Source organism: Orcinus orca, chromosome 10, assembly GCF_937001465.1.
Source record: "Orcinus orca chromosome 10, mOrcOrc1.1, whole genome shotgun sequence".
Lineage (NCBI taxonomy): Eukaryota > Metazoa > Chordata > Mammalia > Artiodactyla > Delphinidae > Orcinus > Orcinus orca.
Genome location: NC_064568.1, coordinates 68,388,966 through 68,532,577, shown reverse-complemented (window position 1 = coordinate 68,532,577; position 143,612 = coordinate 68,388,966). Strand labels below are relative to the sequence as shown.

The window sequence follows — 143,612 nt, the reverse complement described above, 5'->3', positions numbered from 1 at the left end:
ATATCCTCTGTATGGAGTTGAGAACCAGCTTTCTTCACCATGCTGCCACCTTGTGACCCGAGCCCAGAACTGTGGGCTCTGTGCTCAGGGGATACCCGCTTCCCTGGGAGGTTCCAGTCGCCAGGTGGGCTGTTAGGGGAGGTCTGCATCCAACTGTCCCATCTACAGTGGGCAAGCTGAGTAAATGAAGATGCCCTCTTCCTTCACCTGATCTTCCCAGGCACAGTCCGTTGGCATGGGAGATGGGTGGGTGTGCCACTTGGACCAGTGTGTGGTAGGCTTGAGCTCACAGACATACGTGTAACTGGCTCTCCCCTTGACCTGACTCACTCCACTCAGGGACACTTCCAGGCCTCTGCCTTTGGTGAGGCAGCCCAGGATGTGTGCCCGCTTTTCCTCCTTGAGCCCAGAGCCAATATGTTTCAGGCAAAGTGATTTCATCTCGTGTCTTATTTTACTCAGTTTTATTTTTGGCCCTCCAGTGCAGTGGGATGAGTCAATCCTACTCCCCAGATGATGGCTCACAGTCATCACTAATCCTGGCTTGTCCCCTCTTGTTTTATGTATTCCCCTTTACCGTGTAGGTCACTCCCAATCCCCTGCTGCGTAGGCAGCCATTCTAGTATATCCTTTTATTTGTATGTATTCTAAGTGCAGGGTTTTGTAGGTATGTGTTATCACACAGCATTGCCTAGTGCCTTATTCTTTCATTACCATTTTCCTAACAGTGTTATTTAAAGTGTTTGGGAAAGGGTTAATGGATACAATGTGTCCGAGAGTGGAAGTGCCTTAAGTGTTCACTGAGTCTCTCTGCATTAGTGATTATGGAAGTGACTGCACTTTTTCACTGAGTTGTGTTTCCTAGAACATAACCTCAGGATTGTGGACCATGGGTGCCCCGACTAGGCAAGGCTGCCCAGAGGCCTGGATCCTCACCTCAGTTCTGCCACAGACTTACCAAGACATCCTGCAGGTTTTTCACCCTCTGACCCATGGATTCCTTATCTGCTCAACAGTCCTTAAACTAAGGCCCTTCTAAGGGCCCATCTACCTTGAATAGTCTTTGACACTCAGAAAGGTGTTGTCTAGGATTCACCAGCCCTAGAATTCATTTATTCATCTAATGGACTGTCTAGGTTCCAATTCCAGCTTCCCCACTTGCTGCTGTGTAATACTGGGCAAGTTACTTAACTGTGCCTCTTTTTTAACCTGAAGACAGTAATAACACCTAGTCTCTGAGGGTTGCTGTGAAGACTAAATAAGTTAATGCCGGTGAACAGTGCTGGGCACCTACGAAGCTTTCATTAAAGATTGTTGGTTTTTTTTCCATTTAAATCCTATAATAGCCCCATGTTCCTGTTTTACAGATGACAAGACCAAGGCCCAAGGAGCCAAGTAATGTGCACAGGCTTGTAATACAGTATTGCTGGAAGCCAACAGAAGCCAAATCCAGGTCTCCAGACTCTGAATGCTGTGCTCTTCCCACCAGAGACAGCCATAGGACTTCGAGCCCCATTGTGCAACCTGGAAATGTTATGCAAAACCTTCTTGATGCTGCTCTGAATGACGAAAGGTGACCCAGTGGCCATTGCACAGACAACTTCTGGCCCTGGCAGTGTTCATTTCTCATTGGCATCCTTCTCCTTTACACCCACTGGCCTTCTCTGAGAAAGAACTTGCTTCCTCCAGGGGTTTCGTGGGTATCCATGCAGCCTCTGAATCAATGTGAATCCCAATGCCAGCCCTGCTAATAGCACATACACACAGCTGAGATGTGCTGGAAGAGCTTGGGCCTAAGGAGTCAGGCCTTGGGTTCTAGTCCTGGCTGTGGCATTTCCTCACTCTGAGGTAAGTTATTTACCTTCTCTAAGCTTCAGTTTCCACATCTGTGCAATGGGAATAGTAACTATTAACAGAGTTGTTTGAGGACTAAGTTTTCAGAGACTATTCAAATCTTAGTCAAATATTAACACTTGCCTGACCGCTGTAGAACAAAAAGGCTGTTAAAAAGTCTGATGCCGCCTTGGATGAATTGTCAGCCGCTGTATGCATTTAACATTTTTCCTTTCCCCTCCAGGAAATAGACTGTCTGGACCTGCCATCCTTATAGAAAACCTTATTCTTTTTCTGGTCTTGGCAAGTCCTAGTGAGTGCTGGAAAAGACCTTGCAGGCCATTTGGTCCCAGTGTATCAAACTTGTATCTGATCAAGGGGTGCCTCTGCCTGAAGCAGTGGATGAGGCTGAGTCAGAATTCAGCTGGAAGGACACTGTGGGCCATTTTCAGGGAACTAAGATCCCATGTGCCACAGGCAACTATGCCTGCACGCCACAACTACTGAGCTTGCACACCTCAACTAGGGAGCCTACGGGCTGCAAATTACAGAGCCCACGTGCTCTGGAACCCGAGCGCCACAACTACAGAGCCCACGTGCCCTGGAACCTGCACACCACAACTAAGAGAAAACCCACACACCACAACTAGAGAGAAGCCTGTGGGCCACAACTGGAGAGAAGCTTGCAGGCTGCAACGAAGATTCCTCATGCCTCAACTAAGACCTGATGCAGCCAAAAATAAATAAAAAATTTAAAATATATATATATTTATTTTTCGCTGCATCGGGTCTCCATTGCTGCACGCGGGCTTTCTTAGGTTGCATCGAGCAGGGGTTACTCTTCGTTGTGGTGCACAGGCTTCTCATTGCGGTGGCTTCTCTTGTTGCAGAGCACGGGCTCTAGGCACACGGGCTTCAGTAGTTGTGGCTCGTGGGCTCTAGAGTGCAGGCTCAGTAGTTGTGGCACACGGGCTTAGTTGTTCCGCGGCATGTGGGATCTTCCCGGACCAGGAAGTCCCAAAAATAAATCTTAAAAATAAAGTGAGGGAAAAGCCCAGAAGGACAGTACTTACGTGCTTGCAAGACTAAGGACAGTGCCAACCCAGTATCCCTGGGAAAGCAAAACTGAGGCACCTAAAAACCCTACTTAGGGCTTCCCTGGTGGCACAGTGGTTAAGACTGCCAACACAGGGGACACGGGTTCAAGCCCTGGTCCGGGAAGATCCCACATGCCGCGGAGCAACTAATCCCGTGTGCCACAACTACTGAGCCTGCACTCTAGAGCCCACGAGCCACAACTACTGAGCCCACATGCTGCAACTACTGAGGCCCGTGTGCCTAGAGCCCATGCTCCACAACAAGAGAAGCCACTGCAACAAGAAGCTGGAGCACCACAACGAAGAGTAGCCCCCGCTCACCACAACCAGTGAAAGCCCATGCGCAGCAACAAAGACCCAACGCAGCCAAAATAAGTAAATAAATTAATAATAATAAAAAAAACCTACTTAGGTGAGTTGTTTACTCACAGCCTGCCCACTCCCAGGACTGGGCAGGCTGCAAAATAGGAATTTATCTTCAGTGGGGAATGGTTTTGAGTACCTCAAGTCATCATGAGGGAAATACGATATCATGGGCACAGGCTCCCTGCACACATGGGGGTTCAGGAGCAGGTGTCTGAGACTCACCTGTGGACACCTCAGTGCACGGCACCTCTGAGGCCCCTCCTGGTCCTGAAACGAGTGCTGGGCTCGGACTCACAGGCTGTGGGTTTCAAACCTGACTTAACCTTCCTACTGTCTTCGTGGCCTTGGGAAAGGCACTTCTTCTTTCTGGATTCAGTTTCCTCATTTGCAAAGTGGGGCCATGATATCACCTCTCTAACACTCCCTAAACACAAATGAGGACACTTCCCATTCCGAGCACACAGAATAAAGAAAACAGGATAGAAAAAAACTTAGGAAAACCAGAAACTATTGGGTCCCTTTCTTCCTTTTTTGTTTATGTATTCTCTCTTTTTTCTACCACATCATGGATTACCTTTGAATTAAAAATGAGTAATTAAAGGGGATGGAGTAGAGCTCATGTGAAAAACGCTGAGCTTGGCAACTTTTGGGACTTCCTTTGTGCCAGGCAGAGTTGTTGAAGCTTTACACGCGTTACCTCAGGTTTTGTCCCAACAAGCCTGGAAGGGAAGCAGTGTAGCTCCCACTTCTTAGCTGTGGGTACTGAGTTCCCAGAGAAGTCAAAGGCTTCACTGTCACGAGAGGCCACGGTGACGTGCCAGGAGCGGGTATACAAATGCACAACGATTTGATCAAGGTCATCCCTTCAACTCTGGAAGAAAGCAGAACCTTCTCCCTCTCCTGCAACGTGACCATAGAGCCTCGAAGAAGAGCCTTTCCCAGCAGAGCGATACTCTACGAACCTGCTTCTGGGGCACCTGTTCTGAGTCAAGGTCAGGTTAATTTATTATTAAATAACAGCCTGTGTCTAGCCAAAGGTTTCAGTGTCTGAACCTACTTTTAAAACATTTGTTTCTGTATAAAAACATTGCTTGCTCATGGTATTCTCTTCAGTAGCAACAGAATGCATTCTGTAAACAAAAATGCTAATATACTGTGATTAAAAATACCTCCTAGGGCTTCCCTGGTGGCGCAGTGGTTGAGAGTCCACCTGCCGATGCAGGGGACGTGGGTTCGTGCCCCGGTCTGGGAAGATCCCACATGCCGCAGAGCGGCTGGGCCCGTGAGCCATGGCCGCTGAGCCTGCGCGAGCGGAGCCTGTGGTCCGCAATGGGAGAGGCCACAACAGTGAGAGGCCCGCGTACCACAAAAAAAAGAAAAAATCTCCTAATAATGACTTAATATGCTTCTCTGAAAAAAAGAGCAAATTAAATTTTTAAATGTCTTGCCATTTGTAAGCAAATTGCATCTTTCAAAAGGCAAATGCTGATAAATGGTATTTTTGAAATCCTGGTGGTAGGTAGCCCACCTGTTCTCCCATGCTCCAGAGGCACCATCTGCTGCCAATGTGTCTGCGCCCTGGTAACACAGCACCCCACCCCATCATGCCGCCCCACCCTGATACTGAAACTGACGTTGATGGGGCAATGCTCTGAGCTGCCCAGGGGGATGGGACAGACAAGTCCCATTGTGGCCTGGAAAACCCTCCTTAAAAGAGCCAACACCATTCCCAAGCTCACAGGTGTCTGCCTGTTGCTCAAGAGTCCCAGTCTGGCCACAGTGAGGGAAGTGATGAAAATGAGCAGAGGATCAGGAGACAGCCTTCACGGCTGGCACAGGCACAAACCACTGCATGAATCAGACCTGCACTGACTCCTGGAGCCAGGTACTGTTTGCCCTCCGTCTGAGGCTTTATCTGCCAGGGAGATGGGCAAGCAGCCAAGGGCCCTCTCAGGTGAGGGGTTGTACAGCCAGGCTGTGGCATGCTGCCACACCAGATGTCGACTGGTCTCTCAGAAGGAGCACTGGGCTGGGACTCAGGAGGCTGAGTGCCCAGAGATGGCCCTAGCTGGGCCCCATGAGTCTGAGCAACTCACTCCCCTGTCCCTTCACCTCAGGCTCTTTGTCTGCAGAGTAAAGACGAGGGCAGCATAAGGAATTCTCACATGGTGCTACAGGAGTCTCACAGACATTTGTTTGTTTAAAATATATACATGTGTATCTAATGATTTTTCAAAGTTCAACCATATGGCTATTAATATACTGAAGTGAATCTGTGTTTCTAGGTGGTTTTGGAGTAGACCTTCCTATCCTGTCACTTATGGGATTGCAAAATGAGGTGTTTTAAAATGTTACCTATTATATTCACTTCTCTGTACAACCAAAACAGGAAAAACTGGGTTCTGAGGTCAATCTAATACCGCATTCATCAAAACAACATTATTTTTCCTATCTTTATAAGTGAATATTATCTACTAGAACTTATACTTTTTATAACAATATCATTTAAATTGTTTTATATATTTTATAGTTATTATATATAAGATTTCATTCCAAAAAAAGATTTGGCTAGTTTTCAAGTTTGAAAATCACCAATCCCTGATGAACTCTAAGTTCCCCTCTAGCTCTGACTTTCTACCAATCTCCAATTCTAAACCCTGAATAAATTCATGGGGTCTTAAAGTTGTCAGTCCATATAAAATTTTGAAGTTTCATGCCTTTGCTTTTATGCATGTGGTTTTTTTCTTTATATAACCAGCTTTCTATGCCAATCCCATTCTTCAGCACTTAGCTCAAGTGCAACCTCTTCTACGCAGAACACTTAACATGGGTCTTGGACCTAAGCCTTGGTTTCTTCATCTGCAAAATGAGAAACTGCCCTCAAATGGTGAGGTTTAAGTGAGCTGGTGGTATATATATGTAAAACATTTAGTAAAATGCTGGCATGAGTTCAAGGAATGCTAATTATTATCACTATTGTCTTTATTACTATCTTTATTGTTACTATCATAGTGGAAAAAAAGACTTTGGAGTCAGTGGAGATGCAATTCTACTAAACAGGTATGTGACCTCAGGCAAAGAATTTGGCTTAGTATTCTCAACAGGGCAGTACTGCCTCCTAGTGGGTGCCTGGGGAACTGATTTTTTTTTTTTATGGTGGTCACACTGGCCAGGGAGCTAACTGACTTTAGGGGAAGGGGACAGAGGTACTCGATGTCTGGTACACAAAGAATTACCCATGCCCACGGGTCTGAACCAACTACAGGTAGAAAATATTAAAAGCACCTGGATAAAGCCATTAAAGAAAGAATGATTAAATGGAATAAAGCCACTGTCTAGAAGTAATTGAGTACTTTACCCTGTGCATTTGCACTAAATTTTTTTCTAATTGTCATTCCCCTTCTATCAAAGGATATATACTATTTAATACTTAAACTGTGTTTAAGTGCCAGGAACTGTTTTAAGCACATTTCATGTATTAATTCACTTAAACCTTCATAACAACCCCATGGGATAGGTACTTTTTAATTTACTCCCCTCCCCCTGCCCCATGTTGTGAGGTTTGGTTTTTTTGTTTGTTTCTTTTGGTTTTTTGGCCTTGCAGCATGAGGGATCTTAGTTCCCCCGACCAGGGATCCAACCGTGCACCCTTCAGTGGAAGTGTGGAGTCTTTTTTTTTTTTTTTTTTACTTTTATTTGCATTTATTTTTTGCAGCATTTATTCCCAGGCCATAAGTTTTTGTTTCTTCAATTTCTTCTGGGATATCTTTTTCTTCTGGGCAACCTCCTCTTCTGATTTAGGAACAATCTGTTATTTTTCAGTAAGGATCATCTCAATGTGGCAGGGAGAGCTCATGTATGGGTTGATCCGACCATGAGCTCTGTAAGTCCTGCGCCGCATCTTGGGGGCTTTGTTCACCTGGATATGCTCAATGACCAGAGAATCTACATCTAAGCCCTACAGTTCAGCATTACTCTCTGCATTTTTGAGCATGTGCAGTAAAAATTAAGCACTCTTTTTGGGCCACCAACCCTGCGTCCAGCCCCACTGTTTGGCCTGGGCACACCTACCAGCTCCACCATTGTAACAACGGAATGGCACACATTGCTTCTTTAAGGTAACATCCTTCAGATACTTGGTGGCTTTTCGGATATGCATACCCTCAATGGCCTGGGCTGTTTCACGAGTGTTCTTAAAGTGAACACGAAGATTTGAACCTCTCGACTTGCATGATTTTGTGGGGTTTTCTGGGTCAAGTGAATAGCGAACCATTTTTAGAGGTCACCTCAGGCTGCTGACCGGAAAAGAAGTGTGGAGTCTTAACCACTGGACCACCAGGAAAGTCCCGTTGTGAGTTTATTTTTTGACATTATAGTTTTAAGGCCCAGCTCATTTGTGAGAATACTGTACTTTCTCATTTCTCCAATTCAGCAGTCTATTTGTCTTGGCATGTTATCCCTACTTCAGTTAAGCTTATTTCTCCCTCTCTCCTATCATTCAAATAAGTCTGATCTATCATTACTTCCTGACTGTAGTTTGTTTTTTTTTGCGGTACGCAGGTCTCTCACTGTTGTGGCCTCTCCCACTGCGGAGCACAGGCTCCGGACGCGCAGGCTCAGTGTCCATGGCTCATGGGCCCAGCGCAGGCTCAGCGTCCATGGCTCATGGGCCCAGCCGCTCCGCGGCATGCAGGATCCTCCCGGACCGGGGCACGAACCCGTGTCCCCTGCATCGGCAGGCGGACTCTCAACCACTGCGCCACCAGGGAAGCCCCCCTGACTGTAGTTTTTATTCTGATGTCTATATGTGCCTTCACTCTTAATTTTCTTATAGGGCAAGTATGGAATAGCTTCAAGTGGGTTCAAGCATCTGACTTCTTATGTCTTCTAGCAGTCATGCCTAACATACAGAAATACATATTTTATAAACTGCTTTCCTTTTTTATATTAAAGGCTTCATCTTGTTTGTTTTTAAATAGTGTAGAAAATGGGTTTCACTTCAGATTAGTGAAGGATCATTTCAAAATTTTTTTTTTACAGAAAGGGGGCCCCAGTCTGATATGGTTGAGACCACTCTCCCTGTCTGAGCTTCTTGAGTAAATGAGAGAGAACCCCAACATCACAGAGTTGATGAGAAAAAGCACCATACGTGTGCTCAGCGCACGGTAATTCAATTTCAGCTCCCTTTCTGGTCTACATTTTCTCTCCCACACCTTGCTCAAGGGATAACCCCAGCACCAGCAACCAGCTTGATAAATGAAGGAACAAAGCATTTTCTGGTGAAAGCAATCTCATCCAGCGGCTAGGTGACACCAAGGCAAGCACCCAGGGAATGCTAGGAGTTTTCAATCCGGCTTCACAGCCTCTATACAGAACAGAACCAGAGCTGCCTTTCCCAGCAGGGAAAGAACAGGGATGTGCCTTGCTCCATATACGGGGAGGCCTGGGAGAACTGGCATAGGGAGGAGACAGACCCACAGGACTACTGTGGGATCAGAAACAGGTCTTAATCCTGACTGCTCCTTAGAATCACCTGGGGAACTTTTAAAGCATTCCGATACCAAGCTCCCAGCCCAGACAAACTAAATCATAACCTCTGGGGGCTGGGCCCAGGTATTAGTTTTCAAAAGTTCCCCCATGTGATTCCAGCAAAGAGTGGAAAATACCAGACATAAACAAAGAGTGACCAGTTTAATGCCCTCTGAGGTGTTTTTGTTATCCCCAACTTTACAAATAAGAAATTAAGATGTGACTTGTCCCAGACACACAGCCAGAAGATGGAAATTTGAATACAGGCTGGGCTAATGTGAAAACCCATTTTTAAAGAGCCATCTAGCGGTTTTAATCCTTCATCTTATCCTTCCCACCTGCCTATCCCTGTGACTTCAGAAACCCCTTTCTTGAAATCTGCCCAGACCCCTTTTACCATAAATGTCCCTCTTGACCTTGGACCCCTCAAATCCATGCCCCTTCAACTCAAACTGGACAGTGGACTCAAAAGTGGGTAAGGACCAGGGTCAGTGGAAACACTCTTCGTATGCACTGGGGCATGCAAGAATGCACTGGGGGCGCTCTTGCTTGCCCAGCACCAAAATGGGTCAGTTTTGCTTAAAAGCCATTCCTTGAGTGCTTACTGCATACCAGTGTTAGCCTGCCACATAACAGCTAATGCTTACTGAGCAGTGTCACTCTGTGTTGAGTGCCATATATGCATCACATCACTGTGTTCTCAAGATATTTTCAGGAGGTAATTATTTTCTATTATTACCCATTTTATGGATGAGAAAAATGGAAGTGTCAAAAATTATGCAGCTGGTCATTGAGCTATAAGTGAGGAAGCCAGGATTCAAACCCTGGCTACTGGCTTCAAAGCCTGAAGGCCTTAACATTATACTCCTCCCTGAACTAGCACTTCATTAGCTGTTGGGGCAATCCTGTTCCAGCTCTGCCATGGTGCCCCTGCGTGACCTTGGGCAAATCCACCTTCTCATCTCTAAACATAGAACTGGGACTATGGACTCTAAGGCCACTTCCAGTTAAGTGGTCTTGCAACTTGGGTTACACCATTACAGCTCAATCACTCCTGGGCTGTGACCTTGGACAACTTGTCCAGCCTTCTCTATACTAGGATGAGTACATTCACCTTATTACTGATATACCCTTTTAAATTATTTTCTTCTTGTCACCTGCTGTCAAGTCCAAAAAGTTGGCCCTGGTTCAGGAACCAATCTTGGATGATGCACTTAAAAAAACCCTTCTTTCCATTCACCTCTATGAGAATCCAAATCATTTGAGGAAAGGAATGGAGTGTTCTTCCAGGTCAATAGGCTGCAGCTGCTGAAGGCAATTCAATAGCTTTAATCACCAGGTCCACTGTCAAAATCTAATTGATCACTTGAATGTACCTGCTTAACCAGTATTTTCTTCCTCCAGCAACTAAGAAATGCTGCATTAACTTCAACCACCCACTTTTGAAACCAGAGAAGGTGTGTTCATCTCTGCAACAGCCTTGTCTGGCCATGGAATTCTGGGGTGTTCTAAGACTCCATTAAAAAAAAAAGAAAAAAAAGTGTGCACTTTTCTCTATAAAGTTGAAAAATTAAAAGGCCCCAAATGTAAGTTTGATGTTTACCGGTCCTCATATAAAATGCAATACTCACCAATGTTCCCACATTCCTATAAGGGTGATGTCAAGACCAGGAGACCGGAGTTGCCATAGCAACTAGTCATAGCTTTGAAGCATGCCCATGACACAAGGTTAATAGTGAACATGGACAGACGGAATCAATATCAACCCATCCACATTAGCACAGCTTTGTCATCCTTGACAGTGACATTTTAGTCATTAAATTAAGGATTAGTCATTAAATTAAGCCAGGTAGGCCTTTGGCAAGAAATACCTTGACTGCCTAACAGTTGTGGTACTTGCCCAGATGACATGTACATAAACCTCAGATGTGCATGCTTCAAATGTGTAATAAGGATAAAGCTAAGATTAGCATTTTAGCTGTATAAATACTTGCTCATTACAGTATGCCTAACTTTCTAGAAAACAAATTTAACAAGTTACCTCTAGAAAGGAGGTAAGTCTTCTCCAGTGTCTGTACAATTTACTTTTACCATAAACATGACAGTCACTAAGTGGCATCTTATGATTGGGTTGTAAAATAAAAATGCAGTGAGCAGAAAACAAGGGCTGTGGAGCCAAGTATGGTCTCAGTGCTGAATACACTACAGATCTTCCTCAACTTATGATGGGGTTACATCTTGATAAACCAGTCATAAATTGAAAATACAAGTCAAAACCACATTTAATTAATACATCTAACCTACCAACATCACAGTTTAATCTAGCCTACCTTAAACGTGTTCAGAACACTTACATTAGCCTACAGTTGGGCAAAATCATCTAACATAAAGTACTGAATCTCTCATGTAACTCACTGAATACAGAAAGCGAAAAACAAAATTGGGTGTATGAGTCCAGAATGCTTTTTAAGTGTATTTGTCGTTTAGTCTCGTGATCACATAGCTGACTGGGAGCCACTGCTTGGCTTGCTGCCCCTGCACCAAGAGTATACTGCCGGGGCTTCCCTGGTGGCGCAGTGGCTGAGTCCGCCTGCCGATGCAGGGGACGCAGGTTCGTGCCCCGGTTGGGGAGGATCCCACATGCCGCGGAGCAGCTGGGCCCTTGAGCCTCGGCCGCTGTGCCTGCGCGTCCGTACCGCCAAAAAAAAAAAAAGTATACTGCCAAACATCACTAGCCAAGGAGATCAAAATTCATAGTTTAAGCCTATTGCTTTTTCACCACCGTAGTCAAAAAAAATCACCTCGAATCGTCAATAAGTCCAAGAGTGTTCGTACTTGCTTGGTAGGATGAGGAATTATGTATGAGGAGCTTTTCTGCCCTCTGTTTAACAGGGATACTCACTTCCCAAGTGAGTAAGCATTACGTAAGAAAAAGGATAGTGTTTGGCAGAGCTGCACTCAAAAACAAAACTTCCTTTCCTGGAGGATATAGCTGGCCAGAGTGAGTAGGCATGGTGGGGCAGAGATGGGGCAAAAAAAATTGTTTTTAAACTTCCTGACTACTCCACCAGTTTTCACCCGAGCTTCCAGCACCTGAAAAGGAAGTTAACTTTCTTAGCCCTCTCCGAACTATCAGTGTTCACCTACTCTGTTTACAAAGTGGGCAACTTCTACTTCCAACCTCACTTCTGGAAGCCACTTTCATTTCAAACGGACTGCTATACATTGCCAACTGAAAACCAACCAGGATTGCCAGTTCAGTGAATTTCCTGTCCCCATTAAACCCCAGACAGCTGGGACACATGAGCCAGCCTTTTCATTAGGGCAGTAACACTCCCAACTTCTTGGCCTTCCTGCCAGTACTAAAGCTGGACAAATTATCCCACACTGCTTGTAATGGCAATAGGGCTGAAGGAAAGTCAAAAAATCATTAAACTGGAATTGGTGTAAATTCATGGTTTTAGAATCCTTTCACTTTTACCGCCAAGCAGTTATGTACTCCTGCCCTCTTCTACTTTATGATTAAGGTACTCACACTCACTTCTTCACTTCATTCTTCACATAGCCTTTAACTGCGAGCTCTGCCTTTAGTACACAGCCCTTACCATCTGACTCAATTCACTCGTTTTCCACTTCTAGGTAAGGGGCTTTACAAAGCACTCTCAAGATTATTTGCCACCTCAAGATCCAAGAGCCCTTCTCTTAGGGTATTTAAAAGCCCTACAACCAACACCTCTTAACTTATCCTAATCTAAAACAGGGGTGAACTTACATTTAGTTCAAGGTCTCAACATCCTAATATTGAACACAAGTCAAATATTACCGGTTTTGAGATACTGAGCTGGTATTATGCCCTATCACTGTACCCCATTCCCCATTAAATGCCTGTGTCATAGACTACCATGTGGGGAAGGTGTGACACGAAAAGGATTAAATAACAAATCAACATTCCAATTTGTATTTATTTGCAAAGCACTCTTATTGAAGCTTAACATGGATTTTATCTAAACTAAAAATAAATTCTCATTATAAAAAATTCTGGTGGCAGAGAGCCAGCTGGATTGGGTTAAAAGTACTAGCTGCCTAAGTTTAAAAGGATTTAGAAATTGTTTCCTGCGGGAGTTATTCTCTCAAAAATAACTTTCAGCTCTCAAAACTTGATATACTGATGATGATATACTGAGCATTTCCATTCCTCTTTCCAAATGTTCAATACAAACAGCCACCTCCACCCCCCTCCAAGGCAGCATTCATTAAGCAGTTTTTCAGCAACTTTCCCTCTTGGCTCTGATTTGAGGTTTTGGGACTTAACAAAAAAATGACCTCTAGGGCTTCCCTGGTGGCGCAGTGGTTGAGAGTCCGCCTGCCGATGCAGGGGACACGGGTTCGTGCCCCAGTACGGGAAGATCCCACATGCCGCGGAGCGGCTGGGCCCGTGAGCCATGGCTGCTGAGCCTGCGCGTCCGGAGCCTGTGCTCCGCAACAGGAGAGGCCACAACAGTGAGAGGCCTGCGTACCACAAAAAAAAAAAAATGACCTCTAAAGAATGCTAAGTTGCCCCCAAATGAAATCTGAATGAGTTATGTACTGAAGCAAAAATGCCAATTCACAAGTGAATAGGACTTCAAAAAGAGAGGGGAAAAGTCACCTACAGACTACTTTTCTGGAAGGTGTAATTTTGCTCTGGAAATAAAGGAAATATTCTCCATCTCAGGACCTCTCCAAATGAGACTATCAAGGAAGCTAAGTATCAATGTTTCCAGAGATTTTCACTTCAAGACCAAGTACATACATGTACTAACAGCTAAGGCACTAAGTGGCCAGATTCTAAGACTTTAGTAAAATCATCATATAATACAATGTTTTATGTATGTCAGAGAAGAACCAAGGAAAAACTAAGGATGAGAAGTAATGTTCTACACATGTATTTCATGTATTAGTCTGGGAAACATTTTGGCTGTTGTCACATCTTCCATCCAGGTAGTTAGAGGAAGAACTGGGATACAAAATGATGAGAATACCATATTATGAATTTCTGCAATTCCAATAAGCAAAAATTTGTACAACAAAATTAAGCAGTTATACCAGGTTTATCAAGACAAATTTTCAATATCTCTTTCAAATTTTCTATCTTCTCTAAAGTGTGCTGTATACAGCTGAATTTGTTTGAAGTATCCAACGAATTTAATAAAGATGAAGAGAACTTGTGTGAACATATAAAATTGAATTCAACACTATCAGAATGTTTTGATAAAAATATACTCCAACCCAGTTTTTCTTCAGCTACTTTAATTATAAAAATCTTCCATATTCTCAAAAAAAAAAAAAAAAGGAAAACCAGAAGGCAACAGTCTAGTACAAAAATATACAACTGGAAGACATTACCACCAACCAGGTCTGACAACTAAATCATGTTGGGGATTCTGAAAATAAAAGCACACTAATACAAAGTACTAAACCAGTGGTTCCTATATAACCAGGGATGGAAAAATGAGTCAGTAGGCCTGGAAAAGTCCATTCCTGATAAAGAAGCACTGTAAGAATATAAACTATAACTCTACAATAAAAGCAACCAGGACTTTCCATCCAGACATGGGTGAGTCTTAAAAGGTGGTGATGCCATCTACTGATCACATGATCTTTTAAGGAACTGTAAAAAGCCATAGAAACAGTAGATAAAAGGTATCTACATCTCATAAAAATAAAATTTCTCTGGCTAATTTATCTTTGTCTTTACCTTTCTGCTTAAGACATGGAGGTCAGAAATAACCCACAATGAACTGAGAACCACAGAATATTAACTATTCTTGAAAGCATAAAAACCAACTATAATCCTTAGATATGTTCCTTAAATTATCACCAAGTATTAATAGTGACCTCTAGTGAACACCTGTAATCATTACACCACAAGTCAAACTTTCTGTGACTACTTTCAGTATCATATTCAACTGAGAATGCAAGACAAAACTGGCCAACGGGACTTGTTAATTTCAGAAATTACAGTAGAGAACGTTTTAATAGCCAGAATGTAAGGTTTTAACGATTTCTATCTTCCATATTTTTAAACAAGCCATAAAATTGTGCTAGGGTTTCTGGTTAAAGTGATTGCAAATTTGGACCCTAAGGATAAATCCTAGAGGTTAATTTTAATATCAGGTCTGTATTAGCCACTTTATAGCTACAATCCACTATCCTTTTTACAGAAACCCTTCCAATTTAAGACTCTGCAAGTTGTATACTGCCAAAAATGCCCATGTAGATTTATAAGAGCAGTGTAATATTGATGTACCGAATTACTTCCATGAATTCTTAGCTATCTTGCCTTGCTTGACCCCAACAAAGGTTTTAAGCTATGAAATGCCAGAAGACAAAGGCCCAAAGCCCGAGCTCCCAGTAAATCAATAGCCAGTCTTAAAAGTATCTTCTGTAACGAGGCTCATACTTAACTCCACTGACACCAATTCTCCCCCTCTGACACCCAGGACTCTCCCTCCCTTGATATGTGCATGAAGGGTGAAGAAGGACCACTGGAAATAATTTGTTTAGGATCTGCATCTTATAAAACATCCTTATAGATTAATGTAATGACTTATCTTTCATATTAATGTCAGTACAGCATAATCCAAAACTATCTTTAAACAGCACATTTAAGGAAACTAAGCCAAAAGACTGTTGCATTATGATTTAATCTAATTGCACAAAAATTTGAAATTACAACTCCTCTAGATTTCTAAGAGGAAGGTTATGCATGCCTCCATATTCAATTCTGCACTGTTACATTTGAACCATATAGTGAATTTCACATCATGATGGATCAATTTAGAATCCCCATGCAACACCTCAAATTATATAAAATGGAAGCAATTTTTAAAAGCTTTGTGGAACGTATTCATGCTAATTTTTTTTTTTAAAACCAGCAACTTTGGATTATAATGTATCAGGTGGATATATTTTAAAATGTTGGTCACTGAGTATCAAGGACTTTGAACTGGCTTCTACTCCTAAAAATGTATCATCGCTTAGGTGGACAACCAAAAATTTCCTTCACTTCAAAAGCCTCAAATTGTGTTTCTTACAGAATAAGATTTGTGTAACCAACTGCCTTCTATGGGACAAGAAATATGGTAATAGTGGGTTCAACTATTACACAATTATGTTAATATTTTATTTTCAAAAGCACTTTACAAGAAAATGTAAGTATGGCTTCCAATAGGAATGTTATACCTGGACTTGATTGGTACCAAGCTCAGATTTTAGTTTTGCAAGGAAAAACAGGCTTTCAGGTTAAACAACAATTTGTAACCAAAACTTTAATCCCAAGGATTCTCACAAAACATATTACAAATGACAGCATGAAAAAAAAAATCTTGCACAGTAACTCAAAGTTCAGCTCTACAATGTACCCTTAAACTGGCAGGACATAGGTATCTTGAATAGTCTCAAATTTCCAAATAATATTACAAAGAGCTAGGTATCCATATACAGCAATCACAGAAGGTAAACTAACTTTCTTGAAACTTCTTAGATTCTAAACCCACTGGACAACCTCTTGTCCGGTGTGAAGACTAGTGGAATTTTTAAACCTCTAATCTAGTTTAAGGGTGCAGCTTTAATTTTTACCTGCTGGCTTGTGTTCACAGCAGCTTTTAAAGACCGCTTAACTACAGCTGCATACCATATCCCAGCTACAGAGTCTTTTCAATTTTTGCCAGTTTTGTTTCCGTAATATTAAACATCACACTTTAGCTGGGCAGGAGTTAGAGGTTTATTATCAGTCTGTGCAAGACTAAAAATTCAAAGCAAATTCAATTTTGCTTAAGGGAACATTGTAAAGTAACAATTCTTGATATTACATGCCTCATATGATCCATTTCAAACCATAGAGAATTACATCTTTATGTGTCACTGTTCCAAGAGACAAACAAATGTGAACAGCTAAAACATTTTAAAAATGCACCAAGCTTATGAAGTCTCAAACAAAACTTGAATTTTCTGTACATACTCCTGTCAAATGAAGTTATTTCCTGTACACCACTCCTCTTGCAAACTGGTCTTCTATTTCCTTTCATTTGACCTAGATCGGCTGATAAACAGAAGAACAGAAGTTACACCTGTAACTCCGTTACACTCTGACAAAACATCAAAAGATTTTTATGGGAAAAAGTTGTAAAATTTTTATCCAAGTGGCTTAAAAGAAGACCTATTTCTACTTTTAATACGTTATGTATGCAAGGTCTTAAATGGCTCAGGTCATTAAAGATCTTACCTACGAGACCTAGAGAAAGATCGGGACGGCTTGTGATTTCTCTCCCGGGACAGTGATCTCTCTCTTCTCCTATCTCTAGAAAGGGACCTGAAGTCAGAGGGAAAAGAAAAACAGTGCCATTCAGGATTATACACAACAAATACTTATAAGAGAAGTTTCTGAAAGCTAAAAGCTATGCCAGTTGATTCATTACTGAAGTCAAGGTCTATCACCATTAACCAAGTCATTTGGGAAACAGCTTAGGAATAGCACAGACACTCCCACTTCTGAGAATGTGGCCCCCAAAAAAGGTTATTCACCTGCTCCGGCTGCGGGAGAAGCTTCTCCGTCTTGGAGATCTAAAAGCAGAAAACAGGGAAATTAGGCCAATTGTCAATTAGCATTTATGGCGTGAGGCATTTCCCAACTTTTCAATCTCACTGTTGGGCCCAGTGAATGTGCCGAAGAACTGGCACCCATCGTCCAAAAAATAAAAAAAAAATTTTTTTAAAAAAAGAAAAGAAAAAAAAGGCACAGAAGGATTAAGGAACCAAAAGCTCAAGTGAAAAGCAGGTATTCCAACCATGGATTCACTTTAACAAAGAATGCTTCACAGCAGATCTGTCCAATGCAAAACTTCATGTCAAACTAACTTCACTACCCAAACACCACACCAAAATGTAGTCCCACAAGTAGTTCCAAAAACAGTACCATAAACCAGTATTTGGAACCCATGCAAACCTGCAAGTCCATGACAAGACTTAGGTACCAGGTGGATAGTGTAATTTTGTGAAAACGCGCTAGGTGTAAATACTGATGCCATTAAGTGCTACATTAGAACTGCATTTGTGATCATCACATTTAAGAGTGTGTTTAGGCTTATCAAAATTACCTTAGCTTGGCCCACTTCACCCCCATAATTTAAAAATTTTGAAAACTGTTAGTAAAACCATTTAAAGGTGATAGGATTCAACAAATTTTTGCTAGAAAGGAAAGCTAAATCTGTTAGAGTTATTAAAATTTTTAGTTTGGCATCTCACACATGCAAATAAGTTTCACTTGAAGGTCTAGTTACATTATGAGTTCCCTATCACCCTTAAAAGTTTTATTCAAGCAATATATATATGTACGTTACCATTCAATTATGCACAGCCAGCCTTTGATCCAGAAAAAAAGAATTACTTTAAGCCGCTTACTCCTTATTTTAACCAGCAGTAAACTGTATAAGCAGGAAAAACTTACTAGTTTTTGGGTTTCAACAAGCTAGAAATGGTGAGGTGAGGCTGCCGGACTGACGGCCAGGAAGAATTTGCTGAAAAGGTTTTGCCAGATGTTGCGTTGGATTTAGTTGGTTGGCGAAGGGGGTGTTGTGGATTTTTCCTGCTTTTTTGTTAGCCGAAGGCTGCTGCTGTAGTTGTTGTGAAGACATTTGGTAAATAAACAGCTGAGCTGATTGGCCAGGAATGTGTGGGCGGTCGAGGTGGCTGCTGCCGATTTGGTTAAGGTTGGAGAGAAGGCTGAGAGAAAACAGCATGCTCGGGAACCAAAGGGCGGTGCAACCTGACGACTGGCCATGCCTGGGTCATGTGAAACGACACCAGCCAAGCTGAATGGGGCGCGCTGGTCACATGACGCTGAAAGGGCTAGTTGACTGGCTAATGCAGACTCAGAGGGTGGTGAGAAGAGACATGATGGTGACTCTGTAACGGGGTTCATTTTTATTAATAGATGGACCAAAAAGCACAAAAAAAAAATGAAAAACAAGCCATCAGTACAACCATCTATTAGCTAACAAATACTCTTTATTATGATGGGCAACAGTGTGTTTTGTTTTTCAAAACAGCAAAAGGGGCAAGATTTTGAACTCCTATCTCCTAGGACTTCACTCACCTGTAAGAGGTAAATTCAGTCCTACAGAAACTATTTGGAGGTTTGAGGAGATGTGGAGTTAGCATCCAGACAATACTGCCTGGTCCAAGAATGATGCCATTTTCAATTATAAAAAAAACTGCATTCTCTCCTATTTGGGTTTGAAGAACAGATGACTGGGATTACTTTAGCCCCCTTTATTGGTCAGTGACTTAAGTTAGTTTCAGAATGATTTCTACTTTACCAGTTGTAACATTAAAACAGCTGCCTGCTTGATAAATATTACAATCGTGCTAATAGAAAACACATTTTTGTGAAGAGCTAGAGTTGAATGTAATGTTTGTCATTATGGAGTCAAGAAATGGAAAAAGGCCTAAATTGAAGTATAAGGGAAGACTTGGAAAGATGCAACTAGAAGATGAACTAGAAGATAGATCCAAGATAGAAGTTACTGACTACCAACATGAACAATGACCTAAAGACAAGCCAACACTCAGCACAACTCACATATCCCAAACTACACCCAGCAAATGTTTCATAAAAACCTGATTCCTCAAAATTTAAAACCCACCAACAAACTTTAAGAGAAATACCTGCTCCTATTAGCTACTCCATTACACCAATACCTCTAAACACGCTCTCTCTAAGTACCTGCGGCGAGGTGGAGGACTCCTCCTCCGATAATCATCTCGAGGGCGACGACCCCAAGAAGGAGGTGGGCCACGATTTCGACTTCTCTTTTCACCATTCGACAGTTCCACTCTTACTCGGCAGCCACATAGTGTTCTAGGAGGAGAAGAAACGTTAAATTTAAAGCAGCCCAACTGTCCTTCTAGGAGATTAAAGCAAGGGAAAAAAACCCCCACTCCTATAACTAGCTTCTTTGCAAAAAATACATCTTAATGTCTGCAGAATCCTTAATACCAAAGCAAGTTTTAGTTCCCTTATTTTTTCTAGTAAAGGAAACCAACTTCCTTACATTTTATTGCCGTTAGTCTGATCACTGGACTCAATGTTAACAGGTGCAATTTAAGTGTGAAAACGCCTGGATTCATCCTCCCAGAACTAGTTCATCTGTACATCCTGTTTCGACTTCTTCCTTTGAGGCTGCAACAACTGTTTACCAATCTTACTCTGTGTATCCGTTGGTCTCCTCTCCTCCCCAACCCCCCCGCCCCCCGCCAAGTAAGTAGCAGTAAGTTAAGACAGAAGCATTCTGGCCATTTTACATCTCCCTCTCCCCTCAATCATCACACACAATACTTGACACATAAGACTACTGAGAACAGGAGGAAAAAAAAAAGGGCAGTTATTTCCCACCTTTTCACTGGTCCACAACCATTATGTTTAGATAATTCACCATATGTGGACAGTGACTGGCAAGAGGTGGGGCCCTGGAAAAATGTTTCTGTAACCTGCTTAGAATAATGACCTTTTTTACAGCTTTACAGCCAACTCTCAGACCCTTTAATTTTTGGATCTTAAGGATTATTTTCCTTGTTTTCATGAAATCCAACGGTTTTCAAATGCCAGGAAGCAGAAGGGCAACACCTGTTCACTGTTAAGACTCAGGTGTTGCTTATCAGCCAGCTAACAGACCATTGTAAATGCAAAGGGAAATAGCTGTATGAGCCACAGTTCCTAAACAAAATTATTTCCAACATGTAAAAGATAGTAGTACAATAAACCCACGTAACCATCATCCACCTACAATCAGTTTGTGGCCATAAGAGAAATGTCTGATTCCACAATTATTTTAGAAACAATTCAAAGGTGACAACACAGTTGATGCTTTGTGGTGCATTTAGATTAAAATGTTTCAACCATATGCAGCTATCCACCCACCAAGAACTGACCGTTAAAATTATTTTCTTCAATGGCCAACTGAATAAAAAGAAACTTTTCCTAGGTATCTACACTAAAACTGTTCACTCCTTTGATTGTCAGAAAAGGTTTATGTAAATCTCCAGTAACATCAATTTCAGATAGCCAAGAAGCCATCTACAAGCCACGTATCCTAGAGATTTTAAATATTAAAACACGATCAACATTATTTATCATTAGTATAAATTAATCAATAAATTACCTCCCATCTAGCTCTCGGACAGCATCGGCTGCATCTCGAGGATCTTCAAATTCAACAAAAGCGAAGCCAGGAGGGTTTCTAGCAACCCACACACTTCGGAGTGGTCCATAATAGCCAAAAGCTCGTTCCAATTCAGTCTTGTTACCATTGTTTCCAAGATTACCTACATAAACTTTACAGTCCAACGGACAGGAATCACGATGCATTTCTGTAAAAAAACAAAAAAAACCCCAAAAATATCATAATCCACACAGTGAAAAACAGATCCTTAAGAAAGAATTCAAAAATACTAAAACCCCCCAACACTAAAAGCACTACCCTTTAAACAGTTACCGATAACTGCATGGAAGCCAGCACAGATTGCCTAAGGAAAAAAAAAAGCCTCCTTGAAGAGTGAGGGGAAACAACACACTGGAGGAGCATTTACCACAAAGTGGAAACTGAGTTAAGGACTTTACCTATTTCAAATTAATCTTAAAAAACTAAACAGAAAACACCTAGAAAAGTAGGACAGCCTACTCAAAAGCAAATACAACTCGCTGAAAACAAACCACTAGAAACGTGATACTAATGTGCCTTCACAGGCCAGAAGTTAACCAGCTTCATTCCTCAAGCAGCAAGACAAACTTGTTATTAAAAGATGTACCTCATTCTATTCTCAACACCCAAAAAGTGTTAACCCAAATGTCCAGCAACAGGTAAGTGGATAAGCAAAATATATTATCCATACAATGGAGTACTATTCAGGAATGAAGTACCCATAAATGCTACAAACGTGGATGAAACTTGAAAGCATGCTAAGTTACAGATACCAGACACACAAGTGCACATATTACGATTCTGTACATGTGTAATATCCAAAATGAGTAAATCCAGAAGTAGATCAGTAGCTACCAGGGGCTGGTGGAGGAAAAGGGGACAGGGCAAAAGGGAAGTGGCTGCTTATGTGTACGGGTCACCTTAGGGGGTATAAAACGGGTTAGAACTAGAGAGATGGTAGCTGCATAACATTGCGAATGTACTTAATAACCTCTGAATTGTGCACTTTAAAATGAATCTTACGTTAATTCACCTCAGGGGAAAAAAGTTGTTATACAAGAATTTAGGCACTTAGGGGGCTTTGATAAATCTTAAGTACTTACGAAGTCGTCTCAGCAATGAATCTAATCAACTTATAGGCCAGTATCAACTGCATAAACGAGCAGCCAGTCCAAGAACTCAGCTCAAGAGCCACTTTCTTCTCTCTCTGGGCTTATCCAATTAAACAAGCCAGTCCAGACACATCCTATTTGTGTGACCCCACCCTGCACCCAGGAGAGTTATGAGACCAAACCATTGCCGGGAAATGGGTTCTTTTCCTTTTTCCAAAAACTTTACCGTGACCAGTTACAGGCCTACGTATTAATGCAAAGAGCTACAAGAACAAAACAGCTCAAGGAAGAGCGGTTTAAAAAAATAAAAGTGATTGGGTTCAGACTATAACAAGTTAAAAGAACATAAAAATGAAGATGAGTACAGAAATCATTTACTAGGGATGGATCGAAAGGCCCAATCTTGATTACTGACTTGAGGAAAAAAATCATGAGCAGCTACCTAAGAAAACGCGGGGCCTAAAAAAAAAAAAGGCGCCATAAATTGAAAAGCCGCGGCCCGGAGTACGACGGACTACCGAGTCCTCCTTCGCCTCAACTCTCGGGCAATCTCACTTTCCGGTTCACGCCCCCAGTGAAGAGTTAAAAACACCTCCACTTTGAGACCTGGATATATCCTCCGAGGGGCCGGGGGCCCCCGCCACCGCCCCGTGCTGAACGTCACAAAATGGCGGCAGCGTCTCTTTGTCTCAATCTGGCGCCGCCATTGGGCCTGGCCCCACTTCGGTCCCGTTAAGGCCCATTTCCCACCTCATTCCTTTAGTCGCTGGTCACTTACCGAGACCTCGGGTTAGAAACGCGTAGGCTCAAATCCACACACCCCCAGCTGGGTCTTCCTGGTCCCCTCGCGCCTGGCACCGACAGATGCTCTCCCACACCCGTCGTCCACGAAATGGCGGACCACCGCCGTCTCCTCGCCCTTATTTATAGGCCATGCTGTAGTCACATGACTGGACGGGCTCGCCCAATGAGGGGCGGAGGAGGCTGTGACGTAATGGCTACAAACTCAGCGAGAACAGCGTTGCTGGGAGCGCGCTCTGGTTGTACCGCCTTGTCTGTGGAGGGTAGCAGCGTCGGGCTCAGGTTGTCTCAGGCCCGGAGCTTCCCTCGGGTGTAATTCCCCAGCTGCTGACCTCTGAGTTATTCTCAGTCCCCTGTCCCTCACATCCAAATAGGCTGGAGTTTAATAACACCTCCGCCGTCACTCCCAAACACTGATAGAGCGTTTTGCTCCTAATAAGTTTAATGTATTAGATGAATTCACTGATTACTTCATCCTCGTGAGCGGTGAGGCTGGAACTAAGATCGTCACGTTTACAAACGTGCTTCGAAATTGCTCCCAAGGTCAAGGAGCTGTTTGTGAGCGAGCTGTCACTAGATTGTGCCCACCGGAGTCCCACACTTAGGGAAAAGCCCAAACCTGGAAAGTCCGCCGAACTCTGGCTGGTTTCCCACCCCTCACCCAAACTGCAGGATTTGGCGGAGACGATGGGGCATCATCCTGGACTCCTGAAATGTTTAATAGAAACGCAAACGCAAATGAGACCGGTCAGGCCATGCGGAAACTGTCACCTTTAGCAAGTAGAAGTACAAGGAAGTTCCTGAAGAAGATTGAATTTAAATTCAGCCCCCCAACCCCGCACCGGGGGCAGGGGTGGGGTCCATGGGTCACTCACACCTTCCTCTGTTTCCCACTTCACCTAAAAAAAACCGAGCCACAAGATTAACTGTTGGGAGAGAAATACCGCGATGGTGTCAGAAAAATCACCAAAATCTCCTTCGCCAGAACAGTGAGTTCAGTTTTGCTGGTGTTCCCTACCCTCTTTCTGTGAAGTCTGACTTATTGCTAAAACTTATTTAAATCTGCTCTCAAGAGAAACGATAACTTGTATTTTTCCACCATTAGCTGAAAGATATACCAATTATTTACTTGTTTTGTTTCTCCCAGATATTCTCTTATTGTGCCTGTAAAAGATTTATCCATAGTGGGGGAAAAATACAAAGATTTAATGCCTCTGAGCCTTAGTTTTCACACCTGTAAAATGGGGATTTCATACTCCCAAGGAAAGAGGGGGAATGGGAACTGCAGTTGTTGAGCCAGGCTCTGAGCTGGCCTTACCCTGGGGTGTTTCCCAGGTGAGGGATTCTAGCAAAACCTTTCTGTTTCTCTTCTTACTTTTCTTTCCGTCTGTAATTGTTTTTCTCTTCTGGCTCACTTACATTTGCTTTGATTTGCTCCCCTCCTGCTCTGTAAGTTTTTCTCCTCTTTTTATTTCCTTCTATCAAAGCGAAGCCTTTTTGAAGTCAGACAGTCCTAAATTTGGACCACAGTACTGCTGCTACTTACTGCTAAAGTGTCTGGAGAAGAGTCCCTTACCCTCTCTCAAGATTACTTTCTTCTTTGTAAAATGGGATAATTACATCAATGCAGGGTTGTTATGTGCTGTCTACCCTCACAGGAACTTCAACTTTGGTCTATTGTGGTCACACCTGCATCCCCAGGGCCTGGAAACAAGCCTGACACACAGCAGGTGATCAAAACTTATTTGTTTAATTATTTAATTAATTAAAAGAAATTATGTAAATAAGCTGGCACAATATTTGCTCAAAAAAATTCTGTGTTCTTTTCACATCTCATTCTTTAGTATCCCAAAGTATCCCATTCTTTTCCACCATTTTTCCTGTTTTTGTTGTTGTTGTTTGTGCATATAATGCTAGTCTAGCATGCATCTTTCAATGGAGCACTCTTTTTTTTTAACTCATTATATTTTATTTTTGGCTGTGTCGCATCTTTGTTGCTGTACGCGGGCTTTCTCTAGTTGCAGCGAGCAGGGGCTACTCTTTGTTGCTGTGCGCGGGCTTCGCATTGTGGTGGCTTCTCTTGTTGCAGAGCACGGGCTCTAGGCGCGTGGGCTTCAGTAGTTGCAGTGTGTGGGCTCAGTAGTTGTGGCACACGGGCTCAGTAGTTGTGGCTCTTGGGCTCTAGGGCGCAGGCTCAGTAGTCGTGGTGCACGGGCTTAGTTGCTCTGCAGCATGTGGGATCTTCCCAGACCAGGGATCGAACCCTGCATTGGCAGGCGGTTTCTTAACCACTGTGCCACCAGGGCAGTCCTCAATGGAGCACTCTTAATCCCTCCAACTGTATTCTCAAATACGTTTTGAACCTCCTCTGGCCATCCACACACACTTTCTATCTTCTAGTAACTGCAGCCAAGTGAATTATCCATTTAAATTATGGAATATTTTAATGTTCCTTTAAATTTATTCGACCATCAACCACTCTTGTCTAGACCCTAGAACCATAGGAAGCTTCAACGGGACATAGCAGAATTTCTTAGACAAAGAATGGGGATCATATGTGGTAGTAAACAAACATCCTTTGATTTTCTCTGAGGAACTACCATTCTCACAGTAGACCACTTTATTGATTTAGGTGTGGTTGGGTCCTACACCCCACTTTTTTAGGGGTAGAGACATGAGCACCCCTAGTTAATTAAATCATCCTGGTTCTTAGTGGCCCGCCCCACCCCCATTAGTTCAGGAATGGATGACTAATCCAATCAGACCTGTCAGCTAATGGGACTTGTAACTTTAGAAATTACAGTAATTTTAGAATTTTAAATAGCCACAATCTAAGTGTAGAATGTAAGATTTTAACAATTTTTATTTTCCATATTTTTTACAAGCCATAAAATTGTGCTAGGGCTTCTGGTTAAAGTGATTGCAAATTTGAACTCTAAGGATAACTTCCTGGGGCTAACTTTTTATCATCATGTTCTGTATTAGCTGCATTATAGCCATAATCTATTATCTTTTTTACAGAAACCCTGCCAATTTAAGACTCTGTAAGTTGTACACTGCCAAAAATGTCCATATAAATTTATAAGAGCAGCAGTAATTATTGATGTACGGTATTAATTCCATGAACTATTAGCTATCTTGCCAGCGCTGCTGCTAGGCCAACCAGAGAGAGGTGTGTTCCTTTCCTCCGACTAGTGGGGTCCTGAACCTGCCAGCCATCCTCCTTCTAGTAGGGAGGAAGCAGCCTGCAGTGGACCCAACCTAAAGAGAGGGAGAGCTGACAGATGGGGAATAACGAGCTCTAAAACTCTTGTTTAAGAAGCCCTGACCCCAATTCCACTTTTGAGATTCCCAGTTGTTTGAACATACATGTTCCCTACCTCTTCCTCTGATTTGCCTAAGCCACTTTGAGTTGGTTTTTTTTCCTGTCACTTATGAACAGAAGGATTCCAAATACAGAAATTACTCTGACATCTCACTACCTCAAGTCAAGAACCATGGCTCTAAGTTATTGTCCATTTCTAAAATTCACCTGTTACCAATTTGTTAAGTGCTTTTTCTTTTTTTCTTTTTTTAAAAAATTTATTTATTTTATTTAGTTATTTTTGGCTGCGTTGGGTCTTTGTTGCTGTGTGCGGGCTTTCCTAGTTGTGGTGAGCGGGGGCTACTCTTCATTGTGGTGCGTGGGCTTCTCATTGCAGTGGCTTCTCTTGTTACGGAGTATGGGCTCTAGGCATCCGGGCTTCAGTAGTTGTGGTGCATGGGCTCAGTAGTTGTGGTTCGCGGGCTCTAGAGCGCAGGCTCAGTAGTTGTGGTGCACGGGCTTAGTTGCTCCGCGGCATGTGGGATCTTCTCGGACCAGGGATCGAACCCGTGTCCCCTGCAATGGCAGGCGGATTCTTAACCACTGTGCCACCGGGGAAGCCCCTAAGTGCTTCTTCTTAATTAAAAAAAAATTGAAGTATAGTTGATTTACAGTGTGGTGTTACTTTCAGGTGTACCGTACAGTGATTCGGTTATATATATATATATATATATATATATAGGTATGTAGGTATACATATATTCTTTTCCAGATTCTTTTTTTTTCCTTGTCTGCGTTGGTCTTAGCTGTGGCTTGCGGGTTTTCTCTCTCTAGTTCTGGCACGCGGGCTCCAGGGCGAGTGGGCTCTATAATTGTGGTGCAGGGGCTCCAGAGAGCGTGGGCTCTGTAGTTTGCTGCACGTGGGCTCTCTAGTTGAGGCACGCGAGCTCAGTAGCTGTGTCACGCGGGCTTAGTTGCCCTGCAGCATATGGGATCTTATTTCCCTGACCAGGGCTCAAACCCAAGTCCCCTTCATTGGAAGGTGGATACTTAACTACTGGACCACCAGGGAAGTCCCCCCAGATTCTTTTTCTTTATAGTTTATTTAGAAATATTGAGTATAAGGAATTCCCTGGTGGTCCAGTGGTTAGGACTTGGCACTTTCACAGCCATGGCCTGGGTTCAATCCCTCGTCAGGGATCTCCGGCAAGCTGTGTGGCGCAGCCAAAAATTAAAATTAAAAATTCTAGGACTTCCCTGGCAATCCAGTGGTTAAGACTCCTCCCTTCCAGGGCTTCCCTGCTGGCGCAGTGGTTGAGAATCCACCTGCCAATGCAGGGGACATGGGTTCGATCCCTGGTGCAGGAAGATGCCACATACCGCGGAGCAACTAAGCCCGTGAGCCACAACTACTGAGCCTGCATGCCGCAACTACTGAAGCCCATGCACCTAGAGCTCATGCTCTGCAACAAGAGAAGCCACCACAATGAGAATCCCGTGCACTGCAATGAAGAATAGCCCCCCTCACTGCAACTAGAGAAAGGTCATGCACAACAACGAAGACCCAATGCAGCCAAAACAATAAATAAATTAAAAAAAAAAAAAACTCCTCCCTTCCACTGCAGGGGGGTGTGGGTTCCATCCCTGGTTGGGAAACTAAGATCCCACATGGTGTGCGGTATGGCCAAAAACAAAAAAATCTAGGACTTCCCTGGTGGTGCAGTGGTTAAGAATCTGCCTGCCCATGCAGGAGACACAGGTTCTAGCCCTGGTCCGGGAAGATCCCACATGCCATGGAGCAGCTAAGCCCGTGTGCCATAACTACTGAGCCCACATGCCTCAACTACTGAAGCCCACACGCCTAGAGCCCGTGCTCTGCAACAAGAGAAGCCACAGCAATGAGAAGCCCACGCACCGCAGTTAAGAGTAGCCCCTGCTCGCCACAACTAGAGACAGCCCGCGCAGCAAGGAAGACCCAATGCAGCCGAAAATAAATAAATGAATAAATAAATAAATAAAAATTTAAAAAAAACATAATATTGAGTATAGTTCCCTGTGCTATACAGTAGGTATAGGTATACAGTAGGTATACAGTAGGTTAAAATTACAGTAGTTTTAAATTTTTTAATTTTTGGCTTTGCCGTGCAGCTTGCGGGATCCTAGTTCACGTGATCAGGGATGGAACCCCTGACCTCAGCAGTGAAAGTGCAAAGTCCTAACCACTGGACTGCCAAGGAATTCCCAGATTTGTTTTTTTTTTTTTTTGCAATACGTGGGCCTTTCACTGTTGTGGCCTCTCCGATCGCGGAGCACAGGCTCCAGACGCGCAGGCTTAGCAGCCATGGCTCACGGGCCTAGCTGCTCCGCGGCATGTGGGATCTTCTCGGACCGGGGCATGAACCCGTGTCCCCTGCTTCGGCAGGCAGACTCTCAACCACTGCCCCACCAGGGAAGCCCCGAGATTTGTATTTTTTTCTTTCTTTTTTTTTTTTTTTGGACACACTGCATAGCATGTAGCATGTGGGATCTTAGTTCCCCAACCGGGGATCAAACCCGGGCCCCCTGCATTGGAAGCGTAGTGTCTTAACCACTGGACTGCCAGGGAAGTCCTGAGTGCTTTTTTTTTTTAAGAAAAAAGAATTACTGATGGCCAGGCATTGACATCTATGTATAAGAATTAAAACATTCAGTATTGTGATTGACTTCCAGTATCCATGAAGGAAAATCTAATAGAAGTGTAGACCTATAGTTTTTTAACTACTTGGTTCAGTCAATGTCCTCGTAGGAAGCAGATGACATACTCAACAAACGGTTAACTGAAGAGGTAATTATTTATAGAATTATGGGCAGGGTTAAGGAAACCCACAGAGGAGGGAGGAACTCCCAGAGGCAGCTCTTAGGCTGAATGGGTCATGGAAGGGAGCAGGGTTACCAGAACCAGACAAATGCTGTAGCTATGAAGAGAGGCCATAATGGCCTTAGGTAGAGGAAACGTGGCAGCCCAGTTCGGGCAGGGGTTGGGGGTGACCAGAGATGAAATAACTGGACTACTTTCTCTTCCTGTAGTCCCATCTTTTGATGGTGCCTTCTATTGCCCAAAGCTATCTGGAAAACTGAGGGCAAGAGAGCTGGGTGATGCAAGCCCAAGTCAGCCTCCCAGGGCACAGAGGAAGGCAAAGACTGGGAATTGATCTAGGGTTGTATTGTCCAATACAACCACCACTAGGCTCATGTGGTTATTTGAGTCCAAATTGAGATGTATTGTAAATGTAAAATACATGCTGGATTTCAAACATTTGGTATTAAAAAAGAATGTAATGTTTATATTGATTACATGTCGAAATTATTTTTTATGTACTGGGTTAAATAAACTATATTATTACAGTTAAATTCATCTGTTAGGACTCTGCGCTGTCACTGCCAAGGGCCTGGGTTCAATCCCTGGTTGGGGAAATAAAATCCCACAAGCCAAGCAGTGCAGCCGAGAAAAAAAAAAGATATATAAAGAAACAGATGAATTTTTTTTTTTTTTTTTTTTTGCGGTAGGCGGGCCTCTCACTGTTGTGTCCTCTCCCGTTGCGGAGCACAGGCTCCGGACACACAGGCTCAGCGGCCATGGCTGACGGGCCCAGCTGCTCCGTGGCCTGTGAGATCCTCCTGGACTGGGGCACAAACCTGTGTCCTCTGCATCGATCGGCAGGCGGACTCTCAACCACTGCACCACCAGGGAAGCCCTCTTTGTACTTTTTGACTGTGGCTACTAGAGCACTTAAAATTACATGTGTGGCTCACGTATCTGTTGGACAGTGTTGATCTACAGGGACAAATGGAAAATAACCTCACACAATTCCAACAAATGATCATTTAAAAACTCGTTTTAATTCTATATCCGGGACAACTATGTGAAAATAGTGTTTCTGCAAATCACATAGTTTAAAGTTTTTGTTTTTAATTTATTTATTTTTTAAAATTTATTTTATTTTTGGCTGTGTTGGGTCTTCATTGCTGCATGCGGGCTTTCTCTAGTTGTGGCGAGCAGGGGCTACTCTTCGTTGCAGTGCGTGGGCTTCTCATTGCAATGGCTTCTCTTGTTGTGGAGCACAGGCTCTAGGCGCATAGGCTTCAGCAGTTGTGGCTTGCGGGCTCTAGAGCACAGGCTCAGTAGTTGTGGCTTACGGGCTTAGTTGCTCTGCAGCATGTGGGATCTTCCCAGACCAGGGCTGGAACCTGTGTCCCCTGCATTGGCAAGTGGATTCTTAACCTCTGTGCCACCAGGGAAGCCCTTAAAGTTTTCTTTTTTAAACCTAATTGCCTTGATCCTTTGAAGTACCACCTTTTAGGTATTTTTATATTATTCCCTGAAACAGTTTTTTAGATCATATCACATATTTAACAATCATTCATTCAGTCAAGAAGTATTTGTTAGGTGCCTTCTATTGTCCAAACACTGAGATGGATTTGGAGGAAAAAGTAGTAAGCCAAAACAGAGTCTCAGGCTACCATCATGGGGCTAAGTTCCAATATAGAGGGGAATTAGAAAAAAGAATCTCACAAGTGGTTGTGAAATTATTTATGTAGAAAATGGTCTGAAAAGGGAAATGGTGTCTTAAGAACATGTCATAGGAAAGATTGGCCTGATTAGGTAAACCAAAGAAGGCTTCCTGGAGGAAGTGATGATTTAGCAGAAGCCGGAGATATCTGGCAAAGTTTGTGAGAGCAGTGAGAGAATGTTCCTGGAAGAGGGTACAGAATATGTAAAGTTCCTGTAGTAAGTTAGAGGAATTAAAAAAAAATACGCCAGTGTGGTTGAAGCACAAAGTGAGGAATAATTTTGAAATTTCATTAATATGTAAAATGTCCACGTTATACGTGTATTTATTCGTATATCAACAAGTGTTTACAAAGTGCCTACTAAGTGCTTTCAGTGAAGCAAAGCTGAATCAATCACTTTCATTCAGTCAATAAACATTAATTGGGTACTTATTATATTTCTCTCTGGAAGGCTCAGAGAGCTGCTATAATGGTATGTTAGAAGTATGTGCACTCAGAAGATTTTCCCCCCCTCCAAAAGTTAACATTCATCACTTCTGAGAGGTGGGATATTGGGGGAATATCTAACGGTGGTTAGGAATCTTTAGGAGGTATACTTATGAGTAAGAGATGTTCTTATGTGTGATTTCTTTTCTTTTCTTTTCCTTTCTTTTCTTTTCTTTTCTTTTCTTTTTTTAGCTGTGCTGAGCAGTTTGCGGGATCTTAGTTCTCCAGCCAGGGATCAAACCAGTGCACCCTGCACTGGAAGCACGGAGTCCTAATCACTGGACCACCAGGGAATTCCCTCCCTGGACTTTTTATTTTCTGAGTAGTGTTCTTGTGCCTGGAAAGGAATAATGATTGATTCTAGTGTTTTGATTAATATTAAATTTATCAAAGTTTCAAATTCTGAAATCCAATTCTTTCTGTAAGGTTAAGGTAAATTTCCAATCATTGTTATTTTATTTTCTAAGAACCTAATTTTTTTTTTTTTTTTTTTTTTTTTTGTGGTACGCGGGCCTCCCACTGCCGCGGCCTCTCCCGCTGCGGAGCACAGGCTCGGGACGCACAGGCTCAGAGGCCATGGCTCACGGGCCCAGCCGCTCCGCGGCACGTGGGATCCTCCCGGACCGGGGCACGAACCCGTGTCCCCTGCATCGGCAGGCGGACTCCCAACCACTGCGCCACCAGGGAAGCCCAGAACCTAATTTTTTAAATAAGATCAATAATTCCGGGCTTCCCTGGTGGTGCAGTGGTTAAGAATCCGCCTGCCAATGCAGGGGACATGGGTTCGAGCCTGGGTCCGGGAAGATCCCACATGCCGTGGAGCAAACAACTAAGCCCGTGCGCCACAACTACTGAAGCCCGCGTGCCTAGAACCCGTGCTCTGCAAGAGAAGCCACCGCCATAAGAAGCCTAGGAACCACAACGAAGAGTAGCCCCCCACTTGCCGCAACTAGAGAAAGCCTGCAGCACAGCAACGAAGACCCAACACAGCCAAAAGTAATAAATAAATTAAAAATAAATTTCTAAAAATAATAATTCCCACTGTCCTTAGATAAATCTTTAATAGAATCAGAAGTTAAGCAGAATTTCCCTAAACAATTAACTTTATTTACACACTTGACTGATTTCATTCCTTTAAATGTATCAAGCAACATTTGTACATTCAGTACATTTAATTCTCTGAAATATTTCAAAGGTGTATCATAGCAGACTTAAAATTGTAACAAGAAAGATATCCCCTATTCATGGATTAGAAGACTTAATATCGTTAAGATATGCAGTAGTACACAAAGCAATCTACAGATTCAGTGCAATCTCTACCAAAATTCCAAGAGACTTTATGCAGAAGTGGAAAAGCCAAAATTAATATTGAGAAATAAGAAAAAATTTGGAGGACTCACACTTCCCAATTTCAAAACTTACTACAAAGTTATAGTAATCAATACATTGTGGTACTAGCATAACGATAGACATATAGACGATTGGAATAGAATTGAGAGTTCAGAAATAAACTCATACATCTATAATCAATTGATTTTTGACAAGGGCCACAGGCCAAGACTTTTCAATGGGGAAAGAATAGTCTCTTCAAAACAATTGGTGTTGTGACAACTGATATCCACATGAAAAACAAAGTGAAGTTGAACCCCTACCTCATACCATATACAAAAATTAACTGCAAATGCATCAGCCACCGAAGTATTAGATCTAAAACCATAAAACTCTTACAGTGAAACATAGGCGCAAATCTTCATGACCTTGGATTTGACAATGGATTCCTAGATATGGCACCAAAAGCACAAGCAACAAAAGAAAAAATAAAGTTGAACCTTATCAAAATTAAAAATGTTTGTGCAATAAAGAGCATTAAGAGAGTGCTCTTTAAGAAAGTGAAAAGGCAACTGTTGTGTGAAAAATAATTTGTCTGGTCTTTGTCCCAGGTTCCTGGCACTGAGCTTCTAAAACCCTTGGAATTTCCTGAGCAACCACATGATTAGAGGGTTGGGGCTTTGAGCCAGCCCAATCTCTGGAGAGAGGAGAGGAGCTGGAGATTGAATTCAATCATGGAGCCATTGATTTAATCAATCTAGCCTATGCAATGACACTCGCATTAAACACCATGGACTGAAGCTCAGTGGAGCTTCCTGGTTGGTGAAAACATTGATATGCTGGAGGGGTGATGCACCCTGATTCTACGAGGAGAAGGCACAGAAGTACTGTGTCGGGGACCCTCCCATACCTTGCCCAGTGCATCTGTCTATTTGGCTGTTCCTGATCTGTATTCTTTATGATAAAAATGGAACAGCAGGTATAGTGGTTTCTTGAGTTCTGTGAGTCATTCTGGTGAATATCAAACCTACAGGGATTGTGGGAGCTCCTACATTTGTAGCTCTGTGTTCAAAAGTGCAGGTGGGGTTTCCCTGGTGGTGCAGTGGTTGAGAGTCTGCTTGCCAATGCAGGAGACACGGGTTTGAGCCCTGGTCCTGGAGGATTCCACATGCCACGGAGCAACTAGGCCCTGTGCGCCACAACTACTGATCCTGCGCCCTAGAGCACGCAAGCCCCAACTACTGATCCTACGTGCTGCAACTACTGAAGCCCACACGCCTAGAGCCCATGCTCCGCAACAAAAGAAGCCACTGCAATGAGAAGACCGTGCACCACAATGAAGAGTAGTCCCCGCTCGCCTCGACTAGAGAAAGCCTGCACGCGGCAAGACCCAATGCAGCCAAAAATAAATAATAAATAAATTTAGTTTTTAAAAAGTGGTCCACATCAAAAAAACTTTAAAAAAGGTCAAAAAAAAAAAAAGGAAAAGAAAAGGAGAGAATCCACAAGAGGAGAGCAAGACGAGAAAGAAAAAGAATAATTATGCTGTTGATGATATCAAAATAGTGTAGCATTTTATAGAACATTTACAGAACATTTATATTCATGTAACTTGGAAGAGACAGGCTGGCTCCCAGCTTCTTCCTAAACCTCTTCTCAGCCACAAGATCCCTTCCTGTCACAAGCCTGAAGCCAGCCTGACACATAAAAGATGATAAATGTTCATCAAAAATGAGTGTAAAGCTCTCATTCCCAGCCCTCCCCACACTTGCCCAGAGGCTCTGCTGCAATCTTTCCAGCCTTGATCTTAGAGCAAAGGGAGGTTGGAAGGTAGGGAACCCCAGAATTGCACCCCCTGCTCCTGGTCTCTTTTCAGCCTTCCCTAGCATGTCTTTTACTTTATTTTATTTTGTTTTTCATTTTTAAAAAATATTTATTTATTATTTGGTTGCATTGGGTCTTAGTTGCAGCATGGGGGCTCCTTAGTTGCAGCTTGCAGGCTCCTTAGTTGCGGCTCACCAGCTCCTTAATTGTGGCATGCGAACTCTTAGTTGCGGCATGCATGTGGCTCTAGTTCCCTGACCAGGGATCGAACCCAGTCCCCCTGCATTGGGAGCGCGGAGTCTTAACCACTGTGCCACCAGGGAAGTCCCTTACTTTATTTTATTTTTATTATTTTTATTGAAGTATAGTTGATGTACATTCCCTAGGATGTCTAGATTGCTGCTGATTGCTTGCCACATATTTCAGAATTTAAATTACAAATACACCCAGATAAAGCTTTATTCTCCAGATAAAATTCTGTAGCTTGCTTCATGAGCTTTCATTGTTTGTTTTTGTTTTAAACTTTAAGGGGCAGGGCCAGCAAATGAGGTTATAATGTGTTCATTTATGAACTATAACCTGTTCATTTCAGGTTATAGTTTATGGCTCTATTCAGGTTATACGTCCTTTCATTCACCATGCTGTGTCCTGGGAAAGTTTAGTCCTCTTAAAGTGTGTTACAGAATCAAAAAGGTTGGGAAACACTGAATCAGCAAAGAGGAATTATGTGTGTAAGGAAACTGAGAAGGCTGGTGGCCACATAGTGGACTTTAAGAGGATTCACAACTATTCTTAACACTCTCCCCGCACAACCACCACCAAATAACCCCCACAGAAACCCACGCAGGTTACAGAACAATGCAGGTATGATTTATTTTTCAAATATGTAAGTATTATACGTGTGTGCATATGCCCTATATACATACACACACACACATGTGCGTGCGCGCGCGCGCGCGCACACACACACACACACACACACACACACACACACACACACACATAGACTCAGAGAAATAGTAGGAAAGCTTATATACCAGAATAATAGCATTTACCTCTAGGTGGTAAGATGAAGATTTCTCTTTTTTTGGCTATTTGTTTCTCTGTATGGTCTAATATTTTATAATTACATTTAATGAAAATTAATGAAAGTTCTTTTTACTGAAGAGCCAAAATAACTTGGGTTTAAAACTTTCATTTTAAATTGGTCCATAATTACTTTCCAATACTCATCAGTTGATTATCTAATTTCTCCTAGTCTGGGGATATGTCACATGACAACTGAAGTTTGTGAGTTAGCTGAGAGCATGTGAGTAATTCTATTCCCCGGGCACTGCCCGCTCCCCCACCAAATACCTTTCTCCACATGCAGCAGCAGCTCCCCCGACAGCACACGCAATAATTTTCACTCTGTAGTTTTCTCTGGAATTTACCGGATTTATAAAATGTAATTGTAGCATTTAGATTTTTTTTTTTTTGGCCGCACCGTGTGGCATGAGGGTTGTGCCCTGACCAGGGATCAAACCCGCACCCCCTGCAGTGGAAGCGTGAGTCTTAACCACTGGACCGCCAGGGAATTTCCCTCTTGTACCATTTATTTATTAGAAATTTTAAAATTTTATTTATTTATTTTTGCCTGCATTGGGTCTTCATTGCTGCACGTGGGCTTTCTCGGGTTGCAGCGAGCGGGGGCTACTCTTTGTTGCAGCAGGTGGGCTTTACCATTGCGGTGGCTTCTCCTGTTGCTGAGCATGGGCTCTATGCATGCAGGCTTCGGTAGTTGCTGCACGCTGCCTCGGTAATTATGGCTCATGGGCTCTAGAGCACAGGCTCAGTAGTTGTGGCGCACGGGCTTAGTTGCTCCGTGGCATGTGGGATCTTCCCAGACCAGGGATCGAACCTGTGTCCCCTGCATTGGCAGGTGGATGCTTAACCACTGCGCCACCAGGGAAGCCCTATTATAGCATTTAAAGTAAGTGGAAACTGGATACAGAGAGGTTTAGTAAGTTGCCCGAGGTCACACAGCTTGTAAGGGATGGAGATGGGATTCAAACCCCAAGTCTGGCTCTGAAGCCTGGTGATAACTTGAGTGGAAAACAGTAATGCTCAGAAATTTTAGCCATTTGGAAAGACTGCCTTTGATGTCTCTGGGTGTGTGTGTGTTTTTTCAGCTCCCCACGTTCCTCCGGGAACCCTAAGGAACAAAGTGTCACGTGAACAGTGGTCCTTCCTCGCTGCGCCCGGCCTCCTGAGTCAGCTCAGTTCCTGAGCCTCCTTTTCTGATTTCAGCTCCACCCTCTTCCCCCCTCGGTGGCGCCTGAACTTCCATGCCTTCCTCAGTGTATTCCCTTATTTGGTTCTCGGGCCCACAAAGAAGTCGGGAAAAGGATCCAGGCCAGAATAAAAGTATTGCTTGTGCAGCTAGTGGGTGAGAAATCTTTATTTTAGTGACCCTGGCTTGTGCTCTGAAAGTCACAAATACAGGGAAGCAAGTTTAGTCTCAAAAACAACCACAAAAAGCAACTGAAGAGGGCAGAGTGGAGGTACCAATGTCACAATTTCTAATGTGTGCTTTTTTTTTTTTTTTTTTGCCACACTGCACAGCTTGTGGGATCTTAGTTCCCTGACCAGGGATTGAACTTGGGCCACAGCAATGGAAGCGCCGAGTCCTAACCACTGGACCGCCAGGGAATTCCCCATTTAATATGTGCTTAATTCTGTGATTAGAAAGAGATTTGTCTTTATTCAGCTCCTTCATGGCTGTCTTTCTTTCTTTCCTCTTTCTTGTGTTTCTAGAGTTTATACACCAATGCAAGGAAACTCAAGCCCAGAAAGTATAAAAAATTTTAGGTAGCTGGTACCATAGTTATCATAATTTAGCATATGCTTATATGTTGCATGAATAACATTTTAAACCCGGTTCAGAGAGTCTCTCTCTCTCTCTCTCTCATCTAATTTTTGAAACTCTCTGAGGTAGATGTTCTTATTTTATCTGTTTTATGTTTTCTTTTTTTTTTCTTGGCCGCACCGCATGGCTTGAGGGATCTCAGTTCCCTGACCAGGGATTGAATCCGGCCCAAGGCAGTGAAAGCATCGAGTCCTAACCACTGGACTTCCAGGGAATTCCTATTATTATCTCCATTTTATAGATTAAAAAACTGAGTCACAAGAATTTAAGTCACTTGCCCAAGGTCCTAGAGTTCAGAATTACCAAGCAAGGCTTGCCCCTGCAGTCAGGATACTAACCATAGGCCCATTCTACTTCTGAGGCACCCCAGGGATCTGGAGGCCTTTATTTTACTTGACCTATTATATTTCAGCCTGTTAAGCCCTTACTCTTGCATTTCTGTCTCCTCCCAGTTTTGCAAGTTCCCAGCTCTCTGGCTCCTCCTTCTCAGTGCCCTTCAGAGTGCTTCTTTCTCCACTGCCTACTAATGCAGGGAGCCCTTAGAATTCCTTCCTGGTCTCTTCCTGGCTCCCTGTATGTGTCTGTCCATGAGGAACCTCCTCTACTTTCAGGACTTAAGTTCTTTGCTTTATCTTTGGTGGGGTGATTATTCCTTCATGCCTGAACCATACATCCAATACACCTGCTTCCTTCTTTTATCCCTAATGTACTTCAGACCTCCAATTCACTATCTTCCCATCCTGTGCCCCACATCTGACTCTCACTGCTTCCCGGCCACTCTTGATTGACCGTGAGTCGCACAGCCTTCATTCCGGCCTGGCCTACTGCCTAGTCATCTTGTCTTTCCTTTCCAGAAACAAGCTGTGTACCTCTGCATTCAGCCTCCTTTGCCTGGTATGCCCTAGTTTGGGTTTTTCAAACTTTTGATCCCAAGAGTAAGAAATACATGTGACCTCACAACCCAGTACCCACAAGTGCATGACCCCAAGGGTAGGCAGCATCTAGGCTGTCTCAACAGTGGTCGACAACACCATGTACATGTTCAAGTTAGAGTATAGGTGCCAGGTCACACCAGTGAGAATTCCAATCCATTTTGTGTCCACACCCAGGGCAGTTATTCAAAATATTTAACGATAGTTCAGCCTGGACCCTAGCTAATCAAAACAGTCATGGGAGGGTTATGAGAGAAGAGACTGGGTGCCAAGGTGGGAAGAAGACAGGCACTGGGGTATGGGTGGGGAATTCACAGAGCAGCAGCTATTTATGGAAGAACACAGATGTATTTGAACATTTTAGCAACTGCTACCTCTGTTCCAGAGCCTTCCAGCTGAACGTCAATCACTCCATCTACCCCTTAACTTCTGTGTCCCTCACTGACTCCACCATCTAAACCCACTTTCAGGTTCCTGGCTTTTCTGCCACTTGCTACTTTCTGCCCCATCCTTGCTCGGAAAAGAGCCCAGGAGGTCAGCCCTAATTAATTCTAATTTCTGAAAGAAAAGCAGCCTGCTCAGACAGAAGTCAGTGAAGGGTCTTTCCTGGCAAAGGAAAGTATTCCAGGCCTGTTGCGCCACAGTGTTCAGCTTCCGCCTCACGCCAGCAGGTGCTGGGAAGGGCAGCACAACAGCCTGTGAGACACTCAGGGTAATGACCCTGCTGTCAGGGAAGGAGTTAATGGCGGGGAGATGAGATGTTTCTCAGTAAATCTGAGCACGTTACTAGGAAGCAGGCGCCCAGTACAGGCATACTGTGACGAGTCTTCAAAGTACCTTGGCAACCAAGACTTTTATTTTAGAAGCAAACTCTTATCAGGATTTTTGATTGTTGGCTGAGATTGAGACCTTAAGCAATTTCCTTAAGCTCTTTTGAGTCTCATAGTCATATCTTTCATATTGCAAAATAGGAAAACAAGAATGACCTACTTGAATCAAAAAGGTATGTAAAAAAAAAAAAGGTATGTAAGGATTAAAATAACTCTTTGTTTTGAAAACTGGCAATTAAAGGGAAGGAATTAAACATTTAACTTCCTTTCTAATGGGCACTATATTTAGGGTAACTACATAATCTCAGTTTATGAGAGAAAGGTCTGTTTTACTAAAGAATGCCAGCTAATCAATGCAGAAATGATAAATCAGCATTTTGTAAGCTCTAATGAATTTGGTTCAAGCAAATATTGTGAACTGCTGTTAAAATCATTAGGTAATCCCCCCATTAGAATGGTTAAAATTAAAAAGCCTGTCCATACTAAATGTTGGTGAGGATATGAAGTAATTGGAATGCTGGTGGGAATGTAAAATGTACAACCTCTTTGGAAAACAGTTTAGAGATTTCTTTAAAAGTTAAACAGGGACTTCCCTGGTGGCGCAGTGGTTAAGAATTGGCCTGCCAATGCAGGGGACAGGGGTTCGAGCCCTGGTCGGGGAAGATCCCACATGCTGCAGAGCAACTAAGCCCGTGCACGACAACTACCGAGCCTGCAAGCCACAACTACTGAGCCCACGCACCGCAACTACTGAAGCCCGTGCTCTCTATAGCCCATGCTCCGCAACAAGAGAAGCCACCACAATGAGAGGCCCACACACCACAAGGAAGAGTGGCCCCTGCTTGCCTCACCTAGAGAAAGCCCGCACACAGCAAGGAAGACCCAACGCAGCCAAAAAATAATTAATTTAAAAAAAAATTAAACATATACCCACCATATGACTCAGCCATTTCACTCCAGAATAGTTACCTAAGAGAAGTGAAAGCATACGTCCATACAAAGACTTATACATGAATGTTCACAGCAGCTTTGTAGTAGACCAAAAAGGCTCTTTGAAGAGAGCCTTTCAGCCATCCCATCAGCCATCTCAACAAAAGAAAAAAATAGAGATGAAATTATCCAGGAAAGGTAAGAGGAAGAGCCTCTTGTCTACTGGAGTGAATTCCCATGACATGCACAGGAGGCCCACAAGACTCTTGAGAATTTTATACTAGCAGAAACATTGACAGCTTGAACTGAAAGGGACAAAAAGAAGATAAAATGAAAGAAGTTGTACCCCCAAAATTCTCCAGACAGGAAGCAGGCTTATAAAACTACTTAGCTGTAAACATGTGCACCTTTCAGGAAAAAGGAAGGATGGCTCAGAGGATGGCACTTCAGATCCAGATGACAGAACTGAGAGGCATAGAGAATTATTCCCAGGCCTTGAAGCCTTGTATACTTCTTTTTTTGTTTTTAATTAATTTATTTTTTTGGCTGTGTTGGGTCTTCGTTGCTGTGTGCGGGCTTTCTCTAATTGCAGCGAGCAGGGGCTACTCTTCGTTGTGCTGTGGGCTTCTCATTGTGGTGGCTTCTCTTGTTGCGGAGCACAGGCTCTAGGTATGTGGGCTTCAGTAGTTGCAGCACACGGGCTCAGTGGTTGTGGCTCACGGGCTCTAGAGCACAGGCTCAGCAGTTGTGGCGCACGGGCTTAGCTGCTCCGCAGCATGTGGGATCTTCCCGGACCAGGGCTTGAACCAGTGTCCCCTGCATTGGCAGGCGGATTCTCAACCACTGCATCACCAGGGAAGCCCGCCTCGTATACTTCTAATTGCTTTGCTTATATTCACTCAGGTTTTCAAACCTTTTGGGTGGTGACTCACCATAAGAAATACATTTTACAAAGCAATGCAGCACACTCATACATACACGATGGAAGCCAAAGATTTCAGAAAATCATTACCTACCCTGACTGTGTGCAATGCATTCTGATATCTTCTGTTAGATTGTATTCTGATTCTATTTCATTTTTTTTAAAAAAATGCAGTTAATCCATTAAGTTGATTTCATGACCAACTGATGAGTCTTGACCTGCAGTTTGAAAAACCCTTTTAACTTGTTTAATATATGTACAGACACACACACAAACTCCTATGAGGTAGAAACTGTTATTGTACCCATTTTTCAGAAGAGGAAATTCTGGCACAGAGAGGTTAAATAACTTGCCTAAGCACACACAGGTAGGGATAAAGTGGGAGAACCAGGATTCTAACCCAGGGAGCCAGCTTCAAAAACAGTCCTTTGAACTACTCTCTTACAAGGCCTCTCTTATCCCACCTGCCACATGGTGGTAAGTGAGTATCTGCTGATAGATGTCTCTGATTCTCCAAAGGAGTGATTCAAGTGGTATTTGAACAGAGTGCTCTATTAAGATTATTGGAGTGTTCAAGGTTACGGCAGATTTAGGGAGCAGAAGTTATATTTTCTGACTCATATTTCATAATCAACAATAGTTCTCTGTGAAGAGCGTAGACTTCCAAGTCAGATAATTCTGAGTTCACATACTGGCTCCACACCAGGGACAGATCCAGTCTTTGTGGGAACTGAAGCTTTATGCAATTTTGAAATCTCTTCCTAAGGAGAAGAATAGAGCTCATGTATTCAGAATTAAGTGCCGCGCCTTGAAAGGGGCCCATGTAAGAGAGGGCCCTGTGGCTTAAGCTTCCTTAGCTTTCTGCTTATTTGCCTCTGTCTGCCCTTTATTAGCCCTTTATTTCTTTTCTTTTTTACAAAATTTTAAAAAATTTATTTATTTTTTGGCTGCATTGGGTCTTCATTGCTGTGCGCGGACTTTCTCTAGTTGCGGTAAACGGGGGCTACTCTTCATTGTGGTGTGGTGGCTTCTCGTGTAGCGGAGCATGGGCTCTAGGTGCGCGGGCTTCAGTAGTTGTGGCTCGCAGGCTCTAGAGCACAGGTTCAGTAGTTGTGGCGCATGGGCTTAGTTGCTCTGCAGCATGTGGGATCTTCCCGGACCAGGGCTCGAACCTGTGTCCCCTGAACTGACAGGCAGATTCTTAATCACTGCGCCACCAGGAAAGTCCCTAGCCCTTTCTTTCTGACACTCGGTTTTCTAATCTCTGAAATAGGTGTAGCAGTTCCTATTTCTCATGGATGCCAGACGATCAGCTGAAAGGACCTAGCTGAAGAGCCTAGTACAATGTTCACTAATTAGGTACTCAATAAGTAATTGTTAATGCAATAATAATAATTAAAAAATAGAATACTTCAATTAGAAAACAGTTTTTAAGCAAGGTTTTGAAATAAAAACACGATATGGAGAAAAAGTATTTTGTCAGTGCATTTACACCTCAGCTCTGTAACTCAGCTCTCCCTGGAGTCCAATTATTTTGGTTTCTCCAAAGCCCTCTCTCCAAAGAGAAGTATAAGTGAGAATAAGAAAGCAGAGTATTCAAAAACAAAGGCAGATATAGAGAGCGTATCATGGGAGAAAGTCAGCTGCAGGGGCCCCCAAAGGCCAGATTTCCACTGTGTGGATGTCAATAAGAAGAAAAAATATTGAACTGTTTAAGATCTTTCTCAATAAACCAAAAAGGGGCATTCAAGGTGCATTTTGGTGTTGAGAGAGGAGGCAACTGGACAAACTCCATCCTGGTAGAGTCAAGTTTTAGTCACCTGTATTCAGACATTTTATGCTTGTTGTTCTGCTGTGTCCTGAGGGATTATCAAAAAGCAAGAGGCCTCTGGAGTCGGCTTCCTGCCCCTTGGAGAACCAACAGTATTTGCAGAAACGCATGAGGTCACTTTGCCTTCCAGTTACATCTTATATTCTCCTCTCAGAGTTTGAGATTCTAAAAAAAGGAGGTATGTTAATATAGAGTGACATGAAAATATAACAGGAGTCTTTCTCAAACGTGTGGCTTCTCTTGGTTATCTGTGGGTTTTTTGTTTCGGGTGACTGTTGTGTCATTTAGGTAAAAAATAATAAGTGGGAATGTGTGGGAAGAGAAGGGTCAAAAGACGGTAGGAAGTAATTAGATTAATTCGATAATTAAGGGGAGATACGTGGGTGATTATTAAGTTTCTTGCTAGCTACATTTAGGCATAAGCACATGTTTTATTTTTCTTAATATTTACAAATGACTCATACCCTTTGTAATTCAGCAATCACAGACTCTTCCCATTTTTCCCCAGAAATTCCTCTGTGTAAAGCTGAAGATGAAACAGCCCTTCTTTTTCTACTCACTGGCAAAACGATTTCTTTCCTTCTGCCATATCTATTTATCTACTAAGGGCATCAGGTACTTCTGGATTCATCTATTGCCTCCAAACCCCTATTTCCCTCTATTCTGATCCACAGTACTATGTCAGGAGGCTACTTTGGAATATTAACTGGTGGCTTTTGTCCACAGGATTTTCTTTTCTCCATGGCCTTCACCCCCATTCGGTGAACTAAATTTTTGTTGTCTCAACTCAGGGAAGGGTGGACCCATCTGAAAGAGGAGTCTTTTTCTGGCTTTGGGAAGCAGAAAGGACTCATGTACAGAGACAACACTGAAGGTCTGCAAGAGTCTACTGGACCTCTAGATGAGATCAATGTTCCCAGACTTGAGGAAGAGTGTGGCTGGGGAGCTTGTACATTCCACACAAGGCCCGGTGCTGTGCCCCCGTAACTGGACCAGGCCTTCTGGGGTGGAGTTAGGAACCAGGATGATAGGAGTGCCCTGATAACTGTTTTTGTGTCTTCGATGGTTGCTAGGGAAAATTTCATACAAAGAGGCTGTGTGACCACTATCAGGCCACCCTCAGAGACTGCTGCTTTAATCATTCCTAATGATCACTTTGGACAAAGTCTGGAAAAACATAGGGAAAAAAATTTAAATATGTGAGGAGGATGAAGGGAAGCATTCAGATCCCTTTAAACTAGCATTCATGAGGACTGTGACCTCTTGGTACATTTCAGCTTGGCCAGCATAACAGGTGATATTCAGGAGCAGAAAGCCACTCTCCCCCGTGTCCTGTCACCACCAGAGTCCCTGGAAATTAGATATGACTCAGAGGAGTGTAGGGTGTAGGGGTGTAGAGTGACCCTACACATCTAATTGTAATCTGTGATAATGGCTAGTCAGGCAAAGCACAGGAAGCCGTGTGGACTGGTCTGTGCAGAGAGGGAAGGGCACCCTGAGCTGAGACCCGAAGGGTGAGATAGAGGTAACTAGGTGTTTGTGAAGGTAGAAAGAAAATACAGTCCCTCGGCTGGCAATTACCCAGTGAGCTACCCAGAACCACTTATGAAACAGTGTCGTGAGGCAAAGAGCAAGGAAAGGAGAAGGGACTGCTCAATAGCAGCAGATGCTGCAGAAAAGTCAAAGCAACATGAGGACCGTTGGATTAAAGAATACGGAAGACATTGTGTAGACTTTGTCAAGAATAGTTTCAGCAGATTGTGGGGAGAAAAAAAAATTGCAGGAGGCTGAGATGTGGGGGGTGTAGAAATAAAGATGGTAGAAATAAACAGACAAATTTTCATGAAATTTGGCTGTGAAGGGAATGGTAAAGGGCAGTAGTAGGAGCTGGATAGGGAGTCAAAGGAAGAGGCTTTTAAAAGGTTGGGGAACCTTTGAACATGTGTAAACATTGATAGGAAGCAGCAAGTAGAGAGCAGGTAAAGAAGAGAGGATGGAGAGGGGGGACTCTCATTAGCAAAAGACCCCTGGGGAACTAGGAAGTGACACGAGCCAAAGCTCAGGTAGGAAACTGGCCTAAATAGGAGGAGAAAAGGCTGGAGAAATTGTAGATTTGGTGGCAGAGGTGAGGGAGCTGTCTAATGGCCTCTGTGAAGCGGGAGGAGATAGGATCTGCTAATTGGGGTGGGTCAGTGGATGGGAAGGGTTAGTAAAATCAAAGAATTGAAAAACATAGAAGAGATCTGAAACAGCTAGTAGAGTCAGTACAGATTCCCGACGTGCCAGCAAAACCTTACATCCCAGTACCTTTATTTCTGTTTTGAGCTCTCATTCCTCTAGGTGGCAGAGGCTGCATCTCAGTCAGTTCAGGAAGAGATGACAGGGAGGCAGTTGGATTCATGGGTCTGGAGCTCAGAGAGGGATATGGGCTGATAACATCCATCTGGGGTTCATCAGAACACAGTGTTTGTCTCTGGAGTCCCAGGAGTCATTGACATGCCTCAGCGAGAAATAAGAGGACAAAGAGCCCAACTTGGGGGAAAGGCCCAGTAGAGGAAGAAGAATCAGCAAAGGAAACTCAGAAGGTAGGAAGAAGAGCAGGAGAATGTCATGTCACAGAACTAAGAGAAGTGAGTATTTGAAGTGAAATAAGAGGTCAACTAGGATTAGGATTATAAAATATTCATGGATGTCATGTCTTCTTTCTTTGAGTTGGGGCACAAAAAAAAAAAACAACAGAGGATATAATCATAATACTACTGTTTATTGAGTATATAGTGCCTGATTCTGTCATTCAACCAACCAATCAGTCATATATTAACTGAGTGAGTATGACTGTAGAGAAGTTTTCTTGTTATGAGGGCAGAGCTGGGGACTGCCCAGGCTAAAAGCTGCTAGTGGTCACCAGAGCCTCAGAGAATGAGGCAGGTGTCAAAAGCTCGGTGCTTAAATAAAAATGCTACATTAGTTTGTTCAGCTTCAGTAATGAGGAGCAGGTGGAGAGAGAGAGAAAGGAGCTTATTGTAAAAATTAGGAGAGGGAAAAACTTATTCTAAAAATTAGGAAGATTAAGCTTTGAGGGGAGTTCCCTGGCAGTCCAGTGGTTAGGACTCTGCGCTTCCACTGCAGTGGGGCCTGGGTTCAATTCCTGGTCAGGAAACTAAGATCCTGCAAGCCACGTGGCACAGCCAAAAAAAAAAAAAAAGAGAGATTAAGCTTTGAGGATCTTGAAGCAGTCTGAAATTCAACTTTAAGATTTAGGAGGTGAGGACTCTGCTCTTCACCATGTCTTCTCACAAGACTTTCAGGATCAAGCAATTCCTGGCTAAGAAACAAAAGCAGAATCGTCCCATTCCCCAGTGGATTTGGATGAAAACTGGTAATAAAATCAGATACAACTCCAAGAGGAGATGTTGGAGAAGAATCAAGCTGGCTCTATAAGGAATCGCACATGAGATGGCACACATATTTATTCTGTATCAAGTCACTTGCTTCTTACCATATCACCCTGAAAACATCACTATCTGGATAGCTGGATGTGTTTTATTGGGAAAATGATTTTTCTCTTTGTTTCTATGTTTCTGCACTAGTAGGTTGGCTCAGAAAAAAATATGTGAGACCTTTTGTTGGAAAAAAAAAAAAGATTTAGGAGGTGAAAACTGTGAGCTTCTGTTTGGCACAAGTTCGTCCGTAGGCACTGATGCCTGCTCTGTTTGCACAGAAATGGAAGCACCCTGAGAGAATCTCGTTCCTATAACAGAGTGCAACTGAAAACAGGACTTTAGGGATTAAATCAGGTTATGAATGGACGAATGGAGTTCACTGTTAAAAAAGAATGACCCCTTTCATCATCATCATTATTATTATTATTATATTATTATTACAGAATCTTAGTTCCTCCACCAGGGATTGAACCCGGGCCCTGGCAATGAAAGTGCCAAGTCCTAACCACTGGACCGCCAGGGAATTCCCTAACGACCCCTTTTAGATTAATTTATTTTGGTTTATCCATCACTGAAAATTATACAACCCTTAAAAAAAGAATGAGGCAGTTCTACTTGTCCTGATTTCCGAGATATCTTTTTCAGTGAAAAGTACAAAGTGCAAAGCCGTGCATTTGGAGTGCTCTTCTCAGAAAAGGACCTATACGGATATGTCTGCATATACAAAGAATACGGAAGAAAACAAGAAACTGGTGACAAAGGTGGCCCATGGGGAGGAGAGCTCAGTGTCCTGGGATCAAGGCAGAGAGTTTGCATTGCACACTCTTTTGAATGTTGTACCAAGTATTATTTATTTAATAAAAATATGTAAATACATAAAAGATGCCTTTGGTGAATCATTATGCAAGGTTCATTTGTAATACAAAGTCATTCCCTAATTTGCTTTGGAAATGTTGACATTTGTGTATTGGATTTTCTTAAAGCATGAAATACCAGAGTCTGCAAGCCACACCCTGAGTGCTCTAAATTTGAGGTCACCAACAAAACCAGCCATGCAAGTGTGACTTTCCAAAAGGCCAAACATTGTCAAGTGTGTGGGCTTCTCATTGCGGTGGCTTTTCTTGTTGTAGACCACGGGCTCTAGGTGCATGGGCTTCAGTAATTGTGGCACATGGGCTCAGTACTTGTGGCTCACAGGCTCTAGAGCACAGGCTCAGTAGTTGTGGCACACGGGCTTAGTGCGCCGAGGCATGTAGGATCTTCCCGGACCAGGGTTCCGACCCATGTCCCCTGCATTGGCAGGCGGATTCTTAACCACTGTGCCACCAGGGAAGCCCCAATCCTCTTTTTTCTAAATGAGGAGACTAAGGCTAAAGGGGAAGAGTTGTGCCTGACAAAGAGATAATGCCACTTTGTGTAAATAAGGGAGAAAAAATAGTCTCTCTATCCATATCTGCATGAAGATACGAAGAAAGGATACACAAAACACTAATACCAATGGCTAACTATATGGAGAGGGAAGGTGAGAAATGGGAGGGTGGGAGACGGGTAGGAATGAGATTTTTTCACTTTGAACCTTTTACAATCCTTGAACTGTTTGTTTGAACAATAAAACCTATTTAAAAGAGAGATGGACCATTGACATCTACATGACTTACAATTCAGTTTTCAAGGAAGACATTATGAGGCTATGGGCTCAGAAATAAATTAAGAATCTGGTGTTGAAACCACAGGTCAAATCCTGCTGCTTCAAATGCCCATGACAGTCGGAGTTATTTTGTCATACTGAGATTTGTTTGAGATAACATGGGCCATTAGCTGGCCTTAGATCTTGTTTTTGATTATAGACAGATTTGTCAAAATCATGCAGTAACAGCCCCTTGCTAGTTTGTGGATTCAGTCATATGAAGAGGCACCACAGAGCAGGACAAAGATCAATGGACAGGAAGACAGGTAAGCTGGTTCTAACCGAACTTTGCAATTTAATTCACCTGTGACTCCGGGCAACTTAATTCCTCTCCTTAGGCCGGTTTTCACATCTGTAAAATGGAAGGATTAGACGAAGTGATCTCTAGGTTCTCTGATATGACTGGAGTCTGAAACAGTTGTTAGCAGTTTAGAACTAAAGGGGAATTTATGAGATAATTTTTCAAGGCCAGGAAATGGCTATGGACTGTTGGGTCACCTTTTGCTCCTTTGACCTTAAGTTACAACAAGAACCATCAAGTGATCTTGGCCCTTGTCTCCTACGACCACACACACACACACACACACACACACACACACACACACACACACACACGCTGATGATGATGACTAGATCTGTGTTCCTCAGAGCACTAGTTTAGGGAAGTGTTAATTAGTGCTCCATGAAACATCTCAGATGAATTTGGGGTATCCTGTACAATAAACGTTCCCAATGGAGAATCACAATGGTATTTATGGACCTAAGAAATCCTGCAGTAAAGAAACTCAAATAGGGAATTCCCTGGCGGTCCACGTGTTAGGTCTTGGCCTTTTTCACTGCCGTGGCTGGGTTCACTCCCTGGTTGGGGAACTGAGATCCTGCAAGTCGTGTGGCGCAGCCAAAAAAAAAAAAAAAAGTGAAAAAAGAAACACTTAATTTTACTTAACCTAGCGTTTTCCAAACTTATGCACATGGAACACTTTAGTGTGTCCTATTACCTTTACTTAGAACAAGTGGGATTCGCATACCTCTGTTTTTAGGGAATACATGAGATCAGTTATCATTTGGCAATTAGGACAGTTCTGGGGCTTCTGTAAACATGGGAAGATTGAACACATTCCTAAGGGAGCCTGAGAGTCTTGTGATTCATGCAGCTCTCCACCCCACCAATTGAAAAAAAACCTTTCAACAGTGGGAGCCTCAGAAACTCCCTTGTTTTACAGGAAATTTCCCGTCTAAGCACAGTGAAGCCAGATTTATTTTTGCTTTGGGAAATTTGTTTCTGTCACTCTTTTTGTTCAGAAATTATAGTTCTCTTTCTCTCCTTGCTGCAAAAGGTTGGTTTAATTCCCTCCCTCCTAATGTTTTCACTCCCAAACAGGCAGGTAGGAAAAGTTTATGCATTATTTGGGTGCTGGACCTGCCCCACTTCACATCCTGCATTTGTTTTTGAGATTTTCCACCCTCAATTCCCAAAGAAACATTGACTCATCATGACACACACACACACACACACACACACACACACAGAGTCACTTGGAAAAAATTAATTTAAAATCTGTATTTCTTAAGACTTCTCAATTATTTTGGCCTCATCATTAAGCATTTAGTTTAAAGAAAGACTCTAAGCAGGCAAAATCATATGATCAAAACTATCATTGTACTATGTGTTGGCATGTCTGTAAGTCTGAAATCAAGCAACAATATGAAAAGCTGCTTTTACATTTAGCACTTTCTTTGAGTTTTCAGGTTTGTGGCCTAAGCATTAAAAATGACCAGTCAGGTGGCTATTGCAGGGCTAGCTGATTATACTAATGCTTCCCTGAAGAATTGCAGCTGCAAATAAATTCTTTTTCTCCTGACCAGCCTTCGTTATTGGCAGTTACCCCATAGTATATGCTGTCCCCTCGTGCTCTCCTGGGTCAGTGAGAAAGACATGGAGATGAGAAGGCAGCTGGATGGGGGTGGAGGAGGTACCCACTGACTCTCCCGCCCACTCCTTCTACCTTAGCACCAGTTCTTTGATGGGTTGTCTTAATTTACCTGGGAAATATTAACTGTTGCTATGGTTGAAATTTAAAAAGAGAAAGCCATGAAATTAAGTGGGAAGGAAACACCAAAGAGAAAAAAATGAACAAGATGGGAGACAGATTACTTACGATAATGGAGGGTGTGATGGTTAATTTTATGTGTCAATTTGTCTAGGTTATGATGCCCAGTTTGGTCAAACACTAGTCTAGATGTTGCCGTGAATGTATATTTTAAATATTATTAACATTTATAATTACTTGACTGTTAAGTTAAGCAGATTACCCTCCATAATGTGGGTGGGTCTCATTCAGTCAGTTGAAAGCCTTATGGGCAAAGGCTGAGGTTTCCAAAGGAAGAAGGAATTTTGCATCAAGATGATGACATAGAAATCCTGCCTGAGTTTCCAGCCTACTGGGCTACACTGTGGATTTCAGACTTAAGATTACAACATCACCTCTTGCCTGAGTTTCCAGCCTGCCCTACAGATTTAGAATTTGCCAGCCCCCACAATCCTTAAAACAAACTGTCTCTTTCTCTCTTTACCCTATTGCTTCTGTTTCTCTGGAGAAGCCTGATTAATACAGAGGGCTCTAGGAAGGATGACCCTAGAGAAAAAAATGGAGCTGTTTGACCATAATCTGATACGAGATTTCCAGTTTGGCAGAGAGCTTGCAGATAAGTCAGTGATAGATACTTTAAAATAAAACTGTGCAAGGGAAAAAATTGAAGCAATTTTTAACTCCAGAGAAAACAAAAAGTGGCAAAGAAGACAGAGTAATTATTCTGCCTCATTTGGTTCAGTTATAAACACTGAATTAAAAAAATTTTTTTTATCGAAGTATAGCTGATTAACAATGTGTTAGTTTCAGGTGTATAGCAAAGTTTTACATATATATATATATATATAAAAGAAATACATATATATTCTTTTTCAGATTCTTTTCCATTATAGGTTATTACAAGATATTGAATATAGTTCCCTGTGCTACACAGTAGATCCTTGCTGTTTATATATTTTATATATAGTAGTGTGTATCTGTTAATCCCAAGCTCCTAATTTATTCCTTCTCTTTCCTCTTTGGTAACCATAAATTTGTTTTCTATATCTGTGAGTCTATTTCTGTTTTGTAAATAAGTTCATTTGTATCATTTTTTAAGATTCCATGTATAAGTGATATCATATGATATTTGTCTTTCTCTGTCTGACTTACTTCACTTGGTATGATAATCTCTAGGTCCATCCATGTTGCTTCAAATGGCACTATTTCCTTTTTATGGCTGAGTAATATTCCATTGTATATATTTACCACATCTTCTTTATTTATTCATCTGTCAATGGACACTTAGGTTGCTTTCATGTCTTGGCTATTGTAAGCAGTGCTGCTATCAACTGGGGTGCAGGCATCTTTTCAAATTATAGTTTTTGTCTTTTCCAGATATACGCCCAGGAGTGGCATTGCAGGATCATGTGGTAACTCTGTTTTTAGTTTTTTAAGGAAACTCCATACTGTTCTCCATAATGGCTGCACCAATTTACATTCCCACCAACAGTTTAGGAGAGTTCCCTTTTCTCCACATCCTCTCCAGCATTTATTATTTTGTAGACTTTTTGATGATGGCCGTTCTGCCTGGTGTGAGGTGATACCTCATTGTAGTTTTGATTTGCATTTCTCTAGTAATTAGCAATGTTGAGCATCTTTTCATGTGCCTGTTGGCCCTCTGTATATCTTCTTTGGAGAATAAATGCTGAATATCGGTTTAAGGAAAATGACAGTGATGGAAGAAGTTATATGGAAGTTGTGGTGTAAGTAAGTCAAATCCTCATCTTCACTGAGGAAGTTAAAAAATATAAAATTGAAAATTTGAGAAAAAGCAATATTATTTAGAAACAAGGAGATAAATAGCAGAAGAAACAACTAAAAGCATTGAAAGCAGCTGCTTGCTGATTGACTCCAGTGGGAGTGGGTGGGCAAGTAGCTGCTGTTTATCATTATAAATCTTGTAGATCATTTGGTCTTTTTTAAGTCCATATGTATATTACTTTGATAAAAATAAAAACTAAATTAAAAGTTATGTGGGGGGCTTCCCTGGTGGCACAGTGGTTGAGAGTCCTCCTGCCGATGCAGGGGACACGGGTTCGTGCGCCGGTCTGGGAAGATCCCACATGCTGTGGTGCAGCTGGGCCCGTGAGCCTATGGCCGCTGAGCCTGTGCGTCCGGAGCCTGTGCTCCGCAATGGGAGAGGCCACAACAGTGAGAGGCCCGCGTACCGCAAAAAAAAAAAAAAGTTATGTGGGTCCAATATGGAAAATTTGGAAAGTACAGAAAAGTATAAGAAAGAAATAATAACCACTCATAATTCTTCCACTCAGAGAAGGTAACTATGCACATTTTTTTAAATTGAAATATAGTTAATTTACAATGTTGTGCAACTACACACATTTCTTTTTTTAATATTTCTTTTTTATTTATTTATTTTTGGCTGTGTCGGGTCTTAGTTGTGGCACTTGGGCTCTTCGTTGCAGCGCGTGGGCTCCAGCGCACGTGGGCTCTGTAGTTGTGGCACAAAGGCTCAGTAGTTGCGGCACATGGGCTCAGTTGCCCCGCGGCATGTGGGATCTTAGTTCTCCGACCAGGGATTGAACCCCCGTCCCCTGCATTGGAAGGTAGATTCTTAACCACTGGACCACCAGGGAAGTCCCAACTATGCACATTTCTGAGGAAAAGGATTATTAAATGAATTTATTGGGATTAAGCTGTCAGAGTTTGAGAATTTTAAAATATCATAACAGATATAAATGGACAGATAATAAGAGTATAATACTGCATGCGAAATATTGTAGGTATAATTACATACAGTATAATCATATACAGTATGATCCCATATGTGTTTGTGTGTGTATTAGAAAGTAATCTGTATGCCTGAAACTGATATAAAGAAAAAGGAAAACTACTAACTTCTTGGCAGTTAATTTATTCTACCGAAATTTGTGAATCTCAATGTACTACTCAACATACTCCCAAATAAACATCATTATCCACAATGATACTTTCAGTCAGATGAGGCCATGTAGTTGCTAAATGGAGTTCACTAAAATAAACAAAACATAAAATAATGTTTTAAAAAAAAGTAAGAAAGTACTCTGAAGGGATACCCACCAAAATGTTACTTGGTAGTGACCAGGGCTGGGGCTGGGACTAGGATGGGCAAGTGAGGAGTTAGGACTCACAATGAAAGGAAACACACTCTCAGGATCATGCAAGCACAGGGACCGCACCTGAACTTGAGGGCCTCCTTGAATACTGTGCCCTAGGTGCGTCAGTTGCCTCAGTCTCTGCCCTGGTAGGGACATAGAGCTGCTGGATTGTGGGCACTTTCCCCTTCATATTTTTCACTTAGATATACATTTAAATTGCTTGTAACTCCAAGGTATGTGGACCAGCAGCATTAGAATAACCTGGGAGCTTCTCTGAAATGCAGAATCTCAGCTCAGCCCCAGACCTTCTGAATCAGAATCTGCATTTTAGCTGAATCCCAGGGGACTTCTTTGCACGTTGAAGTTTGAGAAGCCCAGGGCTAGCAGGCACCAAGCACAGTTCCTTCCCTCATTGGAGGGAATATTCAGAGGCAATTGCTGTCATGGCCCCCAGTGGGTTGGATACACACTGCCAGGGGGTAAGACGTCTGTTCTCTAGAGGACTGTGGTCTTTGCCAAGAGCCTGAGCTTCAGCTGGTGAAGCAATCACAGGTTAGCTTGATGGAGGAGAAGCAGGTGATTCCTTTGGGACAAAGAACAATTTAGAGCAAAGTTTAAAGAGAAGGGAAAGTCTAATGGGTCTGAAAGTGAGGAAAGGAGCAAGACAAAAGAAGTGCTAATATTCAAACCAAGTAATTCAAGTCCCAAGGGGATGAAGAATAACTTAGTATCCTATAAGGTTGTTCATTCCAAGAGTTTTTAGAGAAATCTGTTATAAAACTGAGAAGCTTGGATTAGGTAAATTATATTGTATTTATAAGAAGGCAGAGACTTCCCCGGTGGCTCAGTGGTTAAGAACCTGCCTGCCAACGCAGGGGACACAGGTTCGAGCCCTGGTCTGGGAAGATCCCACATGCTGCTGAGCAACTAAGCCCGTGCGCCACAACTACTGAGCCTGCGCGCCTAGAGCCCTTGCTCTGCAACGAGAGGCCACTGCAATGAAAAGCCCGTGCACCGCAACAAAGAGTAGCCCCTGCTCACTGCAACTAGAGAAAGCCCACGTGCAGCAACTAAGACCCAATGCAGCCAAAAATAAATAAATAAATTTATTTAAAAAAATTATAAGGCAGAGTTAACATAGAATAGAAAATACAAAGGGAATGACTCTGTTTCAGTGTCAATTAATAAACAGAAGTCAATTAATAAGGGTCCTGCTATATGTCTGCTGTCCATTTAGATTAGTAGATTAGATTAAAAGAGAACAGTAAAGTAATATATACTGCCATGGCAAACATTATTGACTGTATCAGCCAATATACATTCTTAACCTCTTTTTTCCTTGCCTGCCTCCCTAACAGATCATAAAAAGCTGAGTCTGCTCTCCCAGGAAGGGTGGCCATGTGATGCAATTCTGGCCAATGAGACCCCTGTGGAGGTCTCTAGACATTATATGGGGCCACCACCACTCTCATCAGAATGGATTCAGAGTGATCTTTCCAGGGCCTGGAGTAGGGTGTGGTGAGTCAGACACTCACCTTGGTATAAGATTTATGAAGGTGGCAAAAAATCAGTAATTAAGGTAATATTTTAATGCAATATTAAAAAAATAAAAATTAATGCAAAAATATCCATGATGAATGAAATATCAACATTTATAATAAAGGCCAGGGTCGTTCCTGTTGGTCCAGTGGTTAAGACTCCTTGCTTCCACTACAGGGGGCATGGGTTCGATCCCTGGTCAGGGAACTAAGATCCCACATGCCACAAGGCCCAAAAATAAATAAATAAAATAAAATAAGGGCTGGGTCTGACAACACCAGAGTTTTAGAGTGAGGCAAATGAGGCTGAGTCCTGCAAGAGTAGGACCAGGTCACCCTAATTTCCAACCCACAGGTGGGGGGTCAGGGTGGAAAAAGTGATTGGTGGCACTTAGGTTTTTATGCCCACTCTCTAGCTGCAGGGGAGTCTAGGAAAGAGACTACCTGTAATTTTCAGTTTTGATAGTGAGAAGTGGGAAATACTTGAAAGGGATTCAGGAGCTAGGTCATCAAAAAGAATGACAAATGTCCACTACACTTAATGGAGTCATGGTAAAATGTCACCATTTGGGTCCATGAAGGGCTAGATCAGCATATTTTGGCTAGATTATTTTGAGGAAACCTTTAGTATTTATTAGAGTTGGGATACAGATAAATTAATGTAGGACTATAGAGGGTGGAGAACAAAATTCCTCTCCTGAAACTGGGAAGGCTCCAAGGAGAAGATAAGGTTTGAGCTGGGCTTTCGAGGAAGGAAAGGGGAAAGCAGAAAGAACAGTGAATTTTCAGTTAGAAAATGGGGTTCCCTGCTTCACTACTTGGCTTCCCAGCTGTGAGAATTCAGGCAAGTCACTTTGCTTCCCCAAGTGTTAGTTACTTTATCTGTTGTTAAAAAAACAAAAATTCCACCAAATAAATCTGAAGGTCTATTGGCTTTGTTCAATCTTCATGAATCAGGCAGCATTCCAGCTAGTAAACAGAAAGGTGCTCTAATGGGTTGTACAAAATGGAAGGTTTTTGTGGTCAGGAGGAGGGTGGGGCAAGGAAGCTATTAGCAAAAGAAAAGAGTTGCTTTCGGCCAGATCACCATATTTTGGGGAAAGGGTGAGGTTCAATCATGCAGATTCCATCTTCTTCCTTTGTGGGAGTTGTGGGGGAGATGGAGAGGGTCCAGGTGACAGATTACCTCGCTGGTGCTGACCAGAATATTCCAGACTGGATGATTGAGATTGCATTACCGAGGGAAGGTGGAAACTGCAATTAGATCAGGTATCAAATCTAAGTTTATTATCATGGGCTTTAGCACAAGTGATGCCATTTTGGGCCTGTGGTTTTCTCTTTAACACTAAAAACGTATCCCTTGTAACCAACAAGGACCTACTGTATAACACAGGGAACTCTGCTCAATATTCTATAATAAACAAAGTGAGAAAATAATTTGAAAAAGAATATATATATATATGTATAACTGAATCACTTTGCTGTACACCTGAAACTAACACAACATTGTAAACCAGATATAGTCCAATATAAAATAAAAGTTAAAAAAATAAATAAGTTAGAAAAAAAAAGCAAAAATAAAAGTAAAGGGCAAGGACTTCTCTGGTGGCACAGTGGTTAAAGAATCTGCCTACCAGTGCAGGGGACACGGGTTTGAGCCCTGGTCTGGGAAAATCCCCCATGCTGCAGAGCAACTAAGCCCGTGCACCAGAACTACTGAGCCCACGTGCCTAGAGCCTGTGCTCCACAGCAAGAGAAGCCACCTCAATGAGAAGTCCGTGCACCACAACAAAGAGTAGCCCCTGCTCTCTGCAACTAGAGAAAAGCCCGAGTGCAGCAACGAAGTCCCAATGCAGCCAAAAATAAATAAATAAATCTTAAAAAAAAAGTAAAGGGCAAGACCTTGATCTTGAAAAGTTAAAAGAAAAAACAACAAAAATCTTATCCTTTGAGACCTGCCAAAGAGCTGTGAAGATCGAATAGCTGCTCTCAAAAAGACAACAGGGGATTTCCCTGGTGGTGCAATGGTTAAGAATCCACCTGCCAATGCAGGGGACACAGGTTCGAACCCTGGTCCTGGAAGATCCCATATGCTGCGGAGCAACTAAGTCCGTGCGCCACAACTACTGAGCCTGCGCTCTAGAGCCCGGGAACCACAACTACTGAAGCCCACATGCTCTAGGGCCTGCATGCCACAACTGCTGAACCGGCATGCTGCAACTACTGAAGCCCCTGCGCCTATAGCCCGTGCTCTGCAACAAGAGAAGCCACTGCAATGAGAAGCGCACAGACCGCAACAAAGACTCAATGCAGCCAAAAAAAAAAAAAAAAAAAGACAACAGGATGTGGAGAGAAGGGAATCCTCATGCATTGGCGGGAATGTAAATTGGTGCAGCCACTATGGAAAACAGTATGGAGATTTCTCAAAAAATTAAAAAAATAGAACTAGCATTTGATGCATCTTCCACTCCTGGGTATTTATCCAAAGAAAACAAGAACACTAATTAGAAAAGATATATGCATTCCTATGTTCATTGCAGCATTATTTACAATAGCCAAGATATGGAAGCAACCTAAGTGCCCATCAATAGATGAATGGATAAAGAAGATGGTATGTTTGTGTGTGTGTATAATATTCATATACATATGAATATTACTCAGCCATGAAAAAGAATAAAACTTTGCCATTTGCAACAACATGGATGGACCTAGAGGGTATTATGCTAAGTGAAATAAGTCCGACAAAGACAAATACTGTGTGATTTCGCTTATATGTGGAATCTAAAGACAAAGGCAAATACTGTATGATTTCACTTATATGTGGAATCTAAAATAAATATAAATGAACAAACATGAAACAGAAACAGTTATAGATAGAGAGAACAAATAGGTGGTTGCTAGAGGGGAGGCAGGTGGGGGAAAAAGGTGAGGGAGATTAAGAGGTACAAACTTTTAGTTGCAAAATAAATGAGTCATGGGTCTGAAATGTACAGTGTGGAGAATATAGTCAATAACTATGTAATATCTTTGTATGGTGACACTTGTAATTAGACTTACATCATTTTGAAATGTACAGAAATATTGAAACAGTATGTTGTATAACCGGAACTAATATAATATAGATCAATTATACTTCAAAAACAAATAAACGAACAAACTCATAGAAAAAAGGATCAGATTTGTGAGGTGGGGAGGGGGAGGTGGATGAGGTGGTCAAAAGGTACAAACTTCCAGTTATAGGAGAACACAAGTACTAGGGATGTAATGCACACCATGATAAATATAATTTACACTGCTGTACGTTATATATGAAAGTTTTGTTTTTTTAATTTTGTATTTATATGAGATGATGGGTGTTTACTAAACTTATTGTGATAATCATTTCATGAGGTATGTAAGTCAAAGCATTATGTTGTACACAAATTTATGCAGTGCTGTATGTCAATTATGCCTCAATTAAAATGGAAGAAGAACTGTGAGGATCACCGGAGATTAAGTGTTTGCACGTGGTTTTTAGATTGAAAAGCGCTATGCAAACGTCTGGCATTGTGACTAAGTCGTTAAGGATGGGGAGAACTTTGACAAAAGGCACTGAGGGAGAAGGGCCTCTGGGCAAGGAGAATGAAAGGTGAAGTGGTATTTTTTAAAAAATAAATTTATTTATTTGTGGCTGCATTAGGTCTTCGTCGCACGCGGGCTTTCTTTAGTTTTGTCGAGCGGGGGCTACTCTTGTGGTTTGCGGGCTTCTCATTGTGGTGGCTTCTCTTGTTGTGGAGCACAGGCTCTAGGCACGCGGGCTTCAGTAGTTACAGCACGTGGGCTCAGTAGTTGTGGCTCACGGGCTCTAGAACACAGGCTCAGTAGTTGTGGCGCTCAGGCGTAGCTGCTCCGCGGCATGTGGGATCTTCCGCGACCAGGGCTTGAACCCGAGTCCCCTGCTTTGGCAGGCGGATTCTTAACCACTGAGCCACAGGGAAGCCCCGGCGGAGTGGTTTTTGTGTGCTAAGACAAAAGGAAACTAGGCTTTGAGGTCTAGAAAGATGAAAGTACTCAAGGAAAGCCTATGTTTTTAAGACCATTAAGGAAACAAAGCCTGGGACTCCAAGCTTGAAGGATAAAACTAAGCCCTATGGTCTTACACAGTTACACAAGAGCGTGGGGGTACCCTAATATCACAAAACACACTAATGAATGACTTGCACACACGCTTTTTTCTCTGCCTACATGGCCTCTATTGAAGGCAGGCAGGGACCATGTCTTATTCATCTTTGTTTCCAGGAGCCTGACACTTTCCCGTTAAGAGCACTGCACTCCACTCTCAAGGAACCAGTGAGTGACCAAAGGCTTGGGACCTCTTTGACTCAAGGGGTGGGATGGACTAAGCGGCCAGGTAGCCTTGAAAAGCAGGTTCTTCTGTACACACGGGGATGCCAAGGGCTCCAGCGGACCTATTTATGATGAAAATCAAGAGAAGGTGGGGGACCAAGATTACACAGGTGATAAAACTTCATGGAGCTACACATGAACGCGAGCATGCACCCACACGCACACGCACAAATGAGTGCATGCCAAACTGGTTAAATCTGAGTCAGACTTGTAATCTAGTTAATTGCATTGGTCTAGTCAATTGTATCCCGCCAATGTTAATTTCCTGGTTTTGATAATGTAGTATAGTTATGTAAGATGTTGAGGGAAGCTGGGTGGGTGATGGGTAAAAGGGACCTCTTTGTACTAATTTTGCAACTTTTTGTAAGCTTATAATTATTTCAAAATAAAAATAAAAAGACCCTCCCCCAAGCCCAGCTCCGCCCACCCCGAGAAGGCTCCACACCTCACACTTCCGCGCTCAACCCAGCCTCTCCTGCTGGAATAAGGCGAGGAGGGGCGGGGCCGCGCACGCGCAGAGCTGAAATCCCCACCGCTTCGCGGGGAAGTAACGCTTGCGCAGTCTGGGCGCCTGGCCGCCGCGGCAACAGTCTCCGCGGTGAGGGACCGGGCCGCCTTGGCCCCTCCACTTGCCGTCTTTTCCGGCAGTTGGGGCGCTTCCTGTTGTTCGCACCCGTAACCGCCCCTCGGACCCTACCTCAGAGCCCCTCGGGCGTCCCGTCCCCTCCTCTGGTCGGCTGGCTGCTGGTGCTGGGGTTTCGCTTCTACTCACGTCGAGACCGCTGGCCCGGCCGGCGTTTGCGGCTGTCGGCTGCCCTCAGCCCTGCCTCCCCTGGGGCTCTGGTGAGTGTCTAGCTGCTGTTGTCTTCGGTCCATCCGTGGCTTTTCCCTTCTCTCCTCTTCCCCCCGACTCTTTTCGGGGTTTTCCCCTTCCCGCTGGCGTCCTGTTTCCAGCCCTGCCCTTTCGGCCCCTCCTGACAGTCTCCCTCCTTCTGGCTTCCAGAGGCTCCTTGTCGGTCCTCTGCACGTTTTCCCAGTCCCAGGCTCCCCACCCCGTCCACTCTGTCTTCGTGTGCAGTTGGGGCGGGGAGCCAGGCTTTCTTTCCGTGTTGCCTGCTTTGTCTGCTCCCTGCCACCGCTCAGTGCCCTTCGGGATGTCGGTCGTTATGAATGTTCACCTCCTTGTCTTTTTTCTAAGAACCTGAGAGGTGTTGTGTGAGGCAGAGATGTTGGTACCTTTGCCTCTGCCCCCTTCCTGATGGTCAATCTTAGGGTACTGGCCTTCAGAGAAGCTGTCTCTAAACCACAGGGAAATTTAGTGAAGACTCTTCTTTTAAGATGAGTGGAGAAGGAATACCAGTTAGAACTTGGAGCAAAGTCTGTACAGAAAGACTTAGAGAAAGCATGCAGAACGGCAAGTAGAGAGACCAGATCTCCCAGTTGACTAAACGACACAAAGAGAAACTTGTTCTTTTTGAAGTGTACAGAGGAAGGCTGGAGTGAAGAAGCCCCGTGCTTCCTCTCCCTTTCAGCTCCCTTTGGCTCTGACTTAGAATTAGCCAGGCAGTGGATGTGGTTTCCCTAAGCACAAAACAACCACCGCCACAATAACAGTCTCCACTGTCCACCCAAGCGTTAGATGGCAGCTTCCTCATAAGACGAGGAGAAGAGCTCTATCCAACTCTGTATAGAAAACCATTCCATGTCCTAACCCTACCCCAGTCATACATACATATTTTCAGCTCCGGGTAATGGACATAAGAGACCAGTGTTTTCCTAGCAGATCTTTTATAAGGTACTTAACTATGCATAGCACTGTGCATGATAATGGGGAAGGATATTAAAAGTAGTAAAAGATAGGGTGCTTGCTCTCCAGTGGCTTACAGTTAGTTCAGTAGGAGGAATTAGATATGTAACTCTTAAGGAATAGTCTCAGCCCCAGTGTTGAATTGTCCAAATATTGGGTTGTCAGTCACAAAGAAATAAAGAATTTTGGTGAGAAAAGGGGGTATTTATGGAGTTAACAGGGTACCATTTTAAAGTCAATCAGTTAATCATGCGTAACTATCTAGATTGAATATAACAGTAGTTTTCATTTGATCTCCTTTTAACGTTTGCCCTGACTTATGAGGATCACATTCTTTTGTTAATTTTTTTTTAACTTTTAAGAATTTCTTACGTACCTTTTATTTCTTAATTCTGAGTTGGAGAATGAAACAAATAGGGCAGAGGCCTCCAGTGGCCTATAGGTCAGGGCAAGAAGGCTTAAATTTGTCAAAAGCTTTAGGCAAAGCCCTGTAAAGTACTTGGTTGGCCCACTAAACCTATAAATTGCTGTAGGGCACTAGTAATTGTAACTTTTTTTTTTTTTTTTTTTTTTGGCGGTACACGGGCCGCTCACTGTTGTGGTCTCTCCCGTTGCAGAGCACAGGCTCCGGACGCGCAGGCTCAGCGGCCATGGCTCACGGGCCCAGCTGCTCCGCAGCACGTGGGATCTTCCCAGGCCGGGGCACGAACCCGTGTCCCCTGCATTAGCAGGCGGACTCTCAACCACTGCGCCACCAGGGAAACCTGAAATTGTAACTTTTGATGAAAGATTATTAGAATTAGGCTAACCCTTTTATGAGCGGATGAAGAGGAGGGGGAGGAGGTTTGAAGAATCATCAAAGGGAAGGACAGTGCAACCTTTTCCATTACATCAGAGACTGTATGAAGGTTGGAAACCATTCAGCTAGAACATTGTTGGCCTGCTATATGAGTTTCTTTGAGTGCACTTAATCTGTTGATCTTTTACAAAGGTTAGGAAGTCATGGTAGTGACTTAAATGGGTCAAAATGTTTGTGCCCCAGATTTTATATACCCGTCAATGTACATGTAATTTTGTTCTTTACCTTTGTTGACACCTGAAAATCATTAACTTGCTCAACTTACGTTTACTAATTGCCTATTATATGGAAGGCGCTGTTTGTCTTAAACACTCTCTAGTTGTATTTTTATGTGGAAATAATTTCATTTGTTAAAATGTAAATATATATATATATAGAGAGAGAGAGAGAGAGAGAGAGAGAGGGAGAGAGAGAGAAAGAAAGAAACAGAGACATTCTCCAGAAATTTTCTGACGAAGGAGGAGTACTAAGGGCTCTCTCGCTTCAGACTTGTTTTTAAATCTGCTTTTAAAATTTCTTCACCAAACTTAAAGTACATGTGGTTTTCATTGTGGGTGGAGGGGGTACAGGCTGACAAATAAGGAACCACACCCGAGCTTCATAAACCAAACAGAGGTTTTAAAAAAAATTCCACTGATAGCCTAAAAACATTTGAGTTTGCTTTGGTGTTAGCAGAAACTTTCCCATAAAAAGTAACATTTTATAGTAAGGTAGAGATGAGTTCAATATCTTGAATTTGTGATTACTGATCATATTGGCTCATCATGAATCAAAATGTTTGACTTTGAAGTAGAGCCTTGATTTTGACTCTTTTTTCTCTGATGACAGTATTCTTTGTGATTTTCCCTGAGTATCTTTTTATAAAATTGCTTAGTGTTAAGCCTATTTTCTTAGTAATAATAAGTGTTTACACATTCCTTAAAAGCCTAAGTTTAATCTACAAAACAATTTAAAAGTCCTTGAAAATGGCCCTTGGCCCCTCCTGATTTTTACTCAGCTTCATATTGGGATGAAAAGATAGACTTAGAGGCAGGTCCTGTAGGAGGAAGGCATGATAAGGATAAAATATTGAGCATTATTGCCAATGCTGGAGCAAGTTAAGGTTGGTGAACAGTTTGGCGAGGTGTGACAATGTAGGTTGGCAAAAAATATTTAGGGCAAATGAGATTTAAATTTAGGTGGGGAAAAAAGTTCTGTAAACTATTTAAACCTTGTTGGTATCAGTTTTCAAATATGTAAAACTAGGAGGTTAGGGTCTCTTGTTTTTGAGATATCTTCCATCACTGAAATTATGATTCAGGTTTTTTCTTTTGTAATATTGTTTCCATCATAGGTCTTTGTTTTAACTTGTCAATTCAACTAGACGGTAAACATCTATCAAATAACCATAAGCCATGTCACAGTACATATATACCTATAGATGAAGATTTTAGTCATAGATTTTTTTAAACTATAGAAATTGTAAATTTAAAAGTTCTTGGTAACTTAATGGTAATAGTACACACTCATTGAAGAAAATGTAGAAAATGTGGAAAACAAGAATAAAATCTATTGTATTCTCACTGCCTAGAGTTAGGCCACTGATAACATTTTGATATATATTTCTAATAATTCTGTGCATATACAGTAAACACATAAAATGGTATACATTCTGTTTTTTAACCTATTCTTTTTCACTTAGGCTGGAAATATTTTCCCTGACATTAAACGTTTGAGCTTTTTTTTTTTTTTTTTTTGCTGTACGCGGGCCTCTCACTGTTGTGGCCTTTCCTGTTGCAGAGCGCAGGCTCAGCGGCCATGGCTCACGGGCCGAGCTGTTCCGCGGCATGTGGGATCCTCCTGGACCGGGGCACAAACCCCTGTCCCCTGCGTCAGCAGGCAGACTCTCAACCACTGCGCCACCAGGGAATCCCTGAGCATATTTTAATTGTCTGCATATTAATTTCATTGTAGGACTTTCCCATAATTTAATCAGTTCTGTTGTTGGTTATTCAAGTTACTTCTAGTTTTTCTTTGTCATTACAATGCTGCATTGAATCCCCTTGTGTATGAATCCTTATGGGTCTTTGATTTCTTCAAGGTAGATTCCTGGATGGCAAAGAATTGTACTGTCTATGTTATATATTCTTAATATATGTATCTGGTACTGTAACCTTGTTCTCTTCTTTTTAAAAAATGCAACACTATGCTTTAAAGATATATTCATGTTGCTTTTAGATACAGGTAGATTGGCTTCTGACTGTTGTATGGTATTTCTTTGTATGCATCCATAACATTTTATTTATGATTTGCTTACTGAATTGCCTCCAACTTCTCATAACACAGGTGATGGCATAGTGAACATCCTCTGTAATGCACATCCTGTGCATGTTCCCTTAAGAGCCTGTGTGACAGTTTCTGTAGGCCTTATACCTAGGGATGATATTTCCGGGTCAAAAAACATTAATGTATACTTATTTTCACCAAGTATTATGTTTGTCTGTTTTTTGTTATATATTGTTTGTCCTCCAGAAAACGTGGGTCAATTTACATTCCTACCAATAGGGTAAGAGAGTGCATAATTGGTGGATTCTAACTCCAAAACTAATACCTCTTTTTTTTTTTGTTTCTAGCAGCCATGGCAATGACAGGCTCAACACCTTGCTCGGCCATGAGTAATCACACAAAGGAAAGGGTGACAATGACCAAAGTGACACTGGAGAATTTTTATAGCAACCTTATCGCTCAACATGAAGAACGAGAAATGAGGTAAAGAATTTTGAGAAAATTGTGTCATGGTTTTGGCATCCATATCTAGTATCATAAATCACATTCATAATATGGTTGAAAGGAGACAAGAATAGCAGCAGCCGTGTTACAGCCCATTCGAGTACAGTGGAGTGACAGTGTCACTGATTTCCAAAGCCCTTGCTATTAACCCACTTATTTCTGATACTAGTCAATAACATAAAATTTCATGGTAGTATAAAAAAATTAATTGGGCCAAAACCTTAGAGTTCATTGTGAAGGCAGTGTGATGTAATGGAAAGAGCAAAGCTTATGGAGCCAGATCTGGGTTTAGAATCCTGCCGTTACCATTTAGTAGCTGTATGAGGTTGGAACAAGTTCTTAGTCTTCCTGCGTATCAGCTGTCCCATCTGGAAAATGGGGATACTACTATTTGCCTTGCAGGATTGCTGTGGGGATTAGATAAAACATATATGAGTACCCACCAAAGTGCTTCACACAGTAATCACATAGTTAATGGGGTTGTAGCATTACTGAGTCCAATCTCATACTGCTCGCTGCACAACAGGCCAATAAATTGAGAGATGAGTTGTTGAGGGCAAGAAATAGTGGCTTTATTCAGAAAGCCAGCAAACCGAGAAGGTGGTTTGCCCCTAAAGAACCATCTTGCCTGAGGCTCCTTTTGTATTAAAAGGGAAGGGAGTAAAGTCAAACATTTCCTGGTTCCAATCATTCTCCGGAGGCATTGTGTTCATTTCTTCCTCCCTGCAGTCATTCATTCACAGGTGGGCCTGGTCAGGATGTTTCCTGTGAACTAAGGGTACCTTAAGGGTACGTACCCTTAAGGGTACTTTTCGGAGTTTTGACAAATACATACACCTGTATAACTTAAACCCCTATCAAGACATAGAATATTACCATCATCCCAGAAAGTTCATCCCTGGAGATTCTCCTTCAACCCCAGGCCACTGTTGTGATTTTGTTTCTACCATAGATTAATATTGTCTATTCCATACAAATGGGACATGTATAATGGATTCTTTTGAATAAGGCATCTTGCACTCAGCCTGTTTTCAAGGTTCATCCATGTTGCTTTTGTGTGCATAGTTTGTTCCTTTATATTGCTGAGTACCATTCTCTTTTATGACTACCATAGTTTGTTTATATATTCTTTTGTTGATAAAAATCTGGGCATTTTAAAGTTTTGGGCTGTTTTGAATAAGTTTCTCTGAACATTTGTGTACAGATCTTCTTGTGAACGTTTGTTTTCAGTTCTTAGGTTAATATTTAGGAGTGGAATGGCTGGTTTGTAAACATACATAGGTATATGTTTAGTTTTATAAGAAACTGCTAGACCTTTTTCTAAAATATTACCAACAGTGTATGAGAGTTCTAGTTGCTTTATATATATTTTTTAACATTTGTGTTGTCAGTCTTTTAACTTTAGCTATTCTTGTGGATGCTTAGTGGCATTTCATTGTTGTTTTATTTTATTTTTAAACTCTTCCTCTTTTTTTTTTTAAATAAATTTATTTACTTTTGGCTGTGTTGGGTCTTCATTGCTGGGCACTGGCTTTCTCCAGTTGCGGCGAGCGGGGGCTACCCTTCGTTGCGGTGCATGGGCCTCTTAGTGCGGTGGCTTCTCTTGTTGAGGCGTGCGGGCTCCAGAGCGCAGGCTCAGCAGCTGTGTTGCAGGGGCTTAGTTGCTCCGCGGCATGTGGGACCTGGGTCCCCTGCATTGGCAGGCGGATTCTTAACCACTGCGCCACCAGGGGAGTCCCTCATTGTTTTAATTTGCATTTCTCTGACAATGATATTGAACATTTTTCTTTATGTGCTTTTTTTGGCCATTTGTGTATTTTCCTTTGTGAAGTGTTCAAATTTTTTGACCATTGAGTTTTAGGAGTTCCTTTTATATCTTAGATACTGGTCCTTTGTCGTAGCTGTGTTTTGCAAAGGTTTCCCAGTCTGTGCTTTCCTGTTCATCTAATTTGGCATTTTTTTCTTTTGTAGTTATTGCATTCTGTGACCTCTAAGAAACCTTTGCCTACCCCTAAGTCATGAAGATATTCTCTTATGTTTTCTTCTGGAAGTTTTATAGATTTAGTTTTTACATTTATATGATCCATCTTGAGTTAATAAGTGTGTATGGTATGAGGTGGGGTTTGAGATTTATTTATTTATTTTCCTTATGGATATCCAGTTATTTAAGCACTATTTGTTGCAAAGATTTTCTTTTCCCCATTAGGTTGCTTTGGCACTTTTGAAAATCAAGTACTGTGTAATTGTGTACCTGTATCTGGGCTCTTTATTCTGTTTCATTGATTTATTTGTCTGTCCCTATGCCAGTATCAGATTTTTTTAATTATGGTAGCTTTGTGGTAAGTTTTGAAGTCAGAAACTGTAAGTCCTCAACTTTGTTGTTCCTGTTTTTTTTCGAGATTGCTTTGGATATTCTAGGTTCTTTGAATTTCCATATAAATTTTAGAATCAGCTTGTCAGTTTCTACAGAAAAGCCTGATGGAATTATGGTTATAATTGTATTGAATCTGTAGATCAGTTTGAGGGAGAGTTGACATCTTAATATTGAATCTTCTGAGGCTTATCTCTCCATTTTGTTAGGTCTTTAATTTTTCTCAGCAGTATTTTGTAGTTTTAGGGTGGAGGTCTTTCATGTCTCTTGTTTGTCTATTCCTAGTATTTTTGGAGTTTTTTGATGCTATTGTAAGTGGATATTTAAAATTTCATGTTCCACTTGTTTGCTGCTAGCATATAGAACTATAACTGAATTTTGTGTTTTGACCTTATACCCTGTGACTTGCTAATTTACTTATTCTAGTAGCTTTTTTGTAGATTCCTTAGGATTTTCTATGTGAACAATCATGTCATAGCCAAATAGGGAGTTTTGTGTCTTCCTTTCCAATCTGTACAACTTTTCTTTCTTTTTCTTGCCTTTTTACATTGGCTAGGATTTCAGGTACAATGTTGAATGTAAGTGGTGGGAGTAGACATCTTTTGTTCCTGATTTAAGTGGGAAAGCACTATTTCACTGTTGTGATGTTAATGTAGCTTTTTCAAAGATGCTCTTCATAGGTTGGGGAAGTTTCCTTCTGTTCCTATGAGACTGAGAGTTTTTATCATGAGTGGATGTTGAATTTTGTCAAATGCTTTTTCTGCATCTTTGAAATGATCATACTGTTTTTTCTCCTTTATTCTCTCACTGTGGTGAATTACATGGACTGATTTTTGAATGTTAAACTAACCTTCCGTTCCCGGGGTAAACTCTCTTGGTCATAATGCATTATTCTCTTTCTGTGTTGCTGGATTCAGTGTGCTAACGTTTGGATAACGATTTATTTGCAACAGCTTTCTGCAGGAGGGTGTAGATCATAATTTAAATGACCTTGACCTTAAATATGCAGCTCTGTATGCGGAATAGCAAGATACTTTATACCTGGTGGTGGCTAGCTGTTGTTCACTGGGACAAACAAGAGCTTGTACAGTGCTCTTTGTTAGGATCATGGGGAATTCAAAAATAAATTTGCACACTCTATCTCTAGGCATGTGAAACTTGTTGGAGATGGTTATTTTCAAATACAGCCACTCTCTTGAAATCAGAGCTTCTGGAATCGTAGTTACAAAGCAAATGCTTATGAGTTCTCATTAAGTTACTTGTCTTATTTGATAATAGTCAGTTGGTTTTTTTTTTTTTTTTTTTTGCGGTACGCGGGCCTCTCACTGCTGTGGCCTCTCCCGCCGCGGAGCACAGGCTCCGGACGCGCAGGCCCAGCAGCCATGGCTCACGGGCCCAGCGGCTCCGCGGCATGTGGGATCCTCCCGGACCAGGGCACGAACCCGTGTCCCCTGCATCAGCAGGCGGATTCCCAACCACTGCGCCACCAGGGAAGCCCGGGTTTTTTTTTTTTAATTAATTAATTTATTTATTTTTGGCTGCGTTGGGTCTTCGTTGCTGCGTGCGGGCTTTCTCTAGTCGTGGCGAGCAGGGGCTACTCTTCTTTGTGGTGCGCGGGCTTCTTATTGCAGTGGGTTCTCTTGTTGCAGAGCACAGGCTCTAGGCGCACGGGCTTCAGTAGTTGTGGCTCGCAGGCTCAGTAGTTGTGGCACACGGGCTCTAGAGCGTAGGCTCAGTAGTTGTGGCTCATGGGCTTCGTTGCTCTGCGGCGTGTGGGATCTTCCTGTACCAGGGCTTGAACCCACGTCCCCTGAATTGGCAGGCGGATTCTAACCACTGTGCCACCAGGGAAGCCCAGTCAGTTGGTTTTTAATCCTACTGGCTCTGCCCTGTGGTGCATCATTGATATGTATCACATTCTCCAGGAACAAGATGATACATGGTTTTATTTACTTTGTTAGTAAGTGTTATATTTTGATTTACACTAAGATTGCACCCCCAAAATTGGTTGAAATCAGTGCTTTTTTTGTTTTGGATTCTCAAGATGGAAAGACCTTTCAAAAGCTTTCATGGTTTTTCTTTTCTTGAAGACCAAATTAATCAAAGCACAGTAAAAAGAGAATGTTAGACATTTAAGAGGATTAGAATGTTTTTGTAATTTTTGTTATTAAATCACCGTTATTTTTCATTTAAAAAAAACAGTAGATACTTTGAACTTTTCAGAATTAGTATTTCCTTGTTAATCTTTTTAGCGCCCTCTTTTTTCAAAATTTTTATTTATTTATTTTTGCGGTAGGCGGGCCTCTCACTGTTGTGGCCTCCTCTCCCGTTGCGGAGCGCAGGCTCCGGACACGCAGGCTCAGCGGCCATAGGCTCACGGGCCCAGCCGCTCCGCGGCATGTGGAATCTTCCCAGACCGGGGCACGAACCCGTGTACCCTGCATCAGCAGGCGGACTCTCAACAACTGCGCCACCAGGGAAGCCCTAGCGCCCTCTTTTTTTGTTGCTGTTCTGTTTTTTATTTTAAAAATTTTTTATTGGAGTATAGTTGATTTACAATGCTATGTTAGTTTCAGGTGTACAGCAAAGTGAATTAGTTATACATATATATATATATCCATTCTTTTTCTGATTCTTTTCCCATATAAGTTATTACAGAATATTGAGTAGAGTTCCCTATGCTATACAGTAGGTGCTTGTTAGTTATCTATTTTATGTATAGTAGTGTGTATATGTTAATCCCAATCTCCTGATTTTTCACTTCCCCCCACGTATCCCCTTTGGTAACCATAAGTTTGATTTCAAGATCTGTGAGTCCATTTCTGTTTTTGTAAATAAGTTCATTTGTATCATTTTTTAAATTAGATACCACATGTAAATGATAACCATATGATGTTTGTCTTTCTCTGACTGACTTTACTTAGCATGATAATCTCTAGGTCCATCCTTGTTGCTGCAAATGGCATTATTTTTTTTATGGCTGAGTAATATTCCATTGTATACTTATATACCACATCTTCTTTATCCATTCCTCTATCGATGGACATTTAGGTTGCTTCCATGTCTTGGCTATTGTAAATAGTGCTGCAGTGAACATTGGGGTGCATGTATCTTTTCGAATTATGGTTTTCTTTGGATATATGCCTAGGAGTGGGATTGCTGGATCATATGGTAGTTCTATATTTAGTTTTTTAAGGAACCTCCATACCGTTCTCCATAATGCTTGTACCAATTTACGTTCCCACCAGCGGTGTAGGAGGGTTCTCTTTTCTCCACAACCTCTCCAGCATTTATTGTTTGTAGATTTTTTGATGATGGCCATTCTGACCGTTGTGAGGTGGTGTCTCATTGTATTTTTTGCATTTCTCTAGTGCCCTCTTTTTTGGACATGAGTTGATACTTGTTCTTGAGTTTGTTGATACAATTTGATAAGACTATTTTATTTCAGGTTTTATCACCCCTAGAAAATTAAAAAACAGTATATAAACAACTCATATAATTCAACATCAAAAAATCAAACAACACAATTAAAAAATGGGCAGAAGGGCTTCCTTGGTGGCGCAGTGGTTGAGAGTCCGCCTGCCGATGCAGGGGACACGGGTTCGTGCCCCGGTCTGGGAAGATCCCACATGCCGCGGAGCAGCTGGGCCCGTGAGCCATGGCCACTGAGCCTGTGCGTCCGGAGCCTGTGCTCCGCAACGGGAGAGGCCACAACAGTGAGAGGCCCGCATACCGCAAAAAAAAAAAAAAAAAAAAAGGCGGGGGGGCAGAAGAACTGAACAGACACCTGAAAGAGGAAATGCAGATGGCCAACAGGCACATGAAAAGATGCTCAGCATAGCTAATCATCAGAGAAATGGAAATCAAAACCACAGTGAGGTTCCCTATATATGTGTTGGCATACGGTATTTGTTTTTCTCTTTCTGAAATACCGTATGCTAACACATATATATGGAATCTAAGAGAAAAAAAAAGAAGAAAAAAAGGTCATGAAGAACCTAGGGGTAAGATGGGAATAAAGACACAGACCTACTAGAGAATGGACTTGAGGATATGGGGAGGGGGAAGGGTAAGCTGTGACAAAGTGAGAGAGTGGCATGGACATATATACACTACCAACGTAAAATAGATAGCTAGTGGGAAGCAGCCGCATAGCACAGGGAGATCAGCTCGGTGCTTTGTGACCACCTAGAGGGGTGGGATAGGGAGGGTGGGAGGGAGGGAGATGCAAGACAGAAGAGATATGGGAACATATGTATATGTATAACTGATTCACTTTGTTATAAAGCAGAAACTAACAAACCGTTGTAAAGCAATTATACTCCAATAAAGATGTTAAAAAAAAAACACAATGAGATATCACCTCACACCTGTCAGAATGGCTATCATCAAAAAGAATACAAGTAAAAAAAAAAAGAATACAAGTAACAAATGTTGGTGAAGATGTGGAGCAAAGGGAACCCTCATACGCTGTCTGTGGGAATGTAAATTGATGCAGCCACTGTGGAAAACAGTATGCAGGTTTCTCAAAAAGCTAAAAATAGAGCTACCATATGACCCAGCAGTTCTACTCCTGGGTATATATCTGAAAAAAAACCCAAAGTCACTAATTTGAGAAGATAAATGCACCCCAGTGTTCATGGCAGCATTATTTACAATTGTCAAGATACGGAAGCAACCTAATTGTCCATCAACAGATGAATGGATGAAGAAGATGCTGTTTATGTGCATATATACATACACACAGAATGGACTACTACTCAGGCATAAACAGGTATGAAATTTTGCCATTTGCAGCAACATGGATGGACTTGGAAGGCATTATGCTAAATGAAATAAGTCAGAGAAAGAAAAATACTGTATGATATCATTTATATGTGGAATCTAAAAACTACCACAAACCAGTGAATATAACAAAAAAAGAGGACTTCCCTGGCGCAGTGGTTAAGAATCCACCTGCCAATGCAGGGGACCCAGGTTCGATCCCTGGTCCGAGAAGATCCCACATGCCACAGAGCAGCTAAGCCTGTGCACCACAACTACTGAGCCCACGTGCCACAACTACTGAAGCCCACGTGCCTAGAGCCCATGCTCCACAACAAGGAGAAGCCACCGCAATGAGACGCCCGCGTACCACAACAGAGTAGCCCCCACTCGCCACAACTAGAGAAAGCCCGCGCGCCGCAACGAAGACCCAATGCAGCCCAAAATAAATAAAATTACAAAAAAAAAAAACAAACAGACTCACAGATATAGAGAACAAACCAGTGGTTACCAGTAAGGGGGGGCAGTTTGGGGAGGGGAGTGGGAGGTATGAACTATTGGGTGTAAGATAGGCTACAAGGATATATCGTACAACATGGGGAATACAGCCAATATTTTGTAATAACTGTAAATGGATTTTAAGCTTTCAAAATTGTATCAAAAATTAAAAATTAACAAAAAAAGAAAGAAAAACAGTGATTGTCAGGTGCTTCCACAGTAGTAAGTAAACTAAAATTAGAACTGTCAGAAATGGAGTTTCAAGTGTTTTGATGTTATGGGGGAAAAGTCACAGAACCTTGATAAATAAGCAGAGTTTTAATGATATGAGACAATTGATGGTAAAGAAACATTTTATTATGGGTATATGGCTAATATATGATGAGCAGTTTGAAATAATAGGTATTAGGCTAGTAAATTTGAGGGCTAATAAAAGAGATCATGTTGTAATACAAAATTTTATTTTGTTTGTATATGCCTTGTCTTGTTGCCTTTAAAATCTCTAGTATTTCTCCCACTTATATGCAACTTTTGTGCTGTTCCATTTATAGTAGAACACTGGGTTATATTTGAACAAAGGATTTACTGCAGGGGAAATGAGACCAAAGCCTAAAGGCAGAAGAAAAAAATCATTTGCAAATTGTTTTCTGTATAAAGGTAGAATATGAGAACATTGGGCTGTTTCATAGAAACACTACAGTAAGTTCTGCATATTGGTTTCAACACAGTTAAATTCCTTGAGTCTAGTGCCCATTGTACAGTGTTGCAGAATGCTTATTAAAGCTACTTATAGATGGTAAACTGAATCCCTTCAGTAGTGCAAGTTCATATTCTTTTTTTAATCTGTGTTTTGCCTTCAATAGTGGCCTCTGTGGTAAGCTTCTCCAGGAACAGCAATTCTCCTGTTCTCTTATGTGATCCTAGGTACACATAAGAGAGATAGGTGTTGATAATTGCCTAGTTGTTCATAGAAAATTAATGGTTTGGATAATTTGAGCAGTTTGAAATCAAAACTGAGGCAGCTGGCATTTCTTTTTACAATATTCTGTGTTGTTTCTGTTCTTTATGAATACTATTTTGGTGGATTAATTAAAGCCATAAAAGCCTAATTTAATAGGCAATAATTGTATGCTCTCCCTCTAAATCAAATAAGAACTATCCTGCATTTTACCCTCTGAGAACCAGCATTTTCTGCTACTTCTCTTCCATATTCTTACCCAGGTTTTCCTGTTTGCTTTTAGTCTGATCTGATACTGAGTTGCAATGTGTGATTATTACTAGTGAGCAAGTGTCAGTTTTATTTGGGCCCCAGATATGGTTAAGTCTAGACTTATCTAATGATATTCACTGACTAGATATCAGTCAAACAAAAGTAATTTGTTGAGATTTTTAAAATCTTGTGTAATCATTTTTAGGGTATTTCTTGAGAATTCAGTTTTGATCATGGAGATGCCCACTGTTTATTCCTATACCATTTTTCCTGATTATTTTAAGTGTGTCATCAGCAGAAATTAGAAATATTGTCTACTCAACTTGCTTGTAGAGTGGACTAGCCTTTTCCTCCCATCCCTGCTGCCTCTGAATCAAGCTGTGCTTGGAGGCGAGTCTAAATTAGGTGTAGTGAAGGGGGCTAATTAAAAGAAGTAGTCATGAATGTGTGTGTACATTGTGACATGTTCCGACCTTTTTTCTTTCTTTCTTTCTTTTTTTTTTTAATTTAGCAACATACATCTTAAAAAGTTGCTGTGTACAAAGCATTATTCTTAGTGGAGAAGGAGGATTCAGATGTGGTCCCTGCCTTCAAAAGAACTTACCATCTCACGTGGGAAATGGTCTCACATGATAATAAATGGAGCTCACTCCCGGAAGCCTTGCTGGGTGGGGTTGGGTGTGGCCTCTGTGTGTGAAAGTGCCTCTCCCTCCCAGGGTTCTGCTTTGGAACACTGGAGTTGAGCTGAAGAGGCCTGCCTCATCAAAGGCTGGAGTGTTAGCTTGCGGGGCCCTGTGACCAGAGAGACATGTGGTGGAGGGGCCTGCCTTTCTTAATCATTGTGGGCATTTTTAAACACACGCGTAGAAAGACTAATACAATGAGCCCCCATATAGTCATCCCTCAGATTCAGTAATTATCAAGACTTTGCTAAATTTGTTTCATTTATTCCATTTTATTCTTTCTTGCTATTGTGTTTTAAAGCAAATTTCAAACATCTGTCATTTCAATCCTACGTACTTCAGTATGCATCTCCAAAAATATGGCCATTTTCTTGTCATCACAATGCCAACGTGAGTCTAACCAAGTTAGTAATTCCTTGGTATTGTCTTACAGAGGATGTCACTTGTAAGCCTTTTGTAAGACGTCACCGTGTTTGCCATTTTTGCGTCTTCAAGATCTTTGTTGCTTGGTCCCAATAAATCATTACCATGGATAATTTTGCATGATAGAGGCTTTTTCTGGATACTTTCTCTAATGAAAGAATCTGAGGGGAATTCCCTGGCAGTCCAGTGGTTAGGACTCCGAGCTCTCACTGCCTGAGGCCCTGCGTTCAATCCCTGGTCAGGGGACTAAGATCTCACATCTCATAAGTCGCGTGGCGCGGCCAAAAAGAAGAAAAGAATCTGATTGTGTTCAAGGTGTTGATTCTGTTAACTTTACTCTCAGGCAGGTTATCTACTGAGACCAGTTTAATTACACTTGCAGCAGAGCTGTAGAATACTGTCCAGTTTAGTTTTAAAATTTGGGCTGTCTCTGTGACACACATTGTGTGATAGCACATTGGACTGCTGTCACAGTCTGGTGTGGTCATTCAAAGAATATATAGTCAGAAAGTATGATGGTGTTTGATACTCAAGGCGCAAAAGGAGCTGACCATGGTTGAGTTCTTATAGTTCTTGCCATGCATTGACTCTTCTTATTCTTCCCTACTTCAACTATTTAACCATGGAAATGGAATAATTTTCACTCCTGAAATTGCCAATAGTACAGCCTTCTCCCTCCAATACATATGCACACAAAGATGCATATCCCAAAATATTCTGGGAACTAGAAGAAAAGTGAGCAGACTGGGAGCCATGCAGGTGCTTTCTTCTTCCCGTCACGGTCAGAGTAGATCTTTTCACTTCCTGGGAGTTTGGACACAAATTCTTGTTTATCATCTCAGCCTGTGGATTTATACTGTAATATGATTTCTAACAGTAATTAAATGTAATTAAATAAAAATATTCATTTTAACTAAATACTATTATAGCAATAAATACTCATTGACTAAAATAAAACTCATTATCTTCCGATGTTCCTCTCTCTGTGCTTCCTGTCTTGGTTAGTGGCATCATTATCCTCCCACACAAGAAATTCTAAGACTGTTCCCTTGACTCCTTCTGCCAGTTGGTTATCTTTGCAGTAGCTCTGTTCACTTCATTCTAGGTTTCCAGCCCTAGTTCCAGGTATTTATTGTCCGTCGGACTAACGATAGCTTCCAGTTTGCCTCCGTCTTTGTCAGTTGCTTTCCCTGCCAGTCCATCAGCTCATTACTTCGGGCTGCCATTCTGAAATAGAAACCTCATCACACCACTCCTTTGTGCACAAGCCTCTGATAGCTCTGAGGTCTACAGACTAAGAGCCAACCTTCTTAGTGTGGCATTGCAAGTTGTGTGTGCCTCAGCTGCGCTAGACCACAGGCTGTTGCTTCGTGTACCTTGTACTTCTTCCCTGCTCTGCTCAGCTTGCCTGTGGTCTGGATTGCTGATAAGTGATAGAGGAGATTCCAGCCCATGTGCTTTCATTTATTATGCCGAATAAATAAAAGTTGTGTGGAATTGGTTGTAAGGAAGTTTTACTTGTTTTAGTTTTATCAAATCAGTATGAGAATACAGATCAAAAACATTCTTGGATGCAGTTTCTAAAGTTTAGTACTCCAAGGATTTAGAGTCTTAAGATTTAACAGCAGTGCCAGTCACCTTTTTTGAACATTCCCCCCCTTGAATCTCCAAATTCTGTGTTTACCTTTGTTGTTATTAGTCTTTGCTTGTGGCAGGGAGGAGGAGGAAGATGTGAAAGTAAAGGAAGTAGATTTCAGTCAGGGACAAGGAGAGAAACGCCCTGATAGAAGAGGTTATCAAACACCAGCTGTCTGTGGTTTGTTAAGGAGGAAATGTTACCAAAAAAAGAGAACTTTTCATTTTGAAATAAGATTCTTTGTTGCATTAACATATAATTTTTGTCAAAATGTAGAACTGACAAAGGGTGAGAATCTTTTTATTTGTCTTAATAATTGTAATTTGTTGTTCTAATGAAGCATTTTGAGATTTACCTGTTTTTATCAGTAAAAAAAATTGTTTGCATATAGATAACGGAAAGTTATCATTCAAATGTTATTTCATATGTCCTTATTTATTTTTAGACAAAAGAAGTTAGAAAAAGTGATGGAAGAAGAAGGCCTAAAAGATGAAGAGGTAATTAATATTGAAAAAATTTTCCTTGAAACCCAGCATGGCAGATCATATCTTATCCTGGCAGATCATATCTTATCCAGCAAGTTGTTAGCCTTGGTGCACAGGGGAGTGGCTTTGACTCAATAACAGGAAATTATGAGGGCTGGTGTGCTTCTGGATTTAGGTACTCATGCAGAGGGAGAAGTTAATTATTAAGTACCAGGAGAGGATGACTTCTCTAGGCTCTGTTGTAATAAATTAATTAGCTTTAGAACTCCAAGAAAAGGAAGAGATGAAATAAAATTAAAATTAAAAAAAAGCAAATTATAGCATTTTTAATTCACTGAAAAGGCTCCATAGAAGTGGGGCAAATTTCTAAAATCTTTGTCAAGGCAAAATCTCTCTCAAATCAGCCCTTCCCTCCAATGCCCACAGATGTGGCAGAAAATATAGTTAACTCGAAACCATGTAAGGAACTGAAATGACAGTGGAAATGCTTTCAAAAAGAGGAATGAATCATAGAACCCAGGAAAATGGTGAAAAATACCCAAGACTTGTAGGAACAGTAGAAAGTTAATGCATAAAATGAACCACAATCTGTAAAGAAAATCCAGAGGGAAATTTAAAAACCACACTTTTATATAAGGAGGGTTAAAGGAAAATGTTGGTTGTTTATCCTTCCTTCATTAGAAGCTTTAGAAAAGTCGATTGTTGATGTAGGTTAGTCAGCCCTCAGAGGAGGCACCGTCTGTTCAGTATGGCTTGGTTATTGTATCTGAAGGCCTGGGAAGGGAGGAGTGATCTCGTAAGGGTCATTCTGTGGTGCTTTCATGTATGAACAGATGATGCTTAGTCTGGTGTGGCCCTGCTTTGCAGGTGGGTTAAACCACAAATACAACTTTGTTGCAGAGTTTCAGAGTTCCAACTCCTCCCCTTCCCACCTCTCTCCCTCTTTATTTAAACATTAGAAACGACTCAGGAGATCAGCACATGCTCGGAAGGAAACAGAGTTTCTTCGTTTGAAGAGAACAAGACTTGGATTGGAAGATTTTGAGTCCTTAAAAGTAATAGGCAGAGGAGCATTTGGTGAGGTAAAAAAACCACAGCGACTTGTCAAATACAGAAATACCACAGAACTACAAAGCTTCTAACACCATGAGCTCATGATTCTTGATATAACGGAAGTATGGAGTGCGTGGGTCAAGCATGCCAGCCCCACATCTTAAGTGTTCTGTCTTCTTTTTCTTCCCCTCTCCACTGTCCCAGGGATCTGGTTGTTCTCTGCTTTTCCAGAGATGATGTTGATGCTTTAAGTATTGATCTAAAGGGAGAGTTGAAAGGTAGAAAGAAATCAATATTTATTATTTACTGAGTGCTTTTCTCCTATAATCATGACAGTAACTCATTTTATACACGATGAGATTAAGACTCCGAGGGGATATGTAATGTTCCAGCATCACATAACCATTGAGCAGGGGTACCAGAAGCAGGGCCTAGGTCTTCCTGATCTTGAAGGTCTTGCTTTTCTCATTACACTGCCTCTCCAGGAGCAAACTCACAGCATATCTCCACCCTTTATTTCTTCCCGCCAGATTGGTACAGCTCTAAAAAGATGGCCCTAGGTGACAGAATTTATAGAAATAAGTTATGTAAGTGGTGGTATAGAGTGAAAGCATTTGCAACTTCGTCCCAGCTGGTCTTGCATGTGCATCCTGCTTGGTCACAAGAGCAGTCTGTTGGGGAGGGTTTGAATGAGCCCATGCAAGATCATCTCCATTCATGGAAAATGCCCAAAGTGGATGACCTACTGATGTGTTAGTTTCATTATCATTGTATAAAAGGAGCAGCATAGTATTAAAAACCAGTACCTAGGGGAAATGTGAGTACATACTCAAAGGCACAGGTGAAAGATAAATTGATCCCTCATTGTTCAGAATCCCTGTTGGCCCCTTGAGAGAGGGAAAGGTACAGGACCACCTCTAAAAGAGCTTTCTGTTCAGTGAGGAGGGGACGTGGGACTCGAGGAGAACATAAAGAATGGTGCAGGGAGAAGAAAACATACATATCTTGGGGGAAGAGGGGGAGGATGTGCAGGAAATTTCCAAGAAGTTTTGTTTGGGTTTGCAGACCATTTATTTTCTTTTCATCATGAACTATCTGTTCTCTCTAAAAAAAAATTGAAAATAGAAAAGAGAAAGGAGAACTGCAGAAAACCCTACTTCCCTGATTGTGCTATTAATGCTATTATTTCCCTAATTATGCTATTATCCTATTAATAATGCTTCCAGGCATTTTTTTTTTCTATACCTGAGCTTTTGCTATTGTTTTAAACGTTGTAATAATTTCCTTAGGTTTTCTGAGCTGACTGCTTGACATGTGCCATGGGTTTAATGAGTCCTTAAGTTCCAGAGTGAGGGTTTGTTTTTTTTCTTTTTGGCCATGCCACGTGGCTTTCGGGATCTTAGTTCCCCGACCAGGGTTTGAACCCGGGCCCTTTGCAAGTGAAAGCCCTTTGCAATGAAAGCCCCAAGTCTTAACCACTGGATTGCCAGGGAATTCCCACAGTGAGGGTTTAAAATTAGATTGATTTGTTCAGCTAGGGAGCCAGAGCTGTTCAGATGTGGAGATATTTGAGTATGTTTCCAGCACTGACTTCACTGTGTGTAATATATCCATTTTGGAACATTGAAAAGCATTTTCTTCTGCTTTGTTATTGCTAGTTGCTTATATAAAAATTACAGTACTTTTCCAGTTTAAATATTACTTCCTATAACACATGAAAGCATTAGCTTGGCATTGTGAACTTTTGGCATTTCTTTATAACTTTTAGGTGCGGCTTGTTCAGAAGAAAGATACAGGGCATGTGTATGCAATGAAAATACTCCGTAAAGCAGATATGCTTGAAAAAGAACAGGTAAGAGCACAATTGAAGCAGCAATTTTAGTCAGCTTGTGAATTTCTGTCTCCTAGAACTGTTCTTTTTGCTTAATTGAAGTGTATGTTCCTATTTTAGTTTTCTTTAGCCCTGTCATGTATGAATATACATGTAATATTACTTTTCTTTCTCCCCAAAAGAAGGAGTTACATGTATTTTAAAAGTACAAATAATGCCTCTACATCATGTGCAGACTTTTTAAATTTGAAAACCTACTAGAGAAATATCTGATATTTGTATCTCCCAGTTGATCACGAGCTGTCCTTGTCATCAGGAGGCTTTTTTTGAGGTGTTTCTTACTGTGGTAGCATGTTCCTTACTGAATGCTGAGAGATAGAAGTTGTATATACACCTTGGAACTGAGGTTTAGCAATTAGAATTTAGAATTTGCGATCTCAAATGTGTCTTACATTGCTTCATTCTGTACATGCAAACCAAAGTTGGGTCTTCTCAGTGGCTCATCACTACCTAAGACCAGTCTTCTTTTGGAATGCATTTGAAAAAATATAATGCAAAAGGCAGAGCAATGCAGATTCTCCTTTCATGATTAAGGATACTTTCTAAAACCTCAAACCTACTTTGCAAATAGATTTACAAGATGCATTAAGTACTTCATGTACAATAACTAAGATTTTTAAATATTGGACAATACATTAAAAATGAAAATGCAGACTTTCTATAAATCTAATTTAATTTAGCAGGTTGCTTAAGAACAGATTGTAATGGGTGACACCTGCAAATATCCTGTAGAATACCAGTTGCTACAGGAGGGCAGAGAGACCCCATGGAAATGAGACCTCTGGATACAGAGCCTAAGAGCCAGGATGGAGACCAGCCCCACACCCAGTCCTTCCTGCTGCTCGAGAGGAGGTGTAATCACCAAGGCTTCTCTGCCCTTCATTTAAGCGCCAGCTCAAAATTTGGGATTTTAATTTTCTCTTTAATTTTCTGATATTACCCAGAAGCTTTAGACTCCGAGGAATTTTGGTCGAGAGTATCAAATACCCTGGCAGTATATCTTCAGACAGTATAGTTTATGCTAACACCAACCTTATTCAAAATGCACACTAGCCCTATTAATTTATATCTAAAAATTAGTGTGTGATATGGGTGTAGGCACTGAAAGAGTTTCAGTTAATCTTGAAAAGGAAAATGTAAGGCTGTATTGATTAGTCAGTATATTTTGTATTTCACAAGTAAATTCTATTTTTACAAGATATATTTCCTATAGTTTTAAGCAAGACTCAAAATCTTCCTTTATCAAATGATTACCGTTCAGAATAAAATTGTAAAGAGAAGTACACATCATGAGTTTGACTTATTAATCCTTCATAGCATGTGCCAGAGGTAACAGAAGTGGTAACAGGATGATCCAAACATATTGTGTAAAAAACATTTGCTCAAGTACTGTACCTTATTCAAAATCAGTTTCTAAAAATTTTCTACATGAAAATAGAGGACATGTCTGTTCTGTTAAAAATTTTAATGTTTAAAATTAAGATTTTAAATGATGCATTAACTTAAATTAGTAGCTCACCTTGCTGATGGACTCAGCTCTTTAAGTTTGACCTCAGTGTGGTCCAATTAAAGTTTCTGGCCACAGACTCTACCTGGGTCAGCCGTCTTGAGGAAGCATGCAGCAGCTTTGTGGGGCAAATCCATCACTTCTGGGTGGGGCTGACAAAGTATAGATTCAGAGCCTAACTTTTTGTAGGTATAGGTGGCTTATCCAGAGGAAAAGTTTTTGCTTGCTCTTACAAAACTGAGCAGGAATTACAGCTACCCACTGAGAGTTCAGGTTGTTATTCTGTCCCACAAGATGGAAATTTCTGCTACCTGGAAAATAAATTTTAAAGGATAAGAGACCAGCATGTAGCTAGTCTCTTCATGTTTCTCTTCCAGTGCAAAAGGAAAACCTCCAGTTGTGATGCCAGTATAGTGTTAGGATGGAACCAAAGACTGACTTTCATCTCTGCTTCCCTAGTGCCCAGGGTAGCAGCTAGCATGTGATTCCCCCACCCCATTCAATATTTATGGAACAGGGGAAAGGGAACCTCTGGTGTGAGTTGCACCTCTGGCTCTTCCCACCCCTACCCTAAAATCACCTGACTCCACCCCTAGATCTTGAGGTTCTTAGCTGCTGTCTCAGCCCCAGAAGAGAAGGGCAAGGTGTGGTCACAGTACCTGTAGCTTTCCCTGTGACAAACTGAGAATGTTGCAGTCACCATCCTGCCCTCTAAGGCGAGTGACAAGTGGCAGTAGTAGTGTCTGTTCTTTTCAGTACATCCCTACAGTAGGTAGAGGCCTTAACAGGAGACAAGGGAAGCAGAGGTGGGTGAATGCTGCCGTGTATGGTCTTTGTGTAGTAACTGACTGGGTCATAGCCAGGTCTGCATTTTAGCAATGCATTTTTGGCATGAGCATTTCCTCAAAGCATTACTTGGCTTCTTCATGATTTTATAGCACTGTTCCTTATCACCCTTATCCTCTTCCATTTTTCCCACCCTCATACCATAAGTTGAGATGTAAAAATGTAAATTTTCTAAGACAGCGGTCCCCACCCTTTTTGGCACCAGGGACCGGTTTCATGGCAGACAATCTTTCCACGGACTGGCAGGGGGAGGTGGGATGTTTCAGGTGGTAATGCAAGCGATGGGGAGTGATGGGGAGTAGCAGGTGAAGCTTCGCTTGCTCGCCTACTGCTGTGCGGCCCGGTTCCTAACAGGCTGCAGATGGGTACTGGGGACCCCTGTTTTAAGACATTGAATTTATTTAAAAATTTCCTAAAGAACAATTTTGGTAGAAACTGAAAACTCAAATACTTTTAGGCCTGTGGGAGTTAGCATGGAAGAATGAGGCAGGTTAGGTGTAAGACAGGAGAGAGGGCTGGGATCTGTGTCTTTGGTAAAGACATCCCAGTAAAACAAACAAGCATACAGCACATTGTCTCAAAACAAAAACCATGGGCTGATTTTGCCAATAGAAGTGCCGGCTTGTGAACTTGGTATATCTTTACCTCTGAACATATTCTAGGAGGTCCAGCCCTGGAACATATGTTAAGGTCAAAACCTCTATTCAAGGATTGGACTGGGTCTTAATAAATTTAGACCTGATTCAACCCAGTTTTGCATCTTGTGACACTTATATAAGAGGAGAGGGGGTGGGACTTGATAATATGCAGCAGTGTTTTGATTACTATTATATGCTTAAAGTAGATAAGGTAAACTTGATAATAATAAATTAATTCTCCCAAACGTTTGGCAACTTGGTCTTCCTAGCTAGATATTTCAGTAAAACTAGAAAACGGCAAGGTCATAAATTTGAATCTACAACTTTTCTTAGGTGTTCTTATATTTAAGTTCGGTAAGAACTGATCGAGCACATCCTGTGCGCACAGCAGTGAACTGAATGCTGTGGCATCAGAGTATTCTGGGATTGTCAACCAGGGCATTGTCTTTGCAGATGTCATTGAAGGCCTGAGGGAGGATGTGTTTAGAGAGTCTCATCTTGGGGGCTTGTTTCTATCAAAAAGGATTATTAGGACAAAAAGATATGCAAAAGGATGGTAATTTTAACTAATCAAAGGTTCCATTTATAGCACTGTTAAAGTTTCCCTTTGCATTCAAGCCATTGATTTTGCCATTTTTTAAGCCTTTCATCACTCAAGTTTTCATCACTGAATACCTTCAAGTCAAATGTTGTCAATTTTGAGTTAGTAGGTTTGCCTAAGCATAAATTAGATCTTTTGTATCTTCACAGTTTAATACTCAAAACAGTATTTAAATTGTTTAAACAAATATACAGTCTAATAAAGCAGAGCAAGGCTTGTCATTAATCAAATGCGTGTACCTCCAGGTTGGCCACATTCGTGCGGAGCGTGACATTCTAGTGGAGGCAGACAGTTTGTGGGTTGTGAAAATGTTCTATAGTTTTCAGGATAAGCTAAACCTCTACCTAATCATGGAGTTCCTGCCTGGAGGTAATTACTTGACGATGAAAGGTCATTTTTCCTTTTTGTTTTGTGGTTTCTCTATCACATCAATTAACCCTCCTTTCTACTTTTAATCGTGCTCACAAAGTTGCTTTCTGTATCTTTTTAGGTCTGTAAGGAGGTCAGTAACCTGTCTGTGCTGGGGTGCCTTTCTACAGCTTTAGGGCCATAAAAGTAACCTTCTCCTTCATTCTCATAATTTCAGATGGATATTTCTTTCTTTTCTTTTTCTTTCTAAATATATAGGAATAAACTAGGGGCTTTGCCTGCCCTCCTGTCAGTGGAATCATGTATAATTAGTTACCCTAGTGACAGAATTGAAGCTATTACATTCTTTGCTTCAACTTTTTTTCTATAACTTATAAGAAGTGAATTTCTCATTACCTATATTAGTAGCCACAATCAGTTTCTCATTTCTGAGATTTCAAGTTTTATGTAACTCGGCATGTGCATCTTCTGAGACAGCTCCAAAGTACACCCAGAACAGAGCATGCATCTGTTCTGGGGAACACAGTCTGTTTCCCAGTGAGCAGACAAACTGTGAGCACACTGGTAGGAAAGAAAGAAAACTTTTTCTTTTTTGCTTCTATAGCAAAACTAATATAATTGTGGTGTAATATTTGATCTTGTGACAACCTTTAGTTTAGATTTAGGGTCATCAATAACTTTTTATTAACAACTGATGAAGGCTAGAAAAGAATCTATCTGATAGAATGAGGAGAAACTTTTTAACATTTAGATGCCAGTCGTTAAACGGGAGTAAAAACCAGTTCAGCAACCAGCCAGCCCCTTGACATGTGTCTCCTCAAACCTTACCTGCACCATCTTCCATAGACTCTCTTGCCTCCTGGACCCTGCCCTTTGCACCTGGTGGAGCTGGCCTGCAGAGCCATAGACTGCCTGGCCTGAGCACTCTGATCATCTGGGCAAGGCCCACACAGGTGGGGCCACAGCGCTAAGGCCTCACAGATAACTTAGAGCTAGCCTGAGTCTCTGATGTGCCTCCAGATTGAATGCCTGGCTGCCAGGAGTAATAAGGCAATCATGTTTTTCAAGTTTTGGGGCAAAAAGGAGCATTTTAATAAATGGCTTAATTTTTGCCCAAGGGTAAAATATCCACTTTTCTCCAAGAATACAAAACTTCCCTCAAAGTTATAAATTAAATTTAAAAAGCAGCACGGCGCTCTATTAAAATCAGAGGTTTCTATCTCTTTTCCCTGTTTTCTAATATAAATGTCTTCCTATGCGATCTAAACTGAATATTTCCTGTTTCTTTTAGCTTTAAACTGCTTATTCATATTTCCTTTGCTTTCCTTTTGTCTGACTGTGGAGTTAGGATCAGAATCTTTTTTTCACCATTTTATGTTGATGGTATTAAGCAGAAGTAATTAAATTTTGACTTTGCAGAAAACTAAGGTTACCTTTTAACTGCTAAAATACTGATGTTGTGTTGTAAAAGTTGCATAAAGCATTTTGGTATATATTTAAGTACCTACAATAAAACACTGGAGAAAAAACCCAACTGATCTAGGGACGTGTTCACCATGTACTTTTGGGAGGCAGCTATTACACATCCTAGTCTGTAGCATTTTCAGTTCATATTTAGCTTTTGTTGAGTAACACTTTGCTACCTAAATCCCACCTTTTTATTTATGTTCTAGTGTTTTGTGAATAAACATTGGAGAGCTTGTTCTCAGCCTCCCAGAATTTTTACGTTTTTGTTGTTTGGCATTTCAGCCTCTCTCTGATATTGGCAGTGCAGCCTATGTGGAAATGCCATTTGGTTCTAGGTAGAGAGAAGTTTGCAGATATTTGTGCAAAGTATAAAGTAAAGTAGCTTTTTCCCCAGTCCAAAAAATTATCTTACGCAAATTTATTTATCTGTCTACTTATTTATTTATTTTAGTGTGAGAGGAGTTTCCTTTCTTTCTCCAAAGTAAAAGGGAAATCACAGCTCAGGGGTCAGCATCAGTTAGCTTAGGTGAAAGTGTTGTGCAATCCCTGGCTGTGAATTTTACCTTGTAAGTGTTAGAAACTGCTTACCATTTCTGCTCATATTGGGCATTTCTGCCCGTAGTGGGTAATCTCTGGGACAGAGCAGAGGCCTGTTTAGCACCGCCTTACATTGGCAGATAGGGGAGACACATTGAAAACTGGCATTTATTCGTGTGTTGTTTTGTGTGTGTGTGTGTACTTTGTATCTTGTTTCCAGGGGACATGATGACCCTGCTGATGAAGAAAGACACACTGACAGAAGAGGAGACTCAGTTTTATGCAGCAGAGACAGTATTAGCCATAGACTCCATCCACCAACTCGGATTCATCCACAGAGACATCAAACCAGACAACCTTCTCCTGGACAGCAAGGTACTGTGGGGAGTAGCAGCCTGATCAGCGTGTCTTTACCTGTCTGAGCAGCCTCTGCTTTAACACCTGCGTGGCTTGCGGTAATCACAGTAGGGGAGCTGTGAGCTACCCGGTACATTTTTTTCTTTTTCTTACAGGTAAGTTTGCTTTTACTTACTTTCTCTGAAAGGCTTATGAATTCCATAATTTGACTGAACAGTTCCTCGTAAAGATAAAGAACATTTTGGAAAATGATGAAGAATAAAATTGATTTAAGTTATTTTGTAATAAAGCCAAAGATAGTCATCTTCTCTTAGCATATAATTAACTATACTAATGCATCACCTATTGAGAACCCTTTTGTTGGGCAACCTCATCTGTTGAGGATCCCAGCCAAGAACCAGGAAGTGAGGCGACAGCAACAATAATCTGCTACAAAGTTCAGGTTCCAAATCCTGTGCCCTCTGCTTAAGGCAGAGTCCTACTCAGTCTCTGTGATGGCGTCTTTTTAGTCATCTTTAGACATGCAAATGAGGTTAGTTGCCTGATTCTAAACTCACAGCAAATCAGAAGAGAATCCCTGTGCTGCTAAATTGTTGGATGCTCCTTGGCAAGTTCTTCCACTGTCTGGATCTCACTTATCTATAAAGTGAATATATTGATCCAGAGAAGCTCCAAAGTCTCTTCCAGCTCTAAAATTCTAGGTTGTTGTGTTCTGGTACATAGAATTGTTGTCTAGACTGAATTTTTCTTTAAAGTAGGAAAGTAAATTTAACTCCTAGGGTATTTTTCTTTCTTACTGTCTTTTTTTTCTTTTTTTTTTGCGTTACGCGGGCCTCTCACTGTTGTGGCCTCGCCCGTTGCGGAGCACAGGCTCCGGACGCGCAGGCTCAGCGGCCATGGCTCATGGGCCCAGCTGCTCTGCGGCATGTGGGGTCTACCCGGACCGGGACACGAACCCGTGTCCCCTGCATCGCCAGGCGGACTCTCAACCACTGTGCCACCAGGGAAGCCCTCTCTTACTGTCTTTTGATAACAATCTTTGAAAAATCTGAAGTTTTGGTCTACTTTCTTTGAAAACCTTAATCTTTCTGTTTAAAGAGGGTAGGAGGTTTGTCAGATAATTTCTTCTAGTTAATAGTTTTTTTCTTTATTTTAAGAATAATGTATATACGTAGTGGAAAGTTTGAACAATACAGAGAGCTATAAAGAAGAAAAATACCTATAATGTTATCGTTCGAAGATCACCACTGTTCTAGTAAAATAGCTTCAGTACCGTTTCTGTTTGTGTCAGTTTATGTACAGTTAGTTAGCATCGTAAAAGTAAATAGCTTGGTATTCTGCTTTTAAAATGTTAATGTATATGAAATTATTTTTCTGTCCTTAAGTTCAGATACATATATATATATATATATTTTAAACTGTGCCTGATAGAAGGGTTTTATTTTTTTTTAATTAATTTATTTTTGGCTCCCTGGAGTCTTCATTGCTGCACGTGAGCTTTCTCTAGTTGCAGTGAGTGGGGGCTACTCTTCGTTGCGGTGCGTGGGCTTCTCATTGCGGTGGCTTCTCTTGTTGCGGAGCATGGGCTCTAGGCGCGCGGGCTTCAGTAGTTGCAGCATGTGGGCTCAGTAGTTGTGGCTCTCGGACTTAGTTGCTTCACCGCATGTGGGATCTTCCCGGACCGAACGGATCAAACCCGTTTCCCCTGCATTGGTAGGCGGATTCTTAACCACTGTGCCATCAGGGAAGTCCCAGATATATTTTTAATAAAGCAGTAGCCCTACTTTGTGTGGTCTTGGGTTCAGATGCCTTGGTCCTGTACCCCAGGTGCCTTAGTTCTCGCTTAGTTGTAGGCCGTAGTCTGTGTTCAGGGTCAGCAAACATACTGAAGGCCAAGAGCTTGGGGACTCAGTCTAGCTGAGGTGGATTTGGGAACCCTGTTTGGTGCAGACATGCTCTCTACCATATGCTAGCCCAGACTTGTAGAGGAGAGCTCATATGTGTGTTTAGCCATATAGATTATAGAAGGGAAAATGTAGACATTTTGAGTTCCTCCTGTATACTCAGAAGAGCTACAGAGTTCCCTGAAAATTTAGGTTTGAATAGCACTTGCTCCAGGCACTGCTTTTTTTTTAAAATAAATTTATTTATTTATTTTTGACTGCGTTGGGTCTTCGTTGCTGTGCGCAGGCTTTCTCTAGTTGTGGCGAGCAGGGGCTACTCTTTGTTGCGGTGTGTGGGTTTCTCATTGTGGTGGCTTCTCTTATTGTGGAGCACGGGCTTCAGTAGATGTGGTGCATGGGCTCAGTAGTTGTAGCTTGCGGACTCTAGAGCACAGGCTCAGTAGCTGTGGCGCACGGGCTTAGTTGCTCCGCAGCATGTGGGATCTTCCCGGACCAGGGCTCGAACCCATGTCCCTGGCATTGGCAGGCAGATTCATAACCTCTGCGCCACCAGGGAAGCCCCGGCACTTCTTTTTAAGACACTTTTTCTTGGAGGTGTCCAGGTAAATCATGTAATTATGAGAACTATAAAACACTTCCTTGGCTTGCAGAACAGGTTATTTGCAAGTCTTAAAGGAAGATACTAGGTTAGCAGGCCCAAAGCTGTCTTTTGTCTTTGGTAGTTTACCAAAGACAGACAGATAGACACACACACACACACACACACACACACAGACACACAGACACACACACACACACACACAGACACACACACACACAGACACACAGACACACACACACCCCTAATGGGATAAAAAAAACCCTCCAAAAACTTGACCCTACAGACTGAAGGAAGGTGGTATCATGGAAAGACCACAGATGAGTCATTGGAGCTCAGACCTTGGCCACATCACTTTTAATTGTGTGACCTTGAGCAAGCAGTATAGATCCCTGAGCATCAGGAGTCCCTCCCCTGTTTTTTTTTTTATCTACTTAAAATTTTGGTTAGTGGACACTTGGTCCTGTCTAAAATGTTCATAAGACGTTTGGTCCATGCAAAAAGTTCCTTGCAATTTGGTCCAATCCAAAGTGTCCATGCCAAATGGTTTTGGACAGAGCCAAGTATCAAGGACCTTTTGGCGTGGACCAAATGTCCTGCAAGGAAAATCTCACCACCCCAAGAACACCTTCCTCTTCCTTAGGGCTAGGCATGTGCCAGGTACCAGGTTAGGAGCCTTACATGCATTAATTCCCATCATTCTTGCCAGGAAGATATCATTATTCCCATTTTCCAGATGAGATCAGGGGGTTGGAGAGGTTAAGTAATCCTGGTCTGGAGAGAGAGAGCATTGATTTCTGGCTTTGGTTCTGCCATTTCACCCCAAAGTGATTTAATGACTCTTGAGTCTGAAGTGTGGCTTAAGAATGAGACAGCACACTTAAAGGCATGGTGCCTGGCTCACAGGAGGTGTGAGTTTTCTTTGAAGAGAATGATAAAGTCAGAGACTTATGATTAGAATACAGTGTGGCAATATTTGTCAATAACTGTGCAATAAAGTTTATTCCCTTTGTCTTTGGAATAGTTTACTCCTTGGCATTTATTCTGATGAAATAATTCATGTGGGGAAAAAGCTATATGAACAAAGATTTGTTTATTTACTCATCATTTAACAGCCATTTATTAAGACCATCTTCTGTACCATGCGTGATTAGTGTTGGGAACACAGGCCCTCTCTGGCACAGGGGTGCTTTGAGAGTGGATTAAACATCCAGTATCGGGGGATAGGTAGACAGTGATGTACTAAGTCATTTGAATATTATGTAGACATTAAAGATGATTTTGAAGAAACTGAAGAATATTTGATTGAGTTAGTTTAAGAAGTAAAATTAGATGCTGTGGATACACCTGACACTAATATAATATTGTATGCCAACTATATTTCAATATTTTAAAAAAGTGAAAAAAAAGATGCGATGGAGGCTTCAACTAGTTTTAAAGTTTATATTTGGACAAAAACAAAGGTAATGTGCAAAAATGAAAATACTTTTATTTGTATAATAGGATTTGGGGTGATCTTTAAAGAATTTGTTTGCTATTATATATTTCTTCCTGTAGTAAAAGAAAAAGCAGCATCCTTTGGCTGTGGAGCTGCAATGGATACTGCACAGAGCTGGAGAAGATAATGTTCTGTTCCACATCCATGAATGTTCATCCATTCATTACCTTGTTTCCTCCCCATAGGGCCACGTGAAACTTTCTGACTTTGGCCTTTGCACAGGACTGAAAAAAGCACATAGGACAGAATTTTATAGGAATCTGAACCACAGCCTCCCCAGTGATTTCAGTAAGTGTTAACAGTGATGTTAGCCTTTTTATCCCTTAACTGGGAGCTGTTCCCCTGGTAACCAAAATATGTGGGATGGATTAGGAGATTCTCACAGTTTGAGTCTTTAGAGAGTAAAAATACCTTCCCAGGTTTGCCTGTGATTTGTACTATATGGTGAGGCAAGATGAAGGCTACCAAATGTGTTAAAGGCAGATGTCCAAAAGAGCATTCTTTGGAGCTCTTGAGAAGGTTACAAGGGATGAATAAGGAGCAGGCAAGCAAAAGTAGTAGAGGAAAGAGTCCTGGGAACAACTCCAGATTATATTTATCCTTGGTGCTTCTTTCTGTCATGGCAGAAAGAAGTTTATGAGTTACTTTCACTCTATCAAACCATTGAAACTCTGTAGTAAAATTACAGTTCATCCTTGAGAAGCTTATGTCCATAGTGTATTATATATTCAGAAGTCTCTGATTATGTAAGTTACTACTGTTGGAAATTTGATAGTAATTTTGAGAAGTTGTGAATGTTTTAGGTCCACTTTGGGACCTTTGCTTCTGATGAGACTGAATTCCCTGTGATTCTGATTAAATTCCCTGTAATTTTGTTTAAGGTCTGTCCGTGTCCTCTGGCCACCTGATCCACATAGAAGTGTGGCTTACAACTCTTATTGTGTGATTCTTTGAGTTAATGCTTTAGAGCCTCTGATTTGGGCTTATGAATTTGCTGGGAAATGTGTCATCCAGAGTTATTGATGTATGGGCAGAAAAGCAAGACTTGAGGGTCTCATGTGGCTTGAACCAGAGCCTAAAAAAGTAGTAAACTTTATTCCTGAACTTTGATTAGAACTTGTTTTCTCTGCTTTTAGCTTTTCAGAACATGAATTCCAAAAGGAAAGCAGAAACCTGGAAAAGAAACAGACGTCAGCTAGTAAGTAATATTTGTGGCTTCTTAAATGCTACAAACCAAGTATGAATCAGTTTAAAAGTATGCACATAAATTTGCATTTGATAAATGTTTGCAGCTTACCTATTCCTTGTTTTAAATTACCTTAATAGAGCACTGTCATTATGTTGGTAGCGCCAAAAGTAATCTTTTGAAGGAGGGCAGATAATATGAGGTTGTTCTGGTTGTGACATTTTCAGTGGATGACCTCATTCTGACCTTTTACATTGGTGACAACCCCTTTCCTTCCTATTTTACCTTTTCCCTATGTTTATGGTGGTAAAGGGGTTATATTTAAGATGGAGTTCTCGCAAAATGAAACTAAGTACAAATACCCAGAGCTTTAAGGCTGTGGTTCTCAAACTTTAAAAAGTTTGATTCACTGAGTCAAATCAGTTCACCTGCCCCACCCTTTCCTACTTTATGGTGGAAAAAGGAACTTGGTGATAAAAACTGGAGAGAAATTTAAGGGAAATGCTTACTTTACTAGTATTTGAGTATATACACATAAAATTATGCCCCACAAGCTTAAAAATAAGTAACATTATTGCATTTACCTTGGTATCAATAGCATGTTGGAATTTATTTAAATAGTACAGATTCACCAGTGAAATACTGCTGTCTAGGCAAACTTTTATTCTGACTCATTGGTTCATAAAATGCAATGCACATATCCCAGTGTCTAGTTATTGGAGAATTATTGACCAGATATAATAGAAATGTGTATCACTACATACTTAGGCTTTCCTAGAAACCCAATAGCAAATTGAAAATAGTAAAGCTAAACTATAGCAGTTGGTCATTAGAAAGCAAGAATAGCAGGGATGGAAAACTATGACTAACTTGGAATGATGATCATGCATGTGTATTCGCTAGAAATAGTGGCACTTCTGCTTGTTGGTGTATACAGTTGTAACTTGGCAGTTTGCCAGATACAGTGTTTTGGCCAGACTTCTTAGTAAAATAGTGAATTAGAGTTCTCTATAGTATCTTTAATAACTCATTTAGTAGGTTGCTACTAAGTACCTGTTAGTCATATGTGAAAGTGGAAGCCTTAGGATTAAGAAAGAATCAAAAGAAAGGCTTGCATTTTTTGGATTCATTTAAGGCCCATCAGTGGGTCTCAAGACCATGCTTTGAATATTATGATTTTTATGTTAAACCTGGGTTTTGGAAATGTAGAAAATGAAATTAATCTGTGATATCTTTTCTAACATTAACTTGGGGATACTTAAGTTTGGTATAGCTAGTCACATCATAGCCTTCTTTTCATAGTTTGTTAAGGATTAGGGAATGTCAGGAGCAGATTTGGTCAGGCGCTTCTATTATGTCTCTCATAGAGCAGTAGATCTTAGCCTTGGCTACATACCAGAATCACCTAGGGAACTTCAGAACTTACTGATGCTGGGTCCCACCCCAAGAGATTCTGGTGCAGTTGGTTTGGGGTATATAGTCTCGGTATCTTATCTGATTTTTAAAAGGGCTCTGGGTGATTCTACTGTGCAGTGAAAGTTGAGACCCTCTAAGAGACTGTTTCTTAAACAGTAGCTCCTGCATTATTGGGAGACTGATAATTATGTTTTGGAGGGTAACAAAAGGTAAGGAATCTTCTGTGATTAAAAAAATTTTTTTTTAAAGCAAACTAAGATTTAACCTTTGGCGACTGTAATTTTGGGGGTAATTAAGCTTAAATACCTTAAATTATTCTTGTACTCTGAGAAGCTTTATGCCCTTTGACATATGCCAAAGGGTCATGTCAGACTTACTAGGAACCCCTTATAGGTCTATAAGGAAGGAAATGTCCCAAGTTCCATATTTGGAGTTAAGTGTTCTTTAATAGTTAATGTTTTTTAATCTGAATAAACTTAGGTTCTCATGCTGTGGTTAAGGTTCTTGCCTTTTTACTCTATCTATAGTAGAAGTGGTCATCCTCATATGACCTCCTCTGATAACTTGAAGAAAATAAAGCTAACTTTCAGTCTTCAAAAGGTCAGTTAGGGCTTCCCTGGTGGCGCAGTGGTTGAGAGTCTGCCTGCTGATGCAGGGGACACGGGTTCGTGCCTTAGTCCGGGAAGATCCCACATGCCACGGAGCCTGCGCGTCTGGAGCCTGTGCTCCGCAATGGGAGAGGCCACAACAGTGAGAGGCCCGCGAACCACACACACACACGCAAAAAAAGGTCAGTTAGCCCTGTGCTTTTGACCTGTCGTAAGTGATCCCATTCAGCTAGTACCAAGTTGAAGGTTAATATTAGTTAATGCTTAATATAAATTTATTGCTCTAGGTTAAGCCTAACGTATATAATTGTTCACCCTGCCTGCTACGTTTTTTTTTTTTGTGTGTGGTAGGTGGGCCTCTCACTGTTGTGGCCTCTCCCGTTGCGGAGCACAGGCTCCGGACGCGCAGGCTCAGCGGCCATGGCTCACAGGTCCAGCTGCTCTGCGGCATGTGGGATCTTCCCGGATCGGGGCACGAACCCATGTCCTCTGTGTCGGCAGGTGGACTCTCAACCACTGCGGCACCAGGGAAGCCCCAAAATTACTTTTTAAAAGCAGAGGAGTGGAATTCCCTGTCTGTCCAGTGGTTAGGATTTCATACTTCCACTGCAGGGGGCATGGGTTCAATTCCCTGGTCGGGGAACTAAGATCCTGCATGCCGCGTGGTGTGGCCAAAAAATAAAAATAAAAAAGATAAAGGCAGAGGAATGATAAACATAAAATTGAGCATGGGGGTTAGGAGGAGAGGCAGGAGGATGGGCTGGTGGGTACACTGGTAGCTTGAATAATATCAGTGATACATATTTTGGTTCTTCATTTGGACTCATGGGTATTCATTTTATTATGCTTCATAATTTGGTAATTTTTTGGTATGTTACAAATTTTAAAAATCATAATAAAAATGATAAGCCTCAGTCTGGGAGAAGATATTTGCAATATATAAAACTATAAAGGATTAATGTTCTGATGAATCAGGATTAATGCCTTGGATTCATAAAGAATTACTACGAGGGAATTCCCTGGTGGTCCAGTGGTTAGGACTCCACATTTTCACTACCAGGGCCAGGGTTCGATCCCTGGTCGGGGAACTAAGATCCCACAAGCCGTGAGGCCAAAAAGAAAAGCTAAAAAAGAAAGAATTCCAAGGAATCAGTAAGAAAAAAGATGATGCAACTGAAAAAAACAACTAATGGTCAAAGGATCCGAACAGTAGTAATTCACAGAAAAAAGAACTGAATGGCTAATTAACATATGAATATGCACTCAACCTTACTAGAAATAAGGGAAATGCAAATTAAAACAGCAAGATCCTATTTCATGTTCATCAGATTGGTAAAAATTTAAGAGTCTGACAAAGACAAGTGTTGGTGAAAGTGGAGCACTAGGAGCTCATCCCACTGGGCATGTTAAATAGATGTAACCACCTTGGAGGACAACTGGATGATGTCTGATTAAGTTGAAGATGCTCATGATGCAAGACCCAGCAATACTACCCAGTGCCCAGGACGTGTTACAAGAATGTTTATTCAGGTGTTACTTGTTATAGTGAAACATTGGAAGCAATGTAAGTGTTTATTTAGAGAAGAATGTATAAAAAACATTGTGACATTTGTATAATGGAATAGTGTACAGCAGTGAAATTGGTGAACTAGAGCTACATGAATAAATCTCAAAATCATAATATGGAGTAAAAACAAGTTTTAGCTAAGAATAATGCAGTACGGTATGAAACCCTTTATTAAAAGTTGAAATATACAAGAAATTATATGTCATTTATACAAATATCCATACAAGCATAGCACAGGGGTAGTTATGATTTCAGGATAGTTATGACTTCAGTGGGGAGAGGAGGATTCTGGCTTTAATCATTTCTGTAGTTTTGTTTCTTTTCAAAAGGAATGATCTGAGACAAATATCACAGATTATTAACCTCTCTTTAACATGGGTAATGTATACATGGATGTTGTATTGTCTGCTTTTTTTTCTGTATATTTGCAGTATTTCATAATAAGTATTTTTAAAAGTCCACACAGCTGTAGCTTTTAACTTTAGAAGTTGTATAATATGGAAAGCACTTAGATTAGAGCCTTCCATGTGGTAAGCCCTCAAATGCTGAGCACAGGAAGGCTTTTTGACTGTAATTCCCCTAGTATTGTAGTCCTGGTATATGAGAGTAGATTACTTGAATTTAGAAAATACTCTTCTAAGAACTAGTTACATAAATGTTTCAGTTTGATAAGCAGATATTTATAAACCTTTGACCAATAGGTTATAACTTTAGCTTTTAATAAAGTTTCCCTTTATGATTTTCCAAATTAAAGAGGTAGAAAGAGGGATGGTTTTGAGCAAGATATTTAATTTCCAAACCAGGCTCTGCCAGTTAACTAGTTCTGAGGCCTTGGGCAAAGCCGTTTTGGGCGTCAGAGTTTTATCTGCAAAGTTGGGCGAATAAGGTCCTCTTTGCTGAGTTTTGTCATAGGCTCATAAGCATAAAAGGAGTACAGGGCCTGGCACTTACTGGGTGCTCAGTTATGGTACTAGTTGCTACGACAGATACCTTTGACCTAGTGAATGGTCTCTCACCTCACTGACAAAGCTTTATTTTCATTTTGGAAGTTCTCTTAATGGCCAGACTTGCCATTAAGCTGCTGGGCCATCCTGCTTATTTAGTTTGTGGGTAGCTCTAGGTGATACTTGTAGCCTTTGGTCTCTAGAACAGAACTCTGGGCACCCATCTTCCTGCTGGGCTTCCTGATGTGTGTACATGTTTCAGGCCTTCTCCACAGTAGGCACTCCTGACTACATTGCTCCTGAGGTGTTCATGCAGACCGGGTACAACAAGCTCTGTGATTGGTGGTCGCTGGGGGTGATCATGTATGAAATGCTTATTGGTAAGTTGCGTGCTTTCAGAGGACTTTTTCTGTGCAGTCAGGAAAGAGTCCTATGTTGATAATAGACTGTTTCAGGTGGGGGTCATCTAAGAGCACTTTTCCCCCCTCGTCTTTTAAAGTGAAGTTTCCTAGGTAGAAAACGCTGGGCCATCAAATGTATCCCACTATATTATGGCTCCCTGGCACCCTCTCGTGGCTTTGTTGATCATTTATCATGGTTTTCTTCGACTTTTCCATCCTCTCCATCTAGCAACTCTTTCATTCACTGGCATTTATTAAACACCCATTGTATACAGAGAGCCTTCACTGGGCTGTGTCTCGAGCACTCTACTTCTTAGTTGCTGTCCCCCCTTCTCTCTCAAAGCCTTCAGAGCATGGACCCCTCGTACCTCTCTCCCTGTTGATTGGTATGTCTGTGTATTTAGGGGACACATCTGTGGGGCTGGCCATATGCCTGAGCACTAGGAGAGCCCATCTGTCCGTGGTGGCCCTGAGTGAATCTGTGTGAATGACTGGTGTGGCATCGTCTGGCTGTGTTGTCTTTGGGAACACTGGATGCATGCGTGTGGAGGCGGATGTGGTCTGTGTAGAGGGCAGGTGGAGTATTACGGTGACTATCCTTCTCACCTGTAGTTCTCAAAGAGAGGCATGGTGGTCACTTTTCCCAAATAAGGATATTCCTAGAATGGAGTCATTTCTTAATGATGTTGTTTCATCCTTTCGTTTTCCTCTTTGGGCACAGTGAGCCCCGCCTCTGCAACTCTGCTTCTGTCCTCCTTCCTTTTTCCAGCTCCAGCTAGTAGCTGGCTCCCTAGTGGTACCAGAAGCACAACTTCACTTTGGGTTTAAGAGTTTGGGGGAAAATGAACAATTGGTCTAGATGTTTCCTGGGGTGAGTGGAAATCCTGTCCATGTCATGTAGGGAAGGACATATAGGATCATTAAAGATATATTAGAATCAGATTAAGGGGAATAATCTCAGATTCAAAGTTCTGGGATGTGAGAGCTCCGAAGTTCCCTTTTTATTACAGGCTACCCACCTTTCTGTTCTGAGACCCCTCAAGAGACATATAAGAAGGTGATGAACTGGAAAGAAACTTTGACTTTTCCTCCAGAAGTTCCTATTTCTGAGAAAGCCAAGGATCTAATTTTGAGGTATCAGAGAACATTTCCCCTGTCCCCCAGCCAGGCTTTTCGACATGAGTGAATCTATTTTTAAAAATTTTCATCATTTCCTGGGTTGGTCCCCCCTTCTTCCCATTTCTCCTTTTCTTTTTCTGAAGAGACTACTTGAGGTATGCTGAAAGGCCTCTGTCTTTTCCAGATTCTGCTGTGAATGGGAACATAGAATTGGAGCCCCTGGAGTTGAGGAAATCAAAAGTAACTCTTTTTTTGAAGGTGTTGACTGGGAACATATCAGGTATATCCGTATACAAAGTTTCAGGATAATTTCAGAAAGTCTGTAGTTTGCTTAATACTAATTTAGAAGCACCACTACTGGCAAGCCAAGTATGGGAAGAGAGCTTCTTAGAAATTCAGGGTCTTTTCCTGATTTTCATTCATGGCGAGGATTGGGAGTTGGGGTTTCCTGTCACCCATGTGCCATGGGACACGTTGAAGCCAGCAGTCATTTCCAAAGTGAAGTGAACTTTGGATTCCACGGTGAAAGGACCACCTAAGCATTGTGTTGCACTTGCTTTTACCAAGAACACACCAACTTCTCTAGTGTTAGGAGCCACCAGCAGGACTGTCCCTGCCCCTAGGGTGGAGGCTATCACTGGGAGACAGAGAAGGAAGAGAGGAGTGGAAGAAGGATAGAGTGGGGAAGGGCGCAGAGGGGGAGTGGAGGGGAAACGTGAAACTGTTGCGGACAGGGCTCGCAGAGAGCTGCCAGCGCTGCACAGACCTCCCTCCTCAGCATTCATTGGTTGAGCAGAAGATGAAGTTGTCATCCATTTCATAGTAGTGTTCTAATTCGCATGCTTGTGATTTCTACCTTTGCCTTTTAGCCACTCTACTTCGTTGGCACTTCTGGTAGAAGAGGGGCAGAGCCCTGCACGAGGGGGCATTTAGAGGTTCAGTTTCCCTTTTCAGCAGACAGGGCAGGCTGTCAGGGAGAGTGTGCTAACTTTGGATTTTAATTTCTCCTTATTTTTCTTGTCTTTCTTCCTAGCTATGAATATTGTTACATTTTTTTCATCATAGTTTTGTTTGGTTGTAGTCAGCTGGTGTGGTTGGTCAGTGGTCATAAGCTTTTCAAAGGAAATTAATGCTGCCTGCCAGTGGACAGTCTTCCCTTGTCAGACCAGGGGTCTTTTTTGGAGAAAGACTTGATTACTTGTGATCCATATGTTTACTAACCGTAGTAATTTTTGGCATGTCTGTCCTTGGCAGAGAGAGGCCTGCTGCAATATCTATTGAAATCAAAAGCATTGATGATACCTCAAACTTCGATGAGTTTCCAGAATCTGATATTCTTAAGCCAACAGGTAATTCTACCACTGCCTCAGGCTGCCTTATAAGTGCATTATTTCCCCCAAATTTTGGGGTGATGTTTACAAATCAGGGTAGAGAACATGGAGAGGAACTGCAGGCTCTTTGTAAGTATTTTTCCAGTGTTAATGCAGGGCAGCAGTGAGACCTTGTTGAATGGAAAGTAGTGAATACAAACACCCATATTTAGCCTGCTTAGCTGGATGGGTGAACCACAAAGATTTGTTCTCTTGTTATTTATTAAATTAAAGGTTAGGTAATCTGAAATGACAGAAATGAGAAAATAAAACTTTTAAAATATTGTGAAAAACATGAGGTTCAGAGAACATAGGCAGGCAAATGTAGAAATTTCGCAGAGTGAAAAATAACTTTTCCCAGATAGAAGCTGTGATATGTTCTTCAGAATGTAATGTACTGAGTGTCAGTACTGAGTAGTCCATCAAGGTAAGGCAGTGAATCAACTCTCACATCTGTTTCTTTCCCAGTGGCAACAAGTAATCACCCTGACACTGACTACAAGAACAAAGACTGGGTCTTCATCAATTACACATACAAGCGCTTTGAGGGTCTGACTGCGCGGGGGGCAATACCTTCCTACATGAAAGCAGCAAAGTAGTTTCCTTGAAATGGGATCCTAAATCGAGCAGTTCTTTGTACAACATCATGGTTTTCTTCTCACATAACTGTTTTGAAAGAGCTTCGAAGAAGTTTATGGAACCTACCAACGTGTCATGGTAAACTCCTGAAATGTGATAGTCTCTTCCATGATGCATCTGATGACCTGTAGAACAAAGACAACCATTTTTACTACATCAGCCATTAACGGCTGTCCTGCTTCTTTAGAAGCATCATGAGCCAATTTGATGTTTTAAAAAAACTTGAGTTTTCCTAAGTTCATCAGAATGAAGGGGGAAAAACAGCCATCATCCAACATTGAGATTGTAACATATACTTACTGAGTATCAGCCAATTCCTGTGATTTTGTGACATATGCTTGCTACCAAGCCCACCAAGTATTTTTTTTCTTTACAGCTAAAAGTTCCATAGTACTAAGGAAACAAAGCAATAAAGAAAGCTTCAGTAGCCAGCATTCTGGCTGAAGGAAATGATCCACCATTCTGAGTGGGTGACGGTGGTAGTTTCTCCCCAAACCTCAGCCTCGGGCAAGTAGCTTTTTATAGCCTCCATTCATGGTGCACTTTATTTATGGTACTAGGATAAAGACCCTCAGTCCATTTTGATTTCCTTCTACCCATCTGAAATACTCACGCTGCTTTTCTGAGTGTTGATGGGAAGATACCAGCTTGATCCTTTGTTGCTCTTAGAAGGCCCAAAAAGCCACTGGGCATTGATTGCCAAGGAGTCCTGGATCACGTGGAAAACCCTTTCTCTTCACGGCTGTATTAGAAAATCCCTTTGGATGTTGCCGTGGACTAGCAATACCCACAAGTGCTGCCAAAAGGACCTCGGTTTATTCCTGGGAACACAGCAAGGAGAGCCCAGGCAGAAGCAGGAGGCCTCGAACCCTCTTGGCTAAGGTGCTGCTCCTGCTCCGTGTCCAGACCTCCCTGCAAGTGGTGAAGGAACGAGCCCAATACAAAGCGCAGAGCCAGCCTGCAAATCCGTGCGAAGTTCACGCCTCAATCTTTGGTGCAACTGTATTTGTATCCTCTTAGTATTTCTCCTCTCCCAACTTTAAGTAACCATTTTGCCTTGGAATCATGATTACAAATTTTTCCTTTGCAGATGCCTTCCTGGGGGATGGTCCTCTTCACCCTAAAGGGTCACGTGCAGGCCTGGGCTGACCCGGCCTCTCTGCTGTGGTGTTCTCTAGAGAGACCCTCTGAATTTTAGCACAAAGTGCCTTTTCTTTCACAGCTGCCACCGCCTTTAGAGGACTTTTGCTGCATCAGAAGAATGTGGAGGCTCCATATTAATGCATTATTACTTTTAAAAATTTTGATAACTCTTAAAGCATCATTTGCACCTATGTGGTAACTTTGCCTGTTGCAGAGTGTCATAGCCAAGCCACAGCTGGGAGACTGCTTTCTGCCAGTCTTGAGGTTGTTAACATCAGCTATGAAAGGAAAGTACGTCCTAGCTTAGCCATTCAGAAAAGAAAAAGAAAAATGGACTATCAGAGTTACAGTAGTAAGTGAAACTGCTTTGGGTTTTAATGTCTTAGAGGAAGAAAAAAGAATATTAGGGAAATATTAACTCTGGATGAAGGTAATGTGTTTCCCCTTATTCTTTCATTCATGGTTTGCTAGTGAAAAGGAAGTGAGATTCTTTTGTGTAACTTTGTAGCTTCTTTGGATTACCAAATAGTTGGGGTCTTGACCCCTATGTGTTTTGCAAGAGTATGTGGTAAGCATGGACAATGAGAGGTAATGGGAGGGTGGTAGGTAGTCTGTGTGTTGGGGAGTGGCAGGGGATAATTTGTTTTTGGGGGGGAATGCCCACATTTTAACTTTTAAATGTCTGAATAAACTGTGGAAACAATAGTGTAAGTCTGTGGCTCGTAATTCAAAGAGCCAGAGTGCTGATGGCTTCCTCTGACCCTTTTGTCTGCAAACCGTTAAACGCTGAAGACCACCTTTAGGCAAAATGCTTTACCACCTCAGGGAAGATGGGACCTGCTTTTTTGTTCCCTGAGAACAAGTCTTCTGAACTGGAGTTCATGTAAAGAGACTGTCTTCTGTTGGCCTCACGTCTATGCTCTTTTCACCTGGCTCAGTGTTACTGGGCAGTGGGCACTCTTGCAGTAAGTGCAGTTAGGCCAAGGGGAGACCTGCCGACGAAAGTTCTGTAAACTGGTGGACCCTTTATACAACTGTTTGTAGCTCAGCCCCATTTTTTTTTCAGCCTGGGGTTGACCAGGAATCTCACAAGCTCCCAGGATGGACTTCTCAGCTCCCTGTGTCCACCAGAGCAGGGCTCTGTCTCTGGATGTAGATTTAAGGAGTCTTATGGGTCCCACTTCTTACCTCCTTCTCTGGGTCAGGAAAAGGACCCTCAGGCAAAGAGGAAGGGGCAAAGACCAACCAGGGTGGGAACTGCAGGCAGAGGTTAGTTAAATGCAGCCTAACAATGTATTGTCGTTCCAAGGCTCATGAGTTTCAAGAAACATGTTGGGAACCATTGGCTCAGTGTTGGTCCTATTCACAGCTAATTCTGTGTCCTGTCTCTTAGGAGAAGTTAGAAAATAATAGAACTTGAACTGTACTGCATACTAAAATGAAACTGAATGCTGATGTCATTCAGACTCCTTGATTCAGGAGTACATCAGAATTTTCTTCAGTACCTATTTAAGAATTTCAAAAGTGAGGGGAGTCCTTTGGGATTAATGGTCAGGCTGTGAAATAGCAGATTGCTAATTTTAACGCTCATCTGTATAGTGTAGGAATCCTCTGCCACTGATTGCTACTACTGTTTCTCTGAATCATTTCCTTGGAAAGCATATTTCCTGGATCACCTTCTCCTGTTACTCTCTCCTGGGCCTCTGTGTGTAACCCAAACGGTGTTTTGAATTGAATGCAAAAGGATTCAGTGAATGGTATTTTCCTTTCCTAGTTAGCAACCATTTCCCTGGAATGATCTGTCAAAACCAACACTGACTTAAAAACAAGCCTCCACGCTGCTCTTTAGGCATATTTTCAGAGAAAAACATCTTGCCCACATAATACTTAAGCATTCATAAAATACAGAGCAAATACATAAAATACATCCCAGGTACACTGGGGATGCAATAGGGAAGCCCACTGTGGTTCTGAACCACAGATCAGTTTGAGGAGAGAATTCCCAGCCACAAAGTTGGCTTAACAGAATTGCAGCATCAACTATAAAGTTATTAGTATGTTAGTGTTGCTGTAACAGTACTATTAAGCCAACCCTGAGTTGTTGGGAAGGTTGAGGAAGCTTCCCAGAGGTGTTAGTAAGTAGCAGTGATTTGGCAGAGGGGAAGGTGAGCAGTGTAGGATTTGGGAGGCTGGTAGGTATGGTCCCGTGCTGTGACAGAGGCGTGGAGCTATGAGTAAGTATTGCTTCCTGAAAAACACTCTCCAGTCACTTTCGTTACTTCATTTCCCTCTCACTTCAGTCTGGTTTCTTCCCCTTGTGTGAAACACATTAGTATTAATTATCCCATGTGCAAAACGTGCTAGTACTAATTTTAATAATCACTTCTCTGTTCACTGGCGTCCTAACTGCCACATCCACTGGCTTCTCTTCAGCCCTCATCTACCTGACCACCCTGCTGCACTCACACTGTTGAGTTAAAACAAAAAACTCTGCTCCCATCTCTCTGACTTCCTTCTTGGTAGTTCCTCTGCCACTGCCCAAATGCTGGTGCTCCTCAGAGCAATGCCTTTGCCTTCTTTTCACTCGTGTGATCTCCCCCATACTGTGGCTTCAGCTGCCGTTTTTGTGGTGAGATCTGCAAAATGACCATCCTGCCTGGATCCCTCCCCAGAACTCTAGATCCCGTGTAGCCAAGTGCCTATTAGAAATTGCCACCTGGAAGGCCTCTTACAGGTGCCAACTGTCCTTATGGAGCTCCTCTTGCCTCCACAGCCTTTTTTCTAGCTCATTCTACCTGCTGTCCAAGCCAGAAATTTCTTACATGATTCCCATCAGTAAACGTATATAATTCTGGGGCATGATTGTCCATCCTACCAGTGTCTTCATCATTCCTTGCTGAGTCCATTGTTGTGGTCTCTTAGCTGACCTTTGTCCCTGGTCCTTCCCCTTTCAAGTCTGTCGTCCTCTCTGCTGCCAAAGAAACTTAAATTTCAAGTCTGATCATGTTATTCTCCTGCATAAAATCCTTCAGGCTCCTGAGAGCTTATATAATGAGACCAAACACCTTTGTCTGAGGTACAAGGGCCCTTCCTTACTCTGGCCTGTCTCTGGATTACTAGCCTCCCCCTGCCCCCATCATCCTCTTCCCTGATGACAATAAGCAACTAGTGCACCTTCGCATCTTTGCTTATACAGTTGCGTTGGCCTGGAATACTTCCTTTTGGATTCATGAATCCAAAACGACTAGTATTTGTCTTTCACAGTTTGGTTCATGTGTCATGTATAGAACCCTCCTGTGAACTCTCCTCTAATTTTCATAGTAAAAACTGGCTACTCCATCCTTATGCGCTTCCTGAGTGACCTGGACTATTTATGGATCTGTCTTTGTGCAATTATAAGAGCCCTCTGAAGGGAGGAACTGTGTCCTAGTCAGCATGTCCCTGTGACCAAGCAGCACTTGGCACTGAACATACTCAATGGGCCATGCCTTCAGAGCATGTTCTTAACCTCTGTGCTGACAAAGGCAGGCCTGCCAGGGAGGCCCTGGCTGGCTTCAGCACCCCTTCAAGTTGTCAGTGTCACCAGTAAGCTGCTCAGGCCAAGTGTGCTGAGGGGAGCTCAGGAGGCACCTGACTAGAAGAGGGCCGAATCAGCAGAGGATGAGCAAGATGCCCCAAAGCAGTGTTTCCCAGGGACCTGCCTGGACCCTGCCCTACCTTCTTAAGCTGCCTTTCATGCCTGCCATGCTTCTTCACTTGCTTGAAACCAAAAGTAGAACACAGAAGTTTTGAGTCATCTTACCTTTCAAATTTACATTTGGTTTTGTGGGGTACTACTTGGCTGGATTTGAGGGTTCAAGGGGTCTTGAATGCAAGTTAACCAGAAACTCAAAAGAGAGCAGACCATTATGGCTCTGGAACCTGTGAATTATAAGAAATAGCAGGGTGGGAAAAGCACATACAGGCTCCAGGCCAGCCGCGCCCCCGCCGGCTGCTGTAGGAAACAGCCTCTCCTGGGCAGTCCACGTGCTGCTACTCTCCGTCCCCTTTAACATCTTGAGTTCCAATATTATTTTCTGCTAAAAAACAACAACATGGACACAAATGATAACATTTTATTATAGAAAAAGCATCCCAAATATAGGATTTCGTAAACACTGGTAGGTGAACAAGTGCAACTTTAAATACAAAGTAAAGAGGCAAAACCTACAAGCATTTTGCCTTTAAGAGAAAATGTAATGTTCTCTTGCAGAGGTGATCCCACCCAGAGCACGGATGTGGCTCCATCTCCCATAAAGGTATCAGGTTTGCTTTCTGAACTATGCCCAGTTTAACCATTTCAAAATGATGGCAAGAAGTGGCATTGAATAAATCACTGATTCTTAACTTTCTATTGACTATTACTCGATAAAGGCTCCCATCACTCTTTGACATTAAAGCCTCTGCTCTGATTGTTTTTACTTAACAGAAGGACCTGCTGGAACACTATCCATCCTTTCTGGGCTTATGCCACAGTATTTTCATAGACCTGTATACCTTAGGTATCACACGGAATTTAGTTATTAATACTGGCTACTGCATATCATGCAATAAATCCAGCTACTTTCTAGCTTCCTTACCTTTTTTTTACTGTCATTCTTTTAATACCTTTTCTCCACTTTGGAGAAACCATTAAGTAATCTCATCAGACACATTTTAACACTGTCTCCTTGCCTGCTCCCAATTCCTTAATGGCAAATGTTTCCTAATCAACAATACATGATTTGATGCAGACACAAACTCAGATCCTAAACCTCAAATTCAGGTTTATCTTGGCCTGCTGAGATAGATACCTCTGAATAAGACAGTCTGGGTAAAAACATTTTCTTATGAAAATGTTTCTGTATAAACAGCCTGGCTTACTTATTTAGGCACTTAGGAAAAAACCACCAAACCTGAGTTTCACCTTTTTAATTAGAAATACCTGTTGCCCAGCTGGCCAGTAACTGACTCTGAAGGGAATGACTGCAACCCAGCTCTTGTTCCTGCGAGAACTGCGAGGTCCTGTCACCACGGGATGTCCTGGCCCTGGGAACAGAGCTGCTGTGGCTGAAAGGAGCCACCAAATTACAGTGATGCTGCACTCCAGGCTGGAAGGGCGTGGGGTACAGAAGAAATGTCCTCTCCGCCAGAGGGAACCTGTGGGCCCAGTTTTTCCCTCCGTCACCACCACCTGGCAACACTGGCACATTTACCTCCACAGATCTCCAGCTCACTCGAACCCTAAGGGTTGGGGCTGAAAGCACGTTAACCCAATTTTGGGGGAAAAAGAGACCTGGTTTTTGAAAGCCGGAGGAAATTAATCATTTACGTAGAACAAAGTGTTAAGTACGTGCCACACTTTCATACCTAGCTTTTTACCTAAGCAATGACTAATAAGTTTTAGAGTGTTAGCTGAGACATGTCTACCCTTAAATGTTATATTAAGCTATAAAACAGAAATTATACATACTTATTATAGTCTACACAAAAGTTAAATTTCCTTTGTGATAGCATGGAAGTCAACCACAAAGCGTAAAGGAAGCACCATTAAACAATTATCCTGGCTGGTCGTGGGTATGAATGTAGTACCAGTAAGGTCAAAGCCAAACCTGACCTCAAACAGCCAATTCTTTTCACAGGAATAAAACTACCCCTGGCTACAAAATAACGTTAACCCTAAACATTAACCCTGGCCATCAGCCTTACAAATGGATGCCAATGATAATCAGAATAACTCTGTAGCTGGGGGATGGCTCGGTTTAACCCCTTACTACTGATTTTTCTGAATAAGGAACACAGCATTGATGTCCCCTGTGACACTGGCCCTGGTCACACACTCTTGTTCTTCAAGCCTGGAAAGAGTAGCTGTCAACACCCAATCTGACTTCACCTTTGGAGAATTCTGACTAGGGAGGTCATAAAATGGCATCAAGTAGCTTGCCCTATAGTATCTTGTGGAAATGGAATTTAAGAAAACCAGTCCTGTTCTTAGAGAACTTGAAGGAAACTATGTGTCTCTTTGTATGTGCTCAGGGTAGGTGATTGGAAGGCCAACCTCTACCATAAAATGGGAAAGATCTCAAGACACATCTGACTCTAGAATCTAAATTTAGCTCTACTGTTAACAGCCATGGAGACATCAGGGGAGGTGGTTACAGTACCCAGAGGAGTGATCTGGGTCGTCACACACCATGTACTGTTAACCCAGAGCTGACAGATCAATCAAAATGACTAGGCCTAATTTCCCTTCAACTCATTCTTCCTTTGGAGATGACATTAGTATGGTTTTTTTACCCAGTGTGAGCAGCTGATAGGCTATTTCAAAAATTAAAATATCCTGATACCTAAAAACATTCCATAGTATGAAAAGAATATACAACGAAAATCCCTGCACTGAGACAAAGTCTAGGCAGGTGACGTTTTCCCACCCAGATTCACCCCCAGTCCTACCCACCGAGCTCTTACTAGTCTTTCTACTGAGAAACTGAGCACTTCTGAGAAATCATTGCCTTCATCTTGAAAGGCTTTTAAGCCATATCTAAGGTCTCCTAGCCACACCTACAGCACGCTGGCCTAGGGTGAAGACCTATGGCTTCACACCAGATTCCAAGCCAGGATAATCAAAGTGTGAATTTCACTCCAAACGAATAATCAATTTGTTTAGGGTCAAAAACCTTGAAGCTAAAAAGGTTTCATAAACATTGTCATACATTATCCTTCCTGTCAAAGAATCTGTGAAGTTTTGGATTGTTCATTGCAATAATAAAAAAAAAAAACTGAACTGAAGCTCCTAAGAATTTCCTTTGGACATTTTGAATGAGAGCCTATTTCTTCCCAGATGCAACCTGGGCACAGAGGCCACCAGGATGGTCTCTCCACTAACCTCTAATGGGCATCCAATTAGTGCCTGCTTGTAGAAGATAGAGATTGTCTCCTTCTAAGTTTGGTCCCTTTGCTGCTAAGTAATTTGCCTAGTATAAAACCAAATAAAACAAACAAAAGCCAAGAACAGAGTGTAAAGGATGAGAACTGCTTTGCTGAATATGAGGCAACAGGAGTCTTGACCTCCTTTCCTGCTTTTGCAGTTATGCAAAGACTCGGTGAACAGCACCAGACCCAAAATTTTCAAGTTACCAGGGCTGCTGCAAAGCTGGTAGCTTAATTACCAGTGAGTCCTTTTTAATCTCCTGCCGGAGGCACAGACTTACTGAAAAGGACACACATTAATTATGTTAGAAAAGAAAAGGAGGTGGGAGAAGCATGTCTCCTACTTAGTGTGAGACAAACCATGGGGAGGATTGGCTATGGGCATCCCAGTCAGAGAAAAGGCCGGCAGAGGGGCCCACAGCTGCCCCTAATCCTGAAAGTCGTTAGAAGCCATCTGAGAAAGTGGGGCATTTAGCCGGTCAAGTTCATCCACTTGAGGTGGGTGGTGCATTAATATCTCTTGGTCCTCCAAGACATCTTCTCCAGCAGCTACCAGGTTAGTGAGGGATTTGCTTCGAACACACTGGAAATCCACATGGCGACTCTTTCCTTCTTCTTTTTCCCATGACATCTGGATAAAGGGGCGCTGCACGTAATTATAGATCACTTCAGACCGGCCACCAGGTCTCCTCTTAATTTTTTCTTTACAGGTAGGATAACCTGAAATGGGAAAAAAGCCATCATGACCCCAGCAAATTGCTCACTCTGGTTTCCATACTTCCTTCTTCCTAACCACATGAATTTCCTCCCAAATCCCAAGACTATGTGAAAACTACAGGGAAGTGACCACGTTCTCTGAGGCCCAGCCACCTACATGCTTGCTTCTCTCCTGCTCAGGTTAGTAGGTCTTGTCCTTAGAAGGGAAGTAACAAAAATTTTATCCCTTCTAATGGAAGGGGGAGAAGCCTCCTACTAATTTCAGAAGTCTTTATTTTACTGGCTTCAAAACTACAGAACAAAAATCCTACTGGGGCATGGTTACTCTAGTCCTCTAATTCTATTGCTTAGAGGGCAACCTGTATGAGAAGTAGTTAAGGAAATGCAAAATGTTTAAGCCTAAAGAAAAAACTGGGATGCTGCCTAAAATATCTGAAAGTCAGTTACAGGGATATGGGAGAAATCTTATGCAGAGTATATATCTTCACAGGCTAGAACTGGAAGGACGACAGAAGAGGAAGGAGGTTATCTATTATATATGTGGAAGAATATTCTCGTGGTAGGACAGTTTGATGGGCTGCTGTGGGAAATGGAGTGATCCCTGTCACTCTGTCCCTGTGGTTTCCAAAGAGACAAAGGAGGACACAGTAGAAAGAGGTTTAATACATGATCTCAAAAATCTCTTCCAACGTTAAGTTCCAACTTAAGCTGGATACAACGACGGGTTCTGTGAGCAATATTAAGACAGCTAGAGTAGCAAAACAAAAGAGTCAAAGACCCATGGAGGGGAGACCAGAATGGCTTCAGCACTCTCCAGGAATCAGTCTCCAATACCCTTCCACGGAGACCACAGGTTGGGAGCCATTGCTCAAATCATTTAAAGCAGTTTTGTCAATATATCCAGACACTCCCCAAAGGTGGTAGTGGAATAAAATGAGTCTCCAAGTTATAGTTTTCAGAAGGACCCTTCCAGATCGCAGAAAGATCCTCACCAAGATTGTTGGCTAAACGGCTGGCCCTCCCACTTGGTGAGCCCACGAGCTCTGCTACATTTACCCGCCCAGTGCCTAGTCCTCACTGCTCTTTATCCTGAGGCAGTAAACTAGAACTTATTCCTACAGCTGCTTTAAAGCATTTTCAACTGGAAATAAAATGACAAGGAAATGTAAGGGCAAACTAAAACAAAAATAGGAATCTTCAAACTTGGGTAGGAATGTAGTTTCCATGTGTGTCTATTCTCTAGGCCCTTGGAAGCCAGGTTTTAATGGCAAAAGCTGTGGCCACAGATCCAACCTACTCCATGAGCCATGCAAGCTGAATATTGACTGGGATGTTCTTACCTTCAATTCCAATGCGAATGTTTTTCAGGCCCCGTTCCTTTAACACTGTTTTAGCGACATCCCGATTCTCAATATATTTGAAAAATCTATAGAGCTTAGAGCTATAAAGAACTGGGGGAAAAAAAATCTGGGGTTAGTCACGGAGTGAATACCTCTGTAAGAGGAAGGAGATGAGCTAACATATTCAGACTAATGACCTGAGCCCTGATGCCAAAAAATCCATATGGGTCACAGATTAAATGTTAAATAATAAATCAACCTTAAGAAAGAAACCATACAAGAAATTTTTATAGTCTCAGGGTAGGAAAGACCTTTCTGGATATGACATAAAACCTAGAAGTCACAAAAGAAAAACTGATACACTTGATTACATAAAAAAAAAAAATCTCTGCTTATCCAAAAACACCAAACAAAACTAAGAAGACAACCAACTGGGAAAAATATTTGCAACTTATATTACAAAGGGCTAATTTCCTTGTCTATAAAGACAGTGGTCACAAATAGATTTTACAAATCATTAAGGAAAAGACTAACAATCCAATTTTGTAATGGGCAAAAGGCATGATTACAGTTAACAGAAAAGGAAATGAAAATGACTCTTAAAAAGATGTTCAGTCTCATTCATGAAGTGAGAAATGCAAATTAAAACTCAAGTGAGATGCTGTTTTTCACCTATCAGAGTGGCAAGGATAAAAGTTCAGTGAAACTCTGTCTTGGTGAGCATATGGGAAACAAACCCATCATATATTGTCTTGTGAGTATAAACTGGCTCAACCTTTATGAAAGAGAATTTGGCAAATTTTATCAAAATCATAAAAGCACAAAGCTTTTGATACAGAAATTTCATTTCTAGGAATATTATTCTGTAGAGATATACATGTGTGAAAGACTTTGTTTAAAAAGATATTCACTGCAGCGTTATTTATAATTTATAGCTTAAATGGTCATCAAAAGGGCTGGTTAAATCAATTATAGCACAATCATGCAATGGAATACTATTCAGCCATAAAAAAGATTGTGGAAGCTTTTAATGTAAGACATGATATAGAACATCTCTAAAATATGGTATCATTTAGGAAAAGAACATGCAATTGCTTATGTATGTGCACTGAATAAATCTGAAAGAATATAAAAGAAACTGAGGAGGAAAACTGGGTAGATGAGGTGGGGTGGGAATAAGACTTTTCCTTTTGTATTTTCTGAATTTTGAATTACTACCAATTCAAAAGGATTTAAAGTGAAACAAATGGAGAGAAGAATGACACCACCACTTAATGTGCTGCCGCAGTACTGACACAGTACCAGACACCAGCGGTAGGCATGGGAAGTATAACGATGTTCCCTGTGCTCCCCAGCAGGAAAGACCCTCATCCAGGTGAGTGTGCTCATCACCAGCTCAACAGCGACAGTCACACTGGTTCTAGGATTTAGCTGCCACTCTGGGCAGCACATTTCTTGCTGGAAACAGGTACATCATGCAAGGGGCTCCTACTTTGGGAATACTCCTCCCCCATGGGTGGGGGGTGGTCTTCGTCCCAGTCCACAGAATCCTCGTCCGTCAGCACGACGATGTGGCATTCTCGCTCCCCTTTCTTGGCACAGCCCACCATGATGGGCAGGATCAGCTCTTCGAGGTAGTGATCAAACTGCTTGTGAGCGCCGTCGTTAGACAGTTCATGCAGTAAAGCACCTGGGAGACAAAAGGCAAGTGAACATCCTCTCTGCTCAAATGCAGGTAATTACTGGAGTGAAAAGACTATGAGGTAACAGCTGTTATCATTGATAAGGTCCAGAGAAGTGGCCCATTTAAAGGCAGGGTATGTCTCCTACTCCAAGGCTATTATGTTAGATACTTTTCACATTCTACCAATCTCCTCCTGTTTAATAAACCCTGAGCATTCTGATCAACTGTGGTTTTCTTGACATGCAATGTCAGAACATAAACATTAATTCTACAAGAGACAGAACCATCATTTGGGGATGACTCTTTATAGTACCTCTTCTGAAGATGCTCTGGACCGCAACTTCATAGAGTACCACAGAAGAGGAATGATATCAAGTTTGGCGACACCAAGGGACTTGCTCTAAGTGTGTACTAGACTCAGTAGAGACCCCACACATCTAGAGAACTTCATGGAATATGCAGGGAAATGTACCATGAACTTCAAAGAATTTTAAAATCATTTCAGGAAGCCTAGGTAATGATAAGTGCATGGAGTTTATATTCAGACAATCAGTTCTAATCCCAGCTTTAATGTTTAGAGCTTTGAACAAGCTAATTTCTCCATCTTCTCATTTGGTAAGTGAGATTATCACCTATCTTTCATGGGTTAATTGTGAAACTTATGCAAGTTTACATATATAAAGCACTTAAACACTAAGTTAATAATAATGATAAACTGTAAGAAGAACCCAGCCGATTTATGTTGTGTGACTTTATTAGTGAACCTTCCCTCATATCTGAGGATCAGTATCCTTATTTGTTAAAGAGTTGGGACACCAAGGTCCCAAGAAGGGAAGCAATTAGCTTGGTGACTCACGGGGTCGAGCTAGACTTAGAACCCACTACATGTTCTCTTGTTTACTCCACTTCTCACAGAGCTTTGAAACAAGACAGGGAATGGTTAGTACCACGTCTCTGCCTCTACAGATGATTTTCAACCCACACTTGAAACGCTTTCTGTTTAGTAATAAAAAATGTCAATTCCAAGCACACTCAAAGTTCAGCTGCTCAAACGCAGCTGGCAGCTTCTCCTGCACTTACTCAGATCTTGACATCGGATAGTGTTGAAGTCAAAGTTAATGCAGAGATAATCGCACGTATCTCTAAGGTCTGGGATAGAGATGCCATCAGGACAATTGATGATACCAGTTTTGTAATAATCCTATAAATAAATTAGGAAGAAGAAATGTAGGCAAAGAACAACATGAAAAATTCCCTCTTCAACCCCCTACTCATTCCTGGTTCTATTAAAGTGGTGGGTTACTAGAACTATCACCAAGTTGGTGATTCATTAGATAGCAAAGTGGCTCCTGGCCATCTTGACATGTTTAATCACAACTTGATACCTGACTGAGCTCACACAAGCAAAAAGGACTTAAGAATTATAGAAACAGAAAATAAAGTGGGAAAGGCAATAACTAGAAATGAGAAACCCTAAAGTCAGAACACAGTCTGATGGAACTCTCAAGGCTTCTGACCATGCACGCCCCCAGGGAAGATGATGTAACAAGAAGGCCACTACACACCAGCACCGTTCGAAATACAGTTGCACTGATTCCTTCGGCAATCTCATACTCGCCCTTCTCATTGGGCCGTGTGAAGTTGTACTCTCTTCCTGGTCCAAACATCCTGAAAAATACCCAGGCAACAATGTTACCCGCTGCAGCAGGATTCTTCACAGATGAGACTTCTCCCTTCTTCACCTCATTCTGGAAGACTCCGTTCCACTCTTTCAGTGTAAGTTAAAAACACAGCACTAGGACTCAACCCCTATACGACACACTCAAGTCTTAGGAAACTCCCTTCAGATAGGAAAAGAGGGCAGCAATTGCTTTCAGTGTTTGAGTGCAAGAGGAACAAAGCAGCAAGCCCTCACAGTCCACCGTAGCGAGCTTCTGCGACAGCAAAGAAAGTAGAACAGCACCTGCAGAGGTGGCCCTTGGAAAGTGTCTGGAGGGTGTGACAGTCGCCTCTCACGCCCTCCGCAGCGCCCAGGAACCTGCCCACGCACCGGCAGCTCAGGAAGACAGCGTCTCCTCCTCCTCACCCATCAGCATGTACCTATCCAGCACACCATCCTTGATATTTCTGAGTTTTGCTTTTCAATATCTAATCTGATAGATGAATCTGTATTAGTAGGTGCAGATGTTACTGCTTCCCCTTTCCTGGTAGATTTTAATGGCGTAACTCTGGGGAAAATGCCGTTCTTCAATCCAAGGAGTAACTAATGACGGGAATTTCAGGTCAAGTAGAAAAGGAGGGTAGGTATTAGGATCATCAGCAATTTGACATATTTCAGAGAGGCAGGCCTGCTCTGGGCATGAATTCAGAGCTCATGAGGGCACAGGGAGGAAGTCTTGCTTTTATATTCATCTTTTCCCATCCTTCCTCTCTCTCTCAGATCCCCTCCAGTAAAACTGGCCCCATGACTTCTACTACTCCTGCTGCACATCTGTGTAGGAGTTGTGGAAGGAGAAGCCAGGACAGGCAGGTGCTGGTATCTTCAGCTGGCCCACTGGGGACTCACTGCCTTTTCCTTCCTTAACCTGTTGGGAAGCCCTGCTGTCCAACTGTTCGAAACCATTATCCTCCACCCTGAACTGGCTGTTTTCCAAGGTCTGAAAAAGACTCACATGCTTTCCAAATCACTACACCATACATAAGAAATCCATTTAGATAAAAGTAGTCTTCAAAGGATGCTGACATTTTTCTGGAATGTTCCGGTTGAAGTGTAGCTGAGACAGCTATGAATCAAAATAGTGAACATGCCATAAATATAATCCCCCCTTAGAGTCATTCATCCAGTAGTGGCACGGATCTGCATTAATCCATTCTCAGCTTCTTAGTTTGTCCCCCTGTGACCAGTGGCCCACATCTGTAAGCTCACTGGCTAGGCTTATGAATACTTTACGTAGCCACAGGACAGAACAAACCTAAGAAACTCAGAATTCATGACCTCGGCTGACTCAGCTGATGAACCATGTAGATAAAGGGGTCTATTACCCAGAAAATGCTTGCTTTTCTTTCCTTGAGCGCCACTTTTGGAGGCAACCTACTTCAGACAGACAGCCTACCCTGAGGAATGCCTTTCTGGAAGGGCCTGGGGGGAAATGGTGGCGATACCAAGACTGAGGACATGAAGTCAAGTCTGATATAGGGCCAATTTAGAAAATGTTTTAATGTTCTATCTTAATTCAGATGTTTAAGAAATATATAGGTTTGGCTCTGGTTAAAAATGGTTCATCATGAATTTGTATGTATATGTTTAAGTACACACATATTTGAACAGCTAGATTCCACTTAGCCTAAAATTCAGCAAGTTAGTGTGGTCCATTCTGATTTCTAATTCAGTTCAAATTAGTTCAAAGTCAGAGTGAGGTTAGATCCACTTTCAAGTACTAGATGAAATCCTCAAAAGCCAAATGTTTGTGTGTGTATACACTCAAATTATTTTACTCTTACCCCAATCTGCTCTTCATGTTAAGGTCTACAGTTGGCCAGAAAGAGATCTCCTAACTCCCAGCCCAGGCTCTAAAAGTACTTCCTGGACAGCGCTCCTCGTCAGTAGACTCCTTCCATTCCTAAACTCTAACCCTAAAAAGCTGGAGGCAGGAGATGGTGAGGGGAGGGTAAGACTATAGTCTGAATGAAGCAACACAGACGAAGGAACATGAAGAATAAAGAGAACAATCGTCAAACAAAACAGCCAGATACAAAGATCCAGTTTCAGAAAACTTGAATAGTAGTGGAGGCATTAGAAATTGACACCATTTGGACCTTTTGCACTCCCTTTTGTAGGGGGGCTTATTTCACTATACTGGCTTTGTAAATGAAAGTACCCACCCCCCAAAATCACCAACACATATAAGGTTTTTATGTCCTCTGTCTCGCAAAAGTATGAAGGTAGAAAAATAAGCAATGAAATGTTTTTATGCTCAAATCTAATGCAAGGCAAATAGCAGGTATTTCTATTCACAGAGGACAGAGTGAATGTGGAAGGAAATTATTATCAATTACCTTCCCAACATGGTATCCGGATGAGCAGTGAAAATTTGTGGATTGACAACAAAACGTGTGCCATCTACGAGAAGTGTCACTTTCTCTGGTGCCTGAGAATGAACGTTACTGCCAAAGCCCACAGTGCTGTTTCCAAATCGTTCTGGAGCGATGAAGGGTTCATGGTTCCGTTTATTCCCACTTTGGAAGCAAGAGCCTTTGATGTCTTCAGGAAGTGGCATCATGTGAGGGAACTGAAGATTTGCTGGCTGAGAGGCAGAGTCAAGTGGAAGGTCTAAAAGATCATACAAACAAACCAAAATAACTTGACAGCAAAAAGCCCTGGGGAAAAATAAACCTTGTCCTCTTTAAAGAAAACAAGAACAAAAACCATTACACAAACAAAAAAACCCAAACTTTAAGTATCCTTATGCAAAAACTCTTGCCTAAAACACGTAAAGAAAAAACACAAACTAGAGACTCATACTGGATCCCCCTGAACTTTTTCTTCTGTGTGTGTGTGTGTGTGTGTGTGTGTGTGTGTGTGTGTGTGTGTGTGTGTGCTGGGGAGGAGAGAATCAAGGCAGTAATGCCTACACTTTAAAATAGAACGATTAAACAATTTTAAAGTAAACTACACACATGGTTAAAAATAATTAAACACTAGAGAAGCACTTCTGTGGAAAACAAGCAATCCTCTGCCATACTGCTTAACCTTCCCTAGTCGTTTCACAGAGGCATCGCTTTTTTATTTCCGCTTTCACTTCTATCTCTAAATAACACTCATATTTCCTGTGTTTTATTTAAGGAACTTGATAACTCTGTTAGCCAAAACTATTTGTTTTCCACATTCTTAAAAAACGTTTCTAAATGTTATTTTCCAGAAAGGATAGTGATAGTCTCTAATTGTCACTTTTCCTAGAAATTCACTGAAAAATGCATTTTCACTACACACAGGAGAATCCTAACATTACCAACACCGTTTTTTGAACAGGCAGGTCTTGCTCTCAACAGAAAAGTTCCAGTGCAGATGGTCTTGGATTAGAATTCATTCATGGAACCTGAGTTTTTGTCCTGGTATCACCAAAGAGCCATTTTCTTTAAGTAATTTATTTGATTTTTCTAAACCTGATTCATCATCTGTAAAATGAAAATAATGTTCACTCCACCTACCTCACAGGATTGGTTTGACTATCAACTGAAATAAAGTATGTGAGAGCACTTAAAAATGTATTAATACCACATCACGTAAACAGGCTCAAAACTAAATATATGAAATCTGGATGTATATAGAAGAGAATCAGGGGAAAGTATTTTCAAAAGGATTACCAGAAGATTCTTTCTTTTTAATTGATGTTTGCTGCTTTTATTATATAGCTGTACTTTTTTTTTAGAAGATTCTTTTAAATAGGGAGTTCTCTTGAAATATTAAAATGTTTTTTTTATTTAATGAAAAATTTCAAATATACCAAAGCAGAGTTAATACAATATGTATACATCACCTAGATTTGGCTAGCTAACATTTTCCTACATTGGAAAGAAATAAAATGTTATAGATACAACTTAATGTCTCACTCCCGCCCTTCATGTATTTTAAGTTTGTATACAATAATTCATTGTTAGCTAGAGTACACTCAATTTTTTCCCCATTTACTTCTAGAGAAAAGGAAACCAAAATCTAGACCAAAATCCTGTTTAGGGATCATATCCTAGAGCTTCTGATAAATTTTCAACTTACAAAGAGCTAAGTTTCCACACAATCCATGGGCAAGCTTGTAGCAAGAAACGCTTTAATCACCAAGACAGGCTTTCAACACTCGAAGTGCTATTCTTAAAAATGAAAGTAGGCACCTAACTTATTCAGCTCTTTAGAGCACTTGATTTTCCCCCAGCTATGACGCAATTAAATTGGGTTGATTCCTGAAGGATGCCTCAGATTCCACCCTGCTTAAATGGGTGAGTAGGAAAAGAGACTCATTGCATAAATTCTCCGTAATGGGGCACTCTAGGGTGGCAGTCACACTGCTTTTTTGTCCGTTGATATATATAAAATAACAGCGAACGCTGGCCGGAAAGACAGGTTTAAATCCCACCCAGTCCCCTACCTCCTGGCAGTGTGAACCTGAGCAAGTTATGCCTAAGCTTTTGAAGCTTCAGTTTCCTCATCTGTAACAGGAGGATTAATCTAAGCAGGGATCAGCAAACTTTCTGTGAAGGGCTAAAAAGTAAATATTTTGAGCTTTGTGGGTCACAGTCTCTGCCACTATAGAAGGAAAGCAGCCATACAGACAGTACGTAAACAAATGGGCACGATGGCTGTGTTTCAAAATTTTATTTACAAAAACAGGCAGTGATTCAGATTTGACCACAGTTTGCCTCCCTTGATCTAAAAACAGTAAAGTTTCTAGCACAGTGAGTGCTCAATAAATGGTAATTGCTATTATTATTGTTGCTATTGTTTTCCATAAAAGTTAAAAAGAACCTGACAATTTACCAAAAGCCTTCACATCCATTAACTCAACAGTCTTCTAGCCTTGTGAGGTAAGAAGATTTATTAACAACCTTGTTTTCTAGATTAAGAAAGCAGGGCTCAGAAAGATTAAGGATCTCATCCATGGTTACAGCTGATAAGCAGCAGAGCTAGAATGTGAATCTGTCTTGACTCCAAGCCTGAGACTATTTTTCTTATACCATTACCAAGTTAGATGTACTAAACTGATTAAATAAGTGGAGGTTTTTTGTGATAGATTTATATAACTGTGGTATATAAGCGAAGCTAATTAACTGGATATTTTATTTATTAAGAACATTTATGCCTTCTGGGCAGAATAGGTGCTGAGGTGTCAGAAAGCCCTCCACATTAAGTCAAGATCTAATCATCGTACCATCATTCCTGGGACCTAGAGGATAAGTAAGATTTTGAAGACCAGAAGAAGCCGGGCTATTTGCTTCTCTTTCTTGGGCTGCAGCTGAGGCTTCATCCATCAGGCAGCTGGCCTCCTGCCACAGTAACCTGTCGCTCTCAGAGCCACGGTGAACATTCATCCTTGGACTGTGTATCCTGAACTGTCTGCTTGATCAGGGAGAAATCCTGGAAGACAGGAATATGCATGATTTAGAACTCTCTCCTAACTAGAGGACTGACAGACAGCTCTCATTTTTTTTTTTTTTTTTGCAGTACGCGGGCCCCTCACTGTTGTGGGCTCTCCCGTTGTGGAGCACAGGCTCCGGACACGCAGCCTCACTGGCCATGGCTCACGGGCCCAGCTGCTCCGCGGTATGTGGGATCTTCCCAGACCGGGGCACGAACCCGTGTCCCCTGCATCGGCAGGCGGACTCTCAACCACTGCGCCACCAGGGAAGCCCACCACTGTTAAGTCTTAATTTCAAACATTTGCTGATAACAAACATGTTATTTCTGTAAACCAAACCTGTAGTTTTAGAACTAAAAACTGTACAGTTTTCTAATGGACCTTTTGTACTGACTAAAAGCACTTTTATCAGCTAGGTTTCTTTTTTTAAAATCTCTCAAAATTATAGAGAAGTTTCTGGTAGTCTCTTCAGATTATCAACAGTCAACATATACAGTCAGCATATATTTTCCAAACACCTACTGTGTGGAAGGCACACGGCACTTTGTGCCAGCACTGCGGGACACAATGAGCAACATTATCAAGGGTTAGCCCTAAGCTCCGACTGGTTAGGTGGGGATATATGAAAAAGATAAGCAAATTTATGTAATAAATACAGAGTAAGTGATTCAAACCAGTGGTTCCAGATTCTCGGGCCTGTCTTTACAGTGGGGTCTGGGAATTTATAATTTTTAAAAAAGTCAACTTCTCAGGTAGCTCTCATGTGGCATTCAGGTTTTAAGATAAACATAAAAGTTAGAGAAAATCACCTCTAGATTGTATGGTTGGGAAAAGGAAGTCTTCATATGAGACAAAATCTGAGCTGGGCTCTGAAGTAAAGATAAGATTTTCTCCTCAACTTTTTATTTTGAAACTTTTCAAATCTACAGGAAAATGGAAAAAATCATTACAATCAGTAAAATCTTATATATCTGCCAGACTTACCAATGATTATCTGCCTCATCTGTGTGTGAGCCTGTGCTCTCCCACCACACACATTTTTCTGAATCACTTTAAAGTTACAGACATCACAACACTTCACCCAGTTACTTTAGCAAGCATATTCTGAGAACATTCTCTTAAAAAACACAACAGTACTGTTTTCACATCTAAGAAAATGAACAATTCCATAATACTAATATATAACCCATAATCAAATTTACACAACTGGCCTCATATTTTCTTTCAGAACCTTTTTTTTTGGATCCATAATTCAATCAAGGCTCATTCCTTACATTTGGTTTTTCTGAGTTTTTTAATCTTGCATATTCTATACCGCCACCACCCCCCGCAGTTTGGGGGGGATTGTTTTGTTTTACATGAAATTGACTTTTTAAAAAAGCCTAGGTCCGAAAAGGGAACCCTCCTACACTGTTGGTAGGAATGTAAATTAGTGCAGCTACTATGGAAAGCAGTATGGAGGTTCCACGCTAAAAATAGAGCTACCATATGATCCACTCCTGGGCATATATTCAGAAAAGACAAAAACTCTAATTCAAAAAGATACATGCACCCAAATGTTTACAGCAGCACTATTTACAATACCCAAGACATGGAAACTACCCAAGGGCCCATCAACAGATGACTGGTAGATATCTACACACACACACAATGGAATATTATTCAGCCATAAAAAAGAATGAAATATTGCCATTTGCAGCAACATGGTTAGACCTAGAGAGTATCATACTAAGTAAGCCAAAGACAAATATTATAATACCACTTATATGTGGAATTTGAAAAATAATACAAATGAACCTATATACAAAACAGAGACAGACTCACAGACATGGAAAACAAACTTAAGGCTATCAAAGGGGAAAGGGGGGGAGGATAAATTAGGAGTATGGGATTAACAGATACAAACTACTATACATAAAACAGATAAGCAACAAGGATTCACTATATAACACAGAACTATATTCAGTATCTTATAATAACTGTAATGGAAAATAATCTGAAAAAACATAATTGAATCACTTTGCTGTACACCTGAAACTAACACAATATTGTAAATAGACTATACTTCAATAAAAAAATAAAATAAATTTTTTTAAAAATTTAAAGTCTAGGTCAGTTCTAACATCCATCTGATTGTTTCCACGTGATCAGATACAAATTTAATTTTCTTAAACAAGAATATGTACATGTATAGGTGACAGGTGAGTCTTCCAAATGCCATCACATCAGAGGCACATAATGCCAGGCTATCCCACTACAGGGGATAAGTTTGATCATGTGGTTAAAGTGGTGACTATAGGTCCATCCATTGTAAAGAGAGATCTAATACCCTATCTCCCAATAACTTTTCACCCAGTGGTTTTAGCATCTATTGATGATTCTTGCCTGAATCAATTATTACATTTGGGACTACAAAATGATGACTTTCTAATTTTATCATTCCTCCTACATTTATTGTCTAGCATTCTTCTGTTAAGTAGAACTATTTCTTCACTCTCCCTTTATCTTCCTTTTAAGTATTATTATGAACTCAAAGATCTGTTTTAATCTAATGTATTATAACAATCCATTACCATCATATTTTTTCAAATTGTCCAATTTTTGGTTCAAATTGTCCCAGGTGGGACTTCCCTGGTGGCACAGTGGTTAAGACTCTTTGCTCCCAATGCAGGGGGCCTGGGTTCGATCCCTGGTCAGAGAACTAGATCCCACATGCATGCCGCAACTAACTCACATGACACAACTAAGGAGCCTGCGAGCCAAAATTAAGGAGCCCACATGCCACAACTAAGGAGCCCGCCTGCCACAACCAAATAGACCCAGCACAACCAAATAAAATAAATAGTCCCAGTTATGGCTAATATGGTTCCCTTCAAGCCTTCATCTGTGTCATTTAACCCCAATTCTACTGGCTGATAAGGCTACTTCCTGTACAAGATTTTTCTTTTTTTAATGAAAGTTCATAGCAGCTTTATTTTTTATTTGCATGAGAGGAATTTTATTTTATTTTATTCTATTCTACTTTATTTTGTACAAGATTTGTCTAAGCTCACCTTTTACCATCTCTGACCGAGACCTAGAATCAGCTATTCCTCCCTGGAGCCTTTGTTCCTTTTAGTGGACAAAAGCATTTATAAATCAGGATCTGAGCACTAGGTGTCTTCATAGCTATTGAGATGTCACTGTCTCCTGAAATGGTCTAGAAGCAAAGTTGGGGATTAAAAAAAAGAAAAAAAAAGAGTTTATATTGATATTTTCAACTCAAATTCAACATTATGGTTTTTTTACTTACTTTATATTAGTACTATATCTTTTCTCTCACAATGAAAATCTTGGTTCATAAACTAGTTTTTAAATTATAACATTAATATTACTAACAATAAACCTACTGAGTTTAAGTCTTTTTGGGGGTCAATTCTTTTTGTCCTTAAAGTATACCCCACTAGGGATGTAGTCAGTGTGCTACGTCAAGTTATTTTATTTTTATTTTTTCTCTGTATGTCCTGTAATTTAGGTTCATTTTTAAACACTCAATTATAGCTTATTTTTCATTATTTTTAAATTTAATTTTTGAATATGTAAAACATTTACATTCTTCAAAAGTTAAAGTGTTACAAAAAAGGAATGCTCAGAGAAGTGTCTCTCCCTTCCCCTTTCCCTCCAATATTTTCCTATCTATTCCCTACAGATAACTAGTTTTATTAATTTATCTTTCATGTTTCTATTTATAGAAATAAGCATAATGTGTGTATATACATATAAATTCTTAATTCTTTTTCTTATACAAAAGATGGAATACCGTATCCAGTTCTGTACTTTGCTATTTGTACTTAACAATGTATCTCAAATTCACTCCATAGGAGTGATTAGAAGTCTTCCTCATTCTTTTTAATGGCTGTTTAATACTCCACTCTTAGATGTTAATAGGTAGAACTTTGATAGAGAAAAAAGGAAAGAGCATTTTAGACAGGGTGAATGGTGTATAATAAGCAGGAGAGTAAGTGTGAACAGGCTTTATACTATATGAAGGAGTGCAGGCTGTGGGGAGAGCAACCAGGTTAGAGTTAAGGGTGGGAGAAATCAGAATCACCATACCATACGACTTCAGGGAACCCCATGCACACCATCATTTAAGGAGCTGTACAACGCACGACTTAGATGGCTGTATACAACAGCCCTAGAAGATAAGGTTGAAAACCAAGCTGGAGCTAGCTTACGGAGGCCTTGAGTTATAAAGTAAAATAGAGTTAGGACTTTGTCTTGTAGCCAAAGTTTTTACACAGAGAAGTGTCATGTTCAACATGTTGCTTTAAGATAAATACAACCACAGATGGACTAGAAGAGTAAGAGGTTATTGGAATTGTCTAGGCATGAAAGGATCTCTGTGGGTTGACAGCAAGAAGGGTAGTACCTAAGACACAGTCCTGCCTACTTTCAAAGAGCTTACAATCCTAGTTGTTGAGAATGTGAAACACAAAGAGTTACAAAATACAGAAAAGTGATATTTCAGGATCAGAAGAGACCTTAGTGATTATTTTGTCCAGTGGTTCTCAAGTCTAGCTGATAATAAGAATCACCTAGCAGAACTTGTTAAAAACATTCTTTGGCCCTGTTCCCCAGAGATTCTGATTTAGTAGGTCTAGGGTGGATCTGAGAATGTGAATTTTTTTTTCATGTGGGATCTTAGTTTCCTGACCAGGGATCGAACCCATGCCCCTGCAGTGGAAGCGCGGAGTCTTAACCACTGGACTGCCGGGGAAGTCCCAAGAATGTGAATTTTTAACAAACTCCTCAGCTGATCCTGTGGACTAGCTATGTTTGGGAACAACTCATCTGGTATACCCTTTCATCTCATGAATGAGAGACTGAACCACAACAATATTCTTTTTAAAGAATATTCTAGGAGATTACAAACTTAGAGTAGGGAGGCCTTTTTAATCAAGACCAAAAAACCCAAAAGCTAAAAAAGAAGAGAAAGACAAATCTAACTACAAAATTTTTTTTAAACTTTTGTATGGCAAGGAATCCTATAAAGGAAAAAAAATACTTGAAAAACTGTATTTGCAACAGACTTTTACAAAGAGTTATTATCACAATATTCAAGGGCTTATGAAAATGCATGAAACTAACCCAACAGAAAAATGCGCAAAGATGGGGAGAAAAGGGAAATACCCAAGAACTTGGTGAAACTACATTAATAGGCTAGGAAATAGAATTTAAGGCAAAAAAACTATACAAGTTGGGCAAGGCATAACATTTGAAGATATCTGTTGCCAGAACCATTTCTCTTCCTCATTTCTACCTTGGAAGAAAGCCGTAACAAGAGAAGAGATAAAGGAGAGAAGAGGGCATTCCAATTCCACAGAAAGGCAGGAACGCCTCTGATTCCACATCCCTTCTCCTTCATTTTCCTCTATGAATTGCTGAGGCCAGGCTAGCAAGCTGGCAGATAAAAGCACAAGGACAGGGCTTCCCTGGTGGTGCAGTGGTTGAGAGTCCACCTGCCGATGCGGGGGACACGGGTTCGTGCCCCGGTCCGGGAGGATCCCGCATGACGCGGAGCGGCTAGGCCCGTGAGCCATGGCCACTGAGCCTGTGCTCCGCAACGGGAGAGGCCACATCAGTGAGAGGCCCGCGTACCGCAAAAAAAAAAAAAAAAAAAAAGGCACAAGGACAGCAGTGACAAGATTATAACCGCTTGGATATATTTTCCTCTTCTCTACTTGACATCCCTAACTTACCGCCCTTAGTACCTTTTTGTCAATATAATTTATGCCCAAGAACAGCTTTTGTGCCAGAAGAGACTATATTACAGTTACTTGGATTTAAATTAAGACTTAAGACCTTACATTCAATTTATAACTGCCTAAAGGCCTTTAAACAGTTTCCTTTACAACTTTATCAAATTACCTATTAAAAAAAGACTTAAATAACAATAATATTTTTACTCACTACTCAGTTTAAAAGATAAAATAAGACAAATATAGTTTAATCCCCTAAAACCACGATCCTAAGTTTGATATTGCCAAACATTTTAAACTATACTTATCATCTTAATATGTTCTTTTCTTGTTTTAGCACTTTAACTGCCTCCCAAGCAAATCTCTAAGTACTCAAAAAACCTTTAGTAAATCCTAAAAAAGTAAACTTTTGAATCTAGTATATCTCAAGAAGTTCTTAAATATTGCAACACTCTTTCAAAATGCAAAGTTTTCTTATATCCTTAAACTAATAATCAAATCTAAACCCAGTTACTCAAGAACACATTTTACACTGGAACCAAATCAATCAGTTGAGATTCTTCAATATGCCGAATCACCACAAACATTCCATCTTAAGTCCAGATGGACTTAAACTTCACTGATTTAACATATATCATGTGCTACATATTATTCTAAGTACTTTATATAATTTAACTTAATACTCAAAAAAAAAACTTTTATGAAGTAGGTACTATTGTTACCCCTATTTACAGATGAGGAAACTGAGGAAGAAAGAGGTTAAGTTCCCACAGTCACATAGCTAATAAATAGTAGAGCCAGGCTTCAAAATCCAGGCTTCTGGCTCGAGTCAAATGCATGTTACCCTCAAGCTGTGTTACCTCTCCTTATAGGTCTGATTTACTTCATGAATTCTACGTAAGTTTCACAGGTTTGGAGATATGATTTCAAGCCCAAGGTCTGGAGCCAGGACATATGACCTTTCTTTGCCAGTAACAGGCACACCTAGCACCTTTTCTGTTTAAATAGTTGCTTTGAGATGACCTCTAAATCAATTAACTCCAGATAGGGGTTGATTTTACAATCTGAGTTCCCCAAGTTCAAATTAAGACCTTACCTAATTCTGCTGTAACTTTCAACTTTATTACGTAAAAACAGGGTAGATCAAATTCTGTAAATTTCTACACAGGTGCTTCTATCTTTTGATGGATTCAACTAGTTATGGTCATTCTAATGACACCTTTAAGCTAGGAACAATCCAAGGTACATAACAGACCAGGCAAAGCTCATGACTCCTAAGAAAAAGCCAGTCAACATATGAGGTCCCTAATGTCCAGGGCGCTCTTCTGCTTGCTATTATCTAAAACTCTCTATAGGAAGAGATACACAAGCTGTTAAAGATTACTTAATGGCAAACTTCCAGGAAATATCCAAGAGATATACTATTAGCAATAATGTCTTTAAACAGTACAAGGGAGTGCAATTAAAAATTTTTAAATGTATTACTCAATACAGTAGGCCGTTTTATAAGAAAGAGCTAAGTTTTTGTACAGTAAGAAAAGATCGGAAGGTCTTAGGGGACAGATCCATGGATCGGTACTGTAGCAATAGAACAAACATTGAAAATTCTGGAGACAATCCAAAATCACTGTGTCAGAAGATGGTTCAAGGACCAGTATCAATTAGCATCAAAAGTTTTCACCGACTCTTAGCAAAAATGAGGACAGTGGAGATGATGTAACACATGGGGGCGGGCACACACACACACAATTATTATCCCAGTTCTAAGACACGTGACATTGCCTAAGACATCAATATAATAACAGCGTTTCAGGAAAGCACTATTATATTAAATATATACATGATTTTAAGATACAGCCTGATTTCAAAAATATTAAAATGTGAATTGAAAATTATGGTATATATTAGTATAATGCTTTCTTGGTACCTAAATTAAATCTTTACTTCTTTTCTGATATTAAATGTCTTTTCTTTTACAACATAATGGTGACAGAAAATGATAGTCAGATTTTTTTTTTAATGTCCTAAAAGGCTGGCAACCTGATGATGGGCTCCCAATTTCCCCCCACAATTTTACCAATCATAATTCTCAAAAAAAATCTGGGTCCCAAATCACCTTCCATCTAGGACTACAAAAACACTTCTATTAGTTCAGTCCATCCTACCTAAAAAATCCCAAAATAAGGAATCTCTTGCTTAGCTCACCCTATTGGTGCCCAGCAATCCTCAAGGGAAAAAAAATTTTTTTTTCCTTGTGCCAAGTTGAAGTCTGCCTTCCTCCCCACACCCACCGTGACTTCCACGCATTGGCAAGTCCTATGCCCTGGAATAATGCAATTATCAGAATGGGATGGGGAAAACAGAAAACAAAAACCAAAATAAACCCCATTTGTTTGAAGGCATTAGACAACTAGTAAGATAGCCAAGACTGCAGAGAAGCTGTGATGGTCAGTTTTATATGGCAACCCTTGAGGCTACAGTCCTAGTTATTCAATCAAACACTAATCTACATGTTACTGTGAAGGTATTTGGTAGATGTGATTAAAGTCTTTAATCATTTTAGTTTAAGTAAAGAAGATTATCCTAGATAATGTGGGTGGGCCTGATCCAACAACTGAAAGGCTTTAAGGGCAGAACTGAGGTTTCTCTGAGGAAGAAGAAATTTGACTGGAATGCAGCTTCAACTCCTGCCCTAGAGTCCCAGCCTGCGTTCCTGATGGCCTAGTCCAGTCTCCACAATGTATACATCAACTCCCTTCAATAAGCAGCTTAATATACATGTGTGTATATTTATATACAAATAGATAGATGACATAGATTATTTTGATGATATATAAATACTACACAGAACCATATTCCATAATTAAAACTGTCCTTCAAAGAAAACTTCAGGACCAAGTGGCCTGACTAGCAAATTCTTCCACGCCTTTAAGGAAGAAATTACATCAATCTTATACAAACGCTTCCAGAGAACAGAAAAAGAGAACCTATATCCCAATTCATTTTCTGAGGCCAGCATAATACTGACCCAAAACCTGACAAGAACATTACCAAAAAGCATTACAGATGACTTTTTCTCATAAGCACAAAATCCTATACAAATTATTAAAAAATCAAACCCAGATACATCAAAAAGGATAATACATATGGCAAAGGTTGACTTAACATTCTAAAATCAATATAATTCATATGCTGAAAGGCTAAAAAAGTTTTAGAATAATAACTAAAATAGCATGAAACAGTACTGATAAACTAGACTTAAAAAGGGCAGGTTGAAACAATAAGTATAGTCACAGAAAAAAAGATTAAAAATATAAACAACTATTCTCCCTTAATTGTAGGCTTATCATATGTGATTTTTAAAAATTGTTTTATTGAGTATGCCAAAGTCTCTAAAATGAATGTGTTATTACTTTTAAAATGAGAAAGGAAAATGTATCTGTAAAAACAGGGAACTCTTCAAGAAAATGTTGGAGTATTTTTTTTTTGGAGTATTTTTAAAGCTTAGAACAGTTTAAAAGAAATTTTTTAAAGTTTCAGAAGAAAATGATATATTACTAAAGAGATTTGGACATTTTTCCATCTAGATTAAAGAAGAAATATTAGGAATATAAGACAAATTAGGAATTCAGGTTAAAAACATGAAATAGTTTCTCAAGCAGATTATTCAATAGGATGACAGAATAATCTTGGTAGCTTAATCCAACACAAGGGCTTAATGTGGAGGCATGGTGTGCTTCCTAGGGTACTCAACAGCAAGCATGGTTCTAAGGAACAGGCAGAAGGTAGGACAGGTGGGTAGGCACAGGATAAAGGATGATGCTGGAATCCCAAGTCAGAGGGTGCTCAACAATTAGGGCAATGGAACATTCAGATTACCTGACATTTAATTCCCTAAACAGATTGTTATGAGCTAAATTAAATTGTGTTTCCCTCAAAATTCATATGTTGAAGTCCATTACCCTAAATCCTCAGAATGTGACTGGAAATAGGGCCTTAAAGAGGTGATTAAGATTAAATGAAGTCATTAGGGTGGGCCCTAATCCAATACAAATGGTGTCCTTTTAAGTAGAGGAGATGAGGACACATACAGACACAGAGGGAAGACTAACCATGTGAAGACACAGGGAGGAGAAGGCAGCCACCTCCAAGCCAAGGAGAGAGGCCTCAGAAGAAACCAACCCCGCCAACACCTTGAACTTGGGCTTCCAGCCTCCAGGATTGTGGGAAAATAAATTTCTGTTGTTTAAGTCACACAGTTTGTGGTACTTTGTTAGGGCAGTCCTAGCAAACTAATACACAGATACAACTGCAGAAATTAAATTTTACCCTCTCCCACAAAAAAAGAGACTTAGGGCAAACACACTGAAGGCATCTTACATGGTTTTAAGGTATGGACTGTGATCTTCATATAGAAGTGTAGATCATTAGCTGTTTTATTCTAAGGAAGGTGAACTTTCTTTAATAATCTTCTTAACCAAATCATGTCACAGATCTTTCTACTACACCCCAGTGCTTTCCAAAATATTAGTAAGCCCCGCCTCCATGTTATAATAAGAACAGAGATAGTTTAATTACCTATACTTATCATAAAAGCCTTAATATTTCAATGCTGGAAAGGACAATCTGAATCTAAAGAAAATATCTTCTTAAATTAAAATATTTTAAAAAAAACAGTTAACAGCCAGCATCTCCTGGGAACTCACAATAGTCAGGTGCAAATCAAAGCATTTTACATGAATTAACCCAATCCTAATAACCCTCTGAGGTAGGTACTATTACAACCTCTTTTTCGGAGACATAGAAACTGATGAATATCCAAGCTAGTAAATGAAGGTACTAAGACTTAAACCCAGTTAAAATTGGCTCCAAAGCCCACATTCTTAACCACTGCCCAATGAAGTATAATGAGGGCACTATTGAGCATAAATTGTAATGGCTTTGGAGTCAGTTTAAATTTGAATGCTGGCTCTGCCACTTACACAGTGTATGACTTTGGGTAAACTTAAGCTCTTTGTGTCTTAGATTCCTTGGCTATAAAATGGAGATAATTAAATGAGGCAATGGATGTAAAAACATTTAGCACAGTGTCTGGAACATAACGATGTCTACTAATTACTAAGTCCTTACTATTTCTAATTCTACTTTCATGAATATACAAGAACAATCCAACAATGTCTATTTTGGGATGGACTTCCCTGGTGGTGCAGTGGTTAAGAATCCGCCTGCCAATGCAGGGGACACGGGTTCGAACCCTGGCCCGGGAAGATCCCAGTGCCATGGAGCAACTAACCCCGTGCGCCACAACTACTGAGCCTGCGCTCTAGAGCCCGTGAGCCACAACGACTGAGCCCCCTAGCCACACCTACTGAGCCCGCGCGCCTAGAGCCTGTGCTCCACAACAAGAGAAGCCACCACAATGAGAAGCCTGCACCCCTCAACAAAGAATAGCCCCCACTCACCGCAACTAGAGAAAGCCCGCACATAGCAACAAAGACCCAACACAGCCAAAAACATAAATAAAATAAAAATTTTTAATTAAAAAAAAAAAGAATCCACCTGCCAATGCAGGCGACACGGGTTCGAGCCCTGGTCTGGGAAGATCCCACATGCTGCACAGCAACTAAGCCCATGAGCCACAACTACTGAGTCTGCGGTCTAGAGCTGCGTGCCACAACTACTGAAGCCCACACGCCTAGAGCCTGTGCTCCGCAACAAAGAGAAGCCCACGCACAGCAACGAAGAGTAGCCCCTGCTCGCCGCAACTAGAGAACGCCCGGGCGCAACAACAAAGACCCAAATGCCACCAAAAATAAATAAATAAATAAATGTATTTCAAAAAACAAAAAACAATGTCTACTTTGGGGACTCTAAGCAAAAACAGCAAAGGGTTCTCTTCTTTCATCCATACTTCTTTCCTTCCTATGATTCCAGAAATGCATATACTATTCCAATAATCTCATTTCTCATAAGAAGTATATTGAATCAGATTAGCAGTTAGATCAGTCTTATATTCTGTCTCCCACAGAGATACCTAATAACTTGGGTAAGGACAACAGTACAGTTATGCGACAACTTCAAAAGATTCTGGACATTGCTCAAACATCTAACATTTAATAAAAATTCACCGGGACTTCCCTGGTGGCGCAGTGATTGAGCGTCTGCCTGCCGATGCAGGGACACGGGTTCGTGCCCCGGTCCAGGAAGATCCCACATGCTTGCGTACCGCAAAAAAAAAAAAAAAAAAGAAAAAAAAAAATTCACCAACGTACTTACTTTAACCTTTACCAAATTTAAAAAAAAATACCGAGTTCATAACATTTCTTGGGATTACAAGATAACTAATTGCTCTTATTTGTTCTATTACTACTTATTCCAAGCTTCAGAGTTCCTTATTTTAGTGTTCCCAATCTTCCTGATTTATGTGGTAGAAAATACTCTCCTTCAATCTCCATTTTTCCAAATACTGCTTCTGTACTCATGTGAAAGTCTCTCAGTTTTCTTTATCTACTTATAACTGAACTTCTCTAAGCCTTTTCCTTTTTTTTTTTTTGCGGTACGCAGGCCTCTCACTGTTATGGCCTCTCCCGTTGCGGAGCACAGGCTCCAGACGCGCAGGCTCAGCGGCTATGGCTCACGGGCCCAGCCGCTCCGCGGCATGTGGGATCTTCCCAGACCGGGCCACGAACCCGTGTCCCCTGCATTGGCAGGCGGACTCTCAACCACTGCGCCACCAGGGAAGCCCGCCTTTTCCATTTTTGAAGCATTTTTCTTGAGATGATTTAGTGGAAAGAACACTGGGCTAGGAGCCAGGAGTCCTCACTCTGCCGTCTCATCTCTCAGATTCCTCATCTTAAAAGGCAAGAGGATTGCAATAGATAAATTTGTAATAGGTTCCCTTATAGCTCTAAGCCTCATATTTCCATGACTCTGGGTCTTCCAACTAGAAATCATTCAGTATGCCAACAATTTCCCTAAACTTTACTCCAGTTAGCCAAGGAGGAGTAGGCATGCTCAGATTCAGGGGCAGAGTAAGACACAATAATCGGAAAGCCCAGGGCTATAGAAGGAAAGACATGGTATTTTGTGAATCAACAGAAAAAGATTAGTAAGAAAAATGAGATGCCAAGAAGAAACCAAAGACAGAAAAAAAGTCAGAAACACACAGTCTAACTCTAATCTCATCCCTACACATCTATTTGAAGAAGAACTAAGAAACAAAAAGCTTTGGGAGCAGAGGTTATCCAGCCCTCAAATCTACCTCAAGGGAGCAAGGCAACTCTATGACATCTTTGCAACGTTGTTGCTAAAATGGCCTACTACAGTGCTTTGCACAAAACAGGCGTTACTGGGGTATCTGATGACTGAATTAATGTTCAGATGACCTGAAAGCCCTCATAAATGCTACTGGTACTGCTACATACCAGGATATCTGAGAGCTCAAGGCAATGGGAAATACAAGGCACTGGCTGTCCTGGTTCTAAGGGGAAGGAGACTAAATTAGTTGGGAGGGGGGAAGATTTGGCCTAACGGCATAACTTATGAGCTGATGCTACTGGAAGCAGCTCCCAGAAGGTAAAAGGACAGATTACCAGGCACAGACCATCTCTAAGGCAATATTATAATATGTATGAAAGTACTTCCTACCCTGGTGTCAGAGTCTAAGAAAGCACTATCTTTTCTAAAGTTTCCTTCCAAAGAGTCTGATCTTCTTGGCTTATGATTGGTTAGGGGGCAGGGGAGAGTAAATCAATAAAGGGATAAGGAAGTTGGGCAGTTCTAAAAATTCTCAGGGCAACCCTATTTTGGTGTTTCTCAAAGTGTAGTCCCTGGATCACCAATAACAGACCAAGGGAGGGGGTGCTTGCTTAAAATGCAGACTCGGAAACCCATCACTGATCTCCAGAATCAAATTTCTGGGAGAGGTACAAATCAAAACCACATGAGATATCACCTCACACCTGTCAGAACACCTATCATCAAAAAGAACACAAATAAAACATGTTGGCAAGGATGTGGAGAAAAAGGAACCCTTGTACACTGTTGGTGGGAATGTAAATTGGTGCAGCCACTGTGGAAAACAGTACGGAGGTTTCTCAAAAAACTAAAACAGAACTACCATATGACCCAGCAATTCCACTACTGGCTATATATCTGAAAAAAACAAAATCACTAATTGGAAAAGATATATGTACCCTAATGTTCACAGCAGCATTATTTACAATTACCAAGATATGGAAGCAACCTAAGTGTCCATCAACAGATGAATGGATAAAGAAGATGTAGAATACACACACACACACACACACCACACACACAATGGACTACTACTCAATCATAAAAAAAGAATGAAATTTTGCCATTTGCAGCAACATGGATGGACCTGGAGGGCATTATGCTAAGTGAAAAGTCAGAGAAAGACGAATACTGTATGATATCACTTACATGTGTTATCTAAAAAAAATACAACACACCAGTGAATATAACAAAAAAGAAGCAGACTCACAGATACAGAGAAAAAACAAGTGGTTAGCAGGTGGGGGTGGAATAATATAGGGCTGGGGCAGTGGGAGGTACAAACTATTGGGTGTAAGGCTCAAGGATGTACTGTACAACACGGGGAGTAGAGCCAATATTTGGTAATAACTGTAAATGGAAAGTAACCTTTAAAAATTGTATAAACAATTTTAAAAATTATAAAAAAAAATTCTGGGAGGGGCATTGGTACTTTTAAGGAGCAAACTTATGTTTGAGACCTACTGTCCCAGAATTTGGGTCGGGGGGTGGGGAAGAGGAGTTACGGGTGGAGTTCTTCAACCGGATTCTTCAAATTCAACTGCTATAACTACAACACTGTTTGGAGGACCATTAAAAAAAGAACCTTAATTTCTCAGGTAACAGCTGCAGCTAGTTGTTTAACAGCTAACAAGGGGCACAATCAAAGGGCCTGGAAAATTCATTTTCATAAACTGGTTAAACAGTTCCTCAGTCTGTTTATCCTGTTTGTTCGCTGCTTTCTCCTTTAAAAATAAATCGGATCAATCCAGGAATTTTCAGAAAGAATCACAAACTCCAAAATAGAAGGTTGTTTTTTTTTTGATAGTGCAGAACTAGGCTTTTAAACCCGAAAACACTGAACGCTATAAAAAGTACGGTTTTATTTAAAAGAAAATTACCAGTTGAGGCCCCCCCAGCTCTTCTACACTCAGAGGCACTGATGAAAGCTAGTAATTTGTGGGTGGCAGAGAAGGAAGACTGAAGCAGGGGTGCAAAGAGCGAGAAGTCCGACCAACTACCTAATTTTTAATGATTCAATTAACTGCCAGAAAAAACACGTCTGCAAATGTTTTATCAATAAACACTTCGGGGCTCTCATCATTCCTCTTCTGTTGGGATTCAAAACACCAAAGGCCTGCAGGAAAGTCAAGTTATACTTTAGTTGTCCCCACGACTGTGTTGACGATTTCCACACAAGGCGACCCCCCTTCTTCCCCGGATTACCAAGCTTTACCCTCAGCACGGAAACTGGCGCCTGGAACCCATTTGCCAACGTTGTGCCTCAAGATGACTGTAGCCCCGCGGGCTTTCAAACTGGGGGTCCGACCCGGCGGGCTGCCGCCCGAGCGGCGTCCTGAGGAGTCGGCCCCCTACCCACGACACAAAGGTACCTTCCGGGACCAGGCCCGCTGCCGCACTCGGCCCGCCGGGTCTTCGAGGCGAACGGTCTCGTGCCGCCACTTACCTGAAGCTCCCCGCCGCGCTCTCGCGCTCGGGGGCCGAATCCGCCCGGGAGGCGCGCGCACACGGCGCCGCAAGCAGCCGCCCCTCGGACCGCCCGGGCCGCAGCGGCGCGCGCCCCCCAGCCCCCGCCCCGGCCCGCGCGGCCACACGGCTGAGTCACCCGGCGCTTCACGTTAAGAGTACCCCTTCGGCGCGCGGGGCACGCCGGGAAGGCCGGACTCCGGCCAACCCCCTGGGCAGCGCGCCGCAGGGTGTCCCTTTTCTTTCCCGACACGCCCCCGCCTCACACGCAGGACGCTCTCACCGCTGCACAGCCACGGTAGATCGATTTCTGAGCTGCGGATACCCTCTTTCAATTATTAAAAGTCTGAAACGGAAAAGTTAGTAGTTATCTGAATTGTGAAACAAGCTCGCGGAGCCCCGGGACAGCCAATGCTTTTAGAAAATTGTGGAGCCCGGATCTTTACATACGTTTGGCGGGAGGAGGTAGTGAGAATAATGGAGTTCCTTAAACACCTTTTGCTTGGAAATCCCTCTCCCGGATATACATTCTGACCTAGAGGAGGGAGGAAAACTCCACGTTTTTCTCAAACCTTGAGTTTAAGGAAACTACATAGTATAGCAAACAAAGCTGAATTACACATTTTTAATCAACCTGAAGCAAATTATTGGAAAATTGGTTGTGTTACTAGTAAAATATTTCAACACTCAAAAAAGTATCTATGTATATAGTCCATGACCTATAAAGCGTAAAAATAGCATCAGTCCTTTCTGTCATGATTTCTACTGGTTTTGGTACTTTTAAAAGTTATACTAGTTAAATAAAAAGTTATACTGGTTATGCAAACTATTTTGTTTTAAAATTGTTGAAAACCAATTAAGTTAATAATAGCACGATTTCTTAAATTTTGAGTCAACTTCTTTTTCATTAAGAGTCTAAAAACTAATTTGGGGCTAATGATTATGATTAGGTTTGAAATGGAAGGAATATAAGAAAATATCTCATTCCAGTAGGTTGCAAATGGTTGCCAGATACTTGTATAGTAAAATTGCCTCATTAAGGGCAACAACTTTAAAAAACTGAAGCTATAAATTTGTTCATTGTAATTTTATCTTAGAGGTGTAGAGGGTCAGTCCCCATTTCTATTCTTTCACTTCACTTACAATGACTAAAACATCCAGTACTGTGTTTGAATCAGGATGGGCTAGGTGCTGCACTAGTCACCTGTAGGTCATTAATAGGTCAGGTGACTCTACAGGGCAGCTCACCTTCACGTGGTGACACAGCATTCCCAGCTGCTTCCATTTCTGGCTCTGCCAACCCAACACGAGGTTTCACATCAGGGATGCCAGAAGAGCTAGACTGGAGAATCCTGCAAGGGCTTTTCTTTGCCTCTTCCGGATGTGGACCTTTCACTTCTGCTGATGTTTCATTGGCCTGAACTAGTCACCCGGCCAAACCTGACTTGACTCTAAGAAGGCTAGGAGGTATAACTTCCTGTGTGCTGAGGGAAAATGAACAAGGAAAAAGATTTGATGAACACAGCGTCGTCTCTGTCACAGTGTTCAATAGTAAAACTAAATATAAACCAATTTGAATGTGTTATAGGATCCAAACTTTACAACCAAAGTAATATAATTATTCAAACTAATGCCTTTATTTCCATTTCTATAAAGTACAACGTTACGTCCTCTGAGTCAAAAGGAAGAAAAAACTTTTCTGATGTTCATGTAAGACAGTTCTTGAAACAAATTCTTCCTTTCTGGAAGGGTTTCTCTCTGCAGATTTGTAATATATAAAAATCTGGCCCCAACGTTGGAGAATTAGGCTAACTACTGTGTCTTTTAATCAGTCGTTAAGACTAAATGGTTCTATTCTTGTCTCTAATCCCATATAATGAATAGCATATCAGTCCTGGTACTTTTTTTGGGTAGACATCAAGCAGATGGAGTATGAAAAATGTAGAGTCACAGAAAGCAGAGGTGTATGCTGATTTTTACCATTTTATTTCTAATTTAATGCATCTCCAAAATCTGAATCTCTCAGATGTATCTGGAGCTGAAACCTTTCTTTATTATTATTTTTAAAAATATTTATTTATTTTGTCTGTGCCGGGTCTTAGCTGTGGCATGTGGGATGATGATCATACGTGTTGTAGCATGCAAACTCTTAGTTGCAGCATGCATGTAGGATCTAATTCCCTAACCAGGGATCAAACTTGGGCCCCCTGCATTGGGAGTGTGGAGTCGTACCCACCAGACCACCAGGGAAGTCCCTGGAGCTGAAACCTCTCTAATGTCAAATTGGGAGGCCTGAAATTTTCAATTGTCATAATGGCCAATTCAGTTTATTTGATTAACTGTGTTATTTAAGTTCCTTAAATATAACATCTACTACCAGTAAATATTACAAAGCACTTTTCCCAATATATCACGTGACTTAAATTTCTCAACAGCCCTGTGTGAAAGGAAAATCAAAATGAAGTTGGGGGCTTGCCCTGGTGGCGCAGTGGTTGAGAGTCTGCCTGCCAATGCAGGGGACACGGGTTCTGTGCCCTGATCCGGGAGGATCCCGCTGGGCCCGTGAGCCATGGCCGTTGAGCCTGCGCGTCCGGAGCCTGTGCTCCGCAACGGGAAAGGCCAAAACAGTGAGGGGTACGCGTACCGCCAAAAACAAAACAAACAAACAAAAAAAAACCTCATGATTCCTTAAGGACAAATATTGTATGACTCGAGTCGGAGTCAATCACAATTCTCGCAAGGCAACTTTTAACAACCTCGTGGCTTTTTGTCTTTGTAAGCCCCTGATTCTTTTTCTTCCCAGGAACACTCCTTTAGGGTTACCCAAATCTGTGTCTCCCCAGCTGCAATTCTTAAGACCCCAAATAAACTTTTCTTATCTGCAGCCTCCTGCATTATTTTTTGGTTGACACCTGGGAGATAGATTTTACTACTCAGATTCACAAATGAGGAAAACAAGACATAAACAAGTAAAGTAACTAAGGTCATTAAACTACTAAGTGGTGCTGGTGGGCTGAGAACTCAGACCATCTGACCCCAAAGTTCTTGCTCGCCAACTCCACCTAATTGCTTCCAGGTGAACTGAGCACTTCCAGGTGGCACCTTAAATGTCATCAACTGTTAACACAAACCAACTAATTTAAGGTTGACTTAGAATGAAAATATTTAAAAAGTAATAGCTATTATCAATTATCATATAAAAAATGAATTATCCTTTCTGCATACTACTTCATATGTAGTAAATATAAAAACAACCCCAAAATCCCAAGATTTTTGAACTCTCTCAAAATAATTACATTTGCAAAAACAATTTTTTAAATGCTTTAGGTTGTATAATCTCTAGATCACTGCAGACATATCAAATGAGACTTTTTGAAAGAATAATCACTTTTGTTTGGAAGTCCAAAATTGTGCTCAAATATAGATGAAATATAAATACAGATGTAAATTATTTAATTTTTGACTTTTTAGAGGGGGGCCAGAACTCCGTATATTGACAAGTAGATTCACAAGAATCTTTTTCACTTCACTTTCATCAGTTCACCTTCATCAACAATCTCCTCATGAAAGTCACAAAGCTTTATGACCAGCAGGAAACAGACTGGACCTTGAGTACATAATCAACCAGAGAAGCAAGAATTTTAAGTTTCTAGTGGCTGGAATTTTCTACTAAATCTTTATTAATGTACATCTGCTTTACATAAAACTTCACTATGCCTTTTAGTCTCATTTATAGGGATTGTTTCATCTGCAAATTCAACAAACATATAGCCACAGTCCAAAGGTGTAGGACCCCAAGAGAATTACATAGATGATGATTGCAGGATCTATCCTCTAAGAGAACTTAAAAATGTTAAGTTTGGTTATTTGGGTAACCAAATAGGAGATAAGGGGAAGTGAGTCTACATCAAAATATTCCACTATTAAGTAAAAAAGAAATGATAGAATATCGCACTTTTGCAAACCCCTGTGAATTAATAGATATAGGCATTATGCATCAACAGCTCCTAAGATCATAAAAAGAGAGAGAACTAGACATTATGTGCCTCCTGAGGGAAGACCACACTACCACCTAAAATGCTGCTACAGGGATCGAACCTAAATCGGGTCTAGGCTTGAGATCCAGCTGCCAATTCGTAGGAAACAGAGAACAGAGGGACATGTTGAACTGCACCGTGATCACGCAATCTGCAAAGTCCTGACTGCGGGAGACTCTACAGGTCAAAAGGCCTCTTTTCTTCAGGAGAAAAATTGTAAAGTTAAAAAAAAAGACAAAAGATATCTCAAGTTTTTAAAAAGTGTATATATGTGTGTAGGGAGGAAACTATTCTGTCTATGGGAGAACATTTGGGTGGTAAAACCATGTAAGAGAAAGGAAGTGAAATGTTTACTGTAAAGGTTAGGATAATGGTTACTTATTCGCTGTTCGTGGTGAAACAGTTGTGACTGGGAAGTGACTATAGAAGGGGCTTCCAAGGGTAGGTAGGGAAGTTGTTTCTGACCTGGTGGTAGTTACAAGGGTGTTTGCCTTAGAATAAGTGATTAAGGCAAACATTTTCTTTGTGTTGTCTCCTGTGTCTGTGGGTTTTTTTGTGCTAAAAAAATTTTTTAAAGAAAAAGTTTGGAGCTAGAGGCCAGTCCTACCCAAGAGCTGAAATATATTTTCTTCACACTGAGCTATTTGCAAATGTATCCATTTGGTTTCCTGGGAAAATATCAATATTAAGGTTAAATTACTTTAAAAAGAAAAATAAATGCTTTAAAAAACTTTTGAAAGATATTCCACATTGTAATATAATTGGGGAATTTTATTTATTGTCCTTTTTTAGAAGGTAATGGACATGTCGGTAGTACACTGTATTTTGAGTGTTAGAGAAAAGGGGTAAAATGGAATGATGAAAGGTAAGGATACTAAAACAATTTCTTGAAGCTTAATTGTTAAATTTCAATAACTGTCAGGAGAGTAATCTATTAACATTTCCCATTGAGATTTTGTTGGGGGCATGAACTCCCTCCTTTCCCACCCACACGCCAAGACAATTCATCTCAGAATTCTATGACTTTTTAAAAAAATTTTATTATTTATTTATTTATTTTTGGCTGCATTGGGTCTTCGTTGCTGCGTGGGCTTTCTCTAGTTGCAGAGAGTGGGGACTACTCTTGGTTGCAGTGTGCGGGCTTCTCATTGCAGTAGCTTCTCTTGTTGCGGAGCACGGGCTCTAGGCGCGTGGGCTTCAGTAGTTGCGGCACACGGGCTCTAGAGCACAGGCTCAGTAGTTGTGGCTCATGGGCTTAGTTGCTCCACGGCATGTGGGATCTTCCCGGACTAGGGCTCGAACCCATGTCCCCTGCATTGGCAGGCAGATTCTTAACCACTGTGCCACCAGGGAAGTCCCTCTATGACTTTTTAAAAGTACATAGAATAGAATGCTAAACTTGAGATTCAAGAATCAAATAAACCTCTGTAAATAGAAGTCCTGTGGGGTTCAGAATGGGGAGTCAGAAAATGTACATGTTAGCCCGGGCTTCGGCAGAGGCCGTGTGTAAACTGGTGATACGTTCATCTCTCATTACTCTTGTTATCAGTTTACAAACAGACTCTGACGTTCCAATCTGGTGCACCAGCTCTGACCACTCACAGTGCCCCTGTTTACGAACACACAAGTCTCATTCTTTTTCTTTTTAAATTTATTTATTTGGCTGTGTCAGGTCTTAGTTGTGACATGCGGGGTCTTTCGTTGTGGCACGTAGCCTCTTTGTTGCAGTGTGTGGGCTTCAGAGGGTTCAGTATTTGAGGCCCGCGGGCTTAGTTGCCCCGCAGCATGTGGGATTTTAGTTCCCCTACCAGGGGGTCAAACCCACATCCCCTTCATTGGAAGGTGGATTCTTAACCACCGGACCACCAGGGAAGTCCCCACAAGTCTCATTCTTGAACCCAATACTGAGAATGCTGGGAAGTTTTCTTTTTTTTTGTTACCCTTACATGTGTTTTAAATAAACTGCATTTGAGGGACTTTCCTGGTGGTGCAGTGGTTAAGACTCTGCAATCCTAATGCAGGGGGCCTGAGTTGGATCCCTGGTAGGGGAACTAGATCCCACATGCATGCTGCAACTAAGAGTTTTTGCATTCCACAACTAAGGAGCCCACCTGCCACAACTAAAAGACCCAGCACAACCAAATAAATAAATATTTAAAAAACCCAACAACTGCATTTGAAAAAGCAAACAAAAAGACAAGCCCCAAAATATACATTCTTCAAACTAGGATTTGAACCAGTGACATTTAGGCTCACAAAACAGATTCCAGTCACCCACTGAGCCAACACATAAAACCTCCAGGTTCTTTTACTTTGCTCAAATCACACTTCCTCCTTTCGCCAAACTTTCAATAACTGAAAAAAAAACAAAATCTGTTTACCAAAGCATGTGTGCTGGCCCCTTACCTTTGCTCTCTGAGAAACTTTGTAATGAAAAACAAACAGATAAACAATAAGATAAATAATAGGAACTAGGCAAATTCAGAAAGGTTTCTTCTGCTTGTCGACAAGGAGCCCAAACAAACTGTTCTCCTTGCTTATTTGGAGTTGTGACGCCTACCTGGAAATAAGTCAATATTTGTGAATGTACAAGGTACATGAAAAGGAAGTACAGAAACATGAAGTGGCATCAGATTCATAAGGCAGTATGACGTGGTGAAAAAACAAAGAACAAAACATTGGAAAAAGAGCCAGATGACCTCAGTTTGAGGTCATTCCACCAGTTACTAACTGAGCAAGTCACCCATAAGCTTGGGTTTCCCAGTCTGTAAGATAACTGACCTACCTCTGCCATGAGGTTGTGGAAGGAAGAAAACATAAAGTGTATACGAAAGTATTTTATAACCTCAAAGCACTAGAAAATTTTAAGGCTCTATTAGTATTAATGTTATATACACACTCCATCCAAACCAACATTATCTTTAAAAGGAACACCGAAAGACTTTTTTGTGAGATAAAATTGACCTCCTTAATGTCAATTGTAAATTGTTTGTATATCAAAATATACTGGTTTATACACTACCATGCGTAAAATAGATAGCTAGCAGGAACATGCTATAAAGCACAGGAAGCTCAGCTTGGTGCTCTGTGATGACCTAGATGGGTGGGATGGCGGGGGTGGGAGGGAGGTCCAAGAGGGAGGAGGTATAGGTATACATATAGTTGATTCAATTCATTGTACAGCAGAAACTAACACAACATTGTAGAGCAATTATACTCCAATAAAATATATATATATATATATATATATAAGTTTCCTTAGCATTTATGACTTTTTTTTTTTTTTTTTGCGGTATGCGGGCCTCTCACTGTTGTGGCCTCTCCCGTTGTGGAGCACAGGCTCCGGACGCACAAGCTCAGCGGCCATGGCTCACGGGCCCAGCCGCTCCACAGCATGTGGGATCTTCCCGGACCAGGGCACGAGCCCGCGTCCCCCGCATCAGCAGGCGGACTCTCAACCACTCCGTCACCAGGAAAGCCCTCCTTAGCATTTACGATGCAGTTTGAATGAAAATAAAAATATTTTATAGTGACAAGATATTTTCAATATTTCTTCCTTTTATTCATAATAATTGACAACAATAGTTATTATTTTAAAGAGAATTTAACATCTTTTCTTAAGGGGACATTTGGTTCTCTGTCAAATATGTCCTTTTCTTAGCGCTTTTTTTTTTTTTTTTTTTTGCTGTACGCGGGCCTCTCACTGTTGTGGCCTCTCCCGTTGCGGAGCACAGGCTCACGCGCAGGCTCAGCGGCCATGGCTCACGGGCCTCCCGGAACGGGGCACGAACCCGTGTGCCCTGCATCAGCAGGCGGACTCTCAACCACTGCGCCACCAGGGAAGCCCCTCTTAGCGCTTTTTTTTTTAAACGGTACAGTAAGTACCCTCATAGATTCTAATTCTTAAGAGGTTGCAAACACACACACACACACACACACACACACACACACACACACACACTCCTAGGCTGGATCTGGAAGGAATTATTAGGAATTACTGAGTCCTTCCTTAGCTGCTCTTTGATTTTTAATCACATGATGGTAATATATAAACAAGGTTGAAGAGAGCAATTTCAAGCTTTGAAATTCTAGGATTCCTTAGAAAATCCACCCTTTGGGCCTCATGTTTCCCTTTTAGAAATTCCATTCTTTAGGATTCAGTCATGAAATGCCAAATGTGAAAGGGGCCTTAGAAATCATCAGTGCCAAGGTTTTCACTTGATGAGAAGGAATCTAAGGTCTTAAGAGGATCAGTGACCAACGCATGATTGTGATTTATTTTCTTTCAAGTTTGTCCAAAATGCTCATTGTAAACTGATTCTACTTGGAGAGAAATATATATGGGAAGGTGGATCAGGAAGTGGAATTTGGCCTAGGCTCCAAAAGTTCCGAAAGATGACCTTGGTTACATGTGAAAATATTGTCTGTCCAAGTAAGGAGACTTTTGAAGATTTGAAGGACATTTCTTCTTTTTTTTTTTAAGGTTTATTTTGGGGGGCCGCTCTGCGTGGCTTGTGGGATTTTTGTTCCCAGACCCTCGGCAGTGAGAGTGCAGAGTCCTAACCACTGGACTGCCACGGAAATCCCGAACATTTCCTTTTTTGAAAAGGTATAAAATAAGGGTGGTTGGGGCTTCCCTGGTGGCACAGTAGTTAAGAATCCACCTGCCAATGCAGGGGACACGGGTTCGAGCCCTGGTCTGGGAAGATCCCACGCGCCACAAAGCAACTAAGCCCGTGCGCCACAACTACTGAGCCTGCACTCTAGAGCCCACGAGCCGCAACTACTGAAGCCTGCTGCCTAGAGCCTGTGCTCTGCAACAAGAGAAGCCACCGCAGTGAGAAGCCCGCACACCGCAATGAAGAGTAGCCCCCGCTCGCCGCAACTAGAGAAATATGGCGCACAGCAATGAAGACCCAATGCAGCCAAAAAAGGAAAAATAAATAAATAAATAAAAATAAGGGTGGTGAAACTCTTCTACCCAGAGCCACTGAAGCACTGAAAAGTCAAAGGAGAGTCACACATAATTAAAAAGCAACTTAATTTAGTTTTTAATGTGTTATTAAAATAGCTCCTAAAAATTAAGTACACATACAGATATATTTTAAAATTATTTAAATGCTAAAAACAGGATAAATTTCTATAAATAATACACTTTCAATAAACATAATAAATAACTATTTATTACGTCTAGCTAAGAAGGAGAAATCCCAATTAAGGAGAAGGGGAAAGGAGAGAAAAAGGAAAGGGGGAGGCAATATCAAACTAAAAAGAAAAAAGGGGGAAGGAAAAAGGAAAGGAGAGAAGTATAGGAGGAGAAAATTAGAGTTAGGGAGAAGGAAAAGAGAGAATGACAAAGAGGTAGGGAAGGAGAAGGAAGAATCAGAAAGGGAGAGAGAAACTGGGAGTGGGAGAGGGAGGAAGCTAGTCTTAGAAGGGAGAGAAAGGCTAAGAACAAAGAGAATCGCAGCAGAAGCCAGGAGAGGTGAGTTAAGGGAGTTCCTTTTTTCATTCTACAAATATTTATTGCCCATCCACTGTGTGCAAGGCACTCTGATAAATTCATTTCTTGGGAGAAACAAATATGCATTACTCTGCAAAAAGAATTCATGATTTCATTTCTTTAGTAACTTTTTTCTTTCTGAGAATGAAACTAATTTATGCTCCTTTAGTAAATTTGGAAAATAGGGAGTGGAATAAAGAAGCGCTAATTCTCTTTCTCTGGGAGAAAGGCAGGGTAAAAAAAGAATCTAATTCTAGCCTGTTGATGTTTTGCTGTCTTTTGTTTTGCACTCTTTCTGATGCTCAGTCTGAAGGGCAGCAGTTACCCAGGGAAAACTCTTCCCATGGAGATGGCAGAGGTGCGAAAGGGCAAGCAAAAACACATCAGGCTTCTTCGGGCCTAGGTTTAAAACTAGCACACTGTCACTCCTGCCCCAGTCTCATGAAGCCATGGCAGAGATGTGGATGCAGGGTAAAGAAATGAG

The 143,612-nt window shown here is 41.4% G+C and overlaps 4 protein-coding genes, 2 long non-coding RNA genes and 1 pseudogene across 18 annotated transcripts; 4 read left to right on the top strand and 3 right to left on the bottom strand.

Annotated features, from left to right (window-relative positions):
- Positions 1–5,539: 5,539 nt before the first annotated feature.
- LOC125965530 (uncharacterized) lies at positions 5,540–10,020 on the top strand. 2 transcript variants are annotated; one of them, XR_007479517.1, is made up of 3 exons: positions 5,540–6,183; positions 6,309–6,356; positions 8,337–10,020. It is a non-coding gene; the product is annotated as an uncharacterized LOC125965530 (long non-coding RNA). The 2 variants fall into 2 exon arrangements; XR_007479516.1 differs by lacking the exon at positions 8,337–10,020 and adding an exon at positions 7,857–8,322.
- On the bottom strand, positions 6,967–7,840 carry LOC101283819 (60S ribosomal protein L17-like; annotated as a pseudogene).
- A 6,095-nt stretch (positions 10,021–16,115) lies between the features above and the next one.
- On the bottom strand, positions 16,116–23,114 carry SRSF3 (serine and arginine rich splicing factor 3). The gene is made up of 6 exons (XM_004267666.3): positions 22,955–23,114; positions 21,026–21,233; positions 19,591–19,725; positions 17,391–17,429; positions 17,092–17,178; positions 16,116–16,908 (listed from the first exon to the last, which is right to left on the bottom strand). The coding sequence occupies exons 2-6, from the start codon at positions 21,229–21,231 to the stop codon at positions 16,881–16,883; spliced, it is 495 nt and encodes a 164-aa protein (XP_004267714.1). The 5' UTR covers positions 21,232–21,233; positions 22,955–23,114; the 3' UTR covers positions 16,116–16,880.
- Positions 23,115–23,232: 118 nt separating this feature from the next.
- On the top strand, positions 23,233–37,263 carry LOC117200618 (uncharacterized). Of its 2 annotated transcripts, XR_004482231.2 has the most exons (4): positions 23,233–23,966; positions 24,636–24,707; positions 35,730–35,780; positions 36,643–37,263. It is a non-coding gene; the product is annotated as an uncharacterized LOC117200618 (long non-coding RNA). The 2 variants fall into 2 exon arrangements; XR_007479518.1 differs by lacking the exons at positions 35,730–35,780; positions 36,643–37,263 and adding an exon at positions 31,511–31,791.
- A 3,435-nt stretch (positions 37,264–40,698) lies between these two features.
- LOC117200583 (60S ribosomal protein L39-like) lies at positions 40,699–47,105 on the top strand. The gene is made up of 2 exons (XM_033423837.2): positions 40,699–40,740; positions 42,050–47,105. Exon 2 carries the CDS (start codon positions 46,110–46,112, stop codon positions 46,263–46,265), a length of 156 nt encoding a protein of 51 aa, XP_033279728.1. The 5' UTR covers positions 40,699–40,740; positions 42,050–46,109; the 3' UTR covers positions 46,266–47,105.
- Positions 47,106–59,649: 12,544 nt separating this feature from the next.
- STK38 (serine/threonine kinase 38) lies at positions 59,650–100,965 on the top strand. Of its 4 annotated transcripts, none has more exons than XM_012532300.3 (14): positions 59,652–59,948; positions 64,387–64,519; positions 76,571–76,622; positions 77,570–77,692; positions 79,432–79,515; positions 83,392–83,515; positions 85,740–85,894; positions 90,062–90,164; positions 91,013–91,074; positions 95,860–95,977; positions 97,009–97,132; positions 97,302–97,397; positions 98,372–98,466; positions 98,956–100,965. In XM_012532300.3, exons 2-14 carry the CDS (start codon positions 64,389–64,391, stop codon positions 99,084–99,086), a joined length of 1,398 nt encoding a protein of 465 aa, XP_012387754.1. In that variant the 5' UTR covers positions 59,652–59,948; positions 64,387–64,388; the 3' UTR covers positions 99,087–100,965. The 4 variants fall into 4 exon arrangements, with proteins under 4 accessions (XP_033280022.1, XP_033280021.1, XP_012387754.1 ...); XM_004267667.4 differs by having other exon boundaries at positions 64,384–64,519; XM_033424130.2 differs by lacking the exon at positions 97,009–97,132 and having other exon boundaries at positions 59,651–59,948; positions 64,384–64,519.
- Positions 100,966–104,368: 3,403 nt separating this feature from the next.
- On the bottom strand, positions 104,369–133,733 carry KCTD20 (potassium channel tetramerization domain containing 20). Of its 8 annotated transcripts, none has more exons than XM_033424133.2 (10): positions 133,569–133,732; positions 133,003–133,238; positions 118,895–119,008; positions 117,879–118,084; positions 115,015–115,288; positions 112,524–112,626; positions 112,039–112,159; positions 110,767–110,964; positions 109,275–109,385; positions 104,369–107,937 (listed from the first exon to the last, which is right to left on the bottom strand). In XM_033424133.2, the coding sequence occupies exons 4-10, from the start codon at positions 118,036–118,038 to the stop codon at positions 107,645–107,647; spliced, it is 1,260 nt and encodes a 419-aa protein (XP_033280024.1). In that variant the 5' UTR covers positions 118,039–118,084; positions 118,895–119,008; positions 133,003–133,238; positions 133,569–133,732; the 3' UTR covers positions 104,369–107,644. The 8 variants fall into 8 exon arrangements, with proteins under 8 accessions (XP_033280024.1, XP_033280027.1, XP_033280026.1 ...); XM_033424136.2 differs by lacking the exon at positions 133,003–133,238 and adding an exon at positions 121,139–121,284; XM_033424135.2 differs by lacking the exon at positions 133,569–133,732 and adding an exon at positions 133,338–133,520.
- Between the last annotated feature and the right edge of the window lie 9,879 nt (positions 133,734–143,612).

Excerpts from the sequence above, each read along its gene's own strand:
- SRSF3 (XM_004267666.3), bottom strand. The coding sequence starts at position 21,231 with ATGCATCGTGATTCCTGTCCGTTGGACTGTAAAGTTTATGTAGGTAAT. Across the intron at positions 19,726-21,025 it reads GTCCGAGAGCTAGATGGGAG|AACACTATGTGGCTGCCGAG; the intron begins GTAATTTATTGA and ends TTCTCCTCCTAG. Across the intron at positions 17,430-19,590 it reads AGTCCTCCACCTCGCCGCAG|ATCTCCAAGACGGAGAAGCT; the intron begins GTACTTAGAGAG and ends TTCTGCTTTTAG.
- LOC117200583 (XM_033423837.2), top strand. The coding sequence starts at position 46,110 with ATGTCTTCTCACAAGACTTTCAGGATCAAGCAATTCCTGGCTAAGAAA.
- STK38 (XM_012532300.3), top strand. The coding sequence starts at position 64,389 with ATGGCAATGACAGGCTCAACACCTTGCTCGGCCATGAGTAATCACACA. Across the intron at positions 97,133-97,301 it reads GCCAAGGATCTAATTTTGAG|ATTCTGCTGTGAATGGGAAC; the intron begins GTATCAGAGAAC and ends TGTCTTTTCCAG. Across the intron at positions 97,398-98,371 it reads GTTGACTGGGAACATATCAG|AGAGAGGCCTGCTGCAATAT; the intron begins GTATATCCGTAT and ends TGTCCTTGGCAG.
- KCTD20 (XM_033424138.2), bottom strand. The coding sequence starts at position 118,038 with ATGAATGTTCACCGTGGCTCTGAGAGCGACAGGTTACTGTGGCAGGAG. Across the intron at positions 112,627-115,014 it reads CCGGATACCATGTTGGGAAG|GATGTTTGGACCAGGAAGAG; the intron begins GTAATTGATAAT and ends GGTATTTTTCAG. Across the intron at positions 107,938-109,274 it reads CATTCGCATTGGAATTGAAG|GTTATCCTACCTGTAAAGAA; the intron begins GTAAGAACATCC and ends TTCCCATTTCAG.